General features: G+C 39.1%; 1 protein-coding gene and 1 pseudogene across 2 annotated transcripts; one reads left to right on the top strand and one right to left on the bottom strand.

Moving 5' to 3' along the window:
- Window positions 1-12,845: 12,845 nt before the first annotated feature.
- Window positions 12,846-17,562, bottom strand: LOC100388417 (annexin A7 pseudogene; annotated as a pseudogene).
- Window positions 17,563-27,190: 9,628 nt separating this feature from the next.
- Window positions 27,191-83,629, top strand: NEIL3 (nei like DNA glycosylase 3). 2 transcript variants are annotated; one of them, XM_002745196.6, is made up of 10 exons: window positions 27,191-27,427; window positions 40,158-40,282; window positions 54,284-54,418; window positions 54,997-55,210; window positions 58,309-58,383; window positions 59,972-60,138; window positions 73,100-73,269; window positions 74,718-75,138; window positions 81,083-81,257; window positions 83,163-83,629. In XM_002745196.6, the coding sequence occupies exons 1-10, from the start codon at window positions 27,272-27,274 to the stop codon at window positions 83,343-83,345; spliced, it is 1,821 nt and encodes a 606-aa protein (XP_002745242.4). In that variant the 5' UTR covers window positions 27,191-27,271; the 3' UTR covers window positions 83,346-83,629. The 2 variants fall into 2 exon arrangements, with proteins under 2 accessions (XP_002745242.4, XP_078223928.1); XM_078367802.1 differs by lacking the exon at window positions 58,309-58,383.
- Window positions 83,630-144,179: the final 60,550 nt, after the last annotated feature.

Genomic DNA, 144,179 nt, shown 5'->3' with positions numbered 1-144,179 from the left:
TATAAAGTAAGTAAGCAGAACAAAGTTGTAAACATGTTCAGGGCAAATAAACCATGTTGAACGAGAATAGAGTGTAATTTTAGTTCCACTATATTAAAAGAACATAGTACATAATATACTTTGAAGAAAATAAAATACCTTATTCGTGAATTCTGCTAGACTTTTTAAGTACCTTCATTTACCTTGTGAAAGGACCTATTCTTTCTCATGCACAGTAACAACTAATAGCAATAAAAGGTATGAGTTCTTCAGGATACTTTATGTTTAACCAGGCTCACAAATGAGGGTTGGGTTATATGGTCTCTTTGTGAAATACTAGAACATTTATTAAAGGATAGTATACTGCAGTTAAAAGATAATTAGATTAGGACCCAAGTTCAAGTTTAGTTTTAATCTTTTATCATCTGTGTGACTTTAAACTTTTCTTTTTTTTTTTTTTGAGAGTGGGCCTTACTCTGTTATCCAGGCTGGAGTGCAGTGGTGCAATCATAGCCTACTGTAGTTTCAAATTCCTGGGCTCAAGCGATCCTCCCACCTCAGCCTCATCCTGTGGAGTAGCTAGGACTACAGATGCATGGGACTGTGCCCAGCTCCCCACTCCCCACCCCGCTCCCCTCCCCTTCCCACCTGTCTCCTTCCTTTTTTTTCTGTAGAGACAGGGTCTGGCTATGTTACCCAGTGATCCTCCCACTTCAGCCTCCCAAAGTGCTCGGATTACAACTACAAACCACCATGCCCAATCTAGGCAAATAATCTAATCTCTTTTAGCATCAGCTGCTTTGTCTACAAAGCATTTGTACTAATTATTCCTTCAGAGAGATAATTTAGGATTTAAATATAAAGCATTTTGTACTATTCCCAGGACTGATGTATATAGACTCCTTTTCCTTCAAATCTTGACGGTTCCGGCAAAGCTTGAACTCAGCAATGTCATTGCTGAGCTGATTGCTGACCTGCATAATAAAGAAAAGAATACCTATAAACAGGCATGTTGAGCAAATCTATTCATCATGAAACACATAGCCAAAAAGTGGTAGTACCACACTTTTTCAGCAGATTCCTTAAGGAGAGCTTCACAGTATAAAAAGCTTTAACTTTAGGTAGCTGACAGCCGTGGACCATATCGCTTGCAATCAGAGATAAGCCCAGTGTGAACAAAACAGCTAATGGTTCAGAAGCAAAAATAGAACAGTAAACATTATGCAGAGTACAGTGCCACGCCCCCTGTAGGCACTCAAAAAAATAAAAATAATCCATGGTGATTATGACAATGATGAACAGGACCAGGTCCTGCAATCAGTGTCTAGAGACATTAACAAAAATCCATGCACTTAGGAGTGGGAGGCTGCTGCCCTTGTGACGTTTACTGAGTGTGTCTCCACTCGCCAGGTTACAGGGCATTGACGAGAGAAGTATAGGGCTTTGAGAAGACAGGAAATGGCCTGTTTGGGGACCCAAGTAAAATGCTGACAGCCTGTCATAAAACTGTTTTCAATTTCTGGCCTGAAACCTTATTTACATTTTTTTTCTTAAGGGTATTAAAGGATTTTAGGGAAAAAAATGTCTTCTGCAAGTTATTTGTATCAGAAAGCTAGAACATAGTTCATGTAAGGACATAGTTTGAAAGTTGCTTTAACCATCTGAGGGAAGGCCAGGAAAGGCTCTATTTTGAAATAAGGCATAAAGTGGGAAAAGGCTGAGTAAAGAGAGAAATGGAAAAAAAAAGAATCAAAAGATGCTTCTTTGCATTTCATGGTTTTTCTACAGTAAGAATATGGCAGAAACTTCTTGTCACTTGCCACTATCTCTTCTCCCCTTCCTCCTAGCTAGCAGAACTCCAATTTTGTCAGAGGTTATTATCAACATTCCCAGCTTAATATGTAATATGTAAATATATTCACTTTCACAAATGCCTTTGCAGCCAAGGGACACTATGTTGCCAGTTCTGGGTAATAAGATACAGACAGACATGCTTAGGGCCAGCATCCTGCTCAAGTTAAGACAGAGTCTTGTGGGAAACAGTTATGTACCTATCCCTGTCTTTCTGCCTGGATTGGGAATAGAAGGTCTGGAGAGGTGGCAGCCATCTTGCAAACATGAGCACTGTCTTAGTCCATGAGGACCGGAATAACAAAATATGCTAGACTGAGCAATTTATAAACCACAGAAATATATTGCTCACAGTTCTGGAGGCTGGGAAGTTCGAGATCAACCACCAGCAGATTCCATGTGTGATGAGGACCCATTCCTCATCAATGGCACCATCCATGTCTTCTCATATGGCAAAAGGGCAAAGAGCCTCCTTCAGGCCCCTTTTACAATGGCACCATGCCCATTTATAAGGGCAGAGCCCTCATGAGCTTATAACCTCCCAAAGGCCTCACCTGTCAATGTTATCATATTGGAGATTAAATTCAAATATAAAAGTGGTAATCCCAACACTTTAGGAGGCTGAGGCAGATGGATGATGAGTTCAGGAGTTCAAGATCAGCCTGGCCAAGATGGTGAAACCCTTTCTCTGTTGAAAATACAAAAATTAGCTGAGCATGGTGGTGGGCACCTGTAATCCCAGCTACTTAGGAGGCTGAGGCAGGAGAATTGCTTGAACCTGGGAGGCAGAGTTTGCAGTGAGCCGAGATCGCTCCCCTGCACTCCAGACTGGGCAACAGAGACTCCGTCTTAAAAAAAAATGTTGGGGGAACACAAACATTCAAACCATAACAAGCACAAAGGCAGCAACACCCTGAGGAGGGCAGAGTAGAGAAGTAAAAGGAGTTTGGATTCTTGATAACTTTACAGAGCTTCAGTGACAGAAGCCCTGGACTACCTATCTGTACCTTGCTGTGTACATGAGAAACATTATCACTTTCTGTGTTTAATCCACTATTCATCAGGCTTTGTATAGCTTAAAACCAAACATAATATTATGTACAATAAAGGCCTACATTTTTGTGCTTTGCTTTATTGTGCTTCAAAGATAATGCATTCTTCTTCTTTTTATTCCTTTTTTCAGAGACAGGATCTCATTCTGTCACTCGGGCTGGATTGCAGTGATGCACTCATAGCTTACTGAAACCTCAAACTGCTGGGCCAAAGTGATCCTCCTGACGCAGCCCCTGGACTAGCTGAAACTACAGGCATGCACTACCACACCTGGATAAATAATGCATTTTTTACAAATTGAAGCTTGGTAGCAACCCTGCATGAAGCAAATCTATCAATGGCACCTTTCCAATGGCATGTGCTCAATTTAGGTCATATTTTGGTAATTCTGACAAAATTTCAGTTTTTTTCTTCTTTCTGAGATGGAGTCTCACTCTTCTTGCCTAGGCTGGAGGGCAGTGGTGCTATATCGGCTCACCACAACCTCCTCCTCCCAGCTTCAAGCGATTCTCCTGCCTCAGCCTCTGGGTACCTGGGATTACAGGCATGCATCACCACGCCTGGCCAATTTTTGTATTTTTAGTAGAGACAGGGTTTCTCCATGTTGGTCAAGTTTGTCTCAAACTCTTGACCTCAGGTGATCTAACCTCCTCGGCCCCTCAAAGTGATGGAATCACAGGCGTGAGCCACTGCACCTGGCCAATATTTCAGACTTTTTTATGGCTATTGTATCTGTTATGGTGATCTGTGGCCAGTGATCTTCGATGTCACCACAGTAATTGTTTTGGGGTTCCACAAATTGTGCACCTATAAGACAACAAACTTAATAAATGTTGTGTGTGTTCTGACTGCTCTACCCACTGGCCATTCCCCAATCTCTCTCCCTCTCATTGGGCTTTCCAATTCCTTAAGAAAAAACAGCATTGAAACTAGGCAAATAAGTAACCCTGCAATGGCCAGTAAGTGTTCAAGTGAAAGAGTCACATGCCTCTCAACTTCAATCAAAAGCTAGAAATGATTAAGTTTAGTGAGAAAGACATGTTGAAAACAGAGATCAGCGAAAAGCTAGGCCTCTAGAACCAAATAGACATGCAAATGCAAACGAAAAGTTCTTGAAAGAAATTAAAAATACCACTCTAGGCCAGGCACGGTAGCTCATGCCTGTAATCCCAGCACTTTGGGGAGCCAAGGCGGGAGATCATGACCATCATGGCCAACAGGGTACAACACCGTCTCTACTAAAAATGCAAAAAAAATTACCTGGGAGTGGTGGTACACACCTGTAGTCCCAGCTACTCAGGAGGCTGAATCAGGAGAATTGCTTGAACCCAGGAGATGGAGATTGCAGTGAGCTGAGATTGTGCCACTGCACAGGCTCTGTCTCCAAAAAAAGAAAAAAGAAATACCACTCTAGTGAAGACACAAATGATCAGAAAGTAAAACAGCCTTGTTGCTGATCTAGAGAAAGTTTGAGTTGTCTGAAAAGATCAAACCAGCCCCAATAGTCCCTTAAATCAAAGTCTAAGCCTGAGCGACACCCTAAGCCAACTTTGTGAAGGCTCAGAAAGGTAAGGAAACTGCAGAAGAAAAGTTGGAAGCTAGTGGAGGTTGCCGGTTCATGAAGCTTGAGAGAAAAGGCCATCTCCAGAACGTAGCAGTGCAAGGTGAAACAGCAATCGCTGATGGGGAAGCTGCTGAAGGTTATTCAGAAGATCTAGCTGCGATAACTGCTGAAAGTGGCTACACTAAACAACAGATTTTCAGTGTAAATGAAACAGCCTTCCATTAGAAAAAGATGCTATCTAGGACTTTCATAGCTAGAGAGAAATTAAGGCCTGGCTTCAAAGTTCAAAGACCCCAGGAATCTACCCTTCTTCATTCTACAGATGACTCAATCTGAGCCCAAAATTTACTTAAAAGATATAGTGTTGCCCACATAGGCAGATCGCCTCAAAGACCCTTGTCTTTTAAAGTCAAAATAATTCTACCTGGATGTAACAGGTGAAAGACAATCTGAGACACCAGACTTAGAAAATAAAGAGGCGTTCGTATCAAGTATCCAGCAGAATTAAGACTCAGTTCCTACCTGCGGCAAAGCACCGAGACTCAAACTCTGTAATTTCAGTCCTAACTTAATTAAGCTTCAACCCTGCCTTTTTGACTCACTTGTCTTGAATTTCTTCCTGGAAGAGTCTGCATTGACAGCTGGCATTCATCACTAGCCTTGATTCTGCCCATTTCCTGGCCTGTCTAAATATCTGCCTGCTCAGCCACTTAACCTGCTTGTCCCTCTGTGGCTTCAAGCTCCTGTTAAGTAGGTCCAGTGTTCTCTTATCCACAGCCTTAAGTCTCTCTATCTTATCAAGCTGAATGAGAAAAAAGTACAGGGGAGTCAAAGCAACACAATGCGCCGTCACTGATCAATATGGGAAAGAGCAAATTAAGAGCTTCGTAAAATTTAGGCAGACTTTCTGTGACCTCTGTCAATAATCACAAGGCTTAATGCTGAAAAGCCTCAAATGGCATTTCCAGAGTGTGTTTTTTGAAATAAATTTCAGGGATCAATAAATTTCATAGATTTGGGAAATGGTGTTCCATACTTTTCCTTGGAAGTCCACAATGAGCCATAGTGGATGAAGATCCTTAGAAGTTCACATAGAGGAAACCACTTTATTTTTTAAAAAATTTAACCCAATTTTTCATAAATATTTCTTTTTTAATATTATTTTCAAATATTCCAACAAACACAATTTTAAAAATGCATGAAGACAAAGTTTCAAAATAATTACGGGAAAGATATTTTGGTTTCAGGCTGGAGTCCAGTAGACTTAACTCTACAGTGTATTCAATAAATAATGTCTGAACTGGATTAAATAAACTAGTAATAAAAATCTTGAATTAAGACAGGAGCCATTTGTTTCCTTAAACTTTAGATATTAAGGTTTAAGTAAAAAATATGTATTTGATTCCATTTGATTCTAGTTAGCTAAATAGAAAATACAGATTGTTAGCTTGATGCCTATGATCAATGTTCCTCTGTAACCTGGTGACACTGCTCTAATAGTAGCAAAAGTAGCTAGGAACTAAATGTCAGCTTTTTTTTTTTTTTTTGAGACAGAGTCTCACTCTGTAGCCCAGGCTGAAGTGCAGTGGCACAATCTTGGCTCACTGCAACCTCCACCTCCCGGGTCCCAGTTCAAGCAATTTTCTTGCCTCAGCCTCCCAACTAGCTGGGATTACAGGAAGGTACCACCATGCCCAGCTATTTTTGTACTTTTAGTAGAGATGGAGATTCACCATGTTGGTCAGTCTGGTGTTGAACTCCTGACCTCGTGATCCACCAGTCTCGGTCTCCCAAAGTGCTGGGATTACAGGCGTGAGCCACTGCACCTGGCTGAAAATGTCAGCATTTTAAAGACCAAAGCTACACATTAAGTTGAAAAAAGAAAAGTAATGCTATTGTACTAGTATTATTTATCAGTGTATATACATGCGCATGAACACATATATATGCACATACATATACATATTCATGTCTACATGTATCTACATATTTGCTAGACACTTGCATACACATATAAATACTCAGGATTATTTATGAGATGTTTTCTCATCTTCAGGGTAGTTTTTAAATGAATATGAAAAGAAAGCTGTAGAATGAGAAGTACAAATCTGAAACACTAAGTAAAAGTGTCAGGAAGTTTAAGATCCATGGATTATGTATGAATCATAGGGTGGGGAAGAATTGATATTTTCAGGGCAGATGCTGATGGAAGGAGTTCTAGTACCTAAAATAATTAAGGCTATCTTTATCAAACCTCCTTAATTCACATTTATACGACATGAATTAAACTCTTCTTAGAGTTGGAGACGAAAGGAATGGAAAATTCCTTTGTCCAAACCTTCTGATTTCACGAATAATGAAACTGAGACCACAAAACACAGATGGCTTGTCCTTAGGTGAGAATGCATTAATAGCTAAACTAAAACCAAAATCATGTTTCCTAATTCTCCCTCAAGTTTCCTTATCACTAGATAGATACAAGTTGGTGGATTTTTTTAAGTACAGAATAGCTCTCCTGTCATGTAGTACATTGCATGTACTGGCATCCATCTGGACCCTTTGGGTCTCCCTTGTGGGACTGGAGAACAAAGTGAATAGACACAAATATGTTCATGAGGTTGAGTCTCATGTCTTCTGCCAGACTCTATGAAACAGTAACATGCTAGATAATAGCTCATAACTAGGGTAAAATCAAATCCTAAGCCTAACACAGACCTCATAGAAAACGTTGGAAATTATTGCCTCCTTTTTTATTTTATGTGAAACTGTGTGTAAGATTTGCATTCTTTCTTTCTTAAATGTTTGACAGAACTGAACAATAAAGCCATTTAAGACTCAAGCTTTGGCCAGGTGCAGTGGCTGACACCTGTAATCTCATGACTCTATCAGAAGCCAAATTCCAACTTCTGCGTGAGGTACATTTTTCTGTTTTCCCCTATTCTAGAATCGTTTCTCTGAAGAATACACTTCAAAGGTTACTATGTTATCATGCAAAGAATTCAGTGTGGACTTCCTCCCATTATGCATCGTTTTGGTAATCAGAAATCATCTGAGTAGTGTTTTCCTTTCTTTGAAATATCCCTACTTTCTCTAAAATGAGACATTAAATCCAGGCTATCCTGAAGAACATTGTTGACTGCCCTTTTATAAAACAATTGAACTTCTTACATAGCTTGAAAGACATTCCCAAGGTGAAATTTCTGCAGAAATATTTTCATATCTGGAATCTCTGCAAATATGTTTCTGTAACTGCCTTGGCCTTTTCTGTCTGAGCAGAAGTTATGCTTAACTCTTTTCTTAGGGGGAATTTTGAATTTCCAATATGCAGTGCTAATCCCTCTCACAGCAGTACTCAACCTCGGAATCAAGTTCTAACATGCATGTGCTGAGGAATTAATGAAAACCTTTTATAATCAAGCTGTCACACAAATGTCTACAGATGCGAACTTCCACCTCAAAGATAGACAGTAATTCCAGCCAGCATCTAGGATACGGCTCAGGATACCCTTGTGCAGCATTAATAAATGAAAAGAATGGCATGTTTCTCAGCTTTGCTAATCGAAATTAAAATATTTTGTAAAGGTGAGTGCTTATCCCCGAAGGACTATAAAACATGTCCATGTACGCACACACATACACACACCTCCCTGAGCATTTTCCAATTGTTCACAAATGAAACCAGTGGAAAAGAAAAAAATCTAAGTGTTGGTATTTAGCAAGTAAGCAAAAAGTCTTGAATTTTAAATGCTGGATAGGTTTAGATCTGATAAACCTTTCAAGTCTAAGAGATGAAAAAATCAAAATAGAACCTGTTGTGACTGATCAGTAGTTCAAATTCGTTACAAGCCAATAATAATTGTATAAAAAATGCCAAGGAATTGTTGTTGAGGTTTAATGTATAAACTCTGAACCTCATCTGCATAAGATGAACACTTTCAAAATATAATTCTTGTCTTTAAAAGAAATGGGTTTCAAGACTTGTACAAATTTTATACAATTGAGTTTTACTGATGATTTTGGTGGGTGACTAAAACTTTGGGCAAGAAGTGAGTGATCTTTTATTTGGCTGCTGAAACTGACCTTCCGTTCCACAGAAACATAAATCCAGCCCAGCTTGGTGGCTCACGCCTGTAATCTCAGCACTTTGGGAGGCTGAGGCGGGCAGATCATGAGGTCAGGAGTTGGAGACCAGCCTGGCCTATATGGTAAAACTCCATCTCTACTAAAAAATAAAACATTTTTAAAAAACTAACTGGGCCTGGTGGCATGCACCTGTAGTCCCAGCTACTCTGGAGGCTGAGGCAGAAGAATCGCTGGAATGTGGGAAGTAGAGGTTACAGTGAGCCAAGATCAAGCCACGGCACTCCAGCCTGGATGACAGAGCAAGACTCCCTCTCAAAAAAAAAAAAAAAAAAAAAAAAGGCATATAAATCCATTTACAACATTGTAACTACTGTGTTCTCATTAGGACATTATACAATAGATTAGATTTAGTCACCTCCTGAAAGTTGTACCTGTGCTATTAGATAGGTAGGGATAAATATACATAGAACTGACAAGTTATCTCCCAGGTGTGTAAAGATGATTGAGAAGGCTAGTGTGCCCAGCTGTCTTAAATGAGCTCACTATATTTATATCTTACCTTTAGTTAATGATATAACCTGCTTCTATATGGTCTGTCACGCTCAGGATTGAGCATTTTGCTTAAACTTTGCAACCTTTGATTGCTTCATGCTAGCAAGGTCCATCTGCTGCTGTCATTGCACAGCTATCAATTTCAGGGTTACCTTGCTTCAAATCGTGCCTTAAAACAATCAGGCTGACTTGGAACATCCACAGAGTAGATAACGTGGCATAAAGACATCATTCAAGCATTTCTGTTTTTGAAACTCCAGGTCCATTCTTAGGCAGAAGACTTTCTGTTTCCTGTTCTGCTTTGTAGCAGCCAGGTCTTAACTTAGTGTCTGTTCTACCTGTCAGCTGCCACCTCCTACTCTGTCCCTTGGTTCCATTTCTCCAAATGGCTTGCGGTCCCTAAAAACAGGCACATGGCTCATTCAATCTTACGAGTTTTGCAGCTATTCATGATGTGAACTGGTGATCACTGAAAAATAGCAACAATGAATCTGCATGCAAAACGATTTCAAAACTCTTGGGCCTTGGTCTAACACGATTGTCCCTGCCTGAGATGAAATTAGTAATATTTCTGTTCTCAGTTTTTGTTTCTTGAGGGGAATTCCTTACTAAACACTTCCTCCACAATTCAGACTCTATCGATGCAGATAATAGTGGCCCCTTTGCCTCAAGTATAAATTCTGATTTTTAAAGAACAATTAGGCCGGGCGCGGTGGCTCATGCCTGTAATCCCAGCACTTTGGGAGGCCGAGGTGGGTGGATCACAAGGTCAAGAGATTGAGACCATCCTGGTCAACATGGTGAAACCCCATCTCTACTAAAAATACAAAAAAATTAGGTGGGCATGGTGGCGTGTGCCTGTAATCCCAGCTACTTGGGAGGCTGAGGCAGGAGAATTGCGTGAACCCAGGAGGCGGAGGTTGCGGTGAGCCGAGATCATGCCATTGCACTCCAGCCTGGGTAACAAGAGTGAAACTCCGTCTCAAAAAAAAAAAAAAAAAAAAAAAAAGGAATAATTATGCCAGGCACAGTGGCTTGTAATTCCAGCACTTTGAGAGGTTGAGACAGAATTGCTTGAGCCCAGGAGTTTGAGATCAGCCTGAGCGACATAGTAAGACCTCATCTCTACAAAAAAAAGAAAAAATTGTTTTTAATTAGCCAGGCATTGTGGCATATGGTATCAGCTACTCAGGGGGCTAATTATACTTCAATGCAGGTTCAAACTCTCAGGCTCAAGCAATCCTCCCACCTCAGGACTGAGGCAGGGTGAGTCTCAGAGTTAGGGGCTGCATTGAACTATGATCGTGTCACTGCACTCCAGCCTATGTGACAGAGCAAGACACTGTCTCAAAATAAAAATAAAAAATAATTTTTTAAATTTCTTAAAATTTTTTTGAAAAGAATGGTTAGCCTGATATTTCCTCTCCCTGGAACAAACGCATCCCTCACTAGAAACCTAACTTTTATAGAAATCGCTTTCTGGAACCTCATCTCTTTGTGTCTTTCAATTTGCCCATCCAATCATAGCTTATATTGACAGTTATTTTAATTTTTTGCATTCATAATCTGACAGGAATTTAGGGGGAAACCATCTTTGAGAGTGGTTGGCAATCAAAACGTCAAATAAGGCAAATATACAGAAGTGCTAATGTTCTTAATCCTCTTCCAAAATGGCCCAAATACTACGAATTTTAAAATTCTGCTGTGAAGCTTTAAAGTTCACTATTTTATGATGAATTACAGAAAACATTTAACTGACTAAATCAGCTTCCTCTAGAGAATGGCATAGCACAGCTTTGGTATCCCTCCTTTTCACCCTTGGTAATTAAGTACCTAATACTTAGTTGAAGTAGGGCCTTTTAAAGTTTGATAAATGGAATTTTAAAAAGTAGATAATCTACATCTTAAAAAAAGCTCTTCCAGAAAAAGACAAGAGGCCTGGAGTGCTGGCTTACACCTGTAATCCCAGCACCTTCGGAGGCCGAGGCAAAGCCAGCAGATCACCTCAGGTCAAGAGTTTGAGACCAGCTTCGCCAACATGGTGAAACTCTGTCTCTACTAAAAATACAAAAAAAATGGCCCGGCGTAAAGGCAGGTGCCTGTAATCCCAGCTACTCAGGAGGCTGAGGCAGGAGAATCACTTGAACTCGGGAGGTGGAGATTGGCGAGATCACACCACTGCACTCCAGCTTGGGCAACAAGAGTGAAATTTCATTTCCAAAAACAAACAAACAAACAAAAATACAGAATAAGAAAGAGATTTTACATGTCATTTTATATCAGTAGTACACTGTATTAAAATTGGATAAGGACAATATAAAAAAAAAAGAAAAATAGTTCACTTCTAAACACAGATGGGAAAATACTAAATAAAATATTAGCCAAATAAATTCAAAATATATTAAGAATAATAGAATGTGGCCGGGGACAGTGGCTCATACCTATAATCCCAGCACTTTGGGAGACCAAGGCAGGTGGATCAAGAGATCACGAGGTCAAGAGATCAAGACCATCCTGGTCAACAAGGTGAAACTCCGTCTCTACTAAAAATACAAAAGTTAGCTGGGCATGGTGGCGTGCACCTGTAGTCACAGCTACTCAGGAGGCTGAGGCAGCTACTCAGGAGGCTTGAACCCAGGAGGTGGAGGTTGCAGTGAGCCAAGATTGCGCCATTGCACTCCAGCCAGGGTAACAAGAGTGAAACTCAAAAAAAAAAGAAGAAGAATACAATGTGAATAGGTAGCGTTTATTTTAGGAATGCCAGAAAGGTTTACTGATCAAAGTTTTATCAATGTAATTCATTATAGTAGTAGACTACTATAGCGGAGAACAATGAATTCTCTTAATAGATGTAGATAAAACATTTAATACAATTTCCTACTTATTTAACTAAAACAACAACAAAAAAAAAATAGGAAAACTGGGAGCAAATGAGATGTCCTTTACTTGTCTTATGATCTGTTTCTATACACAAAACACTTTTGGCACCAAATATGTGCGGTTTCTTCCTCACATCAATCGTCTGATTCTCCAGACACCAACTGGGATTTCAACATTGTCTCCAAATAATAATAATAATGATAATTGGGAAGGAAAAGATGAGACTGTGAAACTGCCATTGTTTGTAGATGCTACATACAAAATCCAAGAGAAAGACCAAATTAGTGGATCTAATAAAAGAGTTAAGTAAAATTGCTATATACAAGATAAACTTTAAAAACTAATAGTATTTTTTCTTTTTTATGCAATTTTTAATTTGTCATAACTCAATTTAAAAAAAGAAAACAACTGGAAAAAAAGTAGGCTATTTATTTTAAGCATATAAACATATGACCCTTTCTTAAAAGGTGCTACAGTAATACTAATCTACTTTCTATGTGGAAAGTGTTTGTGAATATAGAACAAATTTATGCACAATAAGATGCAAATTATTCTTCTAGATGTAAAGGGATGAATTTTTTTAAAAGTACACAGTTATGACATACTGCCCACTCTATCAAACAGACCTAGAGGGATTCTGGAAGGCAGAGCTTTCAGCAACCTAAAATATTATTCAGTATTATTACATAGAATTAGAGACTGCTGTGATTTTTTATTCAATTCAACATCTTGATTAGACTGAAACTAGTAAGAATGAAGCTTTACAAACATTGCAATATTACTGTATCATTGTGATATGGCTTTACATTGATTATATGTAGAAAACAAAATAACCAGAGAATTAAGCCAATAATAACGTGTGCAAACCAAGCACATAACCCTGATATGGTCCTTGATAGAAAGCTCTTTTGGTTAGCTGATGGTTGATATTGCTGCATGCAGGTCATTGCTCTGAAGGATAAGCTATGAATAGCTTCATTCATTAAAAAAAAAAAAAATCCCTCCTACTGGCCCACAAAAGCCAGAAGAAGTCTTCAGTAATCTCCACTCGTGTCACCTGCAATCATTGAGCCCAGGATCTTCTGATACATCTGAGCGAACTTTTGTTGTATTTGTACAAGATCAATCTCACTTCGAGTGACCATGATCCTGACCAGGGTGGAGGCATCTGTGCCAGCACCTTTCATAGCATAGTAGAGCCTCTCAGCAAAGAAGGCAGGGCAGTTCAGGGCACACTGCAAGACGGTCTTCAAACCACTTTCCACATATCCGGAAAAGTGATGGCTCACTCTGCTTAACGAATCTCGATTAGCCATCCTGGAACAAGCCTCCATGGTAGCTCTCAGCTGAGGAAAGCTTCTCGTGGCAAGGATCATGTTAAAGCAAGATTCATCCGTCCCTAGGCTCCCCTCGCCAGCTTGATAGAGACGCTGAGCATCCTCCTGAGCCATTTGGTGGTTTACACTCTGGTTTTCATCACGATTTCCCTGGCACATGGACACAAGTAAGCGTTCAAAATGGCCTGATGTAAAAAAAAAACTAATAGTGTTTTTCCACACCACTGGTCTCAAAATATTAGTTCCTCTCAAAATTAATAAATAAAACGTTTAGGGTTGGTGTGGTGGTTCATACCTATAATTCCAGTGCTTTGTGAGACTGAGGCAGAAAGATTACTTGAGGCAAAGAGTTTGAGACAACATCATGAGATCCTGTCTCTACAAGTAATAATAACAATAATAATAATAAATAAAATAAAAATAAAACTGAAAAATATATAATCCTTATTTTTAAAAAGCAAGCCAGTCCAGGCATGGTGGCTCACGTTTGTAATCCCAGCACTTTGGGAAGCCGAGTCAGGTAGATCACTTGAGGTCAAGAGACCAGCCTGGCCAACAGGGTAAAACTCTGTCTCTACAAAAATACAAAAATTAGCTGGATGTGGTGGCAGGCACCTGTAATCCCAGCTATTCTGGAGGCTAAGGCAGGAGAATCACTTGAATGTGGGAGGCAGAGGTTGCAGTGAGCTGAGATCGCACCACTGCACACCAGCCTGAGCAACAGAGTGAGACACTGACTCAAAAAGAAAAAAAAAGTTAAAAAGCAAGCCAACTCATTTTATGAGCCTACTATGACCCCGATTTTATATATATATATATTTAACAGCTACAATTATGTATTTCACATACAGTATAATGGAGAGGCTAAGAGTGAAACTACCTTTGCAAAAATTATAACGGTGAGAAAAACCTCACGTAACTGACTCCATCTTGCTTCTAGCCTCACAAGCTAACAATTGCTCTCACTCATTTCTGGATGTAGGCCAAGGTAACTATGGGAGAAATTTAGTTTACAGTTTAGCTTTGAATCAAGGATGATAATAGTCCCTCCTAAAACTCAACCATCTCGGGACAGAAACTGCCTTTGGAAGAACACTGGAAGGCTACAGGGTTAGGGTTACGGGAGGGGCCTGAATTCTGCAAAGATGTGGACATAGTTAAATGAAAAGCAGCCATTGCTTCCTAGCTTGCTTTTCTTAATTTCTTACTGTTCAGGAGTCAGGTAGCTAGAGCTCACTAGGTTTGTAACTTCCCCAATTGCTCCTATAGATAACATTACTATTATAAAAACCTAAGATTGGTTTTTGAGATATTTTTCAGACTTTTACATTTGGGAAGACCAACTGATGCCACATGGACCTGGGATTCCACACCTGGAAACTGACTTAGCACAAGAAGACAATTTGAATGCTCCAATTATTTCACCCCAACCAAACAGCAACACTCATTCCCTAGCCCCTTGCCCACTAAATTATACTTAAAAACCCTGAGCTCCAACCTGTTGATGAGGCAAATATGAGAAACATCTCCTATCCTTCCTCTCAACCGCCTTGCAATAATAAACTGTTTCTCTGCTGCATCACTGCTGTCTCAGTACATTGGTTTTATCTGTGCAGTGGGCAAGAAGAATCCATTGGGGGTGTAACAAGAACAAGATTGCCTTTACTCAAATCTTGGTTGTGTCATGATCTGTATGAATTTAGGCAAGTTATGTATCCATTCTCTGCCTCAGCTTTCTCATTTGTAAAATGAGAACAATAATACTTATCTCTTGGGATACTGCAAGGATTAAGTGAATAATACTCAAACAGCACTTAAATATTCATAGTACAAAGTCAGTACCTCATAAATATTATCTATTATTATGAGCATAGAGCTAAGTTATTAATCCATTAGGAACTACTTGCCTTAAAATTAAAATATTTTTTAAAAAGGAAAAACACTATATAGGAATGCTAATATGTTTTTCTGTTTCCTGAGTGCACACATTTCAAATTGCAGTCCAGTGTCTTACACAGTAAAAGAAAAAACTAAAAATACAATAGAAAATAATATACCACTCAACATATCAATGTATGTAATAACTAGGAATTAAGCCAATAAAGAAAGCACACGACCTTCACAGCGAAACTTATAAAATGACTAAAGTTAATCCAATGAGGCCTTAATAAAAGAGGACACATTAACATTGTAAAGTTATTAATTTTTCTTAAGCTTATGTATAAATTTAGTGTATTTATAATTAAAATCTGAAGAATTTCAGGAGGAATATGAAGCAGATTCTAAATATAACTTGGAAGTTTAAACACTCATAGAAAGCTAATATAATTTTGAAAAAAAAAGACTAAAGATGGGAACTCACTTTCCAAGATATGAAGACGTATTATAATACTACAGTAATAAAAATAGTATTGAACTGGGGCAAGAACAGATAGATCAACGAAACTAAAGAGAAAGAACAAACAGACATACCTAAATGTGAATTTTGCATATAACGATAGCATCATGGATTAAAGACCTAAATGTAAAACATAAAATATTTAGTCAAAGTTTTTTTAGGTTTCCTGCATAAGAAATCATCCCAAAGTCTCAGTCAGTGGCTTCCAAAAGTAAACTTTTTTTTGAGATGGAGTCTTGCTCTGTCACCCAGGCTAGGGTGCAGTGGCACAATCTCGGCTCACTGCCACCTCTACCAGCCAGGTACAAGTGATTCTCCTGCTTCAGCCTCCTGAGTAGCTGGGATTACAGGTGCCCATCACCCAGCTAACTTTTGTATTTTTAGTAGAGACGAGGTTTCACCAGGCTGGCCAGGTTGGTCTCAAACTCTTGACCTCAAGTGATCCACCCACCTCGGCTTCCCAAAGTGCTGAGATTATAGGGGTGAGCCATCACGCCTGGCCTAAAAATAAACATTTTATTTGTCACTCACAAATCTGTGATCAGATAAGGGAACCCATATTCAATTGACTAAAAGTGGCCAAATGGTCTGACAACAGTGTGGTGAAGTCTTATCCTCTACAGAAAAATCCATCAATGACAGCATTAACAAAACTGCAATGAGGAAGCAAGGTAAGGGGTTAACTGGAAATAACAATCAATCTAGCATAATAAAACTATAGGGCCGGGCGCGGTGGCTCAAGCCTGTAATCCCAGCACTTTGGGAGGCCAAGGCGGGTGGATCATGAGGTCAAGAGATCGAGACCATCCTGGTCGACATGGTGAAACCCCGTCTCTACTAAAAATACAAAAAATTAGCTGGGCACGGTGGCGCATGCCTGTAATCCCAGCTACTCAGGAGGCTGAGGCAGGAGAATTGCCTGAACCCAGGAGGCGGAGGTTGCAGTGAGCCGAGATCACGCCATTGCACTCCAACCTGGGTAACAAGAGCGAAACTCCGTCTCAAAACAAAAAAAACTATAATGTTTATGAAAATATTTTTATGATATTGGTATAACCTTGGATTTGGGGGGGAAAGAAGAAATCATAGTATAAGTTGTTGATAAATCTTAATAAATCAAAAGTAAAAATTTATGTTCAGGATAGAAAAAAATGGCTGATATATGATGGAGGAGGAAAAGAAATCAGCATAGCCAGGGGAGGTGGCTCATGCTTTTTATCCCAGCACTTTGGGAGGCCGAGGCAGGCGGATCACCAGAGGTCAGCAGTTCGAGACCAACCTGGCCAACATGGTGAAACCCTGTCTCTTAAAAAAAAATAGAAGAAAAAAAAGAAATCAGCATTATACAGGAGATTATTTTCTAGAGCATGACAAAAACTCAAACCATTCAGTAGCTTATATACTTGAAGAGAGCAGGAATTATTACTGTTATTACTATTTTCTGGACTGATCACTGTGGTAGCTCCAGTGCTAAGTTAAGTGTCTGGCAACATTGTTACTCCTCACTGTTAAAACTCCTTACTGTGTATCTTGTTTCAGAATTCGCTTCTCCTATTCATCCTCTAAACGCCATATATTAGCTTCCTATTGCTGCTGTAACAAATTACCACAAATTCAGTGGCTTACAACAACACAGATTTCTTCTCTTACTGTCTTGCAGGTCAAAAGCTCAACATCAGCCTCACTGGACTAGAGCCAAAGAGTCAGCAGGTCTAGTTCCCTCTGGAGGGAATCAGGGAGAATCCGTTTCTTTGCCCTTTCTGGCTGGCTGAGGTCACCCGTGTTCCTCGGCTTCTTCATCCTTCTTCAAAAGCATCAGCATAGCATCACCACACCCCCGTCACTCACTCTGCTTCTGTTGTCATGTCAGCTTTTCTGCCTTTGACCCTCCTGCCTGCCTTTTGTAAGGACCCTTGTGATTACAATGAGCCCACCAGGACAATGCTGGATAATCCCCCATCTCAAAGTCTGTAATTTAATCACACATGCAGACTCCTTGTGTCATATGAGGAAACATATTTACCGGTTCCAGAAATTAGGACCTGACCATTTTTGGGAGGTATTCTGTCTACCACACCAGAGTTTCTCAGCCTCGGTAAAATTGACGTCTTTGGTTGATTCCTTGTTATGGTGGCTTGTCCTGTACATTGGAAGACACTTAGCAGGATCCCTGCCCTGTGCTCCTTAGACATCAGTAGCACATCCCCTTCCCCCAGTTGTGACTAAATGTCACCTGAGTGGCAATATTCCCCTTGGCTGAGACCTACTCCTTCACCCTGTTCTATAGATCTTTTAAAAAAGCAAATGTGGCACATATACACCATGGAATACTATGTAGCCATAAAAAAGATACGTTAATGTCCCTTGCAGGGACATCGTTGAGGCTGGAAACCATCATTCTCAGCAGACTGATACAAGAACAGAAAAGCAAACACTGCATGGTCTCGCTCACAAGTTGGTGTTGAACAATGAGAACACGTGGACACAGGGAGGGAAACATCACACATTGGTGCCTGTCAGGGAGTAGGGGGCTAGGGGAGGGATAGCATTAGGAGAAATACCTAATGTAGATGACAGGATGATGGATGCAGCAAACCACCAAGACACATGTATACCTATGTAACAAACCTCCACGTTCTGCACATGCACCCCAGAACTTAAAGTATAATAATAAGAGAAGAAAAAAGAAAAAAAGCAAATTCAATTATGTCACTCTCCTGCATAGAATTGTTTGTTGCCCATTATTTTCAAAACAATGTCCACATTTCTCAATATATCATATTAGATTACTAAAAAAATCGGGCTTTGCTCATTTCTCTTGGTTATTTCTCTGTCTTGCTGATTTTTCTGGCTGCCCTCTCTTTCCTTCCTCTTGTATTCCCTGTATTCTCGCGGTTCCCCTGAATATGAGGTTCCCTCACACCTTCTGGCTTTGTAAATATCTTTTCCTCTATCCACCTAGAAAACCCCTTCTATTCTTCATCTGAGGAACCTTTACTTACTTCTCTTTAGGATCCAGTTTAAATGTCTGAGAATCAAGTTCGCTTTCTCAGGTACGCTCTGAGCACATTACCTCAATTAGAGAGCTGGTGTTTACTTCCTCTTCTTGCACTAGGCTGTGAGTTGTTAACATCTCTGACCATTATCTGTTCCTATGGGTTTAACCCTCTTCCTGGAAGATATTAGCTGTACAATAATCGTTTTTGGAATGATGGAGTAAATGGTGAATTTCATGTCTCAACTTGAATACACTCTCCAGTGGCTGAAACTGAGGAAGACTATTGCTCCAAAATATTAATGAGCGGTAACTTGCTTTTCTATTTTAAAACAGAAAAGAAATTAATTATCCCATTCTCTTGAGTGGAGAGAACCCCTCAAAAAGAAATAATTTTGTATGTTGTCACTATTATTATTTTTTGCAAAATTAAGGCTCATGCTCAGAAGCTATTTTTCTTAATATATTTGAATTTTTTTAATTAGAAAAAACATCTCTTTCACCAAGAATCTGGCAAAAGAAAGCTAGAATTAAACACTGCAATCATAGACTTCACGACACTATGAAAAGGGTAGGTATGTCAGAGCAGTTTCCTGTATGAGGAGGGCATGGCTGATTTTACAATTTAGATTTTTACTTTGCAGGCAGAAAACTGTCACCTGGGCACTTCCAGCCTTCACTGTGTAACAAAACAACCGATTTGCAAGGTCCCAACATTTGGTGTATGTTCCAAACGATAAAAGTGTCAATATGGTTTCTGTTGCTGTGCATTTTATTATTCTTTTGATAGTTGAATGTTAAAAGTGTCTCTTAATGTTTAGAAACTGGAGACTCTTTAGTAAATACCACCGAAAACACCTGCATATAATGCTCGCTAATGAGGTTTCCTCACTTCAAAGCTCAAATCAAGAGGGTGCTGAGAGAGGATGGATGCTATCTCTGTACTTTTAAAATATATTCAGGTAATTTATGTAAAACGCCAAGATTAAAAAAATTTCCCCCATGCTATACTTTTATCACCCCAGCTGAAAATCTGCCCACAGACACTGTAAGAGGGGTATAAACAAAGTTTTATTATCTAAAATATGTCAAAACATAATATTTTAAAAGAAAATTTTTAGATTGTCTTTATTTCCTATATAAGGCTTGCTAAAAGGTTTTCTTTTACTTTATTTATTTTTTTTATTTTTTATTGCATTTTAGGTTTTGGGGTACATGAGCAGAACATGCAAGACAGTTGCGTAGGTACACACATGGCAGTGTGTTTTGCTTCCTTTCTCCCCTTCACCCACATTTGGCATTTCTCCCCAGGCTATCCCTCCCCACCTCCCCCTCCCACCGGCCCTCCCCTTTTCCCCCCAATAGACCCCAGGGTTTAGTACTCCCCTCCCTGTGTCCATGTGATCTCATTTTTCATCACCTGCCTATGAGTGAGAATATGCGGTGTTTCATTTTCTGTTCTTGTATCAGTTTGCTGATGATGTTCTCCAGATTCATCCATGTCCCTACAAACGACACAAACTCATCATTTCTGATTGCTGCATAATATTCCATGGTGTATATGTGCCACATTTTTCCAATTTTAAATGACCTTTTTTAAGTTGTTGCTAAAAATATTTGGGGAGGGACAGCGGGGGGTGGGGAGGTGGGGAGAGATAGCATGGGGAGAAAGACCAGATATAGGTGAAGGGGGGGGAAGGCAGCAAATCACACTGCCACATGTGTACCTATGCAACTATCTTGCATGTTCTTCACATGTACCCCAAAACCTAAAATGCAATTAAAAAAAAAGAAAAAAATATTTGGTTGAGAGCCAGTGTAACATAGTTGACGTTGCTGAAAATATTTGGCTAAGATTACAGCTTGCCTGGTTGAATCCTAACTCTGTACCTTTGAGCAAGTGACTTCACTGCTCTGTGCCTTGGTTCTTCCATTTCTAAAATGAGGATAACAATAATACTTCCAACCTCAACCTCAGAAGGTTACTGTGAGGACTAAGGGCCAGTATTTGGGTGAGGTGCCATGACTCTTGCCTATAATCCCAGGGCTTTGGCAGGCCAAGGCAGGAAGATCACTTGAGGCTAGGAGTTTAAGACCAGCCTGGGCAACATAATAAGACCCTATCTCTTAAAAAAAAAAAATATATGGTTTAAGATATATATATTATATATATATATATATATATTAATTATCAAGGCACGCTAGTAAGTGCCTGTAGTCCCAGCCACTCAGGAAGCTGAGATAGGAGGATCATTTGAGCTCAGGATTTCAAGGCTGCAGTGAAATATGATTGTGTCACTGCACTTCAGCCTAAGTGACAAAGTAACATCTTGTCTCTAAAAAAATAAAAACAGTTTAAAAAGAGTCAATATTTGTAAAGTGCTCCAAGCCTTTCCTGGGTACATGGAAGCACTAAGTAAGCATCTGGGATGATTATTAGAGAAAACAGAGGAATTTTGTACTAAGGACTCTTCAAAATGTTAAGAACTCAGCATAGTGTGGGAAACTCTACCCACTTACTATTGGCAACTGTGAGATCCATCTATTCTTTAATAAGAATGAGCAAATAAGGGACACAAACCACAGCCCTTCACAGCCTAAACTGCAACTCTGGATTTTAGTTAGTAAATGTATTAAACACTTCTATACTAAATCTGGGTTTCAAATTCAGTAAAAAGTTTTGTAAATTTGTGGGTTTGGGATCCCTACACTTGAAAAATTTCACTGAGTGCGTATTATCCCAGAAAAAATGAGTTCTATTTTCCTTGATTTGTGTTCTTGACAATGTAGTTCCTAGGTATTTTTTCAGTGTCATCTGCTATTACTTAACTACCTGACACTTCTACTTTCATCACTCTGCCTAAAATACATCACATATTTTTCCACATTCCCCTTGCTTAGAATTTCCTTCATTGACTTTTCTACCTCCCTAGGGCCCCCACTTCTGACGGGAACCCTCTTAGCTTCCATCTGTTCTCTGATCATGTTTGTTAAATTACATTGTTTCTGAGTGATCAGTTCCTTCAATGAATTCTAGTATCTGTATCATTTTTCATACATAGCACGAGATCTCCTTTCCTTTTATTACATTTTTTTAATGTCTGTCTCTCTAACTATGCTGTAATTGATTTGTGTACAAAGACTTCTCTATGTCACATTGTACCCCAGGGCCTGACTCTGTGCCCCAGAGCAAGTATTAAGTAATTTTTTATTAATAAATCATTGGAAGTAAGATTTGTATTTACTTTTAGCTCCCATCCATCTCCTTTTGGCAAATTGTTACCCTCTTTCAATGCTTTTTCCACTAGTATTATGTATTTCTATGCTGTATATTCCCTATTTGAGGTCTTGAAGACAGCTACACAGGTAGCTTTCAGGTGTGTAGCTCACAGGTGTGTAGCTGTACAGGTGTATAGCTTAGGAGCAATAGTCTATACCACTTAGCTGAGCGGTGCAGTAGGCTGTCTCATCTATGTTTATAAACATACACTCCATGATGTTCACACAATATCAAAACTGCCTAATGACAAATTTTTCAGAAGACATCCCATCATTGAGTGATGCATGACTGTAATATACACAAGTGACTACACATATGGTTGGTCTTATACATCAAGATTACTGGCTTGTTGCTCTAATAAAGTATGTCACAGGGTAACAATATATTACTAATGCCCAGCGTTTTGGAAATTTTTATTACATCAACACTTGCCTGTGTTGTTAGTGAAACAAGTACTGATCCAGGAGCAAAAACAAAAATGTGAGTTATCTTAATAATGACTAAACTGACACTGTTGCTTCATCTGCAAAATGCCAAAGATAAAGTCCTCCCTGATGACCATACAGGGTTACTGTGAAGACAAATACATACAAAATACTGTCATGTGTTGTGTAACAACATTTTGTTAAACAACGGACCACGTGTACTATGGCGGTCTCATGAGGGTGTAACGGAGCTGTTGCCTAGTGACGTCGTCATGGCCATCCTAACATCATAGCGTAATGCATTACTCATGTTTGTGCTGATGCTGGTGTAAACAGACCTACTGCACCTCTGTCATATAAACAATTATGTACAGTACATAGTATTTGATAATGATAATAACTGACTATGTTGCTAGTTTTTATATATACTATAGAGTTTATCCCTTCTACTTATTAAAAACGGGGTTAACCATGAAACAGCCTCAGGCAAGTCCTTCAGGAAGTATTTGATGGCACTGCTCTAAGAGATGACAGCTCCATGCGTGTTATCACCCCGACAACCTTCCAATGGGAAAAGATGTGAAGGTGGAAGACAGTGATATTGATGACCCTGACCTTGCGTGGACCTAGGCTAATGTGTGTGTTGTGTCTTTGTTTTTAAAAAAGTCTAAAGTAAAAAAAATAAATAAATTTTAAAATAGAATAAATCTTATAGAATAAGGATATAAATAAAATAGTTTTGTACAGCTGTACAACGTGTTTACATTTTAAGCTAAGTTTTATTACAAAAGAGTCAAACATTTTTAAAAGTTTATAAAGTAAAGAAGTCACAGTAAGATAATGTTAATCCATTACCATTTTTTATGCATATAGGGTAAGCCTGTGTGCTGTGTTTATAAAGTCTACAGTTGTGTAGGGTAGCCTGTGTGCTGTGTTTATAAAGTCTACAGTTGTGTAGGGTAGCCTGTGTGCTGTGTTTATAAAGTCTGCAGTTGTGTAGGGTAGCCTGTGTGCTGTGTTTATAAAGTCTACAGTTGTGTACGGTAGCCTGTGTGCTGTGTTTATAAAGTCTACAGTTGTGTAGGGTAGCCTGTGTGCTGTGTTTATAAAGTCTACAGTTGTGTACGGTAGCCTGTGTGCTGTGTTTATAAAGTCTACAGTGGTGTACAGCAATGTCCTCAGCCTTCACCTACCACTCACTGACCCACCCAGAGCAACTTCCAGCCCTCTAAGCTCCATTATAAAAAGTGTCCTATGGAGGCATACCAGATTAACAGGTTTTATACTGTATTTTTACTGTACCTTTTCTATGTTTAGGTTTGTCAAGAAACAAAAACTTACCATTATGTATAACTGTTTACAGTATTCAGTACAGTAACATGCTGTACAGGTGTGTAGCTTAGGAGCAATAGTCTATACCATGTAGCCGAGCCGTGCAGTAGGCTGTCTCATCTATGTTTATAAAGGTACACTCCATGATGTTCACACAGTATCAAAACTGCCTAATGACAAATTTCTCACAATACATCCATCATTGAGTGATGCATGACTGTGATACACACAAATGACTACACATATGGTTGGTCTTATACATCAAGATTACTGGCTTGTTGCTCTAATAAAGAAAGTATGTGGCCAGGCGCGGTGGTTCAAGCCTGTAATCCCAGCACTTTGGGAGGCCGAGGCGGGTGGATCACCAGGCCGAGGTCAACAGATCGAGACCATCCTGGTCAACATGGTGAAACCCCGTCTCTACTAAAAATACAAAAAATTAGCTGGGCATGGTGGCGCACGCCTGTAATCCCAGCTACTCAGGAGGCTGAGGCAGGAGAATTGCCTGAACCCAGGAGGCAGAGGTTGCAGTGAGCCGAGATGGCGCCATTGCACTCCAGCCTGGGTAACAAGAGCCAAACTCAGTCTCAAAAAAAAAAAATAGAAAGTATGTCACAGGGTAACAATATATTACTAATTGTCCATAACATTTATTTTAGAAGAGACCTTTGAAAACATCAAATCTCAATTCAAAAGAATGGCATTAAAGGCCTCTGGGAACAGATGGTTCAATTTTTCAACCTTAAATTAATAATAATTCAATTAAACAAATATTTGTTGAATATCTGTTATATAAACAAAGAAAGCTCCTCTGGCTGCTGTGGGAAGTATAAAGATGAGCATCTCTTCAATCTTTAAGGAATGAGGGTCTAGTCTAGAAAAAGATCAAAATGTATGAAATGTACACAAAAAACTTTGCCACAAGGTAGGTTTGGTAAGTTCTTTGGACTAACTAACTTCAGAAGATAGGTTCATTCTGACTGAATCAATAAGGGTTTTTAGAGGATATCCATACAACTGGGGCTTAAAAGTTGGGAGAACTTTAGTAAACTGGGAAAAAGAGGAGGTATTAAAAAGGTGAGAATAGGCCAGGCACAGTGGCTTACCCTGTAATTCCAGCACTTTGGGAGACCAAGGTGGTTGGATCACCTAAGGCTGGACATTCAAGACTAACCTGGCCAACATGGCAAAACTAAAAATACAAAATTAGCTGGGCATGGTGATGGGCACCTGTAATCCCAGCTACTCGGGAGGTGAAGGCAGGCAAATCACTTGAACCCAGGAGGCAGGGGTTGCAGTGAGCCAAAATCATGCCACTGCACTCCAGCCTGGGAGACAGAGCTAGACTCTGTCTCAAAAATTAATTAATTAATTAATTAATTAATTAAAATAAAGAAAAAGATGAGAATAATGGTGTGAAACAAAAAGCAATAGGTACAAAGTATATGCAGGGAATGGTACGTATAATTTATCTCAATTTTATAGAGTGCTTCATAGTTTTTAAAGTGCTTTCACATAAGTTACGTTGTGTATGGAAATTACAGCAATCATATGCAGGTGTATAGAAAAAGTATTATTTATTGTCCATATGAAGAAAGAGAGTTTTGGAAAAGATGAATGACACACATATATATATATATATATATATATATGGTTATATATATATATATATATATATATATATATATATGACTAAGTAATAAAGGGCACTGTAGTTTTCTCCTTGACTTCTCTCTTGGATCACACACTCAGCCACCATGTCATTAGAAGAGCCAAGCAGCGCTATGGAGAGACACATGAGGTCTGAAACTGAGGCCTTCTGCCAACAGGCATGCCAGCAACTCATCTCAGAAGTGGATCTTCTAGCTACAAACAGCCATTAGGGCACGTTAGCCTTGGCTAATATTTTAACTGTAACCTCTTAAGAAATGCTGAGCCAGGATGACCCCGGCTAGTTAAACTATTGCCAAATTTCTGACCCACAGAAACTCTGAAATAACAAACGGGATAATTTATAAGGTAACAATAAATGAATACAACTCTGAAAGAGAAGGTATATAAGAATTTTCTCCATCAAAGGACAGAGATTATTGAATTGAACAGGGGAGTAAGTACAAATAGTCCTGAAATTCATCCAGCCAACTTTTGACCAGTAATCTCTCCCCACGAAGAGAGATTTAATACTTTTCAAAATTTCAAAGTCAAGTCTTTAGTATATTCAAGTTCAAGTCTCTAGTATACAGATGCTCCTCAACTTATGATGGGGTTATGTCCCGATAAACCCATTGTAAATTGAAAACACAGTAAGTTGAAAATATATTTAATACACCTAATTTATTGAACACCATAGCTTCATGTAGCCCTTTTTAAATGTGCTCAGAAAACTTACGTTAGCCTACAGTTGGGAAACATCGCCTAACACAAAGCCTATTTTATAATAAAGTGTTGAATAATTTATTGAATCTGTACTGAAAATTGAAAACAGAATGGCTGTCTGAGTACTACTGAGTATACTTTACTAGTATAGTTTCTACTGAGTGTGTATCACTTTTGCACCATCATGAGTCAAAACCCTATTACGCTGAACCTTTGTATATACTCTTTGTATATACTAAGGCAATGCCCACCTATGTATATACTCTTCCGGTTTAACTGCAATGCAGTGCTATGCTTATGAAATCACTTAGAAATTGACATTCTGTTTTAATGGGTTGTATTTCAGTTTCCAAAAAAGAGTACACTTTATAATTTACAAAAGTGTATGGAGTCATAAGCTTCACATATTTTAATGTATGTATGTATCTTTGGCTAGGGTTGTGGGTAAATTTGCAAAGCTATGGATTACCCTAGAATTTATATAAAGGTCTACCTTTAACAAAGCAATTTCAAATAGCTTTCATCTTGGGGCGTCCCCTAACAAAATGGATGCATGGACTTGGGTAGGGCTCACTTAACTATCTAATAATGAAGTTTTTAAATAGAGACACTAGAATATATTCGGCTGTTTGTTCCAAAAGCCCTCCTCTTCGTTTCTCTTCCCACCCACGTCCAAATATAGCATACCAAAAACGGAGCCAAAAACCAGATTGTCTGTAACATATCTGTCCTGTCACAGACAGGGACAGATTAAGAGGACCAGATCAGAAAATGTGTGTATACTGAGTAGCTCAAAGACAAGGGCAAAACTGTAACGCAAAGAAAATACATTCAGAGTTTTCCAAATCCCAATCTCCTCTGCTTTTACAGTTCAGCTACTTAGTTGTCCTCCACGCCCCCCAGCCCCACCCGCGTTTGCGATTTGTTCATAATAAACCCACAGCAAGACCTGGGGCGGGGGGAGAGCTACAACGCATGCGCCGTAGGGAGAGACAACAACTTCTAGGGCGCTGCTTGGGCGGGGCCTGGGCGGTCGTGGGCGGGGCCAGACGCGCGCGAGATTTGAATTTCCTCTCCGAGCAGTCAGTGCCCGCGCAGAGGCTGAGTTTCACGGCGGTATTCTCTCTAGGCCCTGCAGCTAGGGGGCTACAGTGCCGGCCACAGAGATGGTGGAAGGACCAGGCTGTACTCTGAATGGAGAGAAGATTCGAGCGCGGGTGCTCCCGGGCCAGGCGGTGACCGGCGTGCGGGGAAGCGCTCTGCGGAACCTCCAGGGCCGCGCCTTGTTCCTCGCAGCCCCCTCGGCTGTGGTCTCCCCGCAGGTGAGCTACTCCTGTAACCGGCCATGCAGTCAGCAGGCGGAAATGGAATAAAGACCCCATCAGGGCTCCAGGGTTTAAAGTGTCATCTCTTTGCTCTGGCCCAGGTTTCCTGGAGCCCCACCTTTTCCAAAGTTTATTGTCACTTTGCTATTGGGAGAAGTGGGTCGTAGCGCGCCTGCGCGGGAGCGAAGGGCTCGCGCTCCGGGCTGATGCTGCCCGGGCAAGATGCACTGCGGGAATCCAGTGAAGCTGTTTAGTCCGTGTCGCCTTGCTTGACTTCTTTATGATACCCACATGGTTTCCTATGTCTACAGCTGCATTTTCCGCTGTTGATAACATCAAATCTCTGCTACCTCTGATATGGTTTTTTTCTGTCCTATTTTAAAATTATTGCATAAATGTCTAGTTTCTTACTTGCCTAATATTCTGCAATTGATAAATGTATCACAACTAGTATAAAATTCTAAAAATTCAACTAGAGAATTTAGCACTAAGCACTAACTTCTAACTCAACTTCATACTGCCATCTAGTTAAGGGGCAATGGAACCCAGTCCTGGTTCCCTTACGTGAATTTATTTCTTTTTAAAGTAAACTAGCACAGCTTCTTGCCACTCAGACATTCATTGCAGACGATGTGTATTCATGTGGCCAGAACTTGTACTTAAAATATTCGGATTAAGGTATCATGCTTTAAAAGTCCTTTAGATGTGTGGATGATTGTATTTCATGGATACATGCAATACTGCACTGTATTTCAATTTCTTCAGCAAATTCTCCTCATAGCCTTTGGTCCTGGAAGAAAAAGTTGCCTGCTATGAAATTAGCATATGCTTACAACTTGAAAGAAATGAGATTCTAAGTCAAAGAAAATATATTTTCAAACTTGAGGGAAAAGATTAAGTTTTGCATCTCCTTCCAATTGCCCTTTTATTTATTTTGACTTGATATGCCAGTAAGTATTCTGCACATATTTTAAAATGATTATTATAGTGTTTCTAAAATCATTTCAGGTTATCACAGATGGATTTTAGATGTTTTCTTTAAAATATTAATATTTATGAAAATTACTCATTCAACAAAATTTTAAATACTCAGAGTTCCTGGGGAGCAAAAATAAATACTTCCTCTTTTGGAGCCTATATTTTAGTTGGGAAGATACAAAGACATGAAGACATTCATTAAATAATCAGCTAAAGAAATATAAATTGATAAGGAGGTACATGCATGGTTCTTCTTCTTCTTTTTTTTTTTTTTTTTTTTGAGGCAGAATCATACTGTCACCCAGTGCAATGGCGCAATCTCGGCTCACTGCAACCTCCGCCTCCTGGGTTCAAGCAGTTCTTCTGCCTCAGCCTTCTGAGTAGCTGGAATTACAGGTGCCTGCCACCACAGCTGGCTAATTTTTTGAACTTTTAGTAGAAACAAGGTTTCACTATGTTAGCCAGGCTGGTCTCGAACTCCTAACCTCATGACTGCCCGCCTTGGCCTCCCAAAGTGCTGGGATTATAGTTGTGAGCCACCATGTCCGGCAGAGATACATGTTTCTTAAAAGACTTGTAGGAAGATCAGGGAAGCCTTCCCCAGGGATGTAGCAAAGCGGAGGTGTGAAGGGTGAGTAGAAGCTCTGCAGCACAGGGACTAGAAAAAAGACTGAAAGAAAGCCAGAGCAGACACTGCCCTCTCAGTTAGGAGATGACTGCAGAAATCCAGGTGACGAATTTGGAGTCAAGTGCTGCTTGACTTGATGAAGACAAGAGAAGACAGTCACTATTTTAGAAGTAAAGATGGTAGGGCTAAGCAGTGGATATGACATGAATATCCTTACGGATATCATAATTTACTTCATTCAACAACAATATATTTTGTGTTCGGTTTTATACTAGCTCCTGGGGATACAAAGATCAGTAAGATATGCTTTCTGCTGCGAGAGTCCAACCTAATGTTTTAAATAGATATCACCTCGTTGGTATTTAGGAAAAATAGCTTAAACATTTCCTTTAAAGTTTTGTTGTGATTATCTCTGATGGTAAGGCATGAGATGCTTTTATATTTCATTCAGTCATGAAAAAGAATAACCCTATGATAAAGGATCATAACCTGATTGGACAGATGAGGCACATGAGTCTCAGAGTGAGTTTAAATCAGTTGCCCAAGATCACATGACTAGTAAGGGGCTAAACCAGGGTTAACCATGCCGTAGCTCCACTCAGCAGTAAAATGTTCAGTAGGATCTTTATTGCTTTTTCAGCAAACAGTGGTAGGAACACCATCATGCTCAGTTTGTGGCAGTGGTTATTTATTAAATAGAAAAGTACAACCTTGGGTTTTTGGCTCTGTCTACCACCATTTTTAGTTCTGTTTGGTTCAGTCAATTCTCTTGTATCTGTTCTGATCATTCTCTTCTAATAACTTTTATGGCTACGTTTGGATTGCACAAAAGAGTGCAGCCTGATAATATACAAATGCTTCGTTAATGGTTAGGCAATTATTAACATCACTTGGCAGCAATACTCAATAAGTTACACCCCACACATAAAAAGCTCACATTTGAAGATTTTTTTTGATACCTTGATAGAAAGAGGTATTAAGAATTAGAATAGGTATTTAAGATTAGGATCAGGAATCTGGTTCTGTGGACACTGTATTTCAAAATCAATATGGAAGGAATATGCTCTTTGGGGCTGTTGATAAACTTCTAAATAATTTACCATGGCTTCATTTTCTGGGCCTTTGATCTAAAGAAAAAACATAATTATAACCTTTTGTAAACATGAAGAGTCTTTTGCATTTTAGAGGGATCCATAGTAAATTTCATTAAAACATGGTAGGTTGTCACAAACCTCTGGCAAGATCATTACCGTAACAGATGAGCCTATGTCTCCTAGGCATTTATGCCAAAGAATTAAAGCTCTTTAAATGTTTCTGCTACTGGCTTGAAATGATTAGTTTTCACAAGGCAGCATTTAAAAATAATTTAATAACTGCATACTGCATTCTTTACAGTGCAGTAAACATGGAAAAAGTTACCAATGAGAGCTAAAGAAATATTTAATGGGCATTCAAAATAAAATATTTAAACCTCAGATAATCGTACCAAAAAAGAAACCAAAAAACACTACTTCGCTAGCTATTGCCGTAATGGACTGTTACTCTGTCATATAGCATTCCTCTTTGTTCCAGCATAAAGTTTATAGAGAACACACTTGAATGCATGTCTCCCTGTGACAACTGATCCTCATTTTGAGAAAACCTAGCCATAGAAGATCCCAGCATCTGCTAGTCATGTATGTACTATGTTATTTCTCTGAGTTATGATCCATTGTCTTGTCAGCATAAAATTGTGCAACAGTATAAGCAAATTGCATAAAACTCTGCTGGAGATTGTGGAGCCTTATGGTAAGAAACAATGTTGGAATATAAATGAACATATCTGTTTAATGAGCTTTGAAGAGTCATTCCTTTGATTTTAATTGTTGGGTGGATACAATATTTTAGTGAAATCATATTTAATCTGCACGTGTCTTCAATCTCACAAAACAGGGTGTGAAACAGTTTATTTATCAGCATGCACTTTATTTGAAACATAGTCTGGTTATTTCTATCACTCTTTAAAATTTGATACATGTATTTAATATGCTGGCTACTTATCTTTATATAAGTGACTTCACAGTGTCAGGAACCTAACCGAGAAGGCATTTAATAAAAGTTGAATGGATGGAGAAGAGCAAGATTTTGAATAGTGTAAAACGATTAAAGATTGAGAAATAAATTCCATGTGGAATCTTTCATCATAAGTATGTGCATATTTTGTTGTGCATGTTATCTGGAAATTCCTATTATCAGAATGTAAACCATGTAGTAAATTTTCCTTCTTCAAAGTGTGGAAAAAAAATCATAGCTAATTTTATTGTCATTATTTAAAGAAGTGAGCCAATCTACAGAGATTCATTTTCCGGCAAAATGGGGCTCATTTCAAGTATCTGAAGGGGATTTCTAAATTATTTAGAGAACATGCATTACATACTTACCTTATTAAATGGATACTGATAATGATTTCTCCTTAATGACTCAGGATCATCATTATCAGTATCCAGAGCGCTATTGAATCATGAAACAAGGGATAACAGATAACATTCTTCCAAAGGAGAAAAAAGGTGAGGTGATTTCCGATGGCCATTGTAGCTTTTTATCCAGATGAACATATTCGGTATGCTGTAGAGAAAAGAACATCTGATCATCTTGATTTTGAATTCCCATTTCTTTGTTACTTCCTTGTCTGGAAATGCTTATTGTCACAGCTTATTTGGTCAGGATTAAATGAAGCAGCATATGACATTCTTAGCTTAGTGCCTAGCAAAGTAAACATCCTGGGAATTGTTCCTTTTTCTTCTGGATCAGAGCTTTCTCACCACGTGTCTTCAATCTCACAAAACAGGGTGTGAAACAGTTTATTTATTTGACCCATTTATTTGAGGAACACCCTATCGGTATGATGGATTTGTAATCATTTGGTGCCTTCAGATAAGGTACAAAGTCTTTAGTCTCTGAGTAAGTACTTAAAGGTCCTGCACCTACAAAATTATAGAATATGTTTTGATGAATGGACATAAGGACCTCTATTTTGGTGTTTAAAAATCATTTTAAAATTTTGTTCTTTGATGACTTAGACTGGTAGACTTAATCTCTGATTGAAAAGTGTTGTATTGGGGGGAAAGCATGTGAGGAAAAGAAGAGAGAACAGGAAAGTAAATATGGTATTTTCTTTTGGTAAGGAAAAAACTGCACTAGAGTTGAAACATTTATCCATGTAAAAAACTTACTCCACTCTGAAAAGTTTCTCTTCCTTGTCCACCCATGGATAGGCCAGATAAATGGTAATCAGCACAATAAATCATGTGCTATCTCTGAAAATATATGTTGTTTTGAAGATTATTAAGCCACTTGAAAATGGGAAGGTGAACTCTTCTCAATCATACTTAAAATTGTGGCAAAGGATATTTTTGTCTTTATTTCAGAAAAAATAAATAAAAAGGATGAAATGTTCAAATAATAGGGTAATGGATTATAAGGGTCAACATAAGAAAGTCAAGTGTATATTGGACAATTGTGTATAGTTACAGCAAAGATAACAGGCTTATGGAAATTAATTTTTGAATTTGGGCAGCAAAAGCTTGCAGAGAAAAGTGATAACCCTAGCATCTATAGTAAGACAAGTGAATGTCTTGTAAATCTTAGGTTTATTGCAAAAGCTTTGACCAATTTATACATAATAGGTCTCAAAACAAGTAGAACAAACCATTACCAGTGTACCAGAATTTTGCCTTAAGATGGATTTTTAAAAGAACAGTGAAAGATATATGCAGGTGCTTGTAATGGCCAATCATAAGTTGAAAATTTTATTTTATCCCAAGTATATTATCCAGAGCTGATTATTTTAGAAATGTTAGGAGTACCAGGAATCCGCTGACTTGGGTAAACCACCTGCATGATAAACAACTGAATAAAAAAACTTTATGTGTCATTTCAAAACTAAAATTAAGCACAGTACTGCCCCCTTATCCACAGAAGATACATTCCAAGACATCCAGTGAATGCCAGAAACCATGGATGGTATCGGACCCTATATATGCTGTCTTTTTTCCTATATATACATACCAATGATAGTTTAATTTATAAATTAGGTACAGTAGGAGATTAATAGCAGTAACTAACAATCAAATAGAACAATTGTAACATTATACTGTAAGAAAAGTTAAATGAATGTGGGATCTCTCTCTGTCTTAGAGTATCTTATGGTACTGTATGTACCATGAGTAACTGAAACTACAGAAAGTGAAGCCTTGGATAAGGGAGAACTACTGTATTAGATTAGATCTTTTTAGAGCAACAATTTGAATGCTAAGTAAACATGACAAATAAAAACCAGGCATTCTAGGATTGCTTGCTAAACACAGAGGAACTCCTCCCTAAACCTTCCCATATGGTTCAGTTTATTTTATGGGAAATTCTGGCAAATAGGGTATTTAACTTCCATTATAGCTTTTAGTAGTCATGAGAATTTGGTCCTCCTATGTTTAAATCTCACTCCATTGCAGGTAATTAGAAAATAAGATATTAGGATGTTAATGAATTTTAAAAGGAGATTAGGTAGACGGTAGAGTAGAGGATTTTGCCAGGATACCATGGGAAAAGTGAAGCAGGATGGGGATGTTGGGAGGGGAAGCAGGGAGTGTACTCTTTAAAGCCACACTTGGTGTTAGGAGCTAAAGGAAGAGGCATCTATTTAATCTCACAAATGTTCACTGAACCCCAGGCATTGTGTAAAGCCGTCAAGGATATTAGCTAAACTTGTTACTGTCCCTGGAGAGCTTATAGACAGATAGGGAAGAAATGCAAGTCACAGATAAATAATAATTCAGTGTAGAAGGCACTTCAACAGCGATTTAGAAAATGCTACGTAAAATTTGGCAGGTAGAAGCCCTCAAGATCATCCTACTGCCCAGGTGGGGAAACTCTAGCTCCAGAGAGAATTACATATATATATGTGAGCAAGGAAGAGGTTTTACTAACAGTTCATTTTAATACCAAATATCATCGGGTATTAAAAAGGAATTCTTAAACATATTCAAGCCGAGATCATATAGCATCTGTAGCTGGAAGAGTTTCTGCTACACTGAAGTCATTTGATATTTTCAGGTTAATCTTTTTCTGTAAGTTAATATCTACCTGTGATCATTCCTTCATTTGCTTTTCTATCAACATGTGTTACAATATTACCATTCATGCGGCAATAAACATCTGTTTTCAACATTTGTAATTTCAGAGTTTCAATTTTTTTTAAAAGATTATATTGAGTGTTGGTTTTAATTGCAGAGAATAGGGCAAAACATCAGTAGAGCAAATAAGACATGTATTACACCTTTAAGACTTTAGTTGGAGGTTCTCTTTGAGGCTCTGTCAGCAAAGACAACATACTTCAATTTCCATTGACAGCCGTGTGAAGATATATAATGAATGGCCTCATGCATTTTGAGTATATTGGGGCCTTCGGATTTTTGACTCCTTTTCCTTTCACAACAGAATTTATTCGCAAGGGAACATACTACCTTTTTTCTTGTTAATAAGTGGCCCAGTAACCATAAGGTTTGAAGCACTATCCACCAAAACTTTGTTTTGATAAATGTCCGCGTCATTTTCCATGGTTAGAACTTTCTTTTCTTTTTTGAGACGGAGTCTCACTCTGTCGCCCAGGCTGCAGGGCTGCCGGCAGATCGGCTCACTGCAGCCTTCACCTCCCGGGTTCAAGCGATTCTCCTGCTTCAGCCTCCCAAGTAGCTAGGATTACAGGCATGCTCAGGTGCAGTGAGGAACAGTGATGTGACAGCTGACAAGAATTTTATAGTTGGCCAATTAGCTAGATATTGAGTTTCAGTTTTAATTTTTTTCTTTAAATGTATTATTATTTTTAATTACAATAGGCTTTGGGGGAAAAGGTGGTATTTGGTTACATGGATAAGTGCTTTAGTGGTGAATTCTGAGATTTTGGTGCAACCATCACCTGGGCAATGTACACTAAACCCCATGTGTAGTCTTTTATCCCTCATGCTTTATGCCTCTCTGTCCCTCACACCAAGTCCCAATGTCTAATGTATCATTCTTATGCTTTTGCATCAGATTTAACTTATAAAACTTAAAGATGTAGCTGCGCATGGTGCCACGCACCTGTAATCCCAGCTACTCGGGGGGCTGAGGTAGGAGAATTGCTTGAACCCGGGAAGAGGAGTTTGCAGTGAGCAAAGATCACAACACTGCACTCTAGCTTCGTGCCTGGTGACAGAGCGAGACTCTGTCTCAAAAAACAAAACAAAAACTTAAAGAGGTAAAGGCAATTAAAGCACAGGAATGCAGTAGTAGCAAATTCTTTCCTACCCACGAAGCAGGGAAAGCTAGTATATATGTGAGAGAGAGAGAGAGTGTGAGTGTGTGTGTGTCTGTATCTAAAATGGGGTAATATTCATCACCTGGCCTCTGCTGAGAGCGCTAAGAAAAGCTAGAAGATTTCACACGGCATGTATAAACCAGTTGCAAGTAAGGAATATTGGGAAAAGAAAAAAGAGTGTTGACATTGGAGTGGTGGAGAAACAAGGCTCTTAGCATTGGCTTACAAGTGAGGGTTTAAAATGATAGTAAGAAGTTAAATCTGAGATCCTGAAAATGTACAGCTTAATCTATATTGAGACAAAGATCTATATCTGCTTTGTATGTCATCATTTTAAAAGTGTCCTGGCTAGTTTATAAGAACTTTTTACAGACTGATTGGTTGTCATGGAAACCTACCTTAAAACCTATTGTAATCCATACTGGGCCTGAAGTGTGTTTAAGTGGCTTAAAGTCCCTCATTAGGCAGAAAAGCATCAAGACTCTTGGTGCTTCTCAGTTCAGGGCCCTAGAAGACTGACTTAGGTAAAAACAAGGCAAATGTGTTTTTTCCTTACTGAGTACTCAAGCCTGCCTTCCCAGTCCTTGACAGTTATTGATGGTCCTAGAGTGCCTCCCAGACAGGGAAATCAAAAACTGAGCTCTGAGGATATGGTGGCATATGCCTACAGTCTTCCACTGGTTCTTTTTTGTGATTTGTGCAGAACTGGAAGTGACTGCTGTCATTTTTGATTACTCTTGTGTATTTAATTTATCTGCCATTCTAAGCCAGTGTTTGATTCTCCAGTTCTTACATAAAGGAGGGATAGATGAAGCCAGTTGCCTGAACTTTAGGCAGTTGGAAAGTTCTGGCATTGACTAGCTATTTCAACTTTGAATGGGGTTAGTAGAAGAATAGTAAGAATAGTGTCTGGTCTCGGTCTTTTTTTTTCTTTACCTCTGTTATCTCTTTGAGCTGCATACTGTGGTTGTACCTTAACAAAAACCAATTTTGTGAAATAAAGAATAGAGAGGACATGCCATCTTAAGCATTTAGAATGACAAATGTCTAAAACCAAAGGTTGGAGAATCACTGAACAATATCATTTCACCTTAAAGTGAAGAAAAGTTGTGACTTGCTTTTAGACTCTGTATCTAAAGCTGTTTTATAATTATATCTGGACATTTCCCCATTCCCACTGCCCACCAAGTTTTCATTCGGAATCTTCAAGAGTCATTAGGCCCATTTGAGAAAAAGAAAAAAGAAGTTAGAGGTAAATAAGGATATTACCTTAAGTTGAGTTAATGCATAGATATAATTCTATGTATCCTATTTGATGTTGCATAATAGTTATGCATGTCTAAATTTTAAATTTTTAATTACATTTTGAGTTTAAATTAAATAATGTTTATAAAACACTATTTAATTGAAAATAGTCTAAAATAAAAATAATGACATAAGAAACACAAGCATACATAATGCCTAGTTTAAGAAAAAGAGCATTGCTGAGGGAAATGATCCAAGATGGCCAATCGCTAACATTCCGGGATTGCAGCTCTCAGTGAAGGCGCAGAGAACTAGAGGACGCCACACTTTCAGACAAATTCTGGTCACTCACGGAGCAGAAGATCCCCAGTGGAGGAAACACACGGGTCACCAGCGCGACTCTCCTCGGGGCCAGCACAGCAGTTCCGCTGGCACCGTTGCGCGGCAGCTCTCGGAGCAGAGTAAACAGGTTTGGAGGACCCGCAGGGGCCCCCAGCACAACACCAGAGCCCGGCGCAGCAGCTGTGACGGCACCTCGGTGGGGCAGTGCTCAGCGCAGAGTAAACGGGACCGGTTCCCCTTCTGACCGAGGTAGGAGCCCTGGGAAGGCAGAGTCGCCTACTACGGATACAAGAAGGAAGCAAGACAGGAGAATCCTGGGAAGAAAAGCACCATCAGTTTTAACGCAGCTGCTCTGGCCCTGGGAACTAACAACCTGGACATCCACTCAAGAGACCTAATCTGAAAGTTGGTAAATTCAAAGACGACAGGAGGATAAATTTACAATGATGGGAAGAAACCAGCGTAAAAAAGCTGAGAATACTCAAAGTCAGAACGCCTCTCCCTCTAAAGATGATCACGGTTCCACATCAACAATGGAACAAGGCTTGATGGAGAACGAGCGCATCCCAATGACAGAATCACTCTTCAAGGAATGGATAATAACAAACTTCAGTGAGTTAAAAAAACATGTTGTAGCCCAATGTAAAGAAACTAGGAACTTTGAAAAAAGGTTTGATGAAATCCTATTGAAAACAGACAACTTAAAGAGGAGTATGAGTGAATTAATGGAACTGAAGAATACAATACAGGAACTCCGAGAAGTATGCACAGGTTTAAACACTCGAATTGTTCAAGCAGAAGAAGAGATATCAGAGGTCAAAGTCCAACTTAATGAAATAAAACGTGAAGAAAAGATTAGAGAAAAAAGGATAAAAAGGAATGAGCAAAGTCTCCAAGAAATGTGGGACTATGTGAAAAGACCAAATTTACGTTTGATAGGTGTACCTGAATGCGACGGAGAGAATGAATCCAAGCTGGAAAATACCCTTCAGGATATTATTCAGGAAAATTTTCCTAAACTAGCAAAGCAGGTCAATATTCAACCCCAGGTAATACAGAGAACACCACAAAGATATTCCTCAAGAAGAGCAACCCAAGGCACATAATCGTTAGATTCACCAGGGTTGAAACGAAGGAGAAAATACCAAGGGCAGCCAGAGAGAAAGGTCAGGTTACCCACAAAGGCAAGCCTATCAGACTTACAGCAGATCTCTCAGCAGAAACTCTACAAGCCAGAAGAGAGTGGGGGCCAATATTCAACATCCTCAAAGAACAGAACCTTCAGCCCAGAATTTCATATCCAGCCAAACTAAACTTCACAACTGAAGGAAAAATAAAATCTTTTATGAACAAGCAAGAATTCAGAGATTTTATTACCACCAGGCCTGCTTTACAAGAGCTTCTTAAAGAAGCATTATACACAGAAAGAAACAACCAGTATTAGCCTTTCTAAAAATATACCAAAAAGTAAAGAGCACCCACATAAAGAAGAATTTACATCAACGAATGGATAAAACAGTCAGTTAACATCAAATGGCAGTAACCCTAAATTTAAATCAACTAAATCCCCCAATCAAAAGACACAGCCAAAACCCAACGGCATGTTACATCCAGACCTGTTTCACATGCAAGGATACACAAAGACTCAAAACAAAGGAATGGAGAAAGATTTACCAACCAAATGGAGAGCAAAAATAAAAAATAAATAAATAAAAAGCAGGAGTTGCAATTCTCGTAGCGGATAAAATAGATTTTAAAGCAACAAAGATATAGTGGTAAAAGGATCAATGCAACAACAAGAGCTAATGATCCTAACACCCAGATACATAAAGACTTAGACTCAATGAGACAGAAAATTAATAAGAATATCAAGGACTCGAACTCAGATCCGGAACAAGTAAACTTAATTAATATTTATAGAGCTCCCCACTTCAAATACACAAAATATACATTCTCATCAATACCACATCACACCTACTCATAAATTTAAATGAAACATTGATTGGCCATTATTAATACCCAATTTTTTTCAGAATAAAGTAATATTTCTGTTTACTCTCCCTCTTTCTCTTCCTCTTTCTTCCTCTCCTTTACTTATTTTTTTTTCTTTCCTTCTCTTAAAAAAAGAAATCAACTTGTAAACCTCTAGATCCAGGTCGGCAATGTCTCTCTCATTGCTTGATTTCCTTCCTTCCCTTCCCTCCCTCCCTCCCTTCCTCCCTCCCTCCCTCCCCCCTTCTTCCCTTCCTTCCTTCCTTCATCCCTTCCTTCCTCCCTACCGTCCTCCTTCCCTCCCTTCCTGCCTTCCTAAAAAAAAAAGAGCATTGCTAAAATCTCAACCAAAGTCCCTTTTTTTCCTTCTCCCACAGAAGAACCTATATTTTATATTTTTGTTTTATGTTGATTTGTGTTTATAATTTCCTTGAATATCTTATAGTATTCTGCATATATGCTGTAATCCTAACAATGGTTTGCATGACTGATGGGGGGAAAGGGAATATGAGTTTATTTTTTCTTTATTCTTAACATTGTGGTTGGAACAGGACAGGTCTCAAATTAGATTCTCCCACTCAGTTTTTATCTCTGATCTCCCGCATCACAAGACGTGAGAATTGAAGCTCTGATTCCTTAGTTTCAATCAATGCTCTTAGGGCAGATGCTGGCTTCAGGACTCTCCTTACTACCTCTCCGGGTTCTCTCCCATTGTTAGTTTTTGGCCTTTTATTCTTTCATACTTGCTTAACAGTTCATCGGTATGGTTAAAAATATTTTGTTTTCATATTTTATCATCTATGATTTGTAGCTGTTTTTATCTGACCACTCTTTCAGGGAATTTGTCTATACTTCTGGAAATGGAAGAACCTATATTCCAGTTTTTAGTTTTAAAACATTCATGTTATATTCCTATACTTCCTTTTCATATGCACAGAGCTGTATGGTCCTGGAAGAAACTTTATTTTGATTGTGTGTCAATTATTATTTTTTTTTTACTTAATTTTTCTGGCCTCTCTCTCTTTAAATGACTGCATAGTAATTTAACAAAAATGTATGTAAACAGCTGATTACATTACTTGTTGGAGATTATTCTTCTCATTGAAATACACCTGGGCATGAAGTAATATAAACACATTTAAGAATTAAATTATAATTTTGTTTAAAGTTTATGTGTTTGTGTTTATATGTGTCTATGTATTTCCTTCTAGGCTGCTGTACTGAATAATAAAGATTCCAGCCAGAATGCCTTGAGCCTGTTTAATGGATATGTTTACGATGGCGTGGAAACTTTGGGGAAGGAGCTCTTTATGTACTTTGGACCAAAAGCTTTACGGTAAGATAAGCCTGTACAATACATCTTATCTCTCTATATTTAAAGATGCATAGAAGGCTAGATGGAGTTTGCCGGGTGTCACATTTAATCATATAGGAAGTACTGTATTTTTAAGAGACCTCCAGTATGAGAGGTTGTGATTCTATCATGGAAATCGATAAGCAGAAGAAGAATAAATTCTCGTGTCATCAATTGTTGGAAGACAATCATTTTATAGGGCTTCCCAAGATGTATTAGAGCAACACAGCTCTGTTTTGCTATTCCCCAAACTCCCTATACCACAAGTCTCTTCTTGATTTTACCAAATGTTTATTGTATTTCAGTGACACAGTTACTTTATATATATATATATAATTTTTTATTTTTATTTTTGGAGACAGAGTCTAGCTCTGTCGCCCAGGCTGGAGTGCAGTAGCATAATCTCGGCTCACTGCAACCTTTGCCTCCTGGGTTTAAGTGATTCTCCCACCTCAGCCTCCTGAGTAGCTGGGATTATAGGCATCAATCACCACGCCCAGCTAAGTTTTTGTATTTTAGTAGAGACGAGGTTTCATTGTGTTGCCCAGGCTAGTCTTGAACTCCTGACCTTGTGATCTACCCACTTTGGCCTCCCAGAGCAGTTACTTTATATTTGTGACAGACTGTAGCTTGGTTTAAAGATATTGCATGATTTTTAAATACTTTTCTGGCTTTCTTCTTTCTCTGAAGCCTTGAATGGAATTTGGAAATTTACTTAGAGAATTTAAAAACTTTCCAGAGAAATAGCAGGTTCTCCACTGTTTTACAGTTCCCATGGAAATTCATGGCTAATATTCTGGCAAAGAAGGACTAGCAACCTACTTCCTTGGTTGACTTAGTTATTAAAAAGTTAAAATATATGTTAATTGTGATGCATGATCACATATATAATTTTTGCAGGAAAATTAAAGGTGTCTATGAGTTAATATGTCTACCGAATCTCAGCCTCTCTTTTCTGAGTTTAGCCTAAACTTTTGCCAACTGTAAAGATTGGTACTGCTTCTTCAGATTGTTTTTAGTGCTTTATAGACCACAGTTATCACCTTCTTAAAAAGAAAAGACCTGGGCGGGCATGGTGGCTCGCATTTGTAATTCCAGCACTTTGAGAGGCCAAGGCTGGCAGATCATTAGGTCAGGAGTTTGAGACCAGCCTGGCCAACACAGTGAAAACCTGTCTCTACTAAAAATACAAAAATTAGCTGGGTGTGGTGGTGTGTGCCTATAATCCCAGCTACTTGGGGTGCTGAGGTAGGAGAATCGCTTGAACCCAGGAGGCAGAGGTTGCAGTGAGCTGAGATCATGCCACTGCACTCCAGCCTGAGCAGCACAGCTAGATTCTGTATCAAAAGAAAGAGAAAAGACCTGTTCCTGGACCTTGTGCTAACCAAAGGTGAATAATTGCCACAAAGAGATGACACTGTATGATTGTTATTTATTGCATCTCATCTACCACATATTTAGAGTAATCCAGGGTTTGTGTAATTGCTTTTCCTGTGAGGTGTTCTCTTTTCATTGTCAGCAGCTGCTGTCCTTGGACAACATTGTCACTTCATGGTTTTTCTTAGTCTGGAATTGATACCATCAGCATATGCCTAGTGGTTCATGCAGTAATGATATATTGCAGGTTACATTACTGCTTTGGTAGATTGATGTGATTGAAAACTTGTAGCTCTGGATGGAGTAGTACACAATGGGATCTGTGCATGATAGTTGAAAACATTGACTCTCTGGTGTTAGGTACAGATTTATTTCTGTAAGATGAGAGGGGGCTGTTTTATCAAGTGCTCTCCACCAGACTGATAAGGGGGAAGTCGTTTCTCAGTACAGGGCTATCAGTAAGTGTTCCATGAAGTTCTAAACAAACAAGGACAATCACTTTTTCAAACTCACTGCACTGGTGCCATCCCCGAAGAGTACCTCTGTCGGTATATACGGGTGGGAAAAATACAGTGACTTGCTTCCTTTCAATTTCCTGCAGCCATAACAACTATTGGACATAATAATTCAAGGTCACTGGCAGATCTGCTATTGGAATCCAAACCTGAAATCAGTTGCTCCCCTTTTAGAATGTAACATAAGTTCAGAAAATGTACTTCCAACGTGTGCTTCTTAGGGAAAACGGATGACTCTGTCAAAGAAATGTGATCTTTTTTGTGAGGCTGCAGGATGCAGGTCAAACATGAAGACATTTCCATTGCAAATTGAATGTCTTTGTCCTCCCAGTAGACATTTCTATTGCAAATAGAATGTATATGCCCTCTCGAATGCAGACGAGCCAGGTGGGTGGCTCATCTGCATTCGAGAGGGCATATATCAGGAAACATGTTTAAAGGTTGCTAACAGTTTCCCCTTGATACCCAGCTTTTCACAATCAGAATTCCCACAGATTTTAGTCATAAAGTATGTTCATCTCACAGGTCAGGCCATGAATCTTCTGGGATTCATTTGTTGAATCTCTTGGGATTCATCTGTTAACGAAAGTCGGATACAAACATAGCCCTCTAGCAGAATCTGTCCTGTAAAAATCCAAACATCAGAAAGATACAAATTAGAAAGCGATTATTTCTCTATCTACTAAATGATATATTCAAGTGCTCCTAGTAGTGCCAAGAAATACTAAAAATTATTTGATATACGTTTATTTTAGGAGCACTGTTGTGGTGGGTTGTGTGATGACTACCTGTGCAACTTCTGAGCACATTCCAGTAACTCTTCAACCAAAGCAACACAACATCACCAAGTTTTTGCTATAAATGGTACTCAGTAGAGAAAACTGAAAAATAATGAAAAAAATAAGTATAAAATAATACATTCTCAACCCCACTAGCAGATATAATCTTTATTTTTTTTTTAATTTATTTTTTTTTTAATTTTATTTTTTTAATTTTTTATTGGATTATAGGTTTTGGGGTACATGTGCAGAACATGCAAGACAGTTGCGTAGGTACACACATGGCAGTGTGCTTTGCTTTTCTTCTCCCCTTCACCCACATTTGGCATTTCTCCCCAGGCTATCCCTCCCCACCACCCCCTCCCACTGGCCCTCCCCTTTTCCCCCCAATAGACCCCAGTGTTTAGTACTCCCCTTTCTGTGTCCATGTGTTCTCATTTTTCATCACCCACCTATGAGTGAGAATATGCGGTGTTTCATTTTCTGTTCTTGTGTCAGTTTGCTGAGGATGATGTTTTCCAGATTCATCCATGTCCCTACAAACGACACGAACTCATCATTTCTGATTGCTGCATAATATTCCATGGTATATATGTGCCACATTTTTCCAATCCAGTCTATTATCAATGGGCATTTGGGTTGATTCCAGGTCTTTATTAACTTTGGATGCATACTTCGCCACATTGCCAGTATGGTGTCTGCAAATATTTATATGCATTTTCACCTAGCTGCACTCACACTTAAGATATTATTTTAATCAAAATGGGCATAGCTGTTGAATTTTGGACTAAAATTTCACCCTTCACTGTTTCCAGTTTGTGATTTACATGATTCTGGCTGTTTGCAGTTATATGTGCTCAGAGACCAGAAACGATATGTGAGATATTTTGGAGGCTTTGCCAGTTAGGAAATGCTTTATACATGATTGATTTTATAATTTACTGGGGTTTAAGTGAGTATGAACCTCAAATCAGGTATGCAAGAGATAATATAATGAGTCTTTTCAGATTGCTGAAATGCCTTTATAGAATCCATCACATACTACTTATAAAAGAGTTTACAGCTTCGGCATATTTTCTGTACTGTCACATAACATGTTAGGAGAAATTGAAGTATGCTTTTACTCTGTGTAATACTGTAAGATTCATTCATTTTGCTTGAAATATTAGTGGTATTTTCTTTTCTATTACTAAGTAGTCTCCCATTCTATGAATGTACCGTATTTTGTTAATTTATTAATCAGATGATAGACATTTGGATTGTTTCAAGTTTTTAATATTATGACTAAAATTGCTATGAATATTTACATACATATGACATATATGTGTGGACATATATTGCATTTCTCTTGGTTAAATACATTGATTAGAATCTCTAAGTCATTTGATAAGTATGTGTTTGAGTTTAAGAGGAATTGTCAAATTGTTCTTAAAAGTTGTGGTACTATTTTCCATTCTTACCAGCAGAGTATGAGAATTTCAGTTACTCAGCATTTTTGCCAGCACTTGGTATGGTCGGTCATTTTAATTTTAGCTATTCCAATATGTATACAATGTATCTCATTATGGTTTTAATTTTCTTCTCCCTACTAATTAATGATATCCGATGCAATGTGATTTGCTGTTGTGTATTTTACAGGGTGAAGGGTCTGTTAATTTTTTCCCTTTTTATTGGATATATTTTTGTGTTATTGAGTTATAGTATTGTTTATATATTTTAGATATAAGCCATTTATCAGATACATAGTTTGCAAGTATTTTCTTCATTTCTTAACCATGTCTCTTGAAGATGAACAACTTTTAAGTTTGATGAAACCTAATTTATCAAGTTTTTCTTTCATGGCTAGTTCATACTTTTTGTGAGCAGTCTAAGAAACATTTGCCTGATACAAATTAATCAAGATTTCCTTGTTTTCTTCTGGAAGTTTTATTGTCTTAACTTTTATGTTTAAGATTATGATCTACTTTCAGTTCTTTTTTGTATATGGTACAAGGCAAGAGTTGAAGTTTGTTTCTTTTTTTGCGTGTGTATATCCAGTTATTCCAGCACCACTGTTGAAGAGATTATCCTTTCTCTATTGAATTTCTTTGCAACTTTGTTGAAAATTAGTTGACCATGTATCTGTGGGTCTATTTCTGAACTCTCTATTTGGAAGAATATCAGATAAAATGATATTATTTTATATTTTATGTGTCTGTTCTTTCACCAGTATTGCCCTGTCTTAATTAAAATAGCTTTAAAGTAAGTTTAAATTAAGTAGTGTCAGTCCTCTGACTTTATTCATTTTTTTCCAAAATTGATTTTGTTATTTTAGTTATTTCCTACATTGTAGACATGGCTGGTGGATTTCTATAGAATTCTTGCTGGCATTTTGATTGGCCTTGTGTTGGATCTATAGATCAATTAGGTGATAATTCACCTGTTAACATTATTGTCTTCCACTCCATGAACACAGTATATATGTATTTACATCTTCCTTCATTTCATTATCAGTATTTTGTAATTTTCAGATTCAGACATATTTTATATTTGTAACTAAGTGGGTTTTTTGATGCTATTGTAAAGGGTACTTTTTTAAAATTTGAATTTCCAATTGTTCATTCATAGTATATGGAAATTCAGTTTGTGTGTGTGTATTGACCTTGTGTCCTGCAACCTTGCTGATATGATCTGGCTCTGGCAGTCCCCCATGCTGTTCTTGTGATAGTAAGTGAGTTCTCACTAGATCTGAATGTTTAATAAGGGGCTCTTGCCCCTTCTCTTTCTCCTCTCTCTCCTGCTGGCATCTGAAGAAGGTCCTTGCTTCCCTTTTACCTTCCACCGTGATTTTAAGTTTCCTGAGACCTCCCATACCATATGGAATTGTGAGTCAATTAAGTCTTTTTCCTTTATAACTTATCCAGTTTCAAGGAAGTCCTTTACAGCAGTGTAAAAACAAACTAATGCGCTCACTAAACTCATTATTACAGTTCTAGTAGCTTTTTCTTGTGTACTTTTAGTATTTTCTATGTCGATAATCATGTCATCCGTGAATTAAAGCAGTTTTATTTTTTTCCTTTTAATCTATATGCCTTTTTAAAAAAATTTTTACTTCAAGTACTGGGATACATGTGCAGAACATGCAGGTTTGTTATATGGGTGTACATGTCCCACGATGGTTTGCTGCACCTATCAGTCTGTCATCTAGGTTTTAGGTATTTGTCCTAATGTTCTCCCTCCCCTTGTCCCCCACACCCTATATGTGTCTTATTTCTTTTTCTTGTTTTATTGCACTGGCTAGGCCCCCCAGCATGATGTTGAGTAGTACTGGTAAGAGCAGATAAGTTTGCCTTGTTGTCTATGAAATTAGCTTTATTTTCTTTGTAGATGCAGTTTAGTAGATAAAAAAAAATGCCCTTTTATTTCTAATTTGTTGAATTTTTCAAATATTTTTTCTGCATCTATTGAGATCATCATATTGCCTTTCTGACTTCATTTGTGGAATTCTGTATTGATTGATTTTTAAATTTTGAATGAGCCTTGCATTCCTGGAATATACTCCACTTTGTCGTGATGGATTATCCTTTCTATATGTTTCTGGATTTGATTTGTTAATATTTTGTTGAGGATATTTGCATGTGTCTTCATGAGAGATATTGTGCTATAGTGTTCTTTTTCTGTTACTGCCTTTGTCTTATTTTGGTATTGGGGTAATGATGTTTGTGTAGATTCATTATTGGTATAACATCAATTGGCCTGATGTATTTGGAGTTCCAGGAAGGAAAGACAGATAAAACAGAAGGCATTTTTAAAAGAAGTAATGGCCAAACATTGTGCAGGATTAACAAAGCTGTGGAACAAGGTCACATAATCTAACATGCTTGTAACTGTAATCCTAGAAGAAAGAGAAAACAGAACAGAAGACATCTTTGGATTTAAATGGCCAAGAATTTTCTAAACAAACCACAGATCCAAGAAGCTAAAGAACCTCAAACCAAACCAAATGTCCCTCACACATACCTAGCCAGTGTGCTGAAAACCAAAGAAACATTATATATTAACAGAAAGGAACAAAGCTAAGAAATACATTTACAGAAATTATGTAAGACAGAAGACGTCAGAGCAACATTTGCTGAAAGAAAACCCTCTCAACTCAGAATTCTAAACCCATCAAAAATATCTATTAAAAAAGAAGGTTCAGGAAAGACTTTTTCGGAAAAAAGAGCTAAGGGAATGTAGTACCAGGACGTGCAGTGCAAGAAAAGTTGAAGAAAGTCTGTCCAGCATAAGGGATATAATAACAGAAACCTGAATCTACAGAAAGAAAAAACTGGGAATGGAAACTTGGAAGTAAATATAAAAGATGTTTTCTCTTATGTTCTGTATCTAAAGCAAACATGGTAACAGTTTATTGTGGACTTGGACTTTATCACATATATCGTAACAATAGTACAAATCATGGGATAGGAAAATGATGATACACTACTTTAAGTTGTTGCAATATACGTTTTGCTTATCATTTGAAGCTACACCGTGATAACTTCTGTCACAGTATAAGGTGTGTATTATGAAAACTAGAGCAACCACTAAAAAAATTCAAAAAGCGGTAAAAGTAATAAGCTGCTAATGGCGATAAAATAGAATTATAAAAAATGCTGAATTCAGAAAAAAGGCATTAAAAGATGAACAGAACAGATGGAACAAATAGAAAACAACAGTAATATAGTATATTTAAATCCGAGCATACAAATAATCACATTAAATGTAAATAATCTAACCATCTTAATTATTTGGCAGAAATTAATTGAATAAAAACACAAGGCCAAACTATAACGTGTGTACAAGAAAACCACTTGAAATATAATTATGCGGGTTAAAATAAAAGGATGGAAACAAACACTGTGGGCCGGGCGTGATGGCTTATACCTGTAATCCCAGCACTTTGGGAGGCCTAGGCAGGCAGATCACCTGGGGTCAGGAGTTCAAGATCAGCTTAACTAAAATGGAGAAACCCCGTCTCTACTACAAATACAAAATTAGCCAGGCATGGTGGCACAGGCCTGTAATCCCAGCTACTTGGGAGGCTGAGACAGGAGAACCACTTGAACCTGGGAGGCAGAGGTTGCAGTGAGCTGAGATCGCACTATTGCACTCCAGCCTGGGCAATAAGAGCAAAACTCTGCCTCAAAAAAAAAAAAAATACTATGAAAACACTTATCACAAGAAAGCTGGCATAGCTAGAATAATATCAAAGTAGATTTCAGATCAAGGAATACTACTGGGGGTAAAGAAGGACATTCAATAACTATTAAAGGGTTAATGCATCGAGAAAATATAGTAATCCTAATAGAAATTCAAAAAATGTAAAGAATTGCTAGAATGGAAAGGACAAAGAGAAACTATCATATTGTTGAATAATTCAGCACTCTCTTGGTAGTAACTGATAGAACAAGTGGGCAAAATCAGTAAGGATAAAAGACTTGAGCATCACTATCAACCATCTTGACCTAATTGACAAGTGGAGAACATTCCACCCAACAACACATTCTTTCATGTGCACGTGGAACACTCAGCAACATTGACCAGATTATGTACAACAAAATGAGTCTTAACAAATTTAAAAGTATTAATATCATGAAAGAATCATCTCTGACTACAACAGAATTATACTAGAAATCATTGAGAAGCTAGAAAACTTTTTTTTTTCTTTTTGAAAGGGAGTCTCTCTCTGTCACCCAGGCTGGAGTACAGTGACAGATCTCAGCTCACTGCAACCTCCACCTCCTGGATTCAAGTGATTCTCCTACCTCAGCCTCTAGAGTAGCTGGGATTACAGGCAACCACTAACATGCCTGGTTAATATTTATATTTTTAGTAGAGATGGGGTTTCACTGTGTTGGCCAGGCCAGTCTCAAACTCCTGACCTCAGGTCATCCATCCACCTTGGCCTCCCAAAGTGCTAGGATTACAGGTATGAGCCACTGCACCGGGCTGAAAAATTTGAAATATTTGGAAATCAGCATGCTTCAAACTCATGTGTCAAATAAATCACAAAGGAAGTTAGAACATATTTTGAATTGAATGAAAATGAAAACACCAGATCAAAATTTGTGGATGTAGCTAAAGTAATGCTTGAGGGAATGTTCTAGCATTAAATATTATAAATGAATAAAATTCTGTAAGATTTAAACTTCCATTTAAAAAAAACTAGGAGAATAAAAGCTAATTAAACCCCAAACAGACAGAAGGAAGGAAATAAGGAAGAACAAAAGTTAATGGGATTAAAAAATGTAAGCAATAGAGAAAAAAAGTCAATGAAGTAAATAATTGGTTCTTTGAAAAGCATAATAAAAATGAATCACACCAAAAATTGGTTATTTGAAAAGTATAATAGAAATGATAAACTTTTAGCTCAGTGCAGTCCAATATAAACATGGGAGACATATATATAATTTAAAAATCTTCTAATAGCCGCATGAACCAAAGCAAAAAGAAATCAATTTTAATAATATAGTTTATTAACCTAAATTTAAACAATTATTGATGAGATATGTAACATTCTTTTTTAATACTGAGTCTTCAAAATCTGCTGTGTATTTTATAATTACAGTGCACATTAATTTGAGCTAATCACATTTTCAGTGCTCAGTTGCCACGTGTGTATAGTGGCTGCCATGTTGGACAATACAGCTCACAAATAAACACTAAGAGGAATGACAAAGGGAACATTACTACAGATCCTCAAGTTGTTATTTGAATAGAAATAGGACATTATATATTACATAATGAATTTATGTCAGTTAATTCAACAACTAAAATAAATGGGCAGATTCCCTGAAAGACATAAATTATCAAAACGTACTCTAGAAAAAGTGAATAATATGAGTTATTTTCTATGTTGTAAATAAGTTGATAGTTTAAAACCTCAAGAAAGAATATTTCAGGCATTTTTAAGGAACGTGCTCTCTTTTATCTTTTTCATCCTTTTTTCTCTTTCTTAGGTTTGGATAATTTCTATTCATCTATATTCAAGCTCACTTATTCTTTTCCCTGCTCTATGCAGTCTTCTGGTCTACTCATTGAAGAAATGTCTTATCCCTGATATCATGTATTTTTATTTCTCTGCTGAAATAGCCCACCTGTTCATGAACCTTTATGCTAAATACTTATATATGTTAAATCATTAACATATTAATAACTAATATATAAAATTTGATTAAGAATTAATATTTTAAGTTTAAAATTAATTTAACATTACTTTTAAATCACCTGTCTTATAGTTCTCACATCTGGTGCATCTTTGGGTCTGGCTCTGCTGACTGCTTTATCTCTTGATATTGGGTTTTTGATCTTTGTGTGTATGTGTGTGACTTATAACTTTTTTTGAATCCTAAGCATTGTCTATAGAAGACCAAAAGCTAAATCCCAGACCATGTATGGACAAACAAGAGCTAAATAATATTTAAGCTTGAAAACAGTAATGCCTTTTCTATCAGTCATTAGTGTTTGGGATTGAATGAGTCTAGTAAAGTAGTTGACCTAGGTTTGGGTTTTGCTTTGGCTTGACTTCAGCACACTAACAACTTCAAAACTCCAGCTGCTACTACTACTTTATGCCTTGTGTGTGGCCTGGTTTGGCGGTGAATGGTTTCTCTGTGTTGGGGCTCGACTCTCAGCTTTCAGCAGATACTACATATTAATGTCACAGAGAAAGTCTCTTCACCATGTAGGCTGCTGTTGCTTGTGACTTAGTGGGAGGACCATGATGCCATGATGGGGATACTGGGGATTTTTACTTCTTCTGGACTAGCCTGAGTCTTGGGCAGGCCCTGTATATGTAGACCCCAAGGTTGCAGCTTTCTTAGGGTTACTGTCCCTTGCCCTCTTACAGCAGCCAGGCTCTGCTTTGCATCTGTGGGTATATTTGGGTCAGAGAACTTCCTGCCTCTCTTCTAGTGGGAGCAGATTTCTCTTTTCTTTCATCACAGTATTTTGTGCCAAAGCTGGTTTTCAGCTCCAACTCTAGAAACAGATGGCTTTTGCTTCTTTCTCACGTGCAACAGGCCAGGGTACCTTTGTCTGGGCTGGATGGCTGAAGGGTTTCCTGCCACTCCTGTAGCAGACTGCTTATGACTGTTATTCATTCAGTATAAGGCTTACTGTTTGGGCAGAGGAAGTTTCCTGTCCCTCCCTCAAGGACAGATATGACCTTGTTTCTACCTCTTCCTTGGCCCCAGCAACTTAAAGACTTTTTAAGACTTGGGCTTCATATGAGAGAAATGTTCAAGTAGCAAACAGGTGCCATGCCACCAAGAGCAACTCTTTCAGGTCTCTTGCTGTCACTCACATCTTTCACATGGGTGCACGAGTGTGCACTCTCCTTGTGTCTGGGGCTCCAGGGATTCTAAACTGTCACACCAGCCCACATTCAGTATCTAAAAGTTGGTTGAAAATTTCCCAGTTTTCTGCTTTCCCATTTTTATGGTAGTCTTCTCTTCCTCTTGTGCTCTGCCATAGATGAAACAGTTTGTGTGTTCTGACTTTCGTTTCCTTGGGCGCTTGTCACCTTTTAGAATTTAGCTTACCTGGTTGTGTTGCAATCTCATATCTCTGGTGGGCTTAAGAAAATGTGTGATTTTGTAGATAATGTGATTTTTTTCCCTCCTTGTTAGAGTGGTAGATATGTTCACTTTCAAACTTCTGTATCCTAAGTAGAATCAGAACTCCCCCACCCCTTTTTTTTAGCATGGTTAAAACCATATCTTTTTACATTCTCTTCTTTAAAATTCCCAGCACAGGTTTTACAACTATTATATTCTACATTTTACACTCTTTATTCTTGTTAGCACACTTCTGACCACTTGAAAATCTTTATAGGCAATTGCCTTATTTGCAAAATGTAGTTGTCAGTAATATGAAATTGTTTTGTTTATGCTATTTGTGCTTGCTTAAGGGTGTTCAGATTATTCTGACAGTGATAGGTGGAAGAATATGGCTGATTCTTAAAATAGGATCAGGGCTTATTTACTGATTTCTTTAGGAAGCTATTTCTAATGAGAGGCATTTGCTTACTATTAATTGAATTTTTAGTTTGGGCACAATTTTCATATTAGAACTTGGTTGCAAGTGACAGAAGCCCAACCGAAGCAAGTTCAATAATTTTTGGTATCTTTTGTTGACTTTGGTACCAAAAACTGTTTTAAAACTTAGAAAAGCATATGGAGTATCTTACAAAACCTGAAGAGAATACAGGCAGGCTTCAAGGAGAACTAAAGCAAGCAAAGACTAAAAGCTGTTAGGATTCTCTTCATTTCTTTACTCTGCTCCTCACGGAGATCTTCTCTAGTCTTCCTCTCTGCAGAGAGACCTTCCTTGGCTTTTCTGGTGCTCACGTTGGGAATCATTCCCACAGGCAGCTCTAATATTAGATATCCTAATGCTAGCAGGATCTCCCTGGGTCCTAGATCTTTAAATTCGTCAGAAAAACTGATGAGTTCAGCTAGGAGACTGACGAATCTAGCTTGGCACATGTGTCCATTTCTGAATCAACTGTCACGAAGGCACAGGATCTGAGGAGATGACAGAGACCTGTTCAGGTTAAGCCTCATGCCCACCCTTGGACCATGCCACTGTGGTTGGCAAGTAGACTTCTATAATGCAGAATGGTCTCGGGTAACCTTTTGGGTTGGTAGAAGGAGCTTGAGATAGAAATAAGGAATTAATAACATTTTCCTAAACTAATTAATTATGAAGAATCTTGGAAAGCAAATGAAAACCTAAGAATGTCTTTTCTTTATGTAGTATGGGCCTATTCCTGGTTAAAAAAAAATCAGTATTAATTGTTGTCACAATATCAATGTTTACACCGCCGTAAATATTTTCATGATACTGATATGCTTTTTGTAGTTTAAGATCAAAGGTACGTAATGATAAACCTATGAGATGTGTTGGTTTATTGGGTCTCAATTATAATATCTATTTAATAAAATAAAATAAATATTTTAGGCACTGTTTTACTAAAAGTGTATTGATTTATAAGTTAAAGGCATACTTATTTGATCTGGGGTTCTTGTTAGGGCTATTCCTGTGTTTGAATTGGGTCTTAACCTTTGAGATTTTTGATGTGGATGTGGTTTCATTATAGAAAGTTATTTAGAATCCACTTTATGAGCCATGCAGCTGAAAAGATTTTAGATATGATGGCTTCTGGGCATGACAGTTGTACACCTTTCACTGGGGTTGAACCTCCGTAAGCTAAATTATGGAGTACTTACAGGCACACATTTTTCCTGTCAAGAACTATGGGGCATATAAAATGCATTTATGATTGATAGCAGGGCACACAGAGTTTAAAACCCACATTTTTAAAGTTAGACCAGTTAACCTTGTACAATACTATAACATGGTGCTCCACAATTAGAAGCATAGAGCAGTAACATTGGCTGCCAAAAGAGCCGTATTTATTAACTCAACAAAGCTATAAGGAGAGGGATTTGAAAGGCGGAGCACAGTATTTCATCCTGATAATCATTTTTTATTTTCATCATCAGAGATCTTACAGAACTACCTTTTTTAAAAACCGGACATGCTAATCAATCCTATAAAATGTGAAAGGTTATGAATTTTTCATCACTGCATTGTGGCTTTCAAGTTAACCGTAAATATTTATAAATCTCCTCTTCCCAATACACATAGAGGTATAAGGAAATGAAAAGAATTGAAGACAATAGCATTCTGACTTGTTTTCTCTTTTCATGATACCTGAGATTTTGCAAAAAAACAAAAATTGTTTCACTGCTTAGTGCAAAGCAAGGGGAAAAAAGAATGTCTTAAACCATAGATATTATTTTGCAATAGGTAAATATTTCCAATTCACTGTGGTTACAAATAAGGAATTTGAATATTAGTGGTTTTGTAGAATTTATGAAAACACAAACTACAGGCAACTTAAACTTAGCCTTATCTCATCCCAAGCCTTTGAATCTGAGAAAATGCCAAGAGATGCTAGACCGTTGTGTGAATAAAAGATACTTCATCTGACAAGAAAAGAGGAGCAGGGCTGTATTTTCTTGGGTTTATTGTTGGTACCTTATTATTTCTCTGAGAAGTTTTTTATTTTTGAGTTGAAAAACTGATTGTCATATCTTCTATCTTTATAAGGATACAAAGTCGTGAAAGAAAAATAGTAATATTACTACTGATTTCTGCCCTTTCAAAGTACCTATCCTGTCTACATTTGTTTGCTCGTAATCCAAAAAAATGATAGTACAGGAAAAAAACTTGATAAATGATATACTTTCTGCCACTCAAAAATGGGTTTGATTTTGTTTCAGGATTCATTTTGGAATGAAAGGCTGCGTCATGATTAATCCACTTGTGTATAAATATAAAAACGGAGCTTCTCCTGTTTTGGAAATGCAGCTCACCAAAGATCTGATTTGTTTCTTTGACTCATCAGTAGAACTCAGGTATGAAAGTCAAAGCACTTAAGCTGCAATGCTGCAGAGCTTGGTTTGGGATGTCACGTGTATGACTAAAGAAACAAATAGTTTATAATTGATGAAACCTCATTTTAAAGAAGCCTTCAGATAATGTAATTTGTCAGGTCTTTGTCGTTTGCATATACAACTCTTATACCCTGATTAACATAAAGTGCTTATAGCAAATCTCTTCTTTTTTTTTTTTGAGATGGAATTTTGCTCTTGTTGCCCAGGCTGGAGTGCAGTGGCGCAATCTCGGCTCACCACGACCTGCGCCTCCCGGGTTCAAGAAATTCTCTTGCTTCAGCCTCCCAAGTAGCTGGGATTACAGGCATGTGCCACCACGCCGGACTAGTTTTGTATATTTATTAGAGATGGGGTTTCTCCATATTGGTCAGACTGGTCTATAACTCCTGACCTCAGGTAATCCACCCAACTTGACCTCCCAAAGTGCTGGGATTACAGGCTTTGAGCCACCATGTCCGGCCAGCAAAGCTCATTTTAAATGACACTTTGTGAAATTGTAACCAGACTTATGGTCATGTGTTTTGTATTCCTTTCTATAGAAACTCAATGGAAAGCCAACAGAGAATAAGAATGATGAAAGAATTAGATGTATGTTCACCTACATTTAGTTTCTTGAGAGCGGAAAGTGAAGTTAAGAAACAGAAGGGCCGGATGCTGGGTGACGTGCTGATGGATCAGAGCGTGTTTCCTGGAGTAGGGAACATCATCAAAAATGAAGCTCTCTTTGACAGTGCTCTCCACCCAGCTGTTAAAGTAGGTTTAAATTTTTTTTTTTAATTATCTGTCTATTTTTCAGTCCTGCGAAGGAACCAGTGTGGAAGCCTTAACTCTGCATTGCACTAACAGTCTCCCCAGACTTCAGGTCTCCCGCTTCCCATCTCTGTCCAGGTCAACTTCTCAGCACAGCCAGCTCTAAGCACCGCACTTACAGCTGCTGTGTGCACACCCTCCCACTCCACATGTCACTCTCTCTTCCTTAACTTGCCCTGCTTTCTCTTCTCTCCATACCATCTATTCCTTTCAAACATCACATATTGACCTATTATACTTATTGTTTAAAATCTGTCTCCGGCTAGAACACAGTCTCTAAAGAAAACAAGGTTTTGTTCACTGAAGTATCCCAACATCTAGGACACAGGCCTGTGGTGTATCATTGGCATTAGATATAAATATTTGTGGGTTATGTGAATGAACTAACTCACAAATTTTTTTCTGTCTCTGGCATATTAAGTACATGTCCGGCACACACTCACATATTCCTGATTACAGCTGTGGGTGACATTAGAAGCTGCTCTTGTAGTGGAAAGAGCAATGGAAGGCAGGAAGCTGGGGAAAAGTGATCAGTGAGGAATTGAAACGAAATGTACAGCCCTTATTTGAATAGACTGGAGTGAAGGGAAAATATTGGCCTGCTAGAGGGAGCTACCAGGACAAGACCTGAGTTTGTTATTTTATTTTTTTCTTGTTCTACAACTGGAGAGACTTGAACTTATTTATATGTTGAAAAAAAAAGTGGTTGAAGGGGAGATGTTAAACTTGTAGAAAAGAGAATGGTGATGAATAAGGCAGTGTTCTAAGAGGATGAGAGAGGTGAGAACCCAAACCCAGGTAGAGTACATACATTTTAGTTTCTAGGGAAGACCTCTACATTAGGGCTTTATCAAGACCTGTTGCTACTAACTAAATTAATGTTTAGCTCCAGTAGCTGAAATATTTTTTACATAGTTCATTCTATTAACTAAATTATCTTTTATATGAACCCAGGGTATTTTTTTACTTTGTGTAGATACTCTACTAGATAGTTTAGTAACACCCAAATTAGTATGAATTAAGCTTTAAAAGAAGCCAGTTAATGATATATGTAGATTCGATTCTGCTTTCTGATACTTGGAATAAGTGAGTTCAGTATGGAAATAATGAAACAGAACTTTAACAAGAATGAGCTTTTTAAAAATCACTTAAACCTCTATGAAAGATGTTTTTGAGAAAGAAAAGGACCCAGGGTTTTGTTGTCATCTGTGATGCACTGAGAATTTACTTTTTATCTCTGCATCCAGCCAGCTATCTATCTAGGAAAAGATCATTTACCCATCATTTCTGGGGGTTTAAAAGTTAATGACATTTCTGAAGTTTAACTATTAGCTTCTTGAAAGCACATGCACAATTATTGAAAAAGTACAGTGTAACCTTTCAAGGTGTAACTTAATATAGTATGTAAGATATGGTAACTAATATTGTTTTGGATGTATACAAGTTTTAAAGTTTTAACAACTGAGGAATATTTATAATACTTTCAGGATGTCTATGTTGGTTAGATTTTCACTTTTATAGTCACTGATAAATTATTTTCGTTGTACATGTATGTGTATGTAGATATGTAGCCTTCCTTTGGTATACACAGGGCATCAGTTCCAGTACTCCAGGCTACACCAAATCCATGCATACTCAAGTCCTGCCTCTGGCCCTAGGAAAACTGCTCTATGAAAAGTCAGCCCTACATATATGCAAGCTTCACATCTCAAAAATATCATAGTTTTTTAATCCATGTTTGATTGAGAAAAATCTGCATATAAGTGGACCTGCTTAGTTCAAGCCTGTGTCGTTGAAGGGTCAGCTGTATATGTACCTGTTCACATACAGGCAACAAGCATTAGGCATCAGACCATTTCTTTTGGGATTACCATTGACAGCACATGTGCCAAGTAGTAATTCTTCAAGGATAACACTGAGATTTATGCTAGGCTGTGTCAGAAAAAAATCCTTTGGTACGGTCTGTGTCTGAGGTCTTCCATGTGTTAATAAGTACTTTTATATTAATGCATGTATATAAATGCATATCTTTTTAAAGCTTGGTAGTGACCTGGGTGGTCTTCTACTCCCATACCTAGTTTCCCTTCCCTTCTGTTTTTATACTGTTCTTGGTAATTTTTTTTTCAAGTCCAGCAAGACTTTTCAAGGTGTCTGATAGATGATGCTGAGACTTTGAAGATGTCTAATACAGAATATTCAATAAATGTTTGAATTTATAATTAAAATGTATAAATAAGAAAGGTATTTTTATCAGTAATGTCAGTTCAAAATAAAACTACTGTTAATGGTACTATGTAGATACGTGAGAAATAGAGCTCTAGAAGATATGCATGTACAATTGACTATTGAAAATACAGGAATTGGGGTGCTAACCCCCCCATTGAAAATCTGTATATAATTTTTGACTCCTCAAAAATATAACTACTACTAGCCTCCTGTTGATCAGAAGCCTCACCGATAACATAGTCAATTCACATATATTTTGTATGTTTTCTGTGTTATATACTGTATTATTATAATAAAGTAAGCTTGAGAAAAGAAATGGATGTTAAGAATACTGTAAGAGCCAGGTAACCACACCTGCAATCCTAGCTGCTCAGGAGGCTGAGGCAGAAGAATAGCTAAGCGCAGGAGTTTGAAACTGCAGTGAGCCATGATGGTGCCACTGCACTCCAGCCTGGGCCAGAGAGTGAGACCCTGTCTCTAAAAAAACAAAAGAATATTATAAGGAATATATTTACTATTCATTAAGTGGAAGTGGGTCATCATAAAGATCTTCTTTCTCCTTATCATTACATTGAATAAATTGAGGAGGAAGAGGAGGGTTTGGTCTTGCTATCTCAGGGGTGGCAGAGGAGAAAAAAAATCTGTGTATAGGTGGACCCTCCCAATCCAAACCCACATTTTTCAAAGGTCAGCAATATTCAAAATGTAATTACATTCTCTTTCACAGAATTGGCAAGGCATATTATTTATTTCTTACAGAAATGAGCAAGTCATGAACCTAGGCTCTGTTTTTTTTTTTTATTTTCCATTTTAAGGTTTGTCAGCTAACAGATGGACAGATCCATCACCTTGTCAAAATGATACGTGATTTCAGCATTCTCTTTTACAGGGTAAGAGCAAAATTTTTCAACTATGTAAAATGTCAGTGGTTTTCTTTCGGATTGCACCAAAAATGTGAAAGCTGTATATAGCCATCTAGTGGAGGGAGCATGGAGGTGCAGGAAAGAGAGGGACATTATGTGGGTGTAATTAACATCTTGAAATTCTAGCTCATAGGTCAGTCCATACCGGTCTAACTATATAATACTATTCAGTTATCTTTATACCAAGTTGGGAGCAGCCATGTTAGCATTTTACAGACTCTTTTTCTATTTTTTGGATACATCAAATATAGAGAGTCTAGAGAGGCCAACATACAGTAACACTTTCAGATAAATAGTCCTTAGTTCAATCAGGGCGTGCCACTTACTGTCTGTGTGGTTTAGATTATTTGGATAACTTTATTTAAGTTTAGTTTCTACATCTGTAAAATGGGATAATAATGTTTTTATGTCTACCACGGTTTTGAGAATGAAGTACTTGCTGACTTGTAAATGTGGAAAGTTATATACTATATGCATATATAGAATTCGATAAACACATTTCATCTTTTAGACAAAATATTGCAAATATGCCTTTTTTTCCACAGTCCATTTTCTATATTCAAACTTTTCATTTTTACTATGTTCAGAAAGGCAGGAATTGTAGCATTCTTTATTAACTGACCTAAAATGTTAATGAACATCTTGCTCCACAGATCTGTCTTGAGTAACTATGGCTATTTTTAAATTGCGTTTTCTTACTTCTTCCTCCAGTAAAAGATGACCATAGAAAACTGCCCATTTCCACCCAGATTAAATTGGGTCTTTCATTACTTTCCTTAAATTAGTACATATTGTTTGTGTAATTTTCAGCTTTTATGTGGTAAGCCATATTTCCGGGCTTTTAGGTTTTCACACTGCTGATGGAAACTCAAGATATTTTCTTTGTAGGAGCCTTAAATATTTTGTGAGTGGACAAAATATATCAAAAAACTGACAGAATATATCAAAATATCTTTTGAAGTAGAATTTATACCAAAATGGAATATATTCTCTGCTAGGATGTTATTTGAATGTTTATTTTCTTTTTATTGTTTTTTAATGAATCTCTAAGGTTAAAAAAGAAAAAAATTTCTTTTTTCAGGTCGACAAGGAAAATGCTCTTATTAAATTTTGTCCCCTAGAAATAAGGTTTTTGGTTGTTGAAACTGAGTGAGCAGTTTCAGCCTTCTAAAAATAATCATATTTAAAGCTAATCTAGTCTTTTTCTTTTAACTACATAATTATGGTTAATTAAAAAAATCCTTAAAAGCATAAAAGACATTTTTAAATATAGAATTTTTGCATCTCATTTAGATAAGAGGGTAAAGCCATGCAAAGATCAATTCTGAATACTAATGACATAAAATAATGACTTCTTTCACACAAACCTTATTTGACAAATATTACCAAATCTTGTCAATACCTTTTTCCCCGATGCAAGAAAAGATTATATCATCATATGTACAAACGTGTACATTTTTAACAGATGATTTTTAGAGATGACTTTCACCAAGGTGTCTTTGGTTTCTTGGCAGCACTGTTTTGTAGCTAACAGAATTTTTTTTTTTTTTTTTAGTGCCGTAAAGCAGGACTTGCTGTCTCTAAGCACTGTAAGGTTTACAAACGTTCAAATTGTGGTCAGTGCCTTGGCAGAATAACCGTGTGCCGCTTCGGGGACAATAACAGAATGACATATTTCTGTCCTCACTGTCAGAAAGAAAATCCTCAACATGTTGACATATGGTAAGATATCTAATTTTAAGGGATACCATTTGCCCCACCCATCTAACCAAAAGGCTAATAATCAGAGAATATAACTGAATAACTGTCAGCCTATTCAGAAGAGAGCGTAACTCAAAAGCGTTTTAGTCCTAGGAAGGAAATAGTAAATAACGGCATTGAAGAACCGGAAGGAGCTAAAGGTGATTTGTGGACCAATTCTGAACTTAGGTGGAAAATCTCTGGCTCAGGGAATAATATCTAGCCTTTACCTTTAACCTGGTTTGGAAAGTGAGTACCAGGAGATGTCAATAATTGGAAAAACTGCAGCTACCTTCATAAGTCTCTGCTTCATTTAGAAATAGTGTTATAAATAATATCATAAAACAAGAGCAAGATCTTTTTACAGATTGTATGTCTTGTTGGTGAAATAATAGACCACTTATTAAACTCACGTCTGGAGGTTCTGCTGGTTGCTGGGTTTGTCTCTCCCAGTGATGCATTCCAGAACTGGAGAAATAACCACAGGATAGGTTTAAGGAGTTACTGTGAGAGGTACTTGGGCTAAAACTCCATTGATCTCCTGGCCTGACTGGTGGTGGATCACAGGGACACTTTTGTCTCCTAGAATTGGTGTCAGTTCAGAGCCCCTGTCCAATAATCTTTAAAATGTCTGATTATTTTCTTTTCCCCAATGTACCATTACCTTGGTAACAGGCCACAGGACCTTTTGGGGAAATGTAAGAGAAAGATTAAACAGTATAAAGCAGCTGCATAGCAGTATGTGTGATTATAAATCAGTAGTACCAGTATGACATGAAGCACATACAATGCTGTAAGTGTTCAGGGATGTTAGAGCTTTACATGTACAGCAAGGTTGGGAAGATCTCAAAGAAAGCGTCATTTGAATCAAGCTCCCTAGTCCACTCTTTCCCTCCTTCTTCCTGCTATACTTGACTAGACTTAAAAGGATCATTTGAAATCCACTAAAAAATAGAATTTTGATTACATGATAAAGCAGGCAGTATTTAATTGGAAGAAAGGAGCACGGCCACAAATCTTGAATCATGAATAAACACGGCATACTGGCCAGCCCCAACAGAGGCTCCACGTTGTTGAATAGTAAAAGCTAGTTTTACAGGGAGGATGGGATCAAGTGGTGGGGATCATGAGTAGATTTGGGAATGGTTAAGGTCTTTCCTAAATTAGCGCATTAAGGACTTTTAGTTGATTGTAGCATAGTTAACTACGTGAAGTATGGAAAATGAAGAGATTGAAAACACGTGTAAAGAAGCTGGTACAGCGTTAACGGGCAAGCGATGGTTACCAGGCTGGGGTCAAAACATTGGACATGGTACCCTAGTAAAACTTTTTTTAAAAGTCAACAAGGACTGTGGCAGATTTGACAGGTAGGATAATACAAAAGCTTTCAGGACCAAATAGTGTAAATTTTCACATTATGGGTCTGGGAAAATTGGGACACAGTGGTGAAGATGCAGTGTGTGCTAGATAGGTGAGACAACAGTGGAATAGCCAGGAAGACATGTCTTAGGGGCTGCGATCTGGAATGAGAGAGGCTGTCAGCACAGTGAGGTTGACTGAAGCATTCCAGCTTCTCAGTTCCCTAGAATGAGTAAGGAAATGAGCCACGATCTGAGCTTCAGCAAATGCCCATAACTACAGGGTGGGCGGCAAAGAAAAAGCAAAGGAAACAAAACCATAGGATTGGACATAGGAAGAGACTCGGGGCACCACTTGGCTGTGGGAAACCTGGGAGGTGGGAGGGGCCATCTCGTCTTTGGAGCTCAGGGCCAGGGGAGGGAGCTGGCGTGCAAAGGAGGTCCCAGCTTATGTCTTCATAAATATATCTAAAGGCTCGTGCTTTTTCTTCTTTGCGTTCCTGTGTTTCATTTTCTGCATCACTCTTGTTCTCCAATACTTTCCTGTAAACCACTCCATATCTTCCTTTCAGCTGCTTCACCCCATGTTACTATCACAGACATCTGAAATACCTTTAGATAATTTATATATATAAAATACATGCTTATATTTTTAAAAATTTTAATGAACATTCATAATTTTTTTTAAGAACAAGACCTTTTTTTTTTTCTCGCTCTGTATTCCAGGCTGGAGTGCAGTGGTATGATCTCAGCTCACTGCAGCCTCTGCCTCCCGGGTCCTGGTTCAAGCAATTCTCCTACCTCAGATTCCCAAGTAGCTAGAATTAGAAGCACGAGCCACCATGCCCAGCTAATTTTTGTATTTTTTAGTAGAGACGGGGTTTCACCATGTTGGCCAGTCTGATCTCAAACTCCTGAGCTCAGGTGATCCACCCACCTCGGCCTCCCAAAGTACTGGGATTACAGGTATGAGCCACTGCCCCCGGCCTATTGCTGGTTCTTAGTTATTTGCTAGCTAATATAATTTATATATGTGAATATTGTTTCCTTTAGAGAAAACTGAGGAGTTTACCTTTCATTAGGGCCTTTTAAAAAACCTTTTTAAAAATTAGTATTTACTTATTAGGGTCTACTATATGCCAGGTACTGGGAATACAGAGACGAAGTAGAATACAGCCTCTCAAAATGCTGAAGGGCCAGTGGGGAAGTAAATGGAAAAGAGGTAACACACCGAGATGAAGTGGTATAAAGGCACATGTTTATCCTGATGCAATGGAAGTGTGGAGAAAGAAACACTTAAATCTACCTCGGAAGGACAAGGAAGTCTTTCTGAAAGAGGCAGTCTTCGAGCTTAGTATAGAAAGAAACAGGAATTCATCAAAGACAAGAGGTAGGAAAAGGATTTTCTGAAAGACGAAACAGCACATGGGCAAGTATACAGGGAAAACATTTGGAAAACTGAACACACGGAGGATGTTTTGCTCCTTCAGGAGCACATATTCAGGTCTTTCAAAACCATCTAGTTTGGAAATGTGGCGATAGTTGGTTGCCAGTCAGTGTGAATTTAGTGTTGTCTGCAAACCAATTCTTTAGCCATGTGTAATCGGGCAGAAATTTTTGAGGGCCTGGAGCAATTAGAGGGCACTTGAGAGACATAAAAAAACCTACGATGGGTTGGTCTTGGTAGGATAAATTTGTTCTGGGGAAGCTGTGTAGTTGTCATGTATGAAACATAATCTGAGGCCGGGTGCAGTGTCACACCTGTAATCCCAGCACTTTTGGGAGGCCAAGGCGGGGGGATCACTTGAGGTCGGGAGTTAGAGACCAGTCTGGCCAACATGGAGAAACTCCATCTCTACTTAAAAAAATAAAAAAAATTAGCTGTGCATGGTCACGCATGCCTGTAATCCCAGCTACTCGGGAGGCTGAGGCAGGAGAATTGCTTGAACCTCAGAGGTGGATGTTACAGTGAGCCAAGATCACACCATGGCACTCCAGCCTGGGAGGGAGGGAGGAAGGGAGGGTAGGTCTGGACTACAGTGAAACCCAACTCCCAACTCAACTTCTCATAAATAAAAATGGCAATGTATGGGTCATGAAGGCAAAATGAATATTGGAGTAATTCACAGAATTAATAGAAAAGCTGTAGGGACCAGAGCCTCAGAGGCTGGAACCCATAAAGCTGACCTTACCATGGCTCTCCACACAGATAGAACAAATAGAAAGAGAAAAGGTGGGTCTGAGCTGCTTCCTGTTTAAGCCTCTTACCTCAAGCTTCATAATAAGAAATTATTTCTGGTTTCAGCAAAATAACTATATTTTCAAGGGCTTCTAGGAAGTTTTGGTGCTCCAAGAATAAGGATTCATGGTAGACTGAATGAAATAGAAATCATTTATCGATTAAAATCGAAGGTAGACAGCAGCTTTTTATTCAAACCTTTAAATGCCACTTTATTTTACATAACTTCCTTTTCAGTTTGATTAACATTTATATTGGTATTTTAAAAAACTAATCTGTTTTGTTTGGACAAAGAAAAATCAATTGCTTCCCATACCAGTACCTTGTTTCCATTGAGAAATGCAGAGATATCTTAGAGCAGGGGTCCCCATCCCCCAGGTCATGGAGCAGTACTGGAACCAGTACACTACCACCTGAGCTCCGCCTGGTATCAGATCAGCAGAGGCATTAGATTCTCATAGTCATGCAAAACCTATTGTGAGTTGTGCATGCGAGGAATCTAGGTAGCGAGTTCCTAACGCCTGCTGATCTCCCTCACACCCCACCCAAGCCCACCACGTCTGTGAAAAGACTGTCTTCCACAAAACCGGTCCCTTGTGCCAAAAGAGTTGGAGACCGCTGCCTTAGAGGCACTGCCATTCTTCGCTTGTGTTTTATGCACCTCCCCATTTCCCACTCTGGGGTAGACTGAGATGATAGCTAAATCTGGTAGTATTTACAATCACTGAGAATGCACAGAGGAGAGGCAGTAAGGTCCAATGGAGAGCCGTGTTGTTACCTTAACTTCGATGATCAAAAGAAAAGGACCCCATGAAAGAGAGGTAGAAGAAACAGTGCTATAGGAACAAAGATGGGAAGTGATGGAGAGAATTAAATTCAGCTGAGTTGGTTGGCACAGGGTGGTTCATGCCTATAATTCCAGCGTTCTGCATAGCTGAGGCAAGAGGATTGCTTGAGGCCAGGAGTTCAAAACCAGTCTGGGCAACATAGCAAGACACCATCTCTAAAAATAAAAAATTAGCCAAACATGGCAGTGCATGCCTGTTGTCCCAGCTACTTGGGAGGCTGAGGCAGGAGGATCACCTGAGCCCAGGAGTTCGAGATCACAGTGAGCTATAATCATTCCACTATACTCCTGTCTTTTAAAAAATTGAAAAAAATAATTTTTGCATCCTTTCTTATTCCCTCCCTTTTACAGAATTATACTTTAAGTTCTGGGGTACCTGGGCAGAACATGCATATTTGTTACATAGGTATATAAGTGCCACGGTGGTTTGATGCACCCATCACCCTGTCATCTGTATTAGGTATTTCTCCTAATGCTATCCCTCCCCAATCCCCCCACCCCGCAACAGGCCCCAGTATGTGATATTCCCCTTCCTGTGTCCATGTGTTCTCATTGTTCAACACTACTTAGGAGTGACAACATGTGGTGTTTGGTTTTATGTTCTTATGTCAGTTTCCTGAGAAGGATGGTTTCCAGCTTCATCCATGTCTCTGTAAAGAGACATCCTTTTTTATGTCTGCATAGTATTCTATGATATATATTTGCCACATTTTCTTTATCCAGTCTCTATCACTGATGGGCATTTGGGTTGGTTCCAAGTCTTTGCTATTATGAACAGTGCTGCAATAAACATATGTGTGCATGAGTCTTTACAGTAGAATGATTTATAATCCTTTGGGTATATACCCAGTAATGGGATTGCTGGGTCAAATGGTATTTCTGATTCTAGGTCCTCAAGGAATTGCTACACCGTCTTCCACAATGGTTGAAATAATTTACACTCCCATCAACAGTGTAAAAGTGTTCCTATTTCTCCACATCCTCTCCAGCATTTGTTGTCTCCTGCTTTTTCAATGATCGCCATTCCAACTGGCATGAGGTGGTATCTCCATGTGGTTTTGATTTGCATTTCTCTAACGACCAGTGATGATGAGCTTTTCTTCACATGTCTGTTGGCTGCATAAATGTCTTCATTTGAGAAGTGACAAGTGTCTGTTCATATCCTTTGCCCACTTTTGGTGGGGTTGTTTGTTTTTTTCTTATACATTTGTTTAAGTTCTTTGTTCATTCTGAATATTAGCCGTTTGTCTAATGGTAGATTGCAAAATTCTTTTCCCATTCTGTTGGTTGTCAGTTCACTCTAATGATAGTTTATTTTGCTGTGCAGAAGCTCTTAAGTTTAATTAGATCCCATTTGCCTATTTTGGCTTTTGTTGCCATTGCTTTTGGTGTTTTAGTCATGAAGTCCTTACCCACGCCTATGTCCTGAATGGTACTGCCTAGGTTTTCTTCTAGGGTTTTTATGGTGGTAGGTCTTATGTTTAAGTCTTTAATCTATCTGGAGTTAATTTTTGTGTCAGGTGTAAGGAAGGGATCCAGTTTCAGCTTTCTGCATTTGGCTAGCCAGTTTTCCCAACACCATTATTTAATAGGGAATCCTTTCCCCATTGCTTGTTGATGTCAGGTTTGTAAAAAATCAGTTGGTTGTAGATGTTTGGCATTATTTCTGAGGCCTTTGTTCTGTTCCATTGGGTTGTATCTCTGTTTAGGTACCAGTAGCATGCTGTTTTGATTGCTATAGCCTTGTAGTGTAGTTGGAAGTCAGGTAGTGTGATGCCTCCAACTTTTTTTTTTTTTTTTTTTTTTTTGCTTAGGATTGTCTTGGCTATGCAGACTTTTTTGGTTCCACATTAAGGTGGTTTGTTCCAATTCTGTGAAGAAAGTCAACGGTAGCTTGATGGGGATAGCATTGTATCTATAAATTACTTTGGGCAGTATGGCCATTTTCACGATATTGATTCTTCCTAACCATAAGCATGGAATGTTTTTCCATTTGTTTGTGTTCTCTCTTATTTTCTTGAGCAGTGATTCATAGTTCTCCTTGAAGAGGTCCTTTATACCCTTTGTTAGTTGTATTCCTAGGTATTTTATTCTCTTTGTAGCAATTGTAAATGGGAGTTCACTCATGATTTGACTCTTTGTCTATTACTGGTGTATAGGAATGCTTGTGATTTTTGCACGTTGATTTTGTATCCTGAGACTTTGCTGAAGTTGATTATCATCTTAAGCAGATTTTGGGCTAAGAAGATGGGGTCTTCTAAATATACAATTATGTCATCTGCAAACAGAGACAATTTGCCTTCCTTCTTTCCTAATTGAATGCCCTTTATTTCTTTTTCTTGCCTGATTGCCCTGGCCAAAACTTCCAATACTATGTTGAAAAGGAGTGGTGAGAGAGGGCATTCTTGTCTTGTGCCCGTTTTCAAAGGGAATGTTTCCAGTTTTTGCCCATTCAGTATGATTTTGGCTGTGGGTTTGTCATAAATAGCTCTTACTATTTTGAGATACCTTCCATTGATACCTAGTTTATTGAGAGTGTTTAGCATAAAGGGCTGTTGCATTTTCTCTGCATCTATTGAAATAATCATGTGGTTTTTGTCTTTGGTTCTGTTTATGTGTTGGATTATGTTTATAGATTCGTGTATGTTGGACCAGCCTTGCGTCCCAGGGATGGAGTTGACTTGATCGTGATGGACAAGCTTTTTGATGTGCTGTTTGTTTCAGTTTGCCAGTATTTAATTGAAGATTTTTGTATCAATATTCATCATGGATTTTGGAGTGAAAATTTCTTTTTTAGGTGTGTCTCTGCACCAGGTTTTGGTATCAGGATGATGTTGATCTTATAAAATGAGTTCGGGAGGGTTCCTTCTTTTTGTATTGTTTGGAATAGTTTCAGAAGGAAAGGTACCAGCTCCTCTTTGTACCTCTGGTAGAATTCGACTGTGAACCTGTCTGGTCCTGGACTTTTTTTGGCTGGTAGGCTATTAATTGCTGCCTCAATTTCAGACCTTGTTTTTGTTCTATTCAGGGATTCAACTTCTTCTTGGTTTAGTCTTGGGAGGGTGAATATGTCCAGGAATTTATTAATTTCTTCTGTATTTACTGGTTTATTTACATAGAGATGTTTGTAGTATTCTCTTATGGTAGTTCCCATTTCTGTGGCATCAGTGGTGATCTTCCCTTTATTATTTTTATCACATCTATTTGATTCTTCTGTCTTTTCTTCTTTGTCTGGCTAGTGGTTTATTTTGTTGACCTTTTTTTTAAAAAAAAAAAAAAAAAACCAGCTCCTGGATTCATTTTCTTTTTAAGGGTTTTGTGTCTCTCCTTCAGTTCTGCTCTGATCTTAGTGATTTCTTGTCTTCTGCTAGCTAGCTTTTGAATTTGCTGATCTTGCTCCTCTAATTCTTTTAATCGTGACATTAGGGTGTTGATTTTAGATCTTTTCTTGTTTCTCTTTTGGGCATTCAGTGCTATAAATTTCCCTCTAGACACTGCTTTAAATGTGTCCCAGAGATTCTGGTGCATTGTCCTTCATTCTCATTAGTTTGAAAGAACACCTTTATTTCTGCCTTTGTTTTGTTATTTATCCAGTAGTCATTCAGGAGCAGGTTATTCAGTTTCCATGAAGTTGTGCAGTTTCGAGTGTGTTTCTTAATCCTGAGTTCTAATTTGATTGTACTGTTGTCTGAGAGACTGTTTGTTATGATTTCTGTTCTTTTGCCTTTGCTGAGGAGTGTTTCACTTCCAATTATGTGGTCAATTTTTGAGTAAGTGTGATGTGGTGCTAAGAAGAGTGTATATTCTGTGGATTTGGGGTGGAGAGTTCTGTAGATGTGTATTAGGTCCAGATCTAAGTTCAAGTCCTGAATATCCTTGTTAATTTTCTGTCTCGTTAATCTGTCTAATATTGACAGTGGAGTGTTAAAGACTCCCACTATTACTGTGGGAGTCTAGGTCTCTTTGTCGGTCATTAAGAACTTGCTTTATGTATCTGGGTGCTCCCGTATTGGGTGTATATATACTCAGGATGGTTAGCTCTTCTCGTTACGTTGATCGCTTTGTCGTTATGTGCCCTTCTTTGCCTCTTTTGATCTTTGTTGGTTTCAAGTCTGCTTCATCAGAGACTACGATTATAACCCCTGCTTTCTTTTGGCTCTCCACTTGCTTGGTAAATCTTCCTTCATCTCTTTCTTGAGATAGAGTGAGATTCTGTTTCAAGAGAAAGAGAAACATATCTATACATACGTGTATAAGACATGAGGCAATGATAAGAGGTGATTAGCTCAAGAACATCAGCCACATTAGGGGACAGTGGTGGAGAGGGCTCCTTTTTGATAGGGTGGGCAGATTAGTCCCTGAGGAGGAGATTTGAAAAGATTTGATGACTTGTAATAATCTGGGGTTGGGGTAAAATTTTCAAAGAAGGTAGCCCAGAAAAGCGTGAAGCCTCTGAGTTGTTAAAGGAAGAGAAAGAAGGCATGTATGACTGACCAAGCAGAGGGAGTGAGAGACAGAGGGAGCCTCTCCGCTTAGGAGGAACCAGGGAGCATGCCGACTTGACTTGTCCGAGAAAAGACGTTTCCACTTTATTCTGAGTAGTGTGGGAGCCTTTGCAGGACTTTGAATGGGTGTAAAATAACTGACTTATGTTTGAAAAGTTCAAGCACTCTGGCAACTGTTGTCAATAGTCTGCGCTGGGGCCACTGGGAGATTCTGAGCAGGAGGGCAGCATGAAGTGACCTGGGTTTTCTGAGATTATTTAGGCTGCTGTGTGGGAAAGTGATGGTCGTGGAACCAGAGTGAAGCGGCAGCACCGGGGGCTCTCAGCAGTAGAGCCCGGTGGTAAATGCTGGCGGCCAGGGAAGGGAGGGGAAGTGGTGGGAAAAAAAGTCGCATTTAGGATAATTTTGGAAGTTGAGGTAGGATTAAGGACTGAAATTTTTATAATTTAGGGGGCCTTATTTATGAAAAACAATTTAAAAATATGAGTACAATGTTCGGTTCTAATGTGAATATTTAGAATAAGAAATCACAACAAATCATATGTCTTAAGCAACACAAACATCAGAAAAAATGAAGTATTATTAGCCCACTGCCTCACACAGCTGTGTAATTGTGTTCCCTCATGTTTTTGGCTGCAAACTCCTTGATTGCCTTTTCATATGACCACCAACAATATCACTGCGTCTTTTATTATGGCTAGATGAGAAAACTTTTAGCTTCACAGTTGTCGATAGTGACACATCTCCAACTTCCCCTACACGTTATTTCAGCATTACTTCTTATCTATAAGGAAACCCTGAGAGCAGTGTCTCTCAGACTTTAGTGTGTACCAGCCTTTTCAGAAGGGCATATGAAAACAAAGATTGCCAGGCCCCACCCCCAGAGCTGGGGATTCAGTGGGTCTGGGGAGGGGCCTGAGAATCTGCATGTCTAACACGTTCCCACATGATGTCCATGCTGCTGGCCTGAGGACTTGACCCTAGAATCCCAGCCCTTTGATCTTCCTCAGGTGCCTCAGGTTTCTCCATTCTACCAGGTTAGGGTGGGTGGTGTAGGGGTAGAGTGGCCTGGCAGCCTGGGTCATGGTGGCCTGTGAACACAGAATGATGCAGCATCTCTTGTTCAGGTCCTTCTTCTCAAGCTTCAGGGCAGAGTCCACCTGCTCCTTGAGGTCACCAAGGCAACGTTGTCCCTGGGCACTGAGCAGATGTGAGGTGATAGTGGCAGCACCCAGGCCCCAGGACTACATCTGCCTGCAGCACTCTGAGCCCCCAGCATGTGGTTGAGTTATGGCTCCCGTTCTCCATGCTGCCCATCCCAGTCCGAAGATGACACACAGGCCATGGAAAGTTGAACTTCTTTTGTGTCATGTAAATCTGCATCTGCAGCAGGCCCTGCAGGATTTGCTGATGGACTTGAAGGCGGGAATGTGAGGAAAAAAGTATTAAGGATGACTTCTAGGTCTGGGCCTGATCAATTGAGTGATGCTGATGCCATTTACTGACATGAGATGGACTAGTAGAACTGCAGATTGGTGGATCATGAATTTTATCTGTATTCATTTTCTGTGGCTGCCATCATCAATGATCATGACCTTAGTAGCTTAAAGTAACAGAAATGGATTCATTCAAATATTGGATGCCAAAAGCCCAACATCAGTTTCATTGGACTAAAATAAAGGTGTAGGTAGGACCATGCTCCCTCTGGAGGCACTAGGGGGGACTCCTGTTCCTTTCCTCTTCTCACTTCTGGTGCTACCAGCATTCTTTCATGTGTGGCTACGTCACTGCATGCAACCTCTGCCTCTGTGGTCTCTTTGCCTTCTCTTTGGTGTGTATCAAATCTCCCTCTGCTTCTCTCTCTCTCTCTTTTTTTTTTTGAGATGGAATTTTGCTCTTGTGTTGCCCAGGCTGGAGTGCAATGGGGAGATCTCAGCTCACCACAACCTCTGCATTCCAGGTTCAAGCAATACTCAGCCTCCCAAGTGGCTGGGATTACAGGCATGCACCACCACACCCAGCTAATTTTGTATTTTTAGTAGAGATGGGGGTTTCTCCATGTTGGTCAGGGTGGTCTTGAACTCCCAACCTCAGGTGATCTGCCCGCCTCAGCCTCCCAAAGTGCTGGGATTACAGGAATGAGCCACCTTGCCCAGCTGCCTCTCTCTTATAAAAACACTTACGATTGGGTTAAGGGACCACGGGCTAATCCAAAATAATCTCTCTATGCCAAGATCTGTAATTACATCTGCAAAACCCTCCATCTTTATAAAGTAACATTTATAGATTCCTGGAATTGTGACCTGTTGTCTTTGGGAGGCCGTTATTCACTCTACTACAACACATTAAGTTTGAGATTCTTGTTACATATCCAAGTGGAGACTGGGAAGAATTTATTAATGGGTGATGAAGAAATGGAGCAGTAAGGAAAGAATGTTTCCAAAGCCTCCGTATGTAACAATAAAATTATCCTTATGATTAAGGAAACGTATAGGACAGAAAAAAATGAAAATAGGGAAAAGTTGGAGCACATTCAAAATCTGAAGGTCATTTAAATTGCCTTTAATTATAGATAAATGCATCATGCTTCTTTTCAAAGTATGTTAGTAGAGGACAGAGATTAGGTCAAATAAACAAATTCTGTAGAAGATCTGATGTTCCATAGGGATAATAAATACTGAATGGCATTAAAAGTCAAGGTAAGTAAAGATGATAGAATCCTAATGAGATGTATCTTACTTTCAGATTTTCTTATGCTATTTATTATTTTACCAGACACCCCTGAATTTTAAAACTAGTATAATTATATGTAAAGAACAGAATGTTACAGGAGACAAGGTTACCTTGAAAGTCAAAGAACTCATGTTCTGAAATGTAAGATACACAGCCTTCACCTGGAAGAGCTTTTGTTGGTATTCACGTTTAGGATCATGAAGGGAATCTGTGATGCTGCCATGGTTGCAAACCATGCCACATGCTCTAGATGCAGACCTGTAGCTAGCTGTGCTTTAGAGAGCAGGACTATGTCACAGCCCTATAAAGGCATTTTGTAGAAAAATGAAGGAAAATAAAGAACTTCAGATGGAGAATCAAGATTTACATTTGTGGCCAAAAATCAGGGTTGGTTTTATTGCTTGCTAATCTATTAATTGGCTATCGACCATGAAAGTTTTACATCAAGGGAAATAAGACAAAGAGATATCTTTTATTATCATTATGGATTAATGAATGTATATAGTGCTCAGCAGATACTGTAGAGAAATTCTAGAGTTTCCTGAGTGTTTTTTTTTTTTCTACGCACATGAATATAAAACTTTCACATCTTTCAAATCCTCTAATTTCTGCATAGGTGTATTTTCCCATAATTTAATTGAATAAAGTTATTTTAGTTTTGTTTTTGTGATATAGCAATTACTTAAAATATTATTTGAGAAATACTTCCTGATGTGATACCAAATATTTTTAGTTGGTTAAAAAAACTACTCAATTATTTGACTCTAAATAACTTTTATTTGATAATTCTCACTTTAACAACAATTAATAGGGTCCAGGTGAAAACATTTTACTCTGGCCAGGTACAGTGGCTCACATCTTAATCCCAGCACTTTAGGAGGGTGAGGCAGGAAGACTACTTGAGGCCAGGAGTTAAAGACCAGCCTAGGCAACATAGCATACCATCTCTACTAAAAATTAGCCAGGCATGCTGATGTGTACCTGTAGTCCAAGCTACTCAGGAGATTCAGGTGGGAAGACTGCATGAGTCCAGGAGTTCAAGGCTGCAGTGAACTATAATGGTGCCACTACACTCCAGCCTGGATGACATAGCAAGACCCCATCTCTACAAAGAAAAAAAATTAAGATATAGTTCTAACTTCTAAGTAATATTAAAGAAATAGCACTGGGGTATTAATGGTTCTGTAATCATTTCTTAAATACCCAGACAAGAAAAAGGCAATAACAATGTTAACGACTAATTTTAAAAATTATCTTACAGCAAGCTACCAACTAGAAATAGTGTAATCAGCTGGACACCTAGCAGGGTGGATCATGTTATGGAGTCTGTGGCTCGGAAGTCTGAAGAGCAGTGGACATGCGTGGTCTGTACTTTAATAAATGAGCCCTCTTCTAAGGCCTGTGATGCTTGCTTGACCTCAAGGCCTATTGGTAAGACTGAATTTTGATTTCAAGTTTGTTACATTTCTAAGAGGGTAAATTATACAAAGTGAGGAATATATCTTGCTCCAACTTGATATTCCCTAACTAAATAAAATACTCTTTTTCTCAGAGGTTTAAAGGAATTGCCATTTTTGCATGTAAACCATGCTAATATTCCGTTGAGTATTTTTTTTTTAACAGGGTGGGAAAACACGCTTGTGCTAAAACAGTATGTGCCTTTGTATCTCAAAAAAACGGAGATGATCACATCTGTTCTCTACTGTTTCTAATGAATTATTCAATAAAGCTTTGTTTTATGCAGATTTCAGCAACTTTCGAGTTTGTTATTCAGTCCAAGTGTTTCATAAATTGAAAGGGAGGATTTCTGTAAGAATATCTTTGCAGGTGGAATAGAAAAATGCTGAATTTTTTCTCTTCTTTATCCCTTCTACCCCTTGTTATTAAAATCTTTACTCAGACAATTGTACTGATTTCATTGAAATCCTTCAAAATAACTCTTTATAGCTCACGATTTCATGCATTTAGAGCATGTAAAACCTCAGAGGAATCCTGTGATTAAGAGCCATTTCATTGCTGCGGCTTCTATTGTGTTCTCAAAGTGTTATTTCTTTCTTCAATTAGAGATGAGAAAGTTCATTGTTGACTTATGGAGCCCCACACTGTGGTAACTGTCATACTGTGTTTTGTTCCCTGGGCCGGAAAGACCGGCATTACCCCTTGCACAGCTCTGCTGCATCTCCTGTTTCTATCCCTTCTTCTTCAGTATCCTTCAGCAGAGACAGAACCCATGGAAAACCACGATCTTAGGTTGCCACACTGATTTCAACATTCCGAAATGCATTTATATGTCTCATCAACTATTATACTGTTAATGTTTCTGAGTCAGAAAGACATCTTAATGATGATTTAAAATGTATTATCGGACAGATTTCAAAATCCTCTGATACTTTGTCGAAACACTGTATTGAATACATTTAAGTCTTTGTAATTCATCTTTACTTATTTTAAATAAGGCTTTCACTTTCTCTTTCCATTCACCGAAACAGTCCTGTTAGCTTAGAAACAGGTCTGTAACTGCTGACCTAACGCTTTATGGGACATCACCTCTTAATCACCACTTCTTAATACTTTGTCTAATATTAGCAAAACTGATAGCTGAATGACCTTTAAATGCTTAAACATCATAAAAAGCAAATATAAATCTTTGTTAAACCCATCTCTGGGTTTCTGTAAGTTGAAATTCTGCATTTTACATAATATTTCATTTCCTAGACGATGATTAATTCTGACTTCCCCAAACTAACTTTGTATTATTAGTTCTATATATTTCACCGTAATAAAGGGACATAAATATTTTGATCAAATAAAAAGATGTTCACATAGTCAGTATGTTCTATTTATAGGACTCTTGCAGAATTACTTATCTCTTCTTCCAGATTCAGTGGTCAAGAATGAAGAAAATTCTACTGCCTTCAGCAACCTAGTGAAGTACCCGTGTAATACTTTTGGAAAGCCTCATACAGAGGTAAAGATCAACAGGAAAACTACATTTGGAACCACAACTCTTGTCTTGACTGATTTTAGCAATAAATCCAGTACTTTGGAAAGAAAAGCAAAACAAAACCAGATACTAGATGAGGAGTTTCAAATATCTCCTCCTACTAATGTTTGTTTGAGTGATACCCAGCACCCCTCCAAGAAGAGAACAAACGATATAACTCAACTATCCAGCAAAGCAAACGTATCACCTACAGTCAGTTCAGAATCTAAGTTATTCAGTCCAACACATAAAAAACTGAAAACAGCCCACTATTCATCACCAGACCTTAAAAGCTGCAACCCTGGATATTCTAACAGGTATGATGTTTTGAACTTTGGTCTTTAAGATAGTTACTTTTTTTTTTTTTTTTTTTGAGATGGAGTTATTGACTGCAAATCATTTCTCCTTCACATTCTTTGGGAAAATTCAAGGATATTAACAAGTCTTAAATGACAAAAGTATATTGGTCACTTTTTTTGTCTCATGTCAGTTATTGGTATAACAAAATAGAGCCAAACTTTAATATTTTAAAGAATCTTTTTAGATATTTCTCTATCGTTAAGAAATAAGGAAAGTTATTACATTCACATCTTTCACACTTCATACCCGTTGATATAACAAGGTGGATCAAGTACTGGAATAAAGTCATAGTCTTTTATATCCTAGGAATAAAGGAAACTTACTAGATTCAGATCGTCACCCCAAAGAGTAAGTAAGTTACCTATCAATGTGTCTCTTTTTGCTTTATATAAGATATAAAGATAATGAAATGTATCGACTGTTGGAATAAAGTCATATCTCTTCCTACCTTTAATAAAGAGATTGACTTTAGATCTTTCACATCTTAGAGTAAACCTTATCTAGCCTATCAGTTTACCTAAATTTACTTTCTCTATTTAACAGATTTACCTTGCAAGTTTAACAAATGCCATTATTTCGAATCAGCAAACACCTGAGCAACTAAAATTAGGAACCACACAAATTTTCATGAGAAAAACAAAACAACGTACTAGCAGATCTCTTGTTCATAACTTGAGACATCTTCTGAGTAGCACAGCTTAAATAAAAAAACAAACTATGACCATCTTTCCCCCCAAAACTCAGCAAAAGGCCTTCACAAGGTGTTTCAATCACATAAACTCGAATTTTGTCTAAGTAATCCAAGATATTCATAGGAAAACCTGAAGACTCCTGAGCTAGTCTACTAGATTTACAGATTTATTTTAACCGGAACACAGGAAACTTAATATTTCCTTTTTTTCTTTTTCTTTTCTTTCTTTTATGAGATGGAGTCTTTCTCTGTCTTCCATGCTGGAGTGCAGTGGCGTGATCTTGGCTCACTACAACCTCCACCTCCCAGGTTCAAGCAATTCTCCTGCCTCAGCCTCCCAAGTGGCTGGGATTACAGGCTCACGCCACCATGCCTGGCTAGTTTTTGTATTTTTTATAGAGGCGAGGTTTCACCATGTTGGCCAGGCTGGTCTCGAACTGCTGACCACAGCTGATTCGCTCACCTCTGCCTCCCAAAGTGCTGGGTTAACAGGTGTGAGTCACCGTGCCCTGCTGGCATATACTTTAAATCATCTCTACATTACTTCTTATAATATTGAATTCAATGTAAAGGTTGTGTAAATAATTATTATACTGTTTTGAGTTTTCTTTGTATAATTTTTTAATTGTTTCATCATTTATTATTTTTTGTTTCCAAATATTTTCAATCCAAGGTTGGTTGAATTCGTGGATTGGGAACTTACAGATATGGAGGGGTGTGCTTTGATGGGACCTAGAGTAATCTCAGGTGGAATTCTGAGATTCACCATTTTTCCCTCTTATTAACTATGCCATTACTGGTAGGTGGATACCTCCTCTCGGCAGTGGGATGAGGGACCATTTGGTGTAAACTCCTAGATCAACCTGTAGGAATCCTTAAAGCTTATTTCATAACAAATTCTGCGACAGTCTTTGCTCAATAGATGCATTTACTCCGAGCTTCCTATTCCAACTCTAAATTTACCATCAGTTAATCCTGATGATTTATCCTCGACTGTTTTGTTCATAATCATTTACAACAACGGGTTTAAGTTTTGTTCACATACTCACATTTGAATGAAGCTATGGGGGCTGAACTTTTAACTGACTGGATACATCCGCCACCTTTCACTTTAACCCTAGTTAACGCCTCACGATGGAAGTTAGTTAAGAATGTTTGAGTTGGGAGGCTATCCTGGAGGAGAAAATCATTTCCAGACAGTCTTTCCTGTTCCGTGGCTGAAATGGAAAGTAGAAGTGATCATCTTAAAATATTGTGGCATCGTTGTACCTAGATGAAATATCTTGGCATATTTTTATTCCCTTAGTGCTCTGTAGAAAATCTTAGACAGTTTAACTAATGAATTAGGGATTTAAAAAAACATTAATGTAACCTTAAATTTAAATGATTTCTTCATAAGCCATTAGTGATAGGATCATATGATTAATCACAGTGCACAGCATTACTTAGAAATGCTGCAGCCTGTGTATGTATTGAATATAGAGAACACCAGGACTGAGACTCCACAATCAATCAAGATCAACCAGCAGAATAAATGTCAAGCGATGAAATAAATTCACCCAGCAGCCCTTCTGCACCCAGCTACTTTACAAGGAATAAATTGCAAATTACTGTCATTTATTTCATTTTTCTCCTTGTCTGACAGCTCTAGTGTTCATCTTGTGGACAAGATGCCTAGCAGAAGCTCACAACATAATACTATTAAAGCAGGTGGTCCATTCATAATTTATAGCCAGTTTATTTTTTCTTTAATATTATATGATAATTACTTTGACTTTTGTTCTCTTAATTACTGTTCTCATTACCACACAATACATGCAGTGTTGATGAGGCATATTTTCTGATTGGTCTTGAGATAGATGTGTACACCATCCAGCTATTGGCTTTTAAATTAGATGATTGAACCCATTTTTAAGCAGTTAAGAATAATTACTAGAAACAGTTTAAGTTGTCGATCCAATTATTGTCAACACAGAGCCAAACACAGTGATGCACTTTCCAGGAATGCATGTGTTGTAGGTTGAAATTTTCCTTGGGTTCATGCAGAGGCTCCCAGAGAAGGGTGAAATGACAGTAACAAAATCATTAGTACTTTCTCATGCTTGCTGCCGTCAGGGGTGTTGAAGATCCATCTTTAATCACCAGTGCAAGTACTGACACCATGTCCTTGTTTCTGGGTTACTTCTTGGAGTTCTCAGTCTAACGACTTCAGAACCACCTGGGACCATCCAGAATGAGTCATTTCACTTTTGTTTTTTTTTTTAATCCTTGAAATAATCCTGTATGACAAAATCTACATTCAGTGGGACTGATTAATCAAAAAAAATTCAGACAGTATTTTTACTGTAATGAACCACCCTATCTATAAAATGAGTTAAACCAAACTTGTCCAACCCAAGGCTTGTGGGCCACATGCAGCCCAACACAAATTCATAAACTTTCCTAAAACACGAGTTTTTTGGTGATTTTTTTAAAGCTCATCAGCTATCATTAGTGTTAGCGTATTTTATGTGTAGCCCAAGACAATTATTCTTCTTCTTCCAATGTGGCCCAGGGAAGCCAAAAGATTGGACACCCCTGAGTTAAACTGATAAATTGACCGTGAAAAGGTAATATTCACTTTAAAATTACAGATCTGTGCTTAGTAATGTCTTTCTTCTTGATGATAGTTTTTGTCTTGTCTCAGTTCAGTTTTATTTATTAACAAGTATTGAGAGTCTGTTATGCCTCAGGCACTGTTCTTGAGTCTCATGACATGTACATGAGCACACTACAGCCAGCAGGGCCAAATCTATCCCACCACCTACCTGGTTGTGTAAAGCTTATTTCCATTTGTTTAGATATTTTCTGTGGCTACTTTTTGTGATAACAAACCTAAAATATGTTATCTGAAAAGGTTTGCCAGCTCCTGATCATTTATAACCCAGCGTTAATATTCAAAATGATGGTCGTGATCACTGAAATAGACAATTCCGTATGCTACATTTAACTAAGAAATCCGCTACATTTAAGAAAGTTTTTAGATGATTAAAACAAAGAGGAACTAAGATGTCCTCAGTTAACCAGAACATTTAATTATCCTGGACAATGTTTTCTATCATAAAATTAAGATTAACCGTGCATATGTAGAGCCCTTGTGATCACAGGTGGCATCGGTGTCTTGGTTACATTACCTCAGTGCGTCACAACTTAATGTGCATACGAATCACCTGGGAATCCTGCTAACATGCAGATTCTGATTCTGCAGGCAGTCTGGAGTAGGGATGCATATGTCTGTATTTTCCAACAAGCTCTGGGTGATGCTGATGCTTCTGGTCCGTGGACCACACTCTGAGTACCAAGAATAAGATCGCATGTGGTTATGTTTTTAATTTAACTTTTAAAGGAAGAAATGGAGTGTAAGGCAGAAAGAAGACATTTGGGCCTTTCCTTTCTATTTAAATTTTGCCTTCTACCTTTGCCTTTCTCCCCAAAAAAGCTTTAATAGTAAGAGATTCTAAACCTCTCCCTGGATATGTGGAACCCTGGAGCTCTCTAGGTTGAAACAAGTGGGTTAGAAAATGTTCAACCATTATCCAAAACAGCCACCTCCAAAATAAGATATAAAACTGTTTTTATGTGCACATAATTTTTAAGAAGAGAGCATCATTTCATTCATTTCTGTTAATATTCTTATCTTTTCTCCTTTAATTTTGTTAAAGAAAGCACTGTTTATGAACCACTTGCCTTAACTATGAAATCTCTTTACTTCTCTATGACTGTTCAGACATTTGGCTGTTCTTGTAGTTAAAGTTTTGGAGGAGATTGGTGAAATGGAGTTTTGGAGGAGTTTGGTGAACTGAAAGGTTGTGGAAAAGAAAATTTCTTTGTCTCTCAGCTTTCCTATTTCTGTGTTTTACCCATGAGTCTAAAATACAACCACCACCCCTCTACCCTGAACAAGGTACCAACAAAATAGTTGCTGGTGAAGAATTTAATGATAATCACTTATTTATCATTAAATTCTACAACTGCTCTTACTTTACAAATGGCTATCGAACAGAACTTAGAAAACTGCCCTCAGAATGTTTGAGTTCATCCCAGCAAACATATGTAAAGCAGTATATTTAAGCATCTGTTAGAGAAATTAATTTCAGTAAATATCATCACAAATAAAAGATTGCATTCTCTGAACATTTCATTACATATGATGCATCGAAGCATCATTATAGAAACAAGTGGGTAAAAAGTGCAGTTTAGGAAACAAGGAAAACGGGAAATCACACTTGATTATTTTAAGTGTTTTTAACAGTTATTTAAGAATTATATTTTGTTCTTTAGAAATTTACCAAAAAGATGAGAAGGGATGCACTGTTTTATCATTAAAGAGATTTTTAAAAATAGGAACATTAAGGGGGCACTTCTGCTTTTAATGAATGTGAACACTTTCTCTTCAGTTTATTAAAAAACTAACTCTCATGAAGGCATTATTCAAATATGTACAACAGAGAAAATTAAGCTTCTTTTCAAAAAGAAAATTCTGTTTAAACAGCTGCAGTACAAGGCCCACTTCTAGCTTGTGTACACTGGGTGTGAGGATAACCTCCAAATACTCTTGATCCTAATTGTGGGGGAGGATAAAGCTTCTCTGCTAGCTTTACAAAATTCCCATTTTTTGCTCTCTGCCAGGCAGCCTGTTTCTTGCAGGAATATGATTGTGGCTATTATAGTAGCCTTGATCAAAGAAAAGCATAGAAAATTGTCTTTAAAGTGGACAGCAGATAGGGTGATTTCTATGGCCTTGTCAGAGCCATTGATGAGAGTGTGCTACCGATGAGAAAATAATTAGAGAAGATTGTGACTAGCTACTTTGGGGCCAGCGAGAATGGAGAACCTGGACTTGAGAATATTTTAGAAGAAAGAAAAGTGGCTACAGTGTATATTGGGTAAGAAAAGAACTGAATATCACAGATGAAAAATAAAATTTGATTTTGTTCTTTAGAAATTTAAATGACGTGTTTTAGGTACATAGGTAACTTTGGAAGGAAATGAGAATTACCTGGGAAAACAAAGAATAAAGACAGCAGTTTGTGTAATTACCTAATGTCATGGTCCACTTTTTTGATAAAATTTCTCTGTACAAGTGAAATTCTGACATGTGGGGGTAACGTGTTGTGAACGGTCCCTTTAGCACTCTTATGCTGTACTGATTTTACAACCTGTCATTACAGTGAACTTCAAATTAATATGACAGATGGCCCTCGTACCTTAAATCCTGACACTCCTCGCTGTAGTAAACACAACCGCCTCTGCATTCTACAAGTCGTGAGGAAGGATGGTGAAAACAAGGGCAGGCACTTTTATGCCTGTCCTCTACCTAGAGAAGCACAATGTGGATTTTTTGAAGTATGTGTAAGATTTATCTAGCTTACTACAATGTAATTAAATACTTTGGTTATTCACATATAACAAGTAGCAATACTTACCTAGTTTGACCTTTTACCTTTAAATTTGAAATAGCCATATTGGCATTTGGTCTAAAGCTTGAATGTTGAATACCTTAAAATTCAGACATTCAGCCAAAAAAAATTAATAAAATAATAGCTATTACATTGTTAGAATATATCACATTTATAATCACAAGTCTAGAAGTGTTGCCCTTAGCATGTAAAGTTAGAAAGATATTGAGTCACTAGTGAGTAATATAGTAGTACATATGTGGCTAATAATAACCCGAGGTAAGAATTCCTGACTTCAGTGCTACATCCAAACCTTTGTTTATGCACCGGATAAAGGTTTATAAGGAAAACAATTTACATGCCTGGGATTTACATTAACCTTATCAAATCCTACTTAACCACACTTGACCCAAAAATGTGATGGCACAATAGCAGTTTAGCAATAGCGATTCCTCGTGCCTTCCCATTCTGTGGATGTGTCCCTGACGATGAACCTAAGATAGGAGATAAGAGCCTCAGGTCCGTTTAGTCGGTCTCACTTCCAGTATTCCTCGTGTGAGTGTCTCATCAAGCTGAGTGTGATTCTAAAGTTCAGAGATACATATTTTTTTCTAGTTATGCTTCATCTGGAATAGAACTGAACAAAGAAAATATTGATATGTTTCAGTGCTAAAGCAAAGATTTTCTGGTTGGACCTTTTGAAAAGATCAAATATCTGTCTTCAATGTGATACCTTCTTAAGGAATTTCCCAGGGGAAATTGGATAGTGATTTTAGACCTCAATCTCTAAACAAAATATGACTCTACCCTACAAAATTCAGATTTCCTCCTCAAGAAGCCTTTATAGATGTAATGGGAAAATATTATTAGCAATATTCATGCTATTGCTAAAAATAGATAGCCTTTTTCATATCTCTCAAGGTCAAAATTAATAAGAATAATATAATAGAATCTGTCAGATTTAGTCTGGGTAAGTCCCTATTTGATTCTTTCTTTTTGTAAGAAAGTTTCATATTGGCCAGGCGCGGTGGCTCAAGCCTGTAATCCCAGCACTTTGGGAGGCCAAGGCGGGTGGATCACAAGGTCAAGAGAACGAGACCATCCTGTTCAATATGGTGAAACCCCGTCTCTACTAAAAATACAAAAAATTAGCTGGGCATGGTGGCGCGTGCCTGTAATCCCAGCTACTCGGGAGGCTGAGGCAGGAGAATTGCCTGAACCCAGGAGGCGGAGGTTGCAGTGAGCCGAGATTGCGCCATTGCACTCCAGCCTGGGGAACAAGAGTGAAACTCTATCTCAAAAAAAAAAAAAGAAAGTTTAATATTAAAATCATGACAAATCTTTGATCTTACAGTTTTGTTTTGTTTTATTTGTTTGTTTGGTTGATTTTTTTAGAGACAGGGTTGCCCAGACTGGTTTCAAACTCCTGTATTCAAGCAATCCTCCAGCCTCAGCCTCCCAAAGTGCTGGGATGAAAGGCATGAGCCGCTGTGCCTCGCCTGATCTTACAGTTTTAACTGAAGCAGACCTATAGCAGGGCTATTGGCGATTATAGCAAGATTTTGGTAGTTTTCAACTATTCTTAACAAAACTGAAGAAACTTCTGTAAGTAGACACAGGGAGGCTCAGAATTGTGGCAACTTTCTGAGGGATTCAAACAAATTTGTAAGAGAGATGCTTCTTTTAGGATATAAATTTCTTTTAAGGGCAACAACTAATTGTCTGTTTTACCACATCAAATTAATGATAACAGCAGTGAAGACTATATGGCGCTCATCACATGTGCCTAGGGTTAGCCTGTACATCATGATAACTTTTATATAAATTTCTAAATTCACCTTTTTTCCTGCAGTGGGCAGATCTGTCCTTCCCATTCTGCAACCATGGCAAACGTTCCATCATGAAAACAGTGTTGAAGATTGGACCCAACAACGGAAAGAATTTTTTCGGGTGTCCTCTTGGGAAGGAAAAACAGTGCAATTTTTTCCAGTGGGCAGAAAACGGGCCAGGAATAAAAATTATTCCTGGATGCTAATATCTGTAGGTTCTCTGGCATTTAATCTCTTCAAACTGTGTATAATGTTTGGTCCCCCTCTGTTTCATAGAAAGGCTGTAGAATATCTATGATACATTGAAATGTTACTGCAATGTTAGAGAACTGTTTTTTTTTTTTTTCTTGTGTGTGCCATCTTTCCCTCGTTGGCTCTTTTCTCTTTGCCTTGATGAATGTTTTATGTGTTTTATCAGATGTACAGCATATTCCATTTAGGATGTATATTTACTATATTTAGTAATGACAATAAAGTGTTTTTAGTATGCTGTCGGTCTCTTCTAACTGTGGAGAAGCAATGATTTTTTTTTTTAAGGAAAGGATTTTTTTGCAGCACAATAAAATAAGATATTCTGTCTATAGTGAATACATTTCTCATGTACTACCACTATTTATAAAGTTAAAGACATTGGTCTGGCACGGTGGCTCATGCCTGTAATCCCAGTACTTTGGGAGGCTGAGGCACGTGTATCATGAGGGCAGGAGTTTGAGACCAGCCTGACCAACATGGTGAAACCCCGTCTCTACTAAAAATACAAAAATTACCTGGGTGTGGTCATGGGCATCTGTAGTCTCAGCTACTCAGGTGGCTGAGGCAGGAGAATCACTTGAACCCGAGAGGCAGAGGTTGCAGTGAGCTGAGATCATGCCGCTGCACTCCAGACTGAGTGACAGAGCGAGACCCCATCTCAAAAAAATAAAAAGTTAAAGATATTTCTTGTATTATTAAATAAAATTTAAGAAATAAGATCTCCTTTATGAAAAAATTTATTTTTTGAATTCTGTGCAACAAACATCACATTGCTGTTAGATGCTAGGGCGATGCCCAACCTTGTACGACTCTGAATTTGTGTTTTCATCTAAAGTGACGGGGATAGACTGTCAAAGTCACATTTAAGGAACGAAGAACTTGCACGTAGGTGTTTAAATGAGAGGCTGATTTATATTTTTCAAATATTCTAATCTTCATTTTAACATGTTACTTTTTAAATAAGCCAATTTCAAAATTATTTTAAATAAGTCAATTTCAAAAGCTTAATGGATTTTTCATGTCTAATTTTATTACATTTTTAATGCCCTTCCCCCTGCTTTTATTATATTTTAGCACAGATCACTATGATTGTTCCTTATCAATATAAAGTGACTCTTAAGGTATTTGCATGCTTGTAAAAAAAAAAAAAGTCCTTCAGAGCTGTTGAATCTGTTGTTTTGTTTTTAAAGGACAGCATGAACGTGGCTTGAACCACTTTTCCATTTTACTACCAATTTTTCCATGCAGAGCTATAGAAGTTAATAGTATATGAAATTATTGGCAAGAATAAAACATATCTTATAGTTTTATAAGCATTTAGTTTTGACTCCATACTGAAAAGACAGAACCAACCTAGGATCAGTGACCCAAATTGCTCAACAGGGCAGTGAGTCTACAGAACAGACCAGGAACTGGACTGGCCAGTTGACAATCTTAGCTGCCCTGATGTGAAGTACATAGGGAGTATATGAAGAAGGAAACTGCGGCAGCGTGCTGTAATCCCAGCACTTTGGGAGGCTGACTGAGGCTGGCAGATCACCTGAGGTCGGGAGTTCGAGACCAACCTGACCAACATGGAGAAACCTTGTCTCTACAAAAAAACAAAAAATTGGGAGGCTGAGGCAGGAGAATCGCTTGAACCCAGGAGACAGAAGTTGCGGTGAGCTGACATCCCGCCATTGCACTCCAGCCTGGGCAGCAAGAGCAAAACTCCATCTCAAAAAAACAAAAAAATAGGAAACTGCAAGCTAATTGTGTAATAAAGAGGAAAAAACATCTACTGTACAAAGGACTTCCATAAAGTCTGGTCTCCAAAAATGTGCATATTAATTACGTGGAAATGTAGGTAAATGAAACAATACGTACATGATAAACTTAGATCCTTATCCTAATAAGAAATGTGCAGGGTCTAAATAAGGAACTTTTTTTTTGAGACAGCATCTCACTCTGTTGCCCAGGTTGGAGTGCAGTAGCATGATCTTGGTTCACTGCAGCCTCAGCCTGCCGGACTCAGGTGATTCCCTAGCCTCCACCTCCCAACTAGCTGGGAATACAGGTGTGTGCCAGCATGCCAGGCTAAAGTTTGTATTTTTTATAGAGACAGGCTGGTCTCTTCTGGGCTCAAGAAATCCTTCCATCTTAGCCTTCCAAAGTGCTGGGATTACAGGCGCGAGCCACTGCGCCTGGCCTGAAGAAACTAATCTGAGAGGCCTAAAGAACCAGATGCATTCTGGTTCAAACAAGAACAAAAACAAGTTCTCATTTGGAAAGGAGTGTTTTAAAAAGACAGCAGTCTTTCAGACTTAATTCTATTATAACAAAAATTCTCATAAAAATCTCAGTGGGGGTTTCTGCCTCCTTATGCCCTGGTCAGCTCCAGCTGAACCCAACCTTTCTGCAGATAACTCTAGATTTTGGACAAAATCAAAAGCACTGCTGGAGAGTGAACTAAAGCAGGCAGATTCTTGAGGGCTGTGAAATGTAGAAGAAGGAATCAGCTGGAGGTGATTTCCCATTTTTTAGAGCTTTTGCCCTGAGGGCAGAACAAAAAACAGAATCAAGTAGGCCAACCAAAACTTCACTAGAAAACCTAAAATATTTCTCATCTGCAGAGTCAGCAGGCAATTTTGGCCGCCACAGCCACTGGGATGTAAGGGGGAAATCTCAGAAAGGACTTGGAGACTGCTGATGTCATTGACCACTGAACCATATATGCATGAGACAAACTGAAAACAAAGCAAGCTGAAGATAAGAGAGCTGAGCAAAGATATGATCTGCCATGCAAGAAGGAGATTTTGCAGTTTGAATCTAACCAAATTAATCTGCTGCTGAGCCAAATGCATCAGCACCCTTTAGAAGACTAAACCAGGTCCCTGATTAATGCTTCATTCAACATCATTTTGTTACAACTATGAGAAAAAAAATCACCTTCAGCCAAGACCACTATGTGGGTGGAGTTGGCATGCTCTCTCCATGTCTGCATGAGTTTTCCTCTGGACACTGGGTTTCTTCCCACATCCCAAAGATATGTGCTTTAGGTGAACTAGCATGTGTTAATGGTCCCAGCATGAGTGGCTGTGTGTGAGTGTCAGTTGCCCTGTCATGGGAGGGCATTCTGGCCAGGGAGAGTTCCCACCTGGTGCTCTGAGCTGCTAGGATGGGTTCCCACCACCTGCAACCCAGAATTGGAATAAGTGGGTTGGAACATGAATGAATGAATATGAATTACAGGAAAATAAAAATTTGCCAAGTATACAATAATTATACAAATGGACAACAGTACAAAACATTTGCAAACATTTATTCTGTAGGTTAACCTGTCACCACTACAACCACCATCAGTCACTCCAAAATTTGAGTGACTAAGAAAAAGAAAAAATTTACTCTGGATGCAGTTTGGTGAATGAATTTATTCAAAATTTGAGTAAATATCTTTTTCATTCATCTTTCTTAAATATATGTACAGCTTACATTTATTTTGGTGTTAACATTAAAAATCTATTTAGAAGTTTGGTATCTAACATTAGAAGTCTATTTAGAAGTGACCAGGAATATGCCGTAGGAACTTAACTCTGGCTTGTATCAATTAGCCTTTGGGAAAATTGGTTTTGTTTTACATTATTTTGCTTAAAGTTGCAGTTTCCATGAACCTATCAATGATGTGAAGTGAGAACTTACTGCATACCAAATCCAGAGTCTTCACCATATAATACCTATACTCTTCAGGATACTGTCCAAAATTATGCAGCATATGAAGAACCAGAATGATGTGACCCAGTTTTACAAGAAAGACAATCAACCAAGACCCACTCTAAGATGACCCAGATGTTGGATGGTAAACAAAGATTTTAAAGCAGCTATTAAAATTTTGTTCATCAAAGTGAATGCCAATGCAAGATGGAAATCAAATATTCAAAAAGCAATACAAAAAATATGACATTGCAAATAAGGAATATAAATTTTCTTATATTTCCTCTTAGTTTCTTTAAAATATATGGGACTTTTAAAGCAGGAAATGAGCTTGTGAAATTTACAAAGCAGGCCGACATATGTGACAGCTATATCATAAAGGATGGAGAGATTGAAGGATGGAGAGATATGAGTTTTCTACATTTTATGAGAAGTGTTACCATAATCTAATAGTAAAAGTTAATTATGTGTTCTTAATATCTATGACCCAATTTGGGAGGTTTTCAACCATTATCTCTTCCAATGCTTTTCAATCCCATACTCTTCCTATTCTTCGGAGACTCCAGTGATAACAAACGTTAGATTACTAGATTGTTGCTGAGATCCCTGAGGAACGTAGCCCCGATCCCTGAGGCTCTCTTCATTTTCCCCAGTCTATTTTTTTCTCTCTTTTGTTCCAATTGAGTAAATTTTATTGATCTGTCTTCAGGTTTACTGAATCTTTTCTCTGTCATCTCCTCTCTGCTATTGAGATCATTCAGTGAGTTTTTTATTTCAATTATTGTATTTTCCATTTCTATTACTTCCATGTGGTTTTTTTAAAAACATTATTTCCATGTTTTTTGCTAAGATGTTCCCTTTTTTTTCCATTGGTTTCAGGAGCATGTATAATTGATACTTGAAGCATTTTGTGACAACTGCTTTAAAATTCTTGTCAGATAATCCCCAAATCTGACAAATCTCACTGCTGTCCTCAGTTGAGTATCTGTTCTCCTCAGGTTGCTGTTTTCCTGGTTTGGGGCATGACAGGTGATTTTTTTTTTCATCATATCCTGGATGTTTCAGTTATGTGAGGAGAGCCTAGATCCTATTTTAATCTTCTATTTTAGCATGCCTATCACCCTGTTTAGGTTTAGTGTGTAGGTTCCAGCCTACGTTGTAGGCTTTGGTTTCAATGACAATGTCATTTACAGAGCCTTTGCAATACAGGTCTGGTCCCCTTTCTTCTGGTGTTGCTGTGGCTCTTTATCAATCCCCAGTGGTGCTGTCTGCAGGCACAGAAGGTGATTCCTGAGTTGCCTGCTGTTTCTGGAGGTGGGGAGAGTAGATGTCTCTCTGCCTGTGTTTCCTTATACCACTAGGTGGAGAGAAAAAGCTACTATCGTCCCAAATCAACCACATTGACTCCCACAGCAGCAGAACCTGGACAGGGTTGTCAGATTTCAGAGCCTGTATCTGTTCATCCTTGTGCTTAACTTGGGAGATGCTGTATAATCTGCTGTTTTCATCTCTTTGGAGTTTGCCCATTTCCTGGTATTTCAAACCAGTATCTCAAGCATATAAAACGTTTTAATGATGAGAGAAAAAACTGAGAGTCAGATTTTAAGAGCCACTGTTTCTTGAACCCTTTGCAACAGTTGCTGTGCTGAACACTTGCCAGGGATTACTTCACTTAATTCTCTTGACCACTCTGTGTGACAGACTTTGTTGCTATTGTTGTGGTGTTGTTGCTGGTTCTAATTTTTCAGTTAAGGAGACTTGGCCTTCTGTAGGTTAAGCAGGAAATGTGTCTGTGTCACATGAGCCACGGTTTGAATGAACTTTGTGACGCACTGATGCCCACACCCTGAATAAGCTATTCTTCTTTTCCATTTGTTAAGGAAAAGTAGGTGTACCCAGAATTGCATGTCTGTAATATGTGCAGATATCCAAGAATCATCTATGTAGGAAAAATAAAAGGAAAAAGATACACAAATGAATATAATTATGGTATGATGAGGTTATGGTAATTTTTCTTCTCTAATCTATGTTAAATTTATAATGTTGAAATTCCCATAAGTTCATTTCAAATTCTCTTTATATATTTTAGTTCCATTATTTTATTTTAAAAAATCCATTGTTTTCATGTACTTTTGTAAAGGTACTTATCATTGTATATTATAGGTCATCAGTATTAGCAAATTGGACAAGGAAATCAAAAAGGAAGTTTTCTAATGGGTTTCCCAAAAGAGGAAACTTCTTCTTTTTGTGGAAGTCTTTACAGCACTGGTATCTTTTCTGGAGTATACTATGGTCTGCCTTGGGTTATATTTGTCCTTTCTGCATTTCTTAATGTTCCATTCCTTAAAAAATTATATATGACTCTTTCTTATTCTTCACAGAATCTTACCAAATATTTTACCTTGTACACAGTAGAAACTTGGTAAATATTTGTTAACTTAGTAGATGGAGGTTTAATATAATGTCAGTCTATTGGACATTTTTAACCTCGTTACCACTATTCAAACATGAATGCAGTGAAATGTCATTGAAGAGTGTTACTGGTTTATTATAAAAGAGAAGGAAATTCCTCAGTATCTAAAAGCTGTTAAATCTTTCCAGTAATTTAAATGAAAGTTCTTTTCTTTTGATATTTTGCAAACTTTGCTTACAAATAGGCCAAAATTAATCTAATTAAAGGACATGCATTCAGTAAAAGGGAGAGAAGACATAAAAATAATACTGCCTTCCATCTATACTGTATTTAGTGACATTATAGAGATGAGTAAATATATCTTACAATGCCCAGGACTTTGAATCTCTTCGTTCTTTAGAAAACAAAGCCAACTGATTTAAATAAATGTTTAATTCAGTTAATCTCTATTGAGCACCTACTATGTGAAAGATTCAGGGACAGATATTTTTAAAGAGATCTTGTAGATACATAAATGAGTAAAAATGATAAGGAAAAATAAGCACTTTAAGCAACGTGCTAAAGGTTGCAGAAAGGGAAATTTCACATCTGATTCAGGAGATAGAAGAGCTTCAGGAAAGAGATAGGAAAGAGTTGACATGTCACCTTGAGGATTTGCATACATAGAAGGGCATTTAGGCAGTAGGCATAGCATATACCAAGATCTCTGAGAGCAGCAACACAAGGTGTCAGCAATAGCAAATATTCCTGTTTGGTTAGATCATAAGGTATGTGAGGGAAAATGGGAGCATAAATGTGTAAAGGAAGAATCAATTCCTATTTCATGGCTATAAATGGATCCTGAGATGGGCCAGTTCTATGTTCTGAGAATACAAAAATAAATAAATCGCTCTCTCCTTAAGGAGCCCATGGGCAGATAAGCAAGCCAGTGTACACTGGGATACATGCTAAGGAACTCAACATGCCGAGGAACTCAAACAAATGGAAACAATGATCAATCCTGCCAGCGTTGTGGGAGATGGCGTGCATGGTGGTTAGTCACTCAGATTCTGGAATAAAACTGAGTTCTGGAGTCAGGCTGCTGGTCCCAAGATCTGCACCAGCCCTTACCTTGACTTGACCGTATGACCTGGATCTCAATGTTTTACTAAGTTTGGCTGCTGTGTGCTAAGTCTTAGATACTTCATCTGTTAGATGGTGACATGACGATAACAACACAGTTATTACAGGGCTGTTGTGAGGATAAAATAAAATATCCACGTGAAGGGTTTGGCACTGGTGGTTAAAGCTCTTGAGTTAAATCGCACTGCTACTGTTCTGTGTCACAGCCATTCTCACGGCATGTTTCAGAGAGGAAACAGCAATGACAGTAACCTTAAAGAAGGACTTGAGTTACAACCTACAGCAAGGGGACTCAGGGTCAAGGGAACAGTGCAAAAGCAGGGAAGCATGAGGACGTACGGATTATGTTTAGGGAACAGAGTCCACAATTTCAAAAAGTAAGTATTTGGAAGAGGTGCTGGGGTGAGTATTAAGATTCCAATGAGACACCAAACATTTAAAAATAGAAAACATGAAAGAACTCATAAATGCCCTTCATACATGACATATTTTGAGATCCAAAGCCTCTGATTAACCCAGGCACATATCATATTCTAGATATAAATCATGTATCAGAACAATGAGTGTTAATTATTACCAAAATTAATCTCATTCTCTCTCTACTTCTTTGCAGCTGAGAGTGTGGCTTCAAGTACATGGAAACACTGAAGCAGATTATATATCACATGCTTTCACCCACAGTGATGGACCCAAGTCATTCCAGGGTCCCATTCATTGAAATCTGTTTGAGAAGGGGTAAATCTAGTACTCAGAAGAGGGCCTGGGGAACAGCAGAGAATGGAAGAAACCTATTGTTCTAGGAAGTTGCAGAAAGCTAAGTATATCAATCAATTGTGTGCTTGAAAAAAAAGGGGCGGGGGAGAAAGCCCAGTGTTTCCAGATTGAAATACTATTTATTATTTGAATCCGTTTGGCTTCTCTAACAAAAGAATAATGAGGGAGGAAAAAGAAGTTAAAAAGTGATGAAGAGCTGGGTGCGATGGCTCATGCCTGTAATCCCAGCATGCTGGGAGGCTGAAGCAGGCAGATCACTTGAGGTCAAAAGTTCGAGACCAGCCTGGCCAACATGGTGAAACTCTGTCTCTACTAAAAATACAAAAATTAGCCTGGTGTGGTGGCAAGCATCTGTAGTCCCAACTACATGGGAGGCTGAGGTGAGAGGATGGCTTGAGCCAGGGAAGTCGAGGCTGCAGTAAGCCATGATCATGTCACTTTGCTCCAGCATGGGCAACAGCTGTCTCAAAAAAAAAAAAAAAAAAAAAAAAAAGGAAAGAAAAAGAAAAAAAAATTTGATGAAGTAAAAAGTGAAGAGACAAAAAGGAAAAGGTCCTGTGACTGTGAACAGAAGGGGAAGGATGAAGAGGAACACCTAAACCATTTATATTTATGTGGGCAACTTGGCATCTGTTTTTGGTAATCAGAAACACAAATATATGTAATCAACAAAACAACAGCCTTCTACATTTTTAAAACTCCATACTAGCATTTTGTACTAAATGGTATCATAAAATGCAAAACTGCAAGACAAATTCAAAGTCTCATTACAACAATTCCATGTCTACCTTCCATATTAACGTATCTGTCACTCCGAATCGCTAGCATGAGCATCTTGGTTTACATATTAATAAATACTTGTCTGCTTGTAATATGCATTTATTTTTCTCATTATTATGTTATTACATTTAGCTTGTTTGGCACCATTTTAGAGAATTTATTTTGCTATCACTACGAGAAAACAATTTAGGAAACTGAGGAGAGCAGGAAAAATGTGAAATCGATGCATTTGAGTTGGTTATTGACTCATTGGTTTAATAACTCATTTTTTCAAACTTGAATAATTTAAATGCATTAGAAATGATACAGCACTAAAAAGTGCCTTCTCAAAATGGTAAACACTGGATCTAGGATCTGAGTTGTATAGTTATTACTTATTTAAGATAAGCAAATTCTCATTGAGATACGGTCTCATTTTCAGGAACGGTCTGTTAGCAGGCAGCAGTGAGCACAATAATAAACCATATCAGCACATTAAAACCTAATGTGTAAACTCAACATAGCAGCAAACACACATCCTACCATGGCCTATTGAGTAATCAGAAATGGCTGCAGATAATTAGCCCAGGAACAGCTGCATAAAAGCAACTATTCCATTTTTTGTCAGACATGGAGACTTCAAGTGGAAGGGAGGTTTACCAGGTGGGTCTTGAATTGGGTGGAGGTACCACTATGAAATTACAGACAGATTCTGACATCAGATGGCATATGGCCAATTTCAGTTGTCTTCTGATCGTACTTCTAACGGTCGCATAACTATTGTTCTTGAGTAAAAAATACAGAAACAAAGATATCACGAATGATTTAAGAAATTTGTCTATTGAGAGTTGAAATAGATAAAAAGGAGAAGTCGGTTAGTAAATTCCTTTGAGTGTGTATCATTCTTACTTGTTTGTATTTTCAGTTCAAATTTGATTCGTGCATTCGCATCTATCTTTCTGAGTGACATTAAATACAGCACTGTTGGTAAATATATATTTGCATTTGAATTAATACATATACCTGATAAGTATTTCTTCCCTAAATTTAAAAAAAATATAGTCTCCTTTTTTTCTATTCCTTTTTTACAAAAGAAAACATACTAGATAGAAGATGACAACTATCTGTAGAAATCTGAAAGATGGAGATAAAAAGAAAGAATTCTATTTATTCCAGGCATATCCAGAAAAACAGAAACTAACATTCACAAGTTTGATTTTAACAAAAATAAAATTCCCAAAATTGGAATTCTTGAAAATGAAATGAGGACACCCTGAGGTGCTTAGCTGCTGTTGAGAACGTCATCCAAGGACTTCAGCAACCTCCTGCAGGAGCAGATGTGCTTGGAAGGAACCTCTAGTTCTGTCAAAGATCGCTTCCCACTGGAATATTCTAGGAACTACAAGTAAAGAGGCTGAAGTCCTTCAAACACAGCTTTGCTATAAACTTGCCCAGAGATCAGCAGCAGATGGGAATGCCACCACTTAAAGAAGACTGTGGAATGTATGTTTATCTCTGCCCATTATATCCTAAAGTTTGGACATTTAATTGACCTTCTCTTTTAATATGGGTCTAATTTATTTGCTGTGTCATTTTCAATATAATTCAGTTGACTTAAAAGTTCATTTCTCATATTGTGCATGAAAATAAAAATGTGAACAATTAAAAAAAAAGAAAATGGCTCAGAATAAATTAATGTATTATCAATGGTGCTAAACTTTTGCAGGGTAATTTCTGAATACTTGCATTAAAGATTTTGTATAAGGAAATTATACCTAGCACATGTTTATTATTTTCTGACAGATAGTTTTCAGTTTATGTATAGGCCTACCAAGGATTGAATGGATAGATAAAATTAGAAACCATAAATTTCACGGAGAATTAGTTCTACCATATATATTTTACGTTTTTCTTCTCTCTAGTTATCCTCATTTTTGTAAGTGTTCAATCAACAAATGTTTAAGTGCATGGTGTCAGCAGGCACTTTAAAGCATAAATGAAGAACAGTGCTTCAAGGAGTTTAAAGCCTTTGGGGGGAATTAAGGATGCAAAGTAACAATGACAGCCCAACAAGTTAAGGGCTACAGTGAAGAGAGGTGGGTGCAAAGAGAAAACAGGAAAATGAATGCCCATGGCAACCTGGAGGTCACAAGGAATCCTTCACAAAGGAGGTAGCACTGAAGAGATGGGTAGTAGCCAGCTTCAAGCATGTGAGTTTAGGAGAAGCCTGTAAACAGAATTTGTAAAGGGCTATTTGGCATGGAAAGGAACTAGCATGTTAAAAATGTGAATGACAACTGGAGCTAAAATCAACCCACTCTGATCATGGTAATTACTTTCATGCTGTTCATTCATTGTCAGTTATTACCTGTTCTCACCCAACTTACCGAGAGCAGGCTTACTCTAACCACTGTCTGTTTTCTAGAGCAACACTGGTAAGTAAAAGTGCTACTAAAATGTGGACTAGCAGTGTCAGTACCAGCTTAGAGCTACTTAGACTCTCCAGTATTCAGGCCCAGGAATGTCTGCTCTCCAGCAAGCTCTCCTGGTAATCCTTGTGCATTCTCAAATTTGAGGACCCCTGTCCTAGAGCAAAAAGTATTTGCATGTTTATACTACATTAGAATAGACATGTGAGACTTCTTTTTGGAAATGTGTTGTAATTCATGGGTTAATTCATTTAAAATGAAATTGAAATGTGAGGTTGAAAAAAGAACAGTGAGTGCAGTGGAAGTCAGGCAACCTGATTTCTAATTTTAGCTCTGCCACTAAATAATAGTTAATAACAAATAATGATTGTTAATAAATGTATGAAACTCTGCCAACATACAGAACTTCTCTTGGACCTCAGAGTCTTCAGCCATAAAACAAAAACGTTCTCTTAGAAGATGTCTAAAATCCCTTCCCAAATCTGAAATACAGTTCTCAAAAAGTTTTCACATTCACCATTTTTTGTCAGACATGGAGTATATAGTATATATAAAATAAAATAGTATAATCATCCCCAGTCTCTTTTCAGATTGCCTTCCGTTGTTTTCAGCTTCTTGTGTCTTTTCAAAGCATTACTGAAAAGACCTCTCTGCTGTGTTTCCCTGTGCATCACTTTTAAATCTGCTTCTCTTTCCGCCCTCTCTTTTAGGTCAGTGGTTAGTTTACCATACGTTTGTTTAAAATGAGGTATTCTTACTTTTATACATGTAAATTCCCATGAAAATTGCTTGATTAAAACTCCCCAATCGACTTTTAGAAGAAAACAAAACAAATTGTACTGATTCAGAGTGTGAAGCATCCTGTCTTGAGTGTCAATTGAACAATTCACAGGGGCTGGAAACTAACAAGAAAAAAAAGGTTTCACTGAAGTTAAGATAGAGAAAACAAGATCAGAGAAGCCAGCAATCCAGGGGAAAAGTTTAACACTGCTGTTTGTACACAAGACCTCTGAATTTCCTTTTCTCATCCTTCCTGCTTTTCCCTCCCTCCCTTCCTTTTTTCCCCTACTTCCTTCCTTTCTTCCTTTTTATTTTCTTTTTTGTTGGTGCTGATATTCTGTTTGCTTTCTCACCAAACCTTGCTTACATAAACTATAATCTTCAAAAAGGCAAGATTTAATAACCCCCATAACAGTTTCCCCCACCCCAAACAAATAATTTCTCAATGAAAGCTTAAGGGAAACACACTTAAAGAACAAGTTACATAATGCATTATAATCCTGTCAACAATTAATTGGTCATCTTTACAATCATGAGTGCTTCTTCCCAAAACATTTTATTTGTATTTTCACAAGGAGATATATATTTGCAATTCTCCTACCCGCTGCTTACTCCCCTCCTGCTCCCTTTCTGTTATGATCTGTGACTCGGGGGTGGACATACGCTGGTGCTTTCCTCGTCGTGTCTCACACACTCCACTGTTTTAGCAATTCATTTTTCATGTCCTGGCTCTCCAACTCCTAACGCATTCCTGGGTAATGCAGCTTCTGCCTGAGTGCCCTTGAGGCCCACTTAGAGCATGTGCATGGTTGATCTAAAAATTTTCAATAAGCTTTCTCTGCCTCAGATAGGAAATTACAAGAGAACGCCCTACTTCAGCATCACTTTGCAATCATTCTACCTCCATGCCTTATCGTCTTGCATCCTCAAATTGGTCTTACCTACTGCAGCTGATTGTCCAGTGCTTTACAATGGGGCTGTAACCATAACACGTTTCCAGCACCCTCGTTTTGTTTCAGAAATGAACATAGATAATTTTGTTCCATGGTCAACTCCAGTGGCATAAAATCTACAAACTGTTTTCGGTTCAAAATAGATTGGAAGTAGTTCATTTCTAAATACTACATCATTTCTGGAATGTGGATTACTATGTAAGCCTCTCGATGCCACTCTTAAAGAAACATGAGCAATAGTCTTTCAAAATGCTCTCTATGCAAATAATTGTTTTGCCACAGATCGTTTTGAGCTCCTTATTGTCATTCACTTTCTTCACAATGTTAGCCTGATTTTACTCCCTTAAGTAACTGTATTTATTCCCTCGTTCTTTCTCTTCTTCCTTCAGTAAGATACACACAAATCAAACAAAATAATCCTCAGAAAAGCTTTCTCTAAATCTCACATCAGTTCAGGAGCCCCGTGATTTTTCTCAGTTCAGATTAGGCTTCTTATCTTCTTCAGGGCTATATCTAATTGCTTTCAAGAGAAAAAAGAGAGAAAGACAGAGAGATGTATATGTTCTTCCTAGAAATAATCACAATTGTAATGAAATCCCATATAACCTGTTGAATATCTGTCTTTCTTTTTTAAATGAATGCTCTATAAGGGCATGAATTTTCTCTTCTTCAACACGGAATCCCCTGTGCCTAGGCCAGTGGCTTGAGTGTAATTGGCATTTCCTAAATGGTTGTTGAGTGAATATGTATCCTATTCCTTTATTAATGTCTCTAACTGCTCTTGGGCAGTTAAGGAAATTACGTTTCTAAAAATGCAAACTTTTGCCTTTTGCTGCTTTGCTGGTAAAGGCATTCTCTCCTTGTAGGCAAATGGACACATGAATAAAGCTTTTGAAATCCAAATTACTACGGAAACAGCCCTTGGTTCTGCCAGCCTGCTAAGTGGAGTACAGCGGCCACACATCTTACACTGGAGGGAGCTGAAGTCACAGACAAATTCTGGCGTCTCAGACTCCCCATTTCCTTATAGGCACCCCCCAACCTTCAGTTAGAACTTTTTTTCTTCAGGTGGGTTACAACGCAATTGATTGTGATTAGAGTACTTAATCTATTCACTACAACTGATTAATCTAGTAGTGATTAATCTATTCACTACTACTGCTTGATTGTGTTACAGCTTCATCCATTTACCGTGATTAGATTGTTGCTAGAAATATATGGATACAATCAAGCTTCTGCTGTTGTCAAATTCCTCGGGGTGTTTCTGAATTTCTCCACGCAGTCTTTTGGTCTATTCCTTGGGGTATGTCATTTCCACAGATAACTAATCTCATCCATTACATTTTGAATCTTCTTGATTTTATTCTCTGAGGGCAACTTTATCTCAAAACTCCTGGGGTGACTTTCCTGCCTTCCCCAGTACTAACCATGCCTGACAAATAACTTATGGGGGGCACCAACTATGCTTTTCTTTGCCTTTCCTTACTGTCTCTTCCTTCATCTCAGAGAGGTGGTGGCAGAGACTCATTCATTTATAACTCCTAACAAAGAGTAGGACACCTTTGTGTGAATTTTTCACCAGGGGCCTGGAATGCAAGTTATGTCAACATCTTCAGTGTATTAGAGGAGCAGAACAGGGAGAAGCAGTTTATAAAGATAATAACAATGAAAAGATTCGGACTATGCAATGTTCCACATTAAGTAAAGCACATATGCACAGCTCAGTTCATGACCAAACACTTGCATCAGGCTCAGGTTTTCCAGGGTGAAGTGGGGTCAGGCAATGGCTTCCAATCTCCCTCTGGCTTTCCCAGCCATGGTGATAAGCCTTCAGAGACGGAGAGAGAGAGAGGCTCACTTAATAGCGTGACAAAGTTGAGGCCATTAGGCCCGTTGCATTTGTTGGTTTGGGAGGTCAGCCGAGCAGTGAGGTATGTTGTGTTTGTTTGCATGTTTGCATATTTGACTTTACAGAGCCTCCTCTTGTGGATGAATGGTGAAAAGTTTCCTCTTGGTAATCATAGAAACCAGATGCCAGAGGCTTCCCTGTGGCTTCTCCAGAAATAGCGTGGTATAGCTAGGCAGTACCTAAAACATTATTTTTCCCAAATGACACACGTGGGTACGGAGGATCTCATAGTAAATATTAATTAGTAATTAAAATTCTTTTAGTCTGTGAATACGGATTGTACCAGCTTTACATCTCTTGTATGCTGTTAAGTTATTTTTTGACTCTGGAGTCCTAGTTTTCCAGCATTTCTGATATCTCTTCCGTTCATACAGGCATGTGCAGCCCGGTGCTCTGTCTTCAGGGCTATATCTTATTGCTTTCAGGAGAGAAAAAGAGAGGTGCAAGTTTACACAGTTAAATGTATACAAAACATATTTTTGTTTCACTTCACCTACAAGAACCATCTCTCTCCCTTTTTTCATTTGTTCTAATCTTATGACAGATTTTTTTTTTTCTTAAGACAGAGTCTTGCTCTGTTGCCAGACTGGAGTGCAGTGGTGTGATCTCGGCTCACTGTAACCTCTGCCTCCTGGGTTCAAGTGATTCTCCTGCCTCAGCCTCTGGAGTAGCTGGGACCATAGGCATGCTCTACCATGCCCAGCTAATTTGTGTATTTTTAGTAGAGACAGGGTTTCACCATGTTGGCCAGGATGGTCTCCATCTCTTGACTTCATGATCCACCTGCCTTGGCCTCCCAAAGTGCTGGGATTACAGGCTTGAGCCACCGTGCCCAGTGCAAGAACTACAATCTCTTGACACATACCTAAAGAATGTTACCAGAAATGGAAATGCAGAACTACAAATACTCTGTATATTTTAAGTAAAAAAATAAATTTCTGAAATATAACAACATCATATCATCAAGGAATTCTTTTTATCTAAATAAGTGGCCATATTTGCATTTTAGAGGCTAAAGAGAATTGTCACATACTTTGAGATCCTCAATAACAACTTTAATGTCTATTAAACATTATTTGAAGATGAACCCAGGACAATCTCATGTAAGCAGAACACTAGGCAGTAAACAAAACATGTTTTGACAAGATAAAATATAAATCCCCAAATCCAGGTGCTCCATTTCTACAGCTCATTTGGGGATGAACTCCTACCATCTTAACAATGAGGATCGGATTCTGCTGATTTGCTCTTTGTACATTATTTTCACAAAACGAATTGTCTGGTATTCAAGAGTTTCAGAAGATGAAAGCAGAAATGAGAGGTCAGTTGAGAGGTTGCTTATTGGTATCCATGCTGGTAAGAGCTAGAAAATCCAGAAAAATGCAGGAACCTACAAAAAGCAAAGACTGAGAATCCAACATATAAGAGCTGTCGTATCTTGTCCAGATTTACAGTCATCCCTTTATTATAGCATGAAATAGTCATCTATGATCATAGTAACAGCATCGGGGAATCAACTCAGTAAGCACACCAGCACCCAATCTGTACCAGCCTCACATTTTACATTCAGCTCCTAACACGTGTTCTGGAACATGCCCCAGAGTTCAACTGGCATCACGTTGAATGAGTCTGTGAAAATCAACTTCATAGACACACAATGGAAATTAGGTACTTTATATTGTAATTTTTAATGAAACTATTTCAAGAGAAGGTAAAAGAAACTTAAAAGATGTCAAGAGTAAAGCAAGTAACATGGTAACGGAGAGTTAAAAAAAAATGGATGAAGAAGCCATCGAAGATTATAGAAAAGGTCACGAATATAGAGCTTTGAAAAATGGAGAGGTAGCATGGGATAGCAGCAGAATTCTCGATCGTCTGAAACTCACAGATTAAAGATTCAAGAAGGCCAGAAATGAGGTAGAGGTAGGATTTGATATAGAAAATGATTAAGATATAGTTAAGATATAAATAAGAATCTCAGTATAGGCAAGGTTCTGTTAGGGGCATATATTAGAGATGTTCAGGAGTGGATGACATGAAGAGGGGGAAATGGCAAGTTCAAGTCAAGGATAACTACTTTTGGCCTGAGCAACATAAAAATGAGAAAATCTGAAGGGAAAAAAAAGCGAAACCAAATCATGATCAGGCATAACTAGAAGGTAAATGACATTAGATCGAGACCAGCCTGGTCAACATGGTGAAACCCCGTCTCTACTAAAAATACAAAAAATTAGCTGGGCACGGTGGCGCGTGCCTGTAATCCCAGCTACTCAGAAGGCTGAGGCAGGAGAATTGCCTGAGCCCAGGAGGCGGAGGTTGCGGTGAGCCGAGATCGCGCCATTGCACTCCAGCCTGGGTAACAAGAGCGAAACTCCATCTCAAAAAAAAAAAAAAAAAAGAAGAAGAACAAATAGACAAAGTTTAGAAAGATTACAGATTTAAACTAGGAACTAAAAAAGGTAGATACCTTGGAGTAGGTTTGAGACCAATATAATCAACAGATATTGTCATGAGAATTACACTAGGAGATCCAAAATCAGGATTAATTGCACTCATGAAAGAGGCAATGAGTCAAGACTGGGAAATATTTTAAAAATTATAGAAAAACCCACCAAAAACAGAGTTGTGCTTTGAAAAGAAGGGCATGCATAATATAACCCAAATGGCGTCCTACTCCTGGGGGGGCTCACCTCACCATTAAAGTGTCTGAGACTCAGCTTTTAACAAGTATACTTCTTCTGATCTTCTAATTAGAGTGTGTTCATGAGAAACACAAGGATACATAAGGACTTAAACAAAATTTTAAGAACAGATTCTAATCACTCCTGCCTTACCAATTAGAATTATTTTTCCAGATCTTCTCATTAATTATAAAAATGGAAATTATTATACTTGGTGCTTTACAATAAATATTCAAGCAACTGGAGCTGTGGAATATAACCTGGCAATGTAAGTGATTTATTACAGCAGTGTAATGCTTGAGACATTTCTATCAGCTGAAAACCCGAAATATTTGTAGTAAAATATTTAACAAAAAGAAAATGTCTTTAGGCCAAGTAAAACCAGAGCACTTGTAACTGAGAAGGGTGGATTCATCCTCTTCCCTCCATCACAAAAATATCATCAAAATAACCTTTTACCATATTCCATTATGTGAATAACACAACTTTGTATAACGTTAGACATAAAAAGATGCGGCAAAATGAGACCGAATTGCTAAGTGAATTACTTCCAGTTATTAGAAGAAACAGATTTAGTAAGATTCTGTCATCATAATTGTTATGTTGTGATGCTTAAGTTTGTCATTAAATGATAGCTCTGTGTGGAATATTGTCCTAAGAATCAAAACGTGAACAAAATAGGCCGGGCGCGGTGGCTCACACCTGTAATACCAGCACTTTGGGAGGCCCAGGCGGGTGGATCACGAGGTCAAGAGATCAAGACCATCCTGGCCAACATAGTGAAACCCCGTCTCTACTAAAATATAAAAAATTAGCTGGGTATGGTGGCGCGCGTCTGTAGTCCCAGCTGCTGGGGAGGCTGCGGCAGGAGAATCGCTTGAACCCGGGAGGCGGAGGTGAATGAGCGGAGATCACGCTACTGCACTCCAGCCTGGTGCCTGGCAACAGAACGAGACTCTGTCTCAAAAAAAAAAAAAAAAAAGTGAACAAAATAAAGTAGTAAAATAAGCATTTTAAAATGACTTTTTTTCTCCAAAAAGATGTTATTAAATTATAGTAATATTCAACGCATTAATATTTTTGTGGTTTCTAATTAACTTTCTTTAATGGAAAAGTACTCTATCACCAGAAATCACACATCATTTCAAAATTCATTTATAGTTTATACTTATTTTTGAAAGATGCAGCTGACCTGGTCTTTCTCTTTAGTTGAAAAGAAAACAATAAAGCCGGACATAATTTGGCATGAGTCTATAATGGAAGCGTTTTGGAATGTGTAGATTTAACTGTACCCAACCTAACAATATCAGGCATAGTTCTTGACTACCGGGGGAAAGGCAACAACCCTGTCTCTGTACAGGGCCGCCTCTTTATACGAAAGTCTCACTAGAGTCTCACAATACAAACTGCATTTTACATTTCTTTTGATACTGACTTAAAAACTTGTTATTGATAAAGGAGGAAATAGGTCAAAGGAACCGTCCTCAAGCCTGTTCAGGGCCGTAAAGTTTCAACTAATTGTGCTCATTTCTCTGAAGTGAGCAGTAGCAAATCCAGCCCTCACCACATGGTTTTTGGCCTGCCTGGGTTCCTACTGAACCATACTTTAAATTATGTGTCAATATTTATAAGTGGAAGATGTCACCTTAAAAGTCTAGATTTATGGATTCTCTTCAAAAACCAGAGATTGGTCCACATTCCCCTGTAGGCTACTTCTTTCTAGAAGGTAACTGATCACTTCTTTCCCAGCCCTAACTATTTCTTCTTGTTCCTCCAACACTGAGAGAACATCAGTTGTCCTTAAACATCTTTCTCATGCTCATTTTACCTCTCACATGTATGTCACCTGCCTGGCAATGCTTGTGTATTTCATGCCCACTCTAGGAGCCTAGAGGATCAGCTTTGTCGAACTCTGGACCCACAGTCATTTCCTAGAGTCTAAGTCTGCGTTATCTTCCAGATACCATCTCTCAGTGGTTGAGGTAACTTAGAAGATTTTTCTCTCTGCTTTTTGTGTTACAAATTTTCCCTGCACAGTGAAAGTACGTGGTTTTCTTGTCATTCAGCTTCCTTCGTTAATTCCTTCCTCCAGTTAATGTGCTGTTTTATATTTTTAAAATCCTAATGTTCCACATGGGAGGTGAATTCTTTTTAAATTAATATTTTAATTTATTTAGTCTCAAACTCCTAGCCTTAAGTGAGCCTCGCATCACATCCTCCCAAAACACTGGGATTACAGGCATGAGCCACTGCACCTGCTCTTATTTTAAATCTATAGTTACTGATATTGAGGCAATCATGATCTATTTCCTCAAGCCATTCTCTCTTGATTCTTTGATGTTATTTCCTATCTTCTGTCCTAAAACATGAAACCCCTGAAAATCTTCCACATCCTCACTTTCAATTATCTATTTCCTAGGTCACTAAAGAAACAGAAGCAATCAGAAGAGAACTTCCATAAACTTTCTTTGCCACAGTCTACCTACCTGCATTGAGCAAGTTAAATCTTAATATTGTGCCTCCTCCAGAGAAGTCTTTCTTCAGTGACAATCAACAGTGCTTTTAAATGATGTAAAGAAGTCTTTATTAATCAGAAAAAAATCTTGCAATAATTTGGGAACACAAACGTTTTTATGATCTCATACAATTTTATTTTTCCACCATAAGTGCTATTATTTTAAATCTTTGCTATCACTGACACATTACTTAAACATCTTAGTACATTGCAAAGTTGAGGTGTCAGTCGTTTCTGAGTCCATGATACCGTCTTCAGCACTTCCCAGAAAACGGTTTTGTTGACTTGTTTCGACCTCATTGATCTGGATATATCTCCAAGATCATTTTAGGGATGCATTATAGCTGAGGCTGATTTGAAATTATTTTTTCTTAAATGGCATCACAGAATGAACCTGATATTAGGAAATCTATGACATTAAGTACAATTTTTAAAAAGAGTTTTTACAATCATCCCTCAAGAAGGAGAAGTGCAGATCCTCTCCTAGTAGCCACAAGTGACAGACGACCTGTACAAGTTCAATGATCCACAGTTCTATATACAGCTACTATGCATGGATCTGATGACTGCCAAGGATTGGAAGAAAAGTTATTAACAGGCGGTCAGGGAAGTGCCGCCTTAGTTCTGAGACTATAGGAGAACTTTTCAGCTGTACCTGGAGAATGTGAAAACTACTTCTGAATAAAGAAGTGTTTACTTAAGGAGAGAGGGCTTTTCTTTTTTTCATACTCTACTTGGTCTTAACAGGCTCTTTAATTTTTGAAGAGTAGTCTATGACAACTTACTTTGGCATTCTCTCTGTGAGAGCTAAAATTCAGTAACTCCGTTAAGCTGGTTGCTAATTGTTCTGTGAATAGCATACTCTGCCCAATCTATTTCAAAGGACAATACTCCAGGCATAACATATGATGCAAATATAATGCGGTGATCTGACTTTCAAGAGGTACTTTGTAAGAAGCATGTTTAAGCAAGAGCGGCATGCCACAGTCAGCCCTTGTATGGATTATATCAAACCGACTTAAGTGTTACAAAGTAAAGAAACAATCTTAACTTTCTGAAAAACAGATCATATTCCAAAGATTGAAAATGTCTTGTTCTCTACAACCTTTAGCTCATAAGCTTATTTCTCTACCTTTCCCTAAGCATGGTTTGATGCCCCTTAGACCCCGAATTGAGAAGACAGTCCTTTCACGGCTTCAACTCCACATAAGAGATTCATGGTAGGTGGCTTAGTCCTACGGGTAGACTGTGCAATTTATAAAGACAAATAAATTTCTGACTCACAGTTCTGGAGAACGAGAAGTCTGAGATCAAGGCTCCAGTAGATTTGGTGTCTGGTGAGAGCCTGATCTTTTCTACCAAGATGGCACTTTGTTACTGCATTCTCACACAGCAGAAGGGTAATGCAGCTCTGCTCAGCCCCTTTAAGATAAGGGTCTTAATCCTATTCGTGAGGTTGGAGCCCTTATAAAATGACTTGTTTCACAAAATACCCCACTACTTAATACTATTAGGTTCTGACATGTGAATTTTGGGAAGATGCCAATATTCAGACCATAACATCAGGTTTCTCCAACTCTTCCAGATGTCAGACCTCAAAATGTACATTGTATAACACACATTGTATAACAAATTGTATAACCAAGAGGATAAACAGAACTAAGTAGTTGTATTAGAAGATCCTCATTCAGGTGGTTTGCGGTGGCTCACGCCTGTAATCCCAGAACTTTAGGAAGCCAAGGAAGATGGATCACCTGACATCAGGAGTTTGAGATGAGCCTGGCCAACATGGTGAAACCCTGTTTTTTCTGAAAATTCAAAACTTTGCTGGGCATGGTGGCATGCACCTGTAATTCCAGCTATTCGGGAAGCTGAGGCAAGAGAATCACTTGAACCTGGGAGGTGGAAGTTACAGTGAGCCAAGATTGAGCCACTGCACTCCAGCCTGGGTGACAGAGTGAGACTCTGTCTCAAAATATATATATAAATAAATAAATACTTAAAAAATTAAAAAGAGAGATCCTCATCCAGTGTGTCAAAGATAACAATCACCTGAGATAACTATAGAGATAGCAGTCAGCAAAGTTATCATAGAGAATTTTGGGGCATGATGTGCTTTCTAATGTTTCCCCTCAAGATGTAGCCTCTTCCCAGTTCCTTCAGATATCATCACTTATGTATCAGCAGCAGTCACCCAATGACAACATCTCAGAGTAAATTCTGACTCCTTGCCATAAAAATTAGAACACTTCCCCTAAAGTAGTCAAAATGTTTGCATCTTTCTCTCCATATATCTGAATCATATCTCCTGTTCAAGTCACACTTGTGTGCCTTGTGGCTGAACCACTGAAATTTTCTCCGCTGTGAAAATCATCGCTTGGGTCTTTCAGTTCTGCTTGACTATGTCAAAATCTTACTGGCTTCCTGTGGATGTTTGTATTAAATTCTATTTCCGCTCCCTCAGTTTCTTTCTGTTTACTCAATAGCATTACAGCACTCATCTGGCCAGGCTTTGCCACCTGCTCCTTCAGTGTAGAGCAGCAGTTCTTAAACGCTTCGGCTTCAGGGATCCTTCACATTTTGAAAAATTAATGAGAACCAAAATGTTGATGTGTATTAATTCTATCTATCACCATTCACTATACTAAAAATTAAAATGAAGATGCTACAAAAATATCTACTTACAAATCCTTTACATGTTGATATAAAATATTTTTATTAAAAACTATATTTTTTTCAAAACAAAAACAAAGCAAGAGGAGTTACATCGTTTTACCTCGATGCAAATCTCTTTCACAGCTGGCTTTAGAGTGCTGGATTCTTATTTCTGCTTCTGAACTCCATGTTGCCATACCTTTTTTTGATTTAAGTTCCTAAAGAAAGTTCTACACATGCCTCACACAGCTAGGTAATTGGAAAAGAGAAGAATATTTTAATTACCTTCTCAGATAATGTTGAATTTCCTTCTTTGACATGATATGAAAACTTGACAAGTGATAACTTCTTAAAGCAATATGCAATGTAGAAACTGAAACCATATCAATGAACTTGTTTTTCTGTGTTGCATTAAATTCCACTAATCTGTCTTGTGATCAAAGAGGAGGTTTCTTGCTCATGCATAACACTTTTCATCCATGCATTTGGAAAATATTGACTAAGTATGCAGCTCCTACAAATGCTGATTATTTCATTACACAATATAAAAATACTCATAATTACTGATCTCATAAGAAAAGTCTCAAAGTAGTGGGAAGCTGTTAAATCTCATGGTTGTGGATGTATTTTAAAATGTACTTTTTACATGAGAGCTCTAATTTAATAATACATACTGACAGCGATTCCTTTGAGGTATCAGGCTCACGTAATTTATTTTCAACAAAATCTCTGCTAAATATCCAAGTCTGTATAGTTTGTGTGTTAGCCCTTCTTTCAAGTAAAAAGAGTGTTTATGAAAGCATTGGCTAATTTTAGCTCACAAATCAATCACACAAGTGTTTCTCCTCAAGGTGTCATACTTCAGTATGTAGCAGATGCCCTTTATGCATAATTCTCAATTTGTCAAAGAACAGAAAGTGAAGGGTTGACATTTAATCAAATTAATACTTTTTATCCAATTCACTAGTCTGTGTCTTTTGATTGGGGCATTTAGTCCATTTACATTTAATGTTAATATTGTTATGTGTGAATTTGATCCTGCCATTTTACTACTGGTTGGTTGTTTTGCCCTTTGGTTGGCATAATATCTTCATTGCATCATTGGTCTTACCATTTGGTTATTTTTTGAGGTGGCTGGTACTGGTTTTTTCTTTCTGTGTTTTGTGCTTCCCTCAGGAACTCTTGTAGGGCAGGTCTGGTATTGATGAAATCTCTCAGCAATTGCTTGTCCATAAAAGATTTTATTTCCCCATCACTTATGAAGCTTAGTCTGGCTGGATGTGAAATTCTGGGTTGAAAGTTCTTTTCTTTAAGGATGTTGAATATTGGTCCCCACCCTCTTCTGGCTTGCAGCATTTCTGCAGAGAGATCCATTGTGAGTCTGATGTGCTTCTCTTTGTGAGTGACCTGACCTTTCTCTCTTGCTGTCCTTAGTATTTTTTTCTTCATTTCAACTCTGGTGAATTTGATGATTATGTGCTTTGGGGTTACTCTTCTATAGTATTGTGGTGTTCTCTGCATTTCCTATATTTGAATATTGGCCTGCCTTGCAAGGTTGGGGAAGTTTTCCTGGATAATATCCTGAAGAGTGCTTGGATTCATTCTTTCAGTCATTTTCTGGTACACCAATCAGGCATAGATTCGGTCTTTTCAGTTAATTCCATATTCCTTGAAGACTTTGTTCATTTCTTTTCATTCTTATTCTCTTTTCTTGCCTTCTCATTTTTTTCATTGAGTTGATCTTCAGTCTCGGATATCCTTTCTTCTACTTGATCTATTCTGCTATTGAATCTCATGTATGCTTCATTAAGTTCTTGTGCTGTGTTTTTCAGCTCCATCAAGTTGCTTATATTCTTGTCTAAGCTGTTTATTCTAGTTAGCATTTTGTCTAACCTTTTTTCAAGGTTTTTAGTTTTTTTTGCGTTAGGTTAGAACATGTTCCTTTAACTCAGAGAAGTTTGTTATTATCCACCTTCTGAAGCCTGCTTACGTGAATTCGTCAAATTCATTCTCCTTCCCACTTTGTTCCCTTGCGGGTGAGGCATTGTGATCTCGTGGTCGGGGAGAGGCGTTCTGGTTTTTGATGCTTTTCATTCTTCTTGCGGTGATATTTTTCCCATCTCGTTGGATTTATATAGTTTTTATATCAGGTAGCTGCTTGGGGAGGTGGCCTTTCCTTTGCCTGCCTGCAGAGGTGCTGCTGGGCTGCCACGGGTTCTGTGGAGCTGCTGTGTCTTTTTTTTTTTTTTTTCTGAGACGGAGTTTCGCTCTTGTTACCCAGGCTGGAGTGCAATGGTGCGATCTCGGCTCACCGCAACCTCCACCTCCTGGGTTCAAGCAATTCTCCTGCCTCAGCCTCCCAAGTAGCTGGGATTACAGGCACGCGCCACCATGCCCAGCCAATTTTTTGTATTTTGGGTAGAGACGGGGTTTCACCATGTTGACCAGGATGGTCTCGATCTCTTGACCCCGTGATCCACCCGCCTCGGCCTCCCAAAGTGCTGGGATTACAGGCGTGAGCCACCGCGCCCGGCAGCTGTTGTGTCTTTTATTTACTCAGGAAAGTTAGGCGGGTTTCTGCAATGGCAGCTGCCCTGGCCCCCGCCGAGCTGGGTCATTCCTTGTTGCTCTCCAGGTGTGAAACTCTGACATGAGAGTTTTCGCCAGTCTGCTGGGCTCTGTCGAAGGTGGAGTGGGGGGACCTGTCCCGCTGTGTGGGCTGTTTCCTTGTATTCAGTTCCCCTTCCCTCTCAGGGGAGGTAGATCTGTCCAGCCAGCTTTCTGGCTTTCGTGTTAGCCGGTGCTTCTGCCCCGGCTCTGGCCAAAGCTGCTGTTCTGCCCTGTTCAGGCAGCTCGCTGAGGCTTTTCAGCCCGCCAGAGATGTCCTGTTCTGTGGGTTGTAGAGGGCTTGGGTGGAGCCCTGTATCCGAACAGAAGTCCCAGAGTGGAAGGCTCCCCAGTCCTCCGCTAAGTTCCCTGCACCTCCTGGGTGGGGCAGTGCTCCGCCTTGCCCTATTTGGTTTGTACCCACCGTCCAACCAGACCCACAAAATGAGCCTGGTACCTCATTTGGAATTGTGGAGACCACTTGGTTTCTGCGTCCCTCTTGCTGGGAGCTGCTTTCCAGAGCTGCCTCTCATTTGGCAATCTTGGGATTCCCCCGTCCTAGGTGTTTCTATTGGAAGCAAGGTTAAGAAACAATGGTCTCATCACTATGGTATTTGAACCAGTTTTGAAGGCTGTATCCCCTTCTTCCTTGTTTTATTATTCTAACTCTCCCCAAATCCTCTGATGTGCTAAGCACATTTATTGATGACTCTTCTAACTCACTCAAATCTTATATTATGTAAGAAATATTTTCGGCTTTTTTTTTGAGATGGAGTCTGGCTCTGTGGCCCAGGTTGGAATGCAATGGCATGATCTCGGCTCACCGCAACCTCTTCCCCTGGGGTTCAAGCAGTTCTCCTGCCTTGGCCTCCCAAGTAGCTGGGATTACAGGCATGTGCCCTGTGCCCAACTAATTTTTGCATTTTTAGTAGAAATGGGGTTTCACCATGTTGGCCAGGCTAGTCTTGAACTCCTGATCTCAGGTGATCTGCCTTTCTCAGCCTCCCAAAGTGCTGGGATTACAGGCACGTGCCATGCGCCCAGCTAATGTTTGTATTTTTAGTAGAAACCGGGTTTCACCATGTTGGCCAGGCTGGTCTCGAACTCCTGACGTCAGGCGATCCATATTCCTCAGCCTCCCAAAGTGCTGGGATTACAGGTGTGAGCGACTGTGCCCAGCCTCTTTTCAGACTTTAAGAGAAGAAGGCAAGAAACACAAAGCATCAATGAACTCCCATCTAGCTTATACAATTAATTGAGAATATTTTACTGCATTTCATTAATTTTTGTTGAAAGACAAGTATCAGAATAAAAATCTTACCTCAACATTTTTCTCTTAAAAAATAAGATCAAGGCACTAAGCTGGATGAAGTATCATTTAAGTCAGTATCTCTTAATCACTCACATAATTGGGAATGATGTTCAAAAGACTGTGCCCACAGAGGCAAAAATATCTATATCATGAAGATTCTATATAACACATTATATAGAAGACCAATACAATTCACAAATATGTCTAACAATGGATAAATTCAAAGATGCTTTCTCACTTCATAACACTAATGTGCCTTGAAGTTGTTTGGTTTATTGAGAACTATTATATTATTTTCTTTGGTTTTTATTTTCAATTTTAATCTTAATCTTTTTTTTGAGACAGTCTTACTGCATTACCCAGGCTGAAGTGCAGTGATGCCATCTTGGCTCATTTCAACCCCTCCTGGGCTCCAGTGGTCCTCTCCCTTCAGCCCCTGAGTAGCTGGGACCACAGGCATGCACCACCAGGCCCTGCTAATTTTTGTATTTTTTTAAGTGACAGCATCTCGGCATGTTGCCGAGGCTGGTCTCAAGAACCTAGACTCACATGATCTGTCTGCCTAGACTTCCCAAAATGCTGGGATTATAGATGTGAGTGTCACTGTGCCTGGTCTTAAAGTGATGATTAATTAATATATGAACTGGTTGTTGGAAAAGAATATACATTTTTCTTATATTTTCTAATAAGAAAGTATAGAAAATCATATTGCAATTTATTATATTCCTTCTCCCACATAGCACTTTGCTAGATTTTGATTTTTACTTTTACTTGGTAAGACACTCTGGCATCATGTGGACAGAGTTAAATTGTTGGTATAAGTGACAAAATAGCTCTCTATTTTGCCAAAGTGAGAGAATTTCCTGATGAAAGTTAGACCATAAGGCAAAGGTTAATAGTAAGTATGAGAAAAATAAGGTTTTCTGTTTATAACATCTTTTCCTATGGAAAATTTAAAACACTTCTAAAGACAACCTATTACTTTTTGGAAGCTAACCCTCTCATATCTGAGCAAACTCTTCCCTTACAGAAATGAAAAGGCCAAGAGTCTCAGATGATTAATGACGCTAAAAGAACCAGTGTCAATAATCTATGTATCCAGCTCACGGGCCACAGTTCACTAGCCTCCAGACTGGTTGAGAAAACTATGCCCCGTGATAAAACTATTCACAAAATATCATTTGAACACTTTGCTATATGGAACTTAAGAATGTGGGGATGGGGGAAAAGGTACTTTTCTTCCTTCGTAGAGATTGTAGTTCTCAGCTGTTATCAAATTGTCTGAAACAAAACCACAGAGTGACTACTGTCCAGAGTCTGAAAGAGAAAGAGAGAATTCCTCCAGGTCAGAAGAAGAGGATAATGATTTTTTAAGAGTATATCAAGAGATTGATGACATGAAGAAGAATTTCAGGCAGGCAAAGGAAATGGCTGGAAATAAATGTCAAAGGCATAACTGGTTTTCCACAGTTGTCTTTCACAGCTGCCACAGGGAACAACTTCATAGCCCCATTGAGCACGAGGCAGTTAAAGTTTCCATTAAAATTGGCTAAATTAACTCTCTGGATGCTTTCGGACAAATAGTAAAAAGTCAGGCCTGATGTTTAACTGACTTTACAATATCTGCTGTTCTTTTATTTATTAATATTATTTTTACTTTCCTTTTTATTACCATTGTTTCAAATATGTTATTTAAACTCACTACACACCAGACTATTATGAAATAGTGAAGCGATATTAAACCAGGCCACGCGTGGCGCTCCTTTCCATAACCACCTTTATATCTCACTGCAGTCCTCGGCTTCCTCTTTCCTTATTGGACCGCTGGGCAGGAATGTCTAAGCTGTGTCAATTCAAGCTCACTAGGCTTTTATCTGTGACGGTGTCTAGTACCGCTTTGGGAATATCTTGAATTACATCTGCGCATATTTTTTCATTTCATTGTCTTTTCTTCCTTGCAGATGGTTATCTAATGACACATTAACTTGTCAGATTATTTGGCTTCTTTCTGTTTCAATCACTTCTATTAATTTAATCTTTCACATCCAGTTTTCATGTTGCTGAGCAAGTTTATGTGACCTTCCTTACACTGCAAATTTCTCGTTTGAAATCTCCTGCCTTATTTCGAGTTTTTAAGAAAATCCCTTTTCCCTCCCTCCCTCCCTCCCTACCTTTCTCCTTTCATCTTCCTTCCTTCCTCCCTTCCTCCCTTCTCTCCTTCCCTTCTTCCCTCCTTCACACCTTCCCTCCTTCCTTCCTTCCTCTTCCTCTCTCCTTTTCTTTTCCTTCCTTCCTCAGCTTCCCTTCCTTCCTTCTTCCCTTTTTTCTTTACTATCTTTCTCTCTTTTATCTTCCTTACCTGCTTCCTTGCTTTTCTTTCTTACTTCAAAAATCACAGGGAAGGCTCGCAGATTCTTACCATTTATTCAATTGTTAAGCATTCAAATGGCAGGCATGTAAATGCTAACCATGTCCTAGGCACTGTGCCAAGCCCACACATATATATTTTCTTTAGTTTTCATAACCATCCTGAGACAGAAATTATCATTCCCCTCATTTTGCAGATATTAAACCTCAGGCTTAGAAAGAACATGTAAACTGGTTAAGTCAGTGGCAGAGTCATAGACAGAATTGAGCTATGTTGCCCCTCCTTATGGGGTGAGATTCTCAGCCATTCTGCCTGTACCTCTATCTCTGACCATAGCTGCAAAGTGTCCTTTAAAAAAGAAAGAATAACTGTCTTTTATGACATTTACCTCAGAAAAATTAAAGTTTATTCCGAATACCAGAAGCTTCCGTTCATAGTACTTTACAAGACTATGATCTAAAAAAGTGTCCAAAGCCATCTTGAGGTCATTTATGTTTTTTACACTTACTATCTCAAAATGGCAGACTTTTCTAGAAGTTTTATATGCATTCTATTAGCTGATTTTTCTTTTAGACCTTTGAAGTTTCCCTCATTCATCATCCTTTTCACCTCCATTGCATTTTCCTGACTCACTGCCTATATCTCTTCACGCCCCTCCTTTTCGTCTAACATTTTTTGGCTTCTGTCACATCTCTTCTCCACTTTAACTTTCCAAAGTCCTAATTCAGTTAGTCTATTGTCATTCACTGTCTCTGCTTTCTTTTCATTTCTGTAATTGCACTCCTTATAAGCCTTTTCCCATCTACCGTATTCTTCAGAATCTACCGTATTCTTCAGAAAGTACAGATCAAATAGATATCCCAAGTTATTTCAGATAGGAAAGCTTTGAGCAAATTATATTGTGATTACTGTGAAAGATGGTTTGGAAGAAAAATATTCAACTGAAAGCAGGAAACCTCTTGCAATAACATGGGCAAGAGGCGATGAGGTTCGCTGGGGGGAACCATAAGCTGTGATGAAAGAAATGCAGACAAATAGGGGTTAAGATCCACTGCTTTCCACTTGCCAGCTCAATGGCCCTGGGCAAATCACTGAAGGTCTCCTGAGCCTTAGTGCTTTCATTTTCAAGATGAAGGTTGTAATATCTATCTTACTTGTTGCTTCAAGTGTCAAAGAAAATACATTTATTTTGGTTTATGGGAGATGCTCCAGAAGTTGCAGTCTTTACAATCTAGATTTGGGGCAATTCGGTGGCAAAGAGAGATACGGGACATGAAGGAGAGAAAAATAAAAGAACGCCAATAGTTCAGTTTGAGAGATTGGATAGCAGTATTATGTCTTCAATTACCTCTGGCTTTCTAAATTTCTAGATTGTTCCTAACCTGCCACAATATATGCGGGTTTTCTTTGTCTTGTTTTTATTTGGAAAAACTTACCATCTTTGAAAGATATGTTTTTGATAATACCAGCCTATATTACTTGCTAGTTAACTGTGTTATTTGTGAGTCTCTCTGTGTAGGAATTTGGAGGGGGTAGTGATGAGCGGAAGTAAAAAAAGAGGTAGAGGAAGGCAGAAAAGTGGGCAGAAGAAAGAGGAGTGGAGGGTGGCAAAGGCTAGGAGCTACACAATCTTTCTTTTTGATTCATAGCACACACTTTTCCTGAGTTTGCTCCAGGGTGTTTTCAAAGAGCATACAGATATCCTGCTGATAACTGACTCTGCTTTACAACACTGGCATTTTGTCATAGTTTGTTTTCTAAAGTTGAGTAACCAAGTGATGGATTTTTAAAAAGTGTTTCTTCTTTAAGAAGACATTGATTCCTATTATATGACGACCTAACCCACAGATACTTCCAGCAAGGATTTCTGTTCACTGCTCAGATCCAAGTCTATAGCCATTTTTCCTTCCCTAAACTATTCTAGCCCAGAGGAGCGATTTCGCCAATACAGTATGGATAAAGTCTTACACCACAAGCAATTACTAGATTTTTATGTTTGCATTTCTCCTTATCACTACAATCCTTTTACCTTAACACAATTTATCTTTCATAAATCTCTGCAATATATTTCATTGACAATGTGGAAAAAAATTATATGGACTAATACAAAGCCACAGTTTACATTGTTAGATTTTTATGCCATGATGGTATCTGTTTTTCTAGGCACTATGCTATGTATCCTCCCTTTTTTTGACTTTTCCTGTGGGCTCTCTATTTGTGTATAGATAGATAGATAGATAGATAGATAGATAGATAGATAGATAGATAGATTACATAGATATAGATATATAGATAGATATACACACACATACATATATATATATATTATTGCACTTTAGGTTCTGGGGTACATGTGCAGATCATGCAGGATTGTTGCATAGGTACATACATGGCAGTGTGGTTTGCTCTCTCCATCCCCCCATCACCTATATCTGGCATTTCACCCCATGTTATTCCTCCCAAACCTCCCTACCCGCCGTTGTCCCTCCCCTAGTCCCCCCCAACAGACCCCAGTGTGTGATGCTCCCTTCCCTGTGTCCATGTGTTCTCCTTGACTGTTTTTTTAATGTTTTGTTCATAATCATTTACGACAACTGGTTTAACTTTTGTTCACATACTCACAGTTGAATGAAGCTATGGGGGCTGAACTCTTAACTGGCTAAATCCACCACCTTTTACTTTAACCCTAGTTAACGCCTTATGATGGAAGTTAGTTAAGAATGTTTGAGTTGGGAGGCTATCCTGGAGGAGAAAATCATTTCCAGACAGTCTTTCCTGTTCCGTGGCTGAAGTAGAAAGTAGAAGTAATCATCTTAAAATATAAAATTCAACCTACAACACATGCATTCCTTGAAGATGCATCACTGTGTTTTGCTCTGTGTTGACAATAACTGGACTGACAACTTAAACTGTTTCTAGCGATTATTCTTAACTGCATAGTGAGCATGTAGATTCCCTGAATATTCTTGCCATCCACATGTTGAAGCATTGGTTGCATTTCTTTCGGTTACCTTTTTTAAAATGGTGTCTAAGGAAATACAGTTCATAAGTTTTGGATTGAATTCTTTAGTCTGTGAAACAAAATGGAGCATTAGTGTCTCCATGACATAGTACCTTCCTCTATGCCCCTAATACCCTCTTTTTTTTTTTTTCTTTTTATTGCATTTTAGGTTTTGGGGTACATGTGCAGAGCATGCAACGCAGTTGCATAGGTACACACAGGGCAGTGTGTTTTGTTTGCTTTCTCCCCTTCACCCACATTTGGTATTTCTCCCCTGGCAATCCCTCCCCACCTCCCCCTCCCACTGGCCCTCCCCTTTTCCCCCCAATAGACCCCAGTGTTTAGTACTCCCCTCTCTGTGTCCATGTGTTCTCATTTTTCATCACCCGCCTATGAGTGAGAATATGCGGTGTTTCATTTTCTGTTCTTGTGTCAGTTTGCTGAGAATGATGTTAACAGCTGTTCCCTGAATCTCTCCTATAGAGTTCTGATGTTTGTACCTAGCAAGGAAATCATATCCCTCAGTCATCATTAGTTTAGTTCTAATCATTTGTATTTTCGCAATTTCTCCTATGACATACATTTGTATTTCAAAATTCTTCTGTCTAATTAATGTGGGAGGATTAGCTAGAAGGCCGGTTATATAAAAAATCTGTTTTCTTCCTTGTAATTGTCATGGAGAGGTCTCCCCTACCACCATATCCCTTGAAATTCTGAGTAACTATTATATGTGCTTCTGTCTGATTCTCTCAATCTCAGGTTAAGCAAAAAAGGATTCCATATATTTATTATCATTATTATTATTATTTTGAGATGGAGGCTTGCTCTGTTGCCCAGGCTAGAGCACAATGGTGTAATCTCAGCTCATTGCAACCTTCACCTTCCAGGTTCAAGCAGTTCTCCTGCCTCAGCCTCCCAAGCAGCTGGGATTACAAGCACTCGCTACCATGCCTGGCTAGTTTTTTGTATTTTTACTAGAGATGGGGTTTCACCATGTTGGCCAGGCTGGTATCAAACTCCTGACCTCAGGTGATCCGCCTTCCTCGGCCCCCCAAAGTGCTGCGATTACAGGGATGAACCACCACGCCCAGCCAGATTATTCTAAGATAACCATACAAAGTTCTGTAATCAAAAACTATTTATGTGTTCCTGAGTTTGAGATCATAGACCGTAACAGACATAAAGCCTGACTATGTTATGTCACCGAACTATATTGACTATTATCAGAGCAAACAGACCATTCATTAACTTTTGTAACCGTTGAGAATAGAGAAGGGAAAATGGGCATGGGAGCGGAAGACCTCTCAGAGACAAAATGATCCACAGCCATGACACAAGGAGTTCCCTACAGGGAATTGGTTGGTGGAAGGATTTGGTTAGCAAATCGAAAATGTGCTTTTCAATTTGTTTCCCATCTACCATCCAGCCACTCCTCGGAGCTATTTTGATGGTTTGTTCTAGAACTAATCTTTTTTTTTTTCAAGATGGAATTTTGCTCTGTCACCCAGGCTGAAGTGCAGTGGGGCGATCTCAGCTCACTATAACCTCTGCCTCCTGGGTTCAAGCAATTCTCCTGCCTCAGCCTCCCAAGTAGCCGGGATCAGAGGCATGTACCACCATACCCAGCTTTCTTTTTTTTCTAGTAGAAACAGGGTTTCACCATTCTGGGCAAGCTGGTCTTGAACTTCTGACCTCAGCTGATCCACCCACCTCTGCCTTCCAAACTGCTGGGATTATAGGCATGAGCCACTGTGACTGCCTTGAACTAATCATCTTTTCATTTTCAGTGTCTAAATATAGCCTTTGAGGGATTATTCAAATTTTATAATATAGAAGATCTTAAGTTAATGAAAAAACTGGAAACCAGTGGAAAGAATTACTTAACATTGATAATAATGTGCTATCAGAAATGCTGTCAGGATTCAGAAAAAGAAGACAGTGGTATGAGCTAGAATTTTCCAGATAATCTTCACACAATAGTAAGGATACTAGTGAGACCTTAGGGAAATGTAAGCTCTGGAATGGTAAGTTAGTTGTTCTAGGCAAGGGAGGCTCCTGAAGCAAAAGTGTGAAGATGGGGCTTCCCTAACATATAGGCAGATGATAGAAGGGAAACTGACCTGAAATTATGGAGCCTGTAGTTTGAGGACAATGAGACATCAGATTGTACAGTGAAGGGCCAATTGATGTGGGATCTTTAACATGAAACTAAGATGTTGGAATGGGATCCAATCATTTAAGGAACTATATCTAACTCTGTAGAAAACTACTGAAGAGTTTTAGTAGAGATGCATTTTATGAAGATTAGTTCATGAGCTGTATGTGCTATTATAGATTGAAATGAGAGAAAATAGGAGTATTTGCAATACAGATGGCTCCCAACTTACATGGCTTGACTCTCCCATGGGCTTATCAGTGTATTCAATGCATCTTAGACTTATAGTATTTTCGACTTACTGTGGGTTTATCCTGAAATAATCCCATTATAAGTCAAGAAGCATCTATAATCCAGACATGAGGCAATGATAAGGGTTTACACTAATGTAGCTGCTATAGTAACACAAACAATAAGATATGAGACAGATTGCAAAAGTCAAATACACTTGGCGCCTGCCTAGATTTGGAGAGCCAAGCAATTTGAGGAGAGAGAACTCTAAGGAAATAAGAAGCAGTTGCTCAATATTTTAATACATCTTTTTTGTTGTTGTTTTTCACCTTCATTCTCATACTAAATTTTGAACTTGGAGTAAAATTGAAATGAAAAAATATACTAACATCGTCCTGAAGAACTACATATGATCAAGAGTTGATTATTGTTTTTATTCTATAACTCAATATCTACTTGTAAAACATGACCAATGTTACTGTGTTGTTTGTATTTTGAGCAATGTTTTTGTGATTTGTATGCTAACAGCAGATTAGAATAAGTTCTATCCAGCGGGCCTTCAAAATGTCAATAGTGTTAGTTCATTATTTCCATTAAATGTTTCTTATTTCAACTCAAAACAAAAGCAGTACCCTACTTTACTTTTGCCACATTACTTTAGGACAAAGTCCTTGTTTTCATTTCTTCTTCTAATGTTAAAATGTAGGATCTAATTCTCTTGTTCACACCTTCTTTTTTTTTTTTTTGAGACGGAGTTTCACACTTGTTACCCAGGCTGGAGTGCAATGACGCGATCTCGGCTCACGGCAGCCTCCGCCTCCTGGGTTCAGGCAATTCTCCTACCTCAGCCTCCTGAGTAGCTGGGATTACAGGCACGTGCCACCATGCCCAGCTAATTTTTTGTATTTTTAGTAGAGACGGGGTTTCACCATGTTGACCAGGATGGTCTCGATCTGTTGACCTCGTGATTCACCTGCCTCGGCCTCCCAAAGTGCTGGGATTACAGGCTTGAGCCACCGTTGTGATGATCAAAAAACCATGCATGAGTCCATAGCTGCTTTTAAAACTTCTGTTTCTTTCCATTTATTCTTCTAAGCTTAAGTGAACAAACTAAGTTTAAATATTGCATAAAAATGCATGCAACATTTATCCATGTTGGGATTTCAAAACTTGTGGCTATCCGTCACTATCATTGAATATTCCAAGCTGTCATATTTGGATGTTGTTAATAGTTAACGCTTACATTGAACTTATGTACAATTCTAAATATTTTAATATGTTTACTTCTTTTAGCCTAACAATAACCATATGAAATAAATATTTTATTATTGCCATGGTCCAGATGAGGAACCCAAAGACCATAAAGGTTTAACAACTCTTCTAAGGGATTGGCAGAGCCAAGATTTGAAACCAGATTGTCTGGTTCAAATTTTAGCATTCTAAATTCATATCGAAACTCACAACTCATATCGCATGTCAAATAACCCACAACTCATGCCACACTCATAACTCATATCAAAATTCAACTTTGAAAGTTTAAACTAGTCTGTTCTAGTTACGCAGTTCTAGTTTTTGTTATTTTAATTGCTTAATATGTGACTCTCAGAAATGTATTTTAAAGTGAATTTGAGCTAGGTGCGGTGGCTCATGCCTGTAATCCTAGCACTTTGGGAGGCTGAGACAGGTGGTCAGGAGTTCGAGACCAGCCTGACCGACATGGAGAAACCCATCTCCACTAAAAATACAAAAATTAGCCAGGCATGGTCGTACATGCCTGTAATCCCAGCTACTAGAGGCTGAGGAGGGAGAATCACCTGAACCTGGGAGGCAGAGGTTGCAGTGAGACAATATTGCACCATTGCACTCCAGCCTGGGCGACAGAGCGAGACTCTGTCTCAGAAAAAGAAAAAGTGAACTCATTCATTCATCTATTTCTACAAATTTTGAGTAAGCCTCCACTGTTCACTGAGCTTAGTGCTGAACATGCTGTGAGTGATAAGGCAGGCATGGTTCCACAATCTGATGGTGAAGAAATGACAGTGCTACGAGGACTTTCAAGAGAGCAGTAAGATGGATGGTCGGAGAACAATCAGGACACCATTGAGGGCTGTGAAAACATTGAATGGAGGGAAGACTTTACCCTATGAGCCATGAGATGCCACTGAAAAGGTTGGAAAAGAAAAATGCCTTGATCCAGTATACAGTTCAGTAAGATAATTCTGCCCTCAGTGAAGAAGAGGCACTAGAAGGAAGCAGGATTGGGGAAAGAGGTCAACTACAACAATCACCACAGACAGGAAATGATGGTGGCCTCTGCTGAACCTGAGGCAGAGGAGACAGATGAATTCAAGGGAAGAGAGAGGTGAAACAACTTAGAATTTTCACGTAGTCCATTAAGAAGGAGGAAGCAGAAACTCCAGGTTAAGGCTTGAAATATTGGATAAATGAGAGTGACATTTACTGGACTGGAGGCTGCTTTAAAGGATTGAGTTGGTAGGCAAAGCTGGTAAAAAAGGAATTCAGGTAGTTGAGGAGGTACCACAATGTAGTGGATGCTTGTGTGACGATTCCCAGACAAAGTAATTCAAGAAGCTGAGAAAACACACGTCTTTTCCAGGTCATGACCAGCGTGGTGGCTTATGCCTGTAATCCCAGCACTTTGGGAGGCTGAGGTTGGCCAATCACCTGAGGTCAAGAGTTCAAGACCAGCCAGGCCAATATGGCAAAACCCCATCTCTACTAAAAAAAAAGAAAATAATACAAAAAATTAGCCGGGTGTGGTGGCGCATGCCTATAATCGCATCTACTTGGGAGGCTGAGGCAGGAGAATTGCTTAAGCCTGAGAGACAAAGGTTGCAGTGAACCGAGATCATGCCACTGCTCTTTAGCCTGGGTGACAGAACAAGACTCTCTCTCTATATATAGAGAGATATATTTTTTCCAGGTCATTATAATCTATTGATACCATAGAGTACATATTCAGGCATTACATCTTTACCACTATAAGAAAAACATTAAAATCTAGAAGCCATTTGTACTCTAGATAAGAACAGTATGGGCCAGGCGAGATCACTTTGGGAGTCTGAGGTGTGTGGATCATGAGGTCAGGAGTTTGAGACTATCCTGGTGAAACCCCATCTCTACTAAAAATATAAAAAATTAGCCAGGCGTGGTGGCACTTGCCTGTAATCCCAGCTACTTGGGAGGCTGAGGCAGGAGAATTGCTTGAACCCGACAGGCAGAAGTTGCAGTGAGCCCAGATTGTGCCATCCCACTCCAGGCTGGACAACAGAGAAAGACTCTATCTCTAAATAAATAAATATTTAAAAGAACAGGGCTGGGCGTGATGGCTCACTCCTGTAATCCCAACACTTGGGAGGCTGAGGCGGGAGGATCACAAGGTCAAGAGATCGAGACCATCCTGGCCAACATGGTGAAACCCTGTCTCTACTAAAAATCCAAAAATTAGCTGGACATGGTGGCACATGCCTGTAGTCCCAGCTACTCAGGAGGCTGAGGCAGGAGAATCACTTGAACCTGGGAGGTGGAGGTTGCAGGGAGCCAAGATCACACCACTGCACTCAAGCTCGGGCAACAGAGTGAGACTCCATCTCAAAAATAAATAAATAAAGACAGAAAAATAAAAGAACAGTAGTTCACTACTGCTGCCATAGATGACGGTCACAGGTTAGAAGATCAGAGGAACAGAGAAGTTCTGCAGGGGCCACTTATAGGAAAGATGCAGGACCACGAAGCTGGGCTAGGGTGGCCTGGATTAAGACAGAGGCTCCCACTTATAGGAAAGATGCAGGACCATGAAGCTGGGCTAGGGTGGCCTGGATTAAGACAGAGGCTCCCACTTATAGGAAAGATGCAGGACCACGAAGCTGGGCTAGGGTGGCCTGGATTAAGAGAGGCTCCCACTTATAGGAAAGATGCAGGACCACGAAGCTGGGCTAGGGTGGTCTGGATTAAGAGAGGCTCCCACTTATAGGAAAGATGCAGGACCACGAAGCTGGGCTAGGGTGGCCTGGATTAAGACAGAGGCTCCCACTTATAGGAAAGATGCAGGACCACGAAGCTGGGCTAGGGTGGCCTGGATTAAGACAGAGGCTCCCACTTATAGGAAAGATGCAGGACCACGAAGCTGGGCTAGGGTGGCCTGGATTAAGACAGAGGCTCCCACTTATAGGAAAGATGCAGGACCACGAAGCTGGGCTAGGGTGACCTGGATTAAGAGAGGCTCCCACTTACAGGAAAGATGCAGGACCACGAAGCTGGGCTAGGGTGGTCTGGATTAAGAGAGGCTCCCACTTATAGGAAAGATGCAGGACCACGAAGCTGGGCTAGGGTGGCCTGGATTAAGACAGAGGCTCCCACTTATAGGGAAGATGCAGGACCATGAAGCTGGGCTAGGGTGGCCTGGATTAAGACAGAGGCTCCCACTTATAGGAAAGATGCAGGACCATGAAGCTGGGCTAGGGTGGCCTGGATTAAGACAGAGGCTGTGAGTTGGGAAAATCGAAGGTTTATCACCTTCCAAACCACCTCAATCTGCAGCCCTCCTCATTGTCCTCCGCTAGCCCACACTTCCCCAATCTCCCATTGTGCCTTTTGGCTGCCCCTTTTAGCCCTGACCTCCATGCCTTTTCTCCTCCTTCCACCCACCCCAATCAAATATCTCTACTTTGGTAATTAAGAAGGACGTTCATCTGAGTAGAATATTCACACCAGGGGATGGCTGAGGCTTAACCCCTTCAGATACCATTTCCGTTTTAAAGCTGTAAAAACAAAGAAAGGGAATATTGGGAAAGAAATGGTCAGATCTTGCGTTTTTGGCAAGCTCATATCTGCTTTTCTAGAGGGCCACAAGATGAAAATTATTCTGGCAGCATCATTGATAGTTAGATGGATTTGAAGTTCTGCTCTCCTCTTGCTTCTCTCTGACTTGACCAAGCACGTAGCTAGGCCTCTGTGCCCCTGTGCACGAGGGAAGCTTTGTGCAGAAGGAAGGCGGGGAGCAAGTGTGGTTTGTGGTGAACCCTTTCTCATGGCCTTTGTTTTCAAGAATCCTGAGCTCCTCCAGGGATCTGTACTAGAGCAGAAGGCAGCGAGACCAGCGCCTTTGAGCACAGTGCTTTAGAAGGAACCCACTGCAGGCTGAGCTCGGGTGGACTGGACTCTAGTTAGAGGGCTCTCGGCATTTTCCCAGGCAGTGAGGGCCACAGTAGTCACAAAGCTGAACCTCAGGGGACAACGTGGGTTAGAACATGAACACAGGTGAGGCATATAGGTGGGCTGGTCATAGGAGGAGTGTCCCCATCTAGTCTACTCTGGGTGAGTCTCTCCCTGCCCAAGGAACACTGAGGACCCTGAACTAGAAGGGCACTCATAATGATGGAGATTGAATTCCCACTTAGAATGGGGCTCGGAGACTAATTTGTCTTCAAGCAAACAACGTTTCTTAGTAAATGGGGGTTTGTGGATTCAAACTTATAATACTCAACAAGAATCAACTTTACAGCCACGTAAAATCTCCTTTCATCACTAGCTTGTAAATGATCACAAAACAAAAAGTAGAGCAAACCCCACAATCCTCTAAGAAGCAGTGCAGGTATGTTACATCTTCACTGTCTCCATGTCCTCTGTATCATCATTTTACTCGAAGCTAGGCTCTGAGGAATCAGTCAGGTTTATTTTAAAACTGAAAATACAAATGTTAGCAACTTAAAAAACAAGCAGAGTGTCTCCCGATAGTCCTAGCTCAACGATTTCATGTTCACGTATTACCTTTCACTTGCATAATTTCACATATTTGCAATTATGTCTTGTAGACTTTTTCTTTTCTTTCTCAAAGCCTATGAGGATTACTCTTCAAATAACCTGCTAAACTTGAGAAGAACTGGTAGAGATATCTATTAATTAATTAGTGGCAGAGAATTCTAGAGGAAAAATAAGAGTGGTCCACCCTGGTCATTGTATGCTACAGAAATGAAGGCTAATGGGATATTTTAAAGTGTATCGCTGTTATTTGCATGCTATTCAAATCCTGAACGAATGCATTTTCACCTCCACTTTTTTTTCTGCCACTTATTTCTTTTCCTGAAACACCTTGGATTCTCCTAATAACCTGGATTTTATTATTATTATTGTTATGCTTTAAGTTCTGGGGTACAGGTGAAGGATGTACAGCTTTGTTACACAGCTATACACGCGCCATGGTGGTTTGCTGCATCCATCACCCCATCATCTACATTAGGTATTTCTCCTATTACTATCCGTTCCCTGTCCCCCCCAACCCCTGCTATCCCTCTCCTAGCCACCCAACCCCCAATAGGCCCTGGTGTGTGATGATCCCCTCCCTGAGTCCATGTGTTCTCACTGTTCACCATCCACTTATGAGTGAGAACATGCAGTGTTTGATAATCTGGATTTTTAAATTGGCTCAGGCCTATTCTGGCCAAATACCTGAACCCAAAAGATTCCTCTTTTATACTGTCCTGTTGCTCATCCTCCATTTGCAGACTGACAGAAAAAGCCCAAGGCTGGGCACGGTGGCTCATGCCTGTAATCCCAGCACTTTGGGAGGCTGAAGGGGGTGGATCACTTGAGGTCAGGAGTTCAAGACCTGCCTCATGGTGAAACTTCATCTCTACTAAAAATATGAAAAAATTATCTGGACACGATGGCACATGCCTGTAATCCCAGCTACTAAGAGGCTGAAGTGGGAGAATTACTTGAACCTAGGAGGCAAAGGTTGCAGTGAGCCAAGATCCCGTCACTGCACTCCAGCCTGGACAACAGAGCCAGATTCCTCAAAAAATACAAAATATAGAAAGCACTGGATAAACCAGGTCTTGATTTTAGTTCTCCTTCTGCCTACTTTTAGGAGCTTTGTGGGTAAGCCATTCAGCCTTTACAAGCCTCAATAGTTATCAGCAAAATATGAATTACAAATAGTGATTCCATCTACCTACCAAGGTGGTTGTTAGGATCAAAAGAATCAGATCTGGGAAAACACTTCAAAAACTTTAACACAAAACACAAATGTAAGCTATTGAATAAGACCAGGTTCAATATCTTATATTTAATTATACTTTTTCCCTTCTATCATTTATAAGCAGCTCACCTGAATTAAAAAAATAATTGATACAAAGAGCACTCACTGCAGCCTTCGACTTCTGGTTTCAAGTGGTTCTCCTGCCTCAGGCTTCTGAGTAGCTGGGATTACAGGTGCCTGCCACCATGCCTGGCAATTTTTTGTTCTTTTAGTAGAGACAGAGTTTCACTATCTTGGCGAGGCTGGTCTTGAACTCCTGACCTCGTGATCCACCCCCTCTGAGCCTCCCAAAGTGCTGGATTGCAGGTGTGAGCCACTGTGCCCAGCCTCCTCTGTTGCTATTCTATATGGACTTAACTAATGGTAGAACGGCAGTTTCTTAATCAAAATTGCTTTATTTTGAACATAAAGGCAAATCAGGCAGATTTCTTAAGAGATGGAATTTCTTCTTGATGGAATCCCAGAGTTTATCTTACCTCCAAAGGAATGGATTGGGTTGGGTGTTTGAGTTTTATTAGGAAATTTATCATAAACTCAGGTCAGATATATTAAGTATTACATTTGGCTCAAATGAAAGTAAAGGAGAAGATGACTTTAGAGATAGTGATAGTTAAGAAATAAAAGCCACAAATTATTTAACATTCTTGACCAAAACCAAAACAAACCCTTGGGACTGCTTTAACAAATGGTGTGCAGTGGAAGAAACAGCATGTGGCTTCACATGTTGGATTATAAAAGGTTGTGCCCTTTGTCCCAATTCTTTTGAGACGCTCTCTTTGAGGGAGGTTGGATGTTGTGTAAGAAGTCCTATTACTCTGAGACACCATATTGGACAGGTCTCTTTCAGGGGCTCTAGAGAGAACCCCAGTTGAGCTCCCAGCCAACAGCGAGACTCCGACGGCAAGCCTTGTGAGTGACCCTCTGGGACACCCAGCCCCGCTGGACCCCAGGTGACTGCAGCCCTAGCTGACACCTGGACTGCCTCTGCATGAGGGGCCCCCAGTGGGACCTGCCTTACCAAGTTCTTCTCAAACCCCTGAGCCACAAAGTCATGAGCAACATCAAACAAAACACCTCTAAGTTAGGGGATCACTTTTTACACAGAAATATTTACTATAACGGTGGTCCCCAAATTAATTTATGTTGACCTTAGGTAGTTGGTTAAGACTAATATTCAATTTCCAAGAGACTGAAGTTCCTACTCCTGGTTTTATCATTCATTTACCTGTGAGCTAGCCAGTGTCATTTAAATGTACTAATTCCTTTGTCTATAAAATGGGAATGTCTATTACTTAGAGTTATTATAAAGTTTAAATGAGAATACCTGTAAAAATCTTTTCAAAAGGGAGCATGTGTAAAGCATTATCATTATTCTCGATTTAACCAATAAGAAAAATTGTAAGGTTAATATAATACACGTTGTGTTGTTTTTTTACATATCAAATTTTCCAAGATATGTTTAAGTTGTTTTCTTATTTTCCAGAGTAATATTTATTGTTAGATTGAGGGAGTGGGTGGAAAGAATACAAATTCAAGTCAAAGTACATAAAAGCATATGCCTATTTAAAGTTTCATTTTCTCTCCCATTCTTATTGTGATATTACTCAGCATGATGTATTATGGGCTTTAGGGGTGATTTGTATTCATCATAAAATTTTCCCTCAGTATTATTAGAGCCCATTGTGGGATGCTTAGGACTGTCTGAAAGTCATTTATCATTCAGAATTTATGATAAAACTACTGTTAGGCAGCTTCTAGACACTGTCATATTTACCCTTCTGGAAAGCAACATAGTGAAAGAACATTTAGGAAGTGACCTTGATGCTTTCGTATTTTGTTACTGTAAATATCATTAATGCTAGAAATTTTAAATATCAATCCTATCAAGAATCAACTGCTAAGAGGTCTTAAAAGCTACATTCCTACATTTCATTTCTGACTCTTTTCCTCAAATTGTAAATGAGCCGTTTCTAGTAAGCATGGTCCTTGATGCGGCATTGGAGTGTGCTTTTCAGATCACTGACATTTACTAAGGTCTTTCAAGAAGTGAAGGCTGCATTCATCAGACCGTATTTCTGGAAATTATGTGCATATTTAGCTGGCTTTGTTTTTCTGTGCAAGGAAGAAACTAAAGACTTGCTGTTCAAAGTTATTGGGATGCCCCTTGAATAAGTCTCAGTGGTCTGAGCAGCTGCTCAGAAAGGGAAGTTGTGCTTCTTTGCAAAGACAGGTATTTTTCATTTTCTGGAGTCACAGATTACAATGGACAAAGAGAAGATGCTCTGGATTCTCATTGTCCTGGTGATACCACCACACCACCTACCCTGCATGCAAGTGGCATTGAACAGTGAATCTCTAGTGTTAGTGTGTATTCTTCCTCCTTCTTAAAGCAATTTTTAAAAAACCCACCTTTGTCCAGAAACTTTAAGACAATGACAAGTGTCAGTTTTAAAAGGTAGAAATTATTTGTTATTTTTTTCTAGCACCAAAGCAACTTCTTCAATACAGAGTATTTAAATTCCAAAACTTTCTTGTAAAAAAAAAAAAAAAAAGACAGGCCGGGCACAGTGGCTTACACCTGTAATCCCAGGACTTTGGGAGGCTGAGGCTGGCAGATCACAAGGTCAAGAGATGGGGATCATCCTGGCCAACATGGTGAAACCCTGTCTCCACTAAAAATACAAAAATTAGCTGGGTGTGGTGGCGCATGCCTGTAGTCCCAGCTGTTCAGGACGCTGCAGGAGAATCACTTGAACCCAGGAGACAGAGGTTTCAGTAAGCCGAGATCACGCCATTGCACTCCAGCCTGGCAACAGAGAGAGTCTCAGTCTCAAAAACAAACAAACAAACAAAACGAAACAAAACAAAAAACACAACTTCCACGATTCTAAGGAAGAAAAAAAGCAAAAACATTATTACATAGTCCCCCTAAAGATTTGGATGCTATCCCAGTTTCAAGCCTTGTTGTTCCGTCTTCTTTTCTCCTGACCCTACTACCCACCAGTATAACCAGTCTCTCCTTGCCTAACATGCCCTTAGACTTATTCAAATTGTTCCCTCTACTAGTAGTGCCATTCCCTGGGATTCTAACCATTGAAGTCCCACCCTTCCTTCAAGGCCCCATTCAAATTCTGCTTTCTAGGTCTTCCCGTATGATCTCCAATCAAAATTATCTGTCCTCAGATATACTTTCATGATAATTTGTACATACTTCTATTAATGGCCTATTGTCAACTTTATTTTTATCATTAGTTATCTACTGTGTTTGAAATAAAAAATGGGCAGCATGTTGGTTGTCAAGAATTGTGGAATATCTGAAATTTTATCTAAAAGTGAGCTAACGTTTGTCTATCAGATTCATGAATGCTGGCAGAAGACATGAAACTCCTGGGTCAGAGGCAAAGGACTTTCTTACACAAAGATGCAGCAGTAGCTGGCATATCATCATTTATCCAAGTTCTCTAAACTCCAGTTTCCTGTATGTTCAGTGGATTGCCCTTTGGTGAGGAACCCTGAACTTAGGGAGCCCAAATCCTTTATAATGACCAGTAAACCTGACTAAATTTTGCCCAGAGACATTAATTTATTGTTCTGGACCACAAACAGACCTGTCCTTTGGTCCAGAGGCAGCTCCCTTCGTTGTCTTTCAAGTCTGTTCACTAAACTAACATCCTTGGAAAGATAGCCCAAAGCAAAGGTATGTGCACCTCTGCACCTCTGTTGGTAAGACATGAAGAAATGTAACAAACCCACAAAATTCATTCCCAACATTAGTTTTCTCTAAACTGCTCACCCTTCCCCTTGATTATAAGCCCCTAGAGGGCAAGAAGAATGTCTTATAATATTTCTAATAGTTCTCACAGAATAAATGCTATTTGTTTAAGAAAGTCCATTAAATCTTCTGAGTAAATAGAATGATCTACCAGAGACGTTAATAGTTTTCTATGTCAACACCCTATTTTTAGAGAAATGTTTCTGCCCCAGCTGTATGGAGACCAGCAAGAATATATATGTTTTGGACACAAAGCCTCCCTGTTCTACATGAGTTTCTTCCCACTCCTTGCCACAAACACAGTGTTCTTTCTTTCTTTCTTTCTTTCTTTCTTTCTTTCTTTCTTTCTTTCTTTCTTTCTTTCTTTCTTTCTTTCTCTTTCTTTCTTTCTTTCTTTCTTTCTCCTTCTTTCTTTTCTTTCTTTCTTTCTTTCTTTCTTTCTTTCTTTCTTTCTTTCTTTCTTTCTTTCTTTCTTTCTTTCTTTCTTTCTTTCTTTCTTTCTTTCTTTTTCTTTCAAGTCAGAGTTTCGCTCTGTCTCCCAGGCTGGAGTGTAGTGGCACACTCTCAGCTCATCAGCTCACTGCAACCTCTGCCTCCTAGGTTCAAGCGATTCTCCTGCCTCAGCCTTCCAAATAGCTGGGACTATGGGACTACAGGTGTCCACAACCACACCTCACTTATTTTTGTGTTTTTAGTAGAGACAGGGTTTCACCATATTGGCCAGGCTGGTCTGGAACTCCTGACCTTGTGATTCGCCCGCCTTGGCCTCCCAAAGTGCTGGGATTACAGCCACTGCACCCGGCCAACACAGTGTTTTTCTTTTATTCTTGCCCTCACCAATACCAAATCCTAGGATAAGAGTGAGAGTCATTTGCACCAGGGTATAAACAGCTTTAGTATCACCAATCTGAGACTGTCAACAACTTCCATTAAATGGGAAAGAAATATAAATTTTGAGAATGTGGCAACTGCTAGAAACCATAATAAATAAAAATTTTTGACTACCGTTCCTCAAATTGTACATTCACAATACACAGATGAATATCTACCCTGCCTACACACAAGAGTAAGCTTCGGGAATGAGTACTCATATTACAAGGAAGTTATTTTCTGTGGAAGGACTCTGAAAGTAGAAAAACAGCATTTTTATTATCACTTATATCTCTGCTATTTTAAAGCTAACACAAAATGGTTTTGAATCAGGGACAAGAAAAAACACTTGTTCCTGCTAAGACAAGTGTGTAGTAGTATATACTCTTTGTCTAAGAAAATTCTTAGGTAGGCCGGGCTTGGTGACTCATGCCTGTAATCCCAGCACTTTAGGAGGCTGAGAAGGGCAGATCACGAGGTCAGGAGATCCAGACCATCCTGGCCAACATGATGAAACCCCATCTCTACCAAAAATACAAAAATTAGCTGGATGTAGTGGCACATGCCTGTAATCCCAGCTACTCAGGAGGTTGAGGCATGAAAATCACTTGAACCCAGGAGACGAAGGTTGCAGTGAGCCAAGATGGTGCCACTGCACTCCAGCCTGGTGACAGAGCAAGACTCTGCCTCAAAGAAAAAACGAAAAAGAAAAAGAAAATTCTTACATAGCCCAAGTTTTTTTTTCTTTAAATTAACACTCTTTCTAAACACTGAGAGTGCCGAGAGTTTGAAAGGCCCAAATGAGATGGTGGTTATCTTAACAGAAGAAATAATGCCTGTATGAGTGTGGCATATTGAGTGGCCCGAGTGGTAGCTACATGGATTTTATAAAAAGTTCAAATAATGCCTAGAGGATACACTGTATTGTATTTAATGCAGCATTTGCACGGGAGTTGCCAGAACTCTCAGAAATGCTTTAGTAGTATGTCGTTTTGAAACTCTGTAGGTATAAAAATGGTTAGGATAATTATGGGCCAATTTTGCTAATTAATATTTATTGCAAAGTATCAGATCCCATGTATTCCATGCCTGGTGCCACTCCAGCATTCAGGTTGCGGTCGAAGTTACCCCCCCAGAGAGAACCTCTGTGATCACCAGTCTAAAGCCGCATCTATACGCCCCCCAGTCAGCCTGAAGTGATCTCAGTGGTGTATTTGCTTACTGATAATTTCCTCCTTTCTCCCTCGAGCACATGAGATTCGGGGGTCTTGCCTATTTCTTTATAGCTGTATCCCTGAGCCTAAAACAGTGACTGAGACATGGGGAAAATTAAGAAATAATCAAAGAAAGAATAGATCTATTGTTCTACCTTTTTTTTTCTGTTTTGAGATGAAGTCTCACTCTGTCGCCCAGGCTGGAGTGCAGTGGCACGATCTTGGCTCACTGCAACCTCTGCCTCCCAGGTTCCGGCAATTCTCCTGCCTCAGCCTCCTGAGTAGCTGGGATTACAGGTGTGTGCTACCATGCCCAGCTAATTTTTGTATTTTTAGTAGAGATAAGGTTTCACCACGTTGGTCAGGCTAGTCTTGAACTCTTGACCTAGTGATCCACCTGCCTCAGCCTCCCAAAGTGCTGGGATTATAGGCATGAGCCACCGCGCCCGGCCCTATTGTTCTACCTTTTTAGGGCCACAGTTTTGCTCAGCATCTGCAGTTTTCTTGGTAGTTAGCAACTGTTTTTAGCAGAGGGCCGGCCAAGTTTGCTTTCTCAAAACCCACAGATGACAGGTGAAATACAGCTTGAGTAAAGAGGAAGAAGGTTTTTTTCATTCTTCTTTCACAGTAATTGTGGTTTCCTTTTTCTAATGCTATTGCTTCTCCTTATTTGAGATTTGGGGTTGTGTTAGGCCATTTTTGCATTGCTAGAAAGAAATACCTGAGACTGGGTAACTGAAAAAGGAAACAGGTTTAATTGACTCATGGTCTGCAGGCTGGGCAAGGAGCATGGCACCAGCACCTGCTCAGCTCCCAGAGAGACCTCAAGGAGCTTTTACTCATGGCCAAAGGCAAGTGGAGCAGGTAAGTCACATGGCAAGAACAGGAGCAACAGAGCCAGGAGGGAGATGCCACACTCTTTGAAACAACTAGATCTTGGGCAAACTCAGAGCGAGAGCACAGACATCACCAAGGTGATGGCCCAAGTCATTCATGAGGGATCTACCCCCAAGATTCACCACCTCCCACTTCCCACACTGATGATTCCATTTTTTTCTTTCTTTTCTTTTTTCTAAATTCCATTTCAACATGATATTTGGAAGACACTAACATCCAAGCCATAACAGAGATGATATTTGGAAGACACTAACATCCAAGCCATAACAGAGTACTTTTCTGAGCATAGACAGAAAAGCTTTCCTGGCAACGGTTGGATTTTTCGGTAGTTCATCCAGTCCACAGACCATCTTCCCCGCAGTCCCTCCCAACACATCACACAGCCTCCAGCAATTTGTGGGGAGTGTTTGTTTACAACCATGTTATGCATATATATATATGTGTGTAACATAGATTATCCATATTTCACGCCGATAAATACACAGAAAATAATGATAGAGGTGCAGAGAGAATGCACACCTGCTGATTCCCACATTTTAAAAGCAAGTACTAGGTGGGTGGATCACGAGGTCAAGAGATCGAGACCATCCTGGTCAACATGGTGAAACCCCGTCTCTATTAAAAATACAAAAAATTAGCTGGGCATGGTGGCCCGTGCCTGTAATCCCAGCTACTCAGGAGGCTGAGGCAGGAGAATTGCCTGAACCCAGGAGGCGGAGGTTGCGGTGAGCCGAGATCGTGCCATTGCACTCCAGCGTGGGTAACAAGAGCGAAACTCCGTCTCAAAAAAAGAAAAAAAAAAAAGCAAGTACTAATTTTATAAGAGCAATTTCAGGTAATAAACTAAACTATTTAGTAATTGGGCTAAGTTCTGTAAAATTTGAGTCACATCAAATCTCAGATGATTTAGGTCACATCAAGTTTCAGATTAGTCTGCCTTTCTGAACCTAGGAAGACTGCTAATAAATATCTTCTGGAAAAACGCAGTATTTCAACCCCCCAAAAAATGTATGTGGTTTTTTTTCTAGTATTATTTCTAACATAAGCCATACTTATATTCACCCTTCTCCCTCTCCTGCTGCTAAAATTCTGCTCATTTCACATTTTCTGCAGAGGCAGATTTCCTGAAGGAAAAATCAATGAGCTAGCAAGTGCTGTTAGCACAGGATTTGACCTAGGAAAGGGCCTCATATTGGCAAGTTGGAGGTGTAATCCATCTCCCTGTAGATCACTGTCCGTTTCCTTCTGCGTCCCTAGGGCTTTCTCAATTCATCTGGCAGCTCAAACCTGGTTACTCAGAGCCTGCGGCGTGTTTGTGAAGGACGTAGCAGGTTGTATTTAGGGAGAATGCCTGTTAGCACATAGAAAAAGTGACTTAGGGTGAGGTGTAGTGGCTCATGCCTGTAATCCCAGCACTTAGGCAGGCTGAGGTGGGTGGATCACGAGGTCAGGAGTTCAAGATAAATCTGGCCAACATAGTGAAACCCCGTTTCTACTAAAAATACAAACTAATAAAAATAATAATAATAATTAGCCAGGTGTGGTGGCGTGCGCCTGTAATCCCAGCTACTTGGGAGGCAGAGGAAGGAGAATCTCATGAAGCTGGGAGGTAGATGTGCCATTGCACACCAGCCCAGGTGATAGTGGGAGACTCTGTCAAGAAAGAGAGAGAGAGAGAGAGAGAGAGAGAAGGAGGGAGGGAGGGAGGGAAGGAAGGAAGGAAGGAAGGAAGGAAGGAAGGAAGGAAGGAAGGAAGGAAGGAAGGAAGGGAAGGAGGGAAGGGAAGGAGGGAAGGAGGGAAGGGAAGGAGGGAAGGAGGGAAGGGAAGGAGGGAAGGAGGGAAGGGAAGGAGGGAAGGAGGGAAGGGAAGGAGGGAAGGAGGGAAGGGAAGGAGGGAAGGGTGACTTAGTGTTGGCAAGTCTTTCTTTATTTCCCTATTGATCTACATTATTTCTTTTCATGTATGTTTCTAACATCAGAGGAAGTACCATGGCTTTCTTGCTGTGTTTTTGTCTTCCTACTCAACCAATAAGGTTACGAATTCCTGTTCACTAAACCTAAAGCAGTAAGATTCTTAAACACTCTCTGCGTGCTTCCAGGAAAGGCTGTTGCTTGTTCTTCATCTGAGGAGATTGCATTGCAAATAGGAAGACATCTTGATAATGATTAGGGACGGCTTTTATTCTGGAAATGCTCAAGTATTAAGGTGAAGAAAGATGGCCTGCAGAGCTGATTCATGTCTATTTAATTGTTACAGACCAAATAAATACCAAGAGGAAGGAAAGACAGAAATTCTTTTTTTTTTTTTTTTTTTGTAGGATTCTGCATTTTATTGTTGATCAGCTTTACAGCTTAGTTATCCCTGACTTCACTTTCCTCTAAAGCCGTGAAGTTTCTCCTGGCAAGTTTATTTCCTGCTCCTGTCCCTACCTTCTCTTTGGACTTCTCTAGTATCTCCATTATTCCGGTATCAGACTCAGGTTTTTCCTGCTACATGTTTAGGCTTCTTAACTGAGAATGTGGCATTTCCATCAAAACACTAGCAATCAGCTAAATGAGATTTAGGGGCTGAAATCTATATTTGCAAGATTGTTTCTGTCCATAATAAAAGGCTGGGTGCAGTGGCCCAAGCCTGTAATCCCAGCACTTTGGAAGGCTGAAGCGGATGGAACACTCAATGTCAGGAGTTTGAGACCAGCCTGGCCAACATAGTGAAATATCGTGTCTACTAAAAATATAAAAATTGGGCCGGCATGGTGGCACTCATCTGTAATCCCAGGTACTCAGGAGGCCGAGGCAAGAGAATCTCTTGAATCTGGAAGGTGGAGGTTGCAGTGAGCTGAGATCATGCCACTGCACGCCAGCCTGGGCAACAGAGTGAGACTCTGTCTCAAAAATAAATACATTAATTAATTAAAAAAATATATTTAACACAGTGTTGAAAATGATTCAGAACTTCTATCTGAGTAAGATACACAGATTAAGTACTCTGCAGTCTTATCTGGTAGAAGTCATGATTCATTATAGAGTTTCAGAGACAGCGTCTTTAGTTTCCGTTTTGTGAAAAATTAAGAAAGCCCGTAGCTTAACCAAAAAAATCCTTGTTTTGTGTGTGAGCCCATAATGATACCTTAATATCACACGAAGACAGTGATTTAATCTAGAAGGCAAAGAACTCAAATTTCACACACAGCTGTCACTTTCTGCCTACTCAGTATAAAGATTCACCTAGGTTCCTTTGTAATCTTACCTCCGTAAGCAGTTCCTTCATCTGACTCACAGGTTGTAGCCTTAGCTTGAAAATACAGATGGCATTTTTGCCGAGATTTAAATTATCTCATTGTGGAAAGAAGATAAAGGTGATTCATCAGAAAAAACGGGAAAATTGAACGTTTTAAAAATAATATTAAGCTATTATAAAACACATATGGAAATGAAAGAAAAACAAACAAACTAAACTTGACCAGATGGTCAGAGGCGTCTAGCGGTTCTTTTTTTTCGAGACAGGGTCTCGCTATGTTGCCCAGGCTGGAGTGCAGTGGCTATTCACAGGCCCTATCCCACTACTGATCAGCACGGCTCCGATTCCGACCTGGGCCGGTTCACTCCTTCCTTAGGCAACCTGGTGGTCCCCACTTCCAGGAAGTCACCATACTGATGCCGAACTTAGTGCGGACACCCGATCGGCATAGCGCACTACAGCCCAGAACTCCTGGGCTCAAGTGATCCTCCAGTCTCAGCCTCCAGAGTAGCTGGGACTACAGGCATGTGCCACCGTTCCCGGCATCTAGCAGTTCTATATAATCAAAATGCTTTGAATGTGTACACAGATAAGCCTTTTTTCACCACCTTGAAATGTAACCGCCCAACAGGTTCACCACCTTGCCCACTGGCAGAACCGATTTATCGAGGCAGGGGCATGGTGGTGGAGAAAGAGTAATTCATTCAGAGCCAGCTATGCAGGAGACCTGAGGTTTATTATTACTCAAATTGGTCCCCCAGAGCTTTAGGGGATCAGAGTTTTTAAAGATGATTTGGCGGGTAGAGGCTTGGGAGGTGGGGACTGCTGATTGGTCAGGTCGGAGATGGAATCAGAGGGGGTCAAAGCGAGTTTTTCTTGCTGTTTTCTGTTCCTGGGTAGGATGGCAGAACCCGTTGAGCCAGATTACTCCTCTGGGTGGTGTCATCTGCTCCAATGAGTACAGGGTCTGCAAAATATCTCAAGCACTGATCTTCGGTTTCACAGTAATGATGTTATCCCCAGGAGCAATTTGGGGAGGTCCAGTATTTTGGAGCAGGAGGCTGCATGACCCCTAAACTGTAACTTCTAATCTTGTGGCTCATCTGTTAGTCCTGCAAGGCAGACCGGTCCCCAGGCAAGAAGATTTTTTTTTTTTCTTTTTCCAGAAAGGGCTATTATCAATTTCATTTCAGAATCAAATCATGAACTGAATTCCTTCCCAAAATTAGTTTGGCCTATGCCCAGGAATGAACAAGGACAGCTTAAAGGTTAGAAGCAAGATGGAGTTGGTTAGGTCTGATTTCTTTCACTGTCATCATTTCCTCAGTTATAATTTTTGCAAAAGTTTTCAGAAATATAAAAACCAAATCCGCAAGCACAGAAGCACATAGACACGGATCACCAGTGATGACACAATCATTGTCTCTAATCTTTCTCTCCCTGTAGCCATGAGAACCTGGTTTTTCTGCGATAGAACCTGCTGTCTGGTAATCTGAAAAAAAAAAAAAAAATCAGAGGAAGATTCAAGTGCCACAAAGAACACCTTTCAATCTAACTCTCAAATGTGTTGACTAAAAGGTTAAATAACAAGCACTATAACATAAAGAAATTTAAAGTGAGCTTTATTCTGAGCCAAATTTGAGGATGATAGCCCGGGAAACACAGAGTCAGGACACGGTGATGATGTGTCCCCAAGAGGGTTACACGAGACACATCATTTATACATTCCTCTTACACATACATGGCAGAAGGGGGCAGTGAAGCAAAGGTAACAATCTTACAATCCTGTTTGTTGCTTAGTGACATTATACATAAGATACAGCAAAAATGTGGTTAGGGCATAGAGGGGAAAAGGTTTAAGAATATGTGGGCATCTTAGAACCAGAGAGGGATGACCAATTCTCCCATGCCCTTGTGAATCATCTGCTAGGCACGGTTGTAATCAGTACAGGTCAGTGAAATAGTTGACAGCCTCAAGCCTTGCAGACAAGGGTCAGCTTTAGTTCACAGGCTTCCTTTCCACTACCATATGTCCAACCTGTAACCATCTTGGGCTGCTTTTAAATATTTTTCCTTCAGGTTTTCCTTTTTCTGACATGTTAGAATGAAATCAAGTAGAACACTGCTCTATCTCAATTTATATCTTTCTAAAAACAAAATTTGACATTTGCATGGTAATCTTTCAGCAAATTTGGCAGAAAAAAAAACCCATTTCAAATATTTCAAAAGAATTCCACCTGTCTTTTAAAAAAGTTCTTGGAGACCCATCAATGACAAAAAATACCTTTCAAGCTCTCCCTCAAACAGTGTCACATTTACCAGGTGACATTTTCTTCTACTTCACATAACTTATCTGACACAGGAGCATATCAGCAATATACTACAGGGAAGATAATTGGAATCAAGAAAGCTAATCCACCTTTCTGCTTCAACTGTCAGAGAAAAAATATTGAAGTCACAGCAAATACTTTTAAAAGCACAACAGTAGAATGTCAATTTCCTGACTCAGCAACCCCCCCAAAATGGCAAATCTATTCACAAAGCTGTAAGAATCTGCCACATCTGGTATTCAGTGGCATAATGTGCTTTCATAGCTAACTTGAATGGAAGTTGTAGGAAAGAAAGATGTGACAAACCCTTTGCCCCAACCTCCATGTAAGGGTATGAGACATGCATAAAGGGCTACTGGCCAGTAAATTCAGCTGAGTTAAAGTGTAAAACTAGTGCTTTGGTCTAACAGAGCAAAGGTTTCATGAAAGTAATTCTAAATGCAAGAAAGGACAACGACTTCCATAATAGTTGTAGAAAATAATGTCACCTGGCCACAAAGTTAATCAGGAAGCAAAACGGACCCAGATAAATCTTAACACACTGATATTCACACACCCCATCTTCCTTATGCCCTGAAGCAAAGATTCCCAAGCATTTGGCAGAAACACACATGCTGGTTTTAGAAATGTACCTGATTGTAAGAAAAAAAAAAAAAAAAGCTGACTTGATAAATGCATTGTTCTTATTTATGTCACATCAGGAAGTGGATCTTGGAAGGTGTTATTTTGCCAAGGACAATTCTCACAAGGTATCCCTCTCTTTCTGCTTGTTTCCCTCCCACTTACATGTGATCTCTCTCTCTCCCTGTCTCTCTCCTCTCTCTGTCTCTCTCTCTCCTTGTTTCTTTCCAGGAAGTCTCTGAGTCAGGAACATCTACCCACCCTACCAAGATGTTGCGCATGACATTCCAAAAACTGAAGGATCTTCTCTCTCAGGAGAGAAAATGTGTGAATATCCACGAGGCTAACAGCCATTGTATGAAGCAATTCCTTTCTTCAAGGTGGCAGAAAACAGTGGTGGGGTGGTGAGACCAGCAACCAGCTAGACACAGGGAAAGGCCCTCACCCTGCTCCATCCCAGTGCTTGCCACCTCCTACCCAGTGGAGGAAGGGGAACTGTCGTTGGATTCCAAGACTGATTTTCAAAAAAGTCCAGAAGTTAAATAAAAAAGAAAGTTCACAAACAAACAAGCCCATTCAAAATTGGGCAAAGGATATGAACGGACACTTTACGAAAGAAGACATATATGAGGTCAACAATCATATGAAAAAATGCTCATCGTCACTGGTCATCAGAGAGATGCAAATCAAAACCACATTGAGATACCATCTCATGCCAGTTAGAATGGCGATCATTAAAAAATCTGGAGACAACAGATGCTGGAGAGGATGTGGAGAAAAAGGAACACTTTTACACTGTTGGTTGGAGTGTAAATTAGTTCAACCATTGTGGAAGACAGTGTGGCCATTCCTCAAGGCCTTAGAAATAGAAATTCCATTTGACCCAGCAATCTCATTACTGGGTATATATCCAAAGGACTATAAATCGTTCTACTATAAGGACACATGCACATGAATGTTCATTGCAGCACTGTTTACAATAGCAAAGACCTGGAATCAACCCAAATGCCCAATGATGATAGACTGGATTGGGAAAATGTGGCACATATACACCATGGAATATTATGCAGCAATCAGAAATGATGAGTTTGTGTCGTTTGTAGGGACATGGATGAATCTGGAGAACATCATTCTCAGCAAACTGACACAAGAACAGAAAATGAAACACCGCATATTCTCACTCATAGGCGGGTGATGAAAAATGAGAACACATAGACACAGGGAGGGGAGTACTACACACTGGGGTCTATTGGGGGGAAAAGGGGAGGGCCAGTGGGAGGGGGAGATGGGGAGGGATAGCCTGGGGAGAAATGCCAAATGTGGGTGAAGGGGAGAAAGGAAGCAAAACACACTGCCATGTGTGTACCTATGCAACTGTCTTGCATGTTCTGCACATGTACCCCAAAACCTAAAATGCAATAAAAAATTTAAAAATAAATAAATAAATAAATAAAAAGTTCAAATTCCTTTATTTTTGATGTTCTACTTTTAAAGTATTTAGAAGGGAAATAACATCTAGGAAAATGATTTTTACGAGGAAACTTGAATTTAATATTTTGTAGGTTAGGTTCAGAATCCTGTCTACCATCAAGATGGTTTTCTATTATCACACTTGTGGAAAACACCTGAGGCATGAGTGACTGCAGACTAATTCACAGCCTGTCACATGTATTACTTAATTCTCATATACCAATGTAAACAGATATGGCTGGGTGCGATGGCTTATGCCTGTAATCCCAGCACATTGGGACGCAGGCAGATCACGAGGTCAGGAGTACAAGACCAGCCTGACTGACAAGGTGAAACCCTGTCTCTACTAAAAATACAAAAATTAGCCAGGCATGGTGGCACACGCCTATAATCCCAGCTACTTAGGAGGTTGAAGCAGGAGAATTGCTTAAACCCAAGAGGCAGAGGTTGCAGTGAGCCGAAATCACGCCACTGCACTCCAGCCTGGGTGACAGAGCGAGACTCCATCTCAAAATCAAAAAACAAAAATAAAAAACAGATATCACTTTTTTGTCACTAATAAACATGTTTTTATTATGAAGCCTAGAATGTAATTAATTCTACCTGTAACTTCAAGCTTAGGAAAGTGATTTTTGATATCTGCCTACAAATTCCATGAATAGTAAATAAGCCTGCCTTCTCCTTCCCTTTAAACCACCCTCATCAGCAATCTTAGCTCCTACATTTTTGCAGAATTTCCTTATGACCAGTTCCAACATTGCTCCATGAGCGTTTCATTGTTTTCTTTCTTCTTTTACAAGCAAATATCTGTGGCTTTCCCACTAAGGTGGATGCGTTACACTCGGAACTGGGAGAGAATACTTAATGCAGATTTTGTTCTCTGTCTTAGCATCTAGTAAGGACAATCACAGGCAATAGTAAGTTCGTGTGATAAATGTTATGATGGGGGTGAACAGGTGCTGAGGGAGCACTTGGGAAGGATGCTTGATCAGGATTAAGGGAGTCAGTGAAAGCTCCCTGTAGGAAGCAATGATGTTTAAAGTAGAAGGTGGAGGGCACTCAGGAGTCATCCCTGTGAAGAAAGGTTTGTGGTTGGAGGTAGACAGTGAGGAGTTGGGAGCTGTGAAAAATGGAGTGGGTAATGTTGGGGCTCAGAAAACAGTACCAAAATTGGAAGGCTTCAGCAGCAAACATTTTCTCTGACCTCCTGCCTCCTGTCCTCTTCTCGCATTCCCTCCCAAGGCCAGCCACAGAGACTCAGACCCATCTGCAGGGTGTGTCTTAGAAACCAGAATTTCTTTTCCCCAAGGCCAGTTATAAAACCTAAACATATTACTCTTATTTGCCTTCCTCCCCATCTGTGTAAAAACTCCTCATAAAAAGATTATCTGATCTACCTTGTAAAGAGCCCCATTCCAAGGAGGGTCCTGCCGCACATCTAGAAGGTCCTGCCCCACACCTGCACAGAGAGGCCTCTGGCACACCTGCACAGAGAGGCCAAGAAGAGTCTAAACAGAAACAGAAAGGACTTGCTGCGTGACACCACCCAGACTATTAGCAAAGAATGTTCTCCTTGGCCCCACAGTGATGTTGGCAAGGTCCATATCATGTCACATTTTCAAACTACATGATAGATTAACCCTGGATCCTAGGATCAATGTAATAACTACAAAATTAGACGCACTACATTTGGGTTCTAATGACATTACTGTGGCTGGAGTTTCGAGAATGGATCAGAGCAGAGCCATGATTAGAGGTAAGATCAGTTAGGTAGCTGCTGGGATGATCTACGTGGGAGGAAACCATGGCCAACCTAAGGAATCGCTGGCGAGGATGGTGAGATATAGATGGATTTGGAATATATTGGAAGTAGAGTGAACTCCATAATTGATTTTTTTTTTTTTTTTTTAGACAGAGTTTTGCTCTTGTTGCCCAGGCTGGAATGCAATGGTGCAATCTTGGCTCACTGCAACCTCTGCCGGGTTCAAGCGATTCTCCTGCCTCAGCCTCCTGAGTAGCTGGGATTACAGGGGTGCACCACCACGTCTGCCTAATTTTTTTTTACATTTTTATTAGAAATGGGGTTTCTCCATGTTGGTCAGGGTCTCCAACTCCTGACCTCAGGTGATCCGCCCACCTCAGCCTCCCAAAGTGCTGGGATTACAGGTGTGAGCCCCACGATTGATTATGTTTGAGAAAATGAATGTTGAAGCTCTTAAATAGCTGGATGGATGCTGTTGCCATTGCCTGAGACAGAAAACACAGTAGAAGGAACACACTTGATGAGAAACATGAGTTCAAGTTGTACCTGATGAGTTTGGGATGACTGCGGGACATCCCAGTGGAACTTCCCAGTAGACACGTTGATCCCTAAGTCTGAACCTTCAGGTAGAGAAGGACTATGGTGGCAGGAGAAGATGATGTGGAACTCATCACTTCCCAAGGACATCATAGAGCCATAGGAGTCAATGAGACAGCCCAGGGAGGGTGTAGAAGACGATAAGGGCTAGGATAGAGCTTCGAGGAAGACAGACATTCAAGATAAGGCACAAGAAGGGAAGTCATAGAAGCAAATAGCAGAGCAAAAGCAGAACCAGGAGGGAGTCACGGCGGAAGCGTTGTGGATTTGGCACATTCTCTTTGCTGTGTGCTTTAATGATCCCTGGTGTGAATGTGTGTAAAGGAAGCAAAACTGATACAGAATTCGAGTCAACTCAAAGATTAAGATTTAATAAGAATGCGAGCATTCAATCTTTCCTCCCTAATTCTGTTCTCTGCTCACCTCTGTGCCCTGGGAGGCTGACCTCCACAGCTTTATCCCGCCCCCAGGGGAGACTAGGGAATTGATTATTCATGGTTTCTGATTTTTCTCTACGATAGCTGTTCTGGAAGTAGAAGGCTCCCTGAGGGCCCCTCCTCCACAGTTCCAATGTCCCACAGTTCTCTAAATAGGTCCTTAGTTATTACAAAATCTGTGCCTTTAAAAAGTTGTTCATCACAGTTCTCAATGCTCTCCAAGATGTAGAGCTGTCCCCTGACAAAACCTCAGTCCTTCTCGAGCTTTGGATCCCACCCTCTCTTACTTCCCCAGTCTCTCACACCCTCCATGATTCCTTCTCTACTCTGAATGTCTAACTTTCCCCTTTCTACTGGAATCTCCTCATAGACATAGGCTTTGGCCACACTCAGGTTCCTCTCATCTTTAGGAAAAGCAGCCAACCTTTGACTCACCCACTTCCCTCCAGGTGCTGCACTATCTTCTCCTCAAGGGCAACTGCAGTCGGCTACTCAAGTTGTTTTTCTTTACTCTTTATCTTGCCCTACCTCTGGTCATCTTGAGCTCACTCTGTCTGGCTTCTACTCTAAGTATATCCTAGAAACAGTCCCCAGTGAAGTCAGGAATGACTTCTGTGCCCCTAAATTCAACAGATGTTATTCATTCCCAAACACTTCATCCTTTCTCTTTTTTTTTTTTTTTTTTGAGTCTGAGTCTTGCTTTTGCTACCCAGGCTGGAGTGCAGTGGTGCGATCTCGGCTCACCGCAACCTCCGCCTCCTGAGTTCAAGCTATTCTCCTGCCTCAACCACCTGAGTAGCTGGGATTACAGGCACGCGTCACCATGCCCAGCTGATTTTTTTCTTTTCTTTTTTTTTTGTATCTTTAGTAGAGATAGGGTTTCACCATGTTGTCCAGGCCTGTCTCGAACTCCTGACCTCAAGTGATTCACCCGCCTCAGCCTCCCAAAGTGCTGGGATTACAGCTGTGAGGAAAAGCACTGGGCTTGCCACTTCATCCTTTTTGAAATACCTTCTGTTTTCTTTTGGACAGGTGTTAGGACAAATGCAATTTGAAAGTAAGAGGCTTGATTGTTCCCACTGAAAATTAAAAGAGATCCTCCCGCCTCACCTCTATCTCAGGACACTTACTTTAGAAAACTCCTGAGTACTTTCTCCTGTTTTTGAAATGTAAAAAATCCCCTGGAGGATTAATAGGCCTTTTGTCAGCTTTACGATTTAGGAAACGTCTTTCTCAAAGACCTGGGAGCCATCTTTTTGCAATGTAAACCTCTGGGGAGATAGAAACCCAGTCTCCCTGTTTCTGTGTTAAGGTAGGAGCCTAAACTCAGTGAGTGCCTCTCTCCAAGTTGGAAAACAACCTTCTCTCATAAAGATATGAGAAGTGTGTTTTCCCTCTAGACCAGGCCATATTTACCCAGCACACATGGTCGTCCCAATTACCAGAGAAAGTTAGGATGAACTATATGTGACAAATGGTGCTGGCAAGTCCTCTAACTCTAGGACTATTTATTGTTTAACTTGAGAACATGGATGAAATTGGTTCTGTCTGCTTGGCTATGGAAAAGGCTGAGATTTCTTTCTGTCTTTACAAATCCTTAGCAGAATGCCTGTGAGGACTGCTCGCTCAAATACTTTTTAAAAATGTTTTCTTTCTTTTCTTTGTTGAAAGGATTTCTGAGTTGGAAGAAGATTTTGTTTTAAATTGTATTTTCCCTACACCGATTGTCACCAATACTTCCATTTTTCCATTCTGTGTAATATTATTATCTGTCTACCAACCTTTTTTGTTTTACATATTGCAAAATGATTTTTTTCTTCTTTTTTATTTTGTGTATTTATTTTGAGACAGAGTCTCATTCTGTCACCAGGGCTGGAGTGCAGTGGCACAATCTTGGATCACTGCAACGTCTGCCTCCTGGGTTCAAGCAGTTCTCTGCCTGAGCCTCCCAAGCAGTTGGGATTACAGGTGCCTGTCACCACACCCAGCTATTTTTTGTATTTTTAGTAGAGATGGGTTTCACAATCTTGGCCAGGCTGGTCTTGAACTCCTGACCTCGTGATCCACCCGATTGGGCCTCCCAAAGTGCTGGGATTACAGGCATGAACCACTGTGCCTGGCTGCAAAATGGTTTTTCAATTGTGAACCTGACTACATTGAAGC

Source organism: Callithrix jacchus, chromosome 3 (assembly GCF_049354715.1).
Source record: "Callithrix jacchus isolate 240 chromosome 3, calJac240_pri, whole genome shotgun sequence".
Classification (NCBI taxonomy): Eukaryota; Metazoa; Chordata; class Mammalia; order Primates; family Cebidae; genus Callithrix; species Callithrix jacchus.
Note: the sequence above shows the minus strand (reverse complement) of the source record. Positions and strands in the feature narration are given on the sequence as shown.

What these genes read in the sequence shown, in the direction of transcription:
- NEIL3 (XM_002745196.6), top strand. Translation starts at nt 27,272, where the DNA reads ATGGTGGAAGGACCAGGCTGTACTCTGAATGGAGAGAAGATTCGAGCG. An exon ending in GACTCATCAGTAGAACTCAG is followed by an intron (nt 54,419 to 54,996) that starts GTATGAAAGTCA and finishes TCCTTTCTATAG; the next exon opens with AAACTCAATGGAAAGCCAAC. An exon ending in AACCCTGGATATTCTAACAG is followed by an intron (nt 75,139 to 81,082) that starts GTATGATGTTTT and finishes CTGTCATTACAG; the next exon opens with TGAACTTCAAATTAATATGA.